General features: G+C 37.4%; 1 protein-coding gene and 1 non-coding gene across 3 annotated transcripts; both read right to left on the bottom strand.

Annotated features, from left to right (window-relative positions):
- Nucleotides 1–3,384: 3,384 nt before the first annotated feature.
- Nucleotides 3,385–93,718, bottom strand: MFSD6 (major facilitator superfamily domain containing 6). 2 transcript variants are annotated; one of them, XM_007494525.3, is made up of 8 exons: nt 92,868–93,718; nt 62,264–63,866; nt 32,439–32,536; nt 13,491–13,652; nt 10,733–10,831; nt 7,939–8,219; nt 5,632–5,650; nt 3,385–5,417 (listed from the first exon to the last, which is right to left on the bottom strand). In XM_007494525.3, exons 2-8 carry the CDS (start codon nt 63,811–63,813, stop codon nt 5,407–5,409), a joined length of 2,220 nt encoding a protein of 739 aa, XP_007494587.2. In that variant the 5' UTR covers nt 63,814–63,866; nt 92,868–93,718; the 3' UTR covers nt 3,385–5,406. The 2 variants fall into 2 exon arrangements, with proteins under 2 accessions (XP_007494587.2, XP_001378751.2); XM_001378714.5 differs by lacking the exon at nt 5,632–5,650 and having other exon boundaries at nt 92,868–93,555.
- On the bottom strand, nt 53,218–53,325 carry LOC130454109 (U6 spliceosomal RNA). Its single transcript, XR_008911793.1, has one exon. It is a non-coding gene; the product is annotated as a U6 spliceosomal RNA (small nuclear RNA).
- Nucleotides 93,719–103,641: the final 9,923 nt, after the last annotated feature.

Here is a 103,641-nt window from a genome sequence, read left to right as displayed (position 1 = left end):
CCAGTAGGTGACACTATTGGGCTTGAATTCATGGAGAGGTGGACACAAATGAGCAACAAAGAGTACCTATTATGTGCCAGCCACTGTGCTAAGCGCTGGGGATATTAAGTCACCAAAAAAATCACTTGTTTATAAGGCTATAGGATTTGGGGTTTGGGCTTGAAAAGATTACTGTATTACAAAAATGAATAATATAGAAATGGATTCACGTGATAATATATTTATGTATAACCCCGTGAAATGGCTTGTCACCTCCAGGAGGGGGAAGAGAAAAAGGGAGGAAGAGAAAGTGAAGCACATAACCTTGGAAAAAAATAAATTAAATTTTAAAAAAAATCTCATTTGATCCCCACAACAACCCTGTGAGGCAGGTGCTGTTTCTGTCTCCATTTTGCAGTTAAGGAAACTGAGGTAGGCAGGGTCACACAGCTTGTGTCTAAAATTGAAGTAGACTTTCTGGCTTTCCCAACTCCAAGTCCAGTACTCTAGTCACTGCACACCACCCAGTTCTCTCTACCAAAATAAAATGCATTTAAAAAAAAAGAAATCAAATGATTGTAAAATTGATTCCAAGTGTTTTAGTAAAACTTGGAGGTAAAAGTCCCTATTGTTTGCCTGATTCATTTCTTTGCTTTCACCATTTAGTGACTATAGAACACTTTGGGCTATAATATTGGAGTTCCTTTTGTTTTCTTTTCTCTTCCTTTCTTCTCCCTTATCTTCTTAGGGTCAGTTCTAAGACAGAAGAGAGTCAAGGGCTTGGGAAATGGGGATTAAGTGACTTTCCCAGGGTCACTCACAGCTAGGAAGTGTCTGAGGCCAGACTTGAACCCAGGCACCCCTGACTGCAGGGTGCTCTACTTCTGGGCTACCTTGCTGCCTCTGGAGTTGCTTGTTTTTAGCATGTCTTGAAGTTTAATCTAGGTGGCATAGTCGGTCAGAGCACTGGACTTGGAGCCAGGAAGACCAGATCTCAGATTCAAATACTACCTTGGATACCCACCCTGAGTAAGTCCCTTCACTTCTCAGTCTCAATTTCTTCATCTGTAAAATGGGAATAATAATTGCACCTACCTCTTAGGGTCGTGAAGATGAAGAATGAAATAACATGTACAGTGATTAGCAGTCCTTAAAGCTCTATATAAATGCTAGTTATTATGATGATTTCCTCTCAGGATAGGAGAAAAATCTAAGAACACATTCATGGATTGATTGCCAGGTCCTGAGATACCAGGGGAAAATGGCACAGTACTATGTGGCATATTATATGCCAATCTGTCACTTGACTCCTGGGTCCCACCTATCAATTGTAAATCCACTGTTGACTTATTCATCTCTTAGTTCCTCCTCAACACATTTATTTATTTAAAACCCTTATTTTCTGTCTTAGTAACAATTTTAATACAGAAGGGCCCTGGGGTAGGCAAATAGGGTTAAGTGACTTGCTCAGGGTCACACAGCTAGAAAGTGTCTGAGGCCAGATTTGAACCCAGGTCTTCCCAACGCCAGGCCTGGCACTCGATCTACTGAGCTACTAGGTACCCCAACATATTTATTTTCATAAAAATGATACCCTGTCTGCTTTAGAATAATTAAGGATTGCAAATAGCAAAGGCTTTGTAAAAATGGAGTACAATTTGTCCTTGCCAAAGCAAACATTTTGATGTTGTTTAATCGTGTCTGACTCTTTGTGTCTCCATTTTGGGGTTTTCTTGGCAGAGATACTGGAGCCATTTTCTTCTTCAGCTCTTTTTACAGGTGAAGAAATGGAGGCAAACAGGATTAAGTGACTATCCCAGGCTCATCCAGTAATAAGTTTCTGAGGCTGGATTTGAACACATGAAACCTTCCTGATTCCATCCACTGTGCCACCTCACTGACGTTGAAAACAAGGAAAAAGAAAAAAAAAGTGAATAGAATTAAATTAAAGAAGCAGATTCCCCTTCCACTCCCAATCAGTCTATCTTCTTTCCTTTCTCTCTGCACCCCCTTCCCCATAACTCTGAGCTGATAGTGGGGGATTTGGCTTTCTTCCAGGGCATCTTCATCTCTGTAGAGATAGACCTGGGGAGCCTAGAACAATGATCCTTGGCAACAGTCATTCCCCCATCCCAAAGGTGATCAAGAAATCCTGAAGACTAATAGCTTTTAGTCACTTGAAAACCATCTCAACTTGCCTCTTAGAGAAGAGCTAAGAGGCACTTTTCACAAATATCAGGGACTCTGAGGAAAAAGTAGAATGTCTAGGACTTACCAGGTTCTCTAGCTTCCCAAAGATGATACAATCCATTGCCGTGCCATTGTAGGTGATTCTGTCGATGTTCCCCTGAAACCTGCGATGGGCATGTCCAGACCAGGGGAGGTCCCCAGAGATGTCAACCAACCCAGAGACAAAAGCATGCCAATGCAATCCATGCTACTCCGTCTGCTTCTGGGGCAAACTGCTTCTCCTGTGAATTCTTCATCATTTATCAGGTTTATTGGTCATCTAGGACTATCCTACTATAGATCGATTCAAGAAGACAGTTGTTGGGGACAGCTAAGTGGCTTGGTGGATTGGGAGCCAGACTTGGAATAAGGAAGACCTTGGTTTAAATCTGGCCTCAAATACTTCCCATGTGACCCTAAATAAGTCACTTAACCTCCCATTACCTAGCCCTAACTGCTCTCCTGTCTTGGAACTAATACATAGTATTGATGCTAAGAAGGAAGGTAAGTTTAAGAAAAAAAATTTTTTTAATGAAGAAATTAACTCTTCTGTTTACTGATCAGCTTTATTTATTATTTATCATTATTTATTGGATCAATCCACACGAGGTCATTAACTTGAAGTAATTCTCCAGTATTATGTGAATTGGTATGAAATAAGTCACTAAGACAGTGATTTTGAAGCCTTGATTTTGTGATTTATTTATGAATGTCCCCAGTGATTTAAAGCACTCAGTCACAAAATTCGTTCGAAATGGGGCACCTAGGTAGCACTGTGGAGAAAGCGCCCAGTCTGAAGTCAAGAGGACCTGGGTTCAAATTTGTCTTCAGACTTCCTAGCTAAGCAACCATGTACAAGTCACTTTACCCCAATTGCTTAGTCCCTATTACTGCGATTCTGACTTGGAATTGAGCAATTCAAAGACAGAAAACAAGAGTTTAAATTTTTTTCATTTGCATTCACTTGAATATAAAAGTATGATGCCAAGGGATGAGGGGAATGGGAGGGAAAACATGGTGTCATAAAATGAAATAAAAAGCTTAGGTATTAACTCAATGCTGAGTAATTACTGGCATCCACAACCTCATTACAAAGTGCATTTGGAGTGAGTCTGTGTGTCTAGTCAATGGAGATCTTTCTGTGTATTTGGCCACATCTTAACCACTTACCAAGTATTTTAAAAATGTGCATTTATTTTTATTTTTCCAACATGTCAATGGTGCATTTCCAAGAACAGCAGGCGTTTCAAAGGAATAAATCAGACGTGTAAACACAGAATACAGTATAAGCTATAGACTTCCTACAGTGTGACAATCCACATACTGTACATTCAGAGGTGAGGTTCAGCCCATCACCTATTTCTTCATTTCCATAATTATATAAACATAATAAATAGATCTGATTTTAAAGGTCACTTAAAATGAGTCATGATCATTTACAGTACAGTACGTTTTTCAAGTGCAAAAATAACTAGTGGCTAGTTCTATTTCTCGCAGTTATTTTACTTTTAATGCTGTGTTTCACTGTGAAGCCAGACATTCAAGGGCAGACTCCCCCTCCTCCCCTGCAGTCCTAGCCAGGAGGTTATGGGGGACCCCAGACTTAACAGTTACACCAGACACCTGGAGGGTGGAATTTTTAAGTCTATTCATCCTCTCTGTCTACACTCCTTTGCTGAACCCAGAGCTGACTTGTCTGTGAGAAAGTCCCAACATAAATGTGGCTGATTTTTAGTTACAGCAGTGTCTTGGTCTTCCACCTCCTCCTCCTCCATGGTATGGGGATTCATGTATTCATCCAGCTAGGGTTCTGGCAGCAGAAGTGGTAATGTCTGAACACACAAATCCCCGTACCTGAACCTTCCAGTGTCTGACTAAGTCTAGGTTGTAAAAATATACTGTGACTTTGTTTCCCTAGTTTGGGGAAAATGTCATTTTCATTTCCTTCCTTTTTGCTCCTTATTCCTTATTTTCTTTCCCCACCAAAAGGAGCAGGGAAGGAATCCATAAGCACCCCCAAAACCATCATATAATAATTTCTTATTAATTCTACCTTATCCCAGGCACTTAATTTTCTACTGTCGTTTATAAATAGCCTCCACAGGTCTGCTTAATTAAAGAAACCCTCAGAAAATTGGATGAATTTTTTGAAATTTCATCAATTAATTAGGGCCTTTGTAAACAGTAAGAAAGGCTAGTTTAAGTTATAAACCTATCTAGTTACTCTTGGCTAATAAGCTACAGCATACTGAATTGGTTTATTTAAAATAATCCCATATTTTTGGTCTTTCTTAAAGCCCATTTCCAAAAAAAAAATGCTTTTTAAAGCTCAATTTAGCTCATAGCAGCCAAAGGCAGCTTTACATCTCAAAAATTCAATCATAACTTTATCCACCATCCACCTAGAAAAATAGATTAGCTTAAGATATTCAGTGTCTGGTGAGATGTTTTTGTTTTCTTTTTTACAAAAGAATATATGTGTTTTTAATTTTTATCTGGTTCCTCTTTTAGTATTTGACATCATTTCCCATCATGATGTTTCTCCTCAAGAGAAAAATAATTGTGTTCTGTCCTATTCCAATTTTTTTTTCAGAAACAATGAAACAAAATTGAAATAATTGATCAAAGAAGTGGGTAAATTATAACAGCAAACAACTTGAAACACTTTCTCTCCTTTTAACATTGCTGCTGGTTTCAACTCTTCTCGACTTGGCCAAGAAATCTTGTGATATAACCATACTTGAGCAAAGGAGCTGAGAGTTCTCTCTGTAATTTGTTTTGTTTTCCACCATAATCTCCCAAAGAGATTAAATTTCCTTGCAAATATGTACTGTAGCTAATATGCATTTTCATGTTAATGATTTTAAACACTTAAAAGCATGTGTTGCATTGTATTATAATCTTTAAGATGAACAGAGTCCTGGGTTCTGGACCCCAGAGTTTCTTCCATGTGATGTGTAAAATGAGTGGGCTTTGTCTCAGTGTGTGCTAGGAGCGGGTTGAGGGTGACTCTCCTGAGGAAGGTGATCTACAACAGAGGGAGCAGCTGGATGAGGAGGACTATCCTTGGGAGAGTGGTCAGGAACAGGGAAAGCAGCGTTGGTCTGGGATTCAGATGTTGGTCCATCTCCTGACAGCTCAGAGTTAGTCACACTTGGGGAATGCCTCGAGGTACGGGGTGGTGAAATTTCCCGATGCTCACTGGTCCCCTGAGAGAAGAGAAAACAGCACATTGGAGAAAAGGAAAATGGCGCACGTAGAGAGGGTGGCTGCCCGACATCTCACGAACTGATGGCAAGTATATTCAGGTGTCCCCGGGAACCATGGTTGTCGGAGGCTTTTTAAGGGGCTATGTGAAATGGGTAGCAGCCCTATGATGGTGGGTGTTTGTAAGTACTGAAGAAATAAGGTAAAATGTCTTACCTTTTAATTCTTTTCCTATCTGCCGAGAAGCCGCATGAAAAACATAAACACTATAAGTAGACTTATTCTTGTATACAGACCAGGCTGTTTGTTATTAATGAAATGCCTGATATATTGGAATATATTATATAAACATGGACTACTGGAGTTGGAGGGAAACTAGGATGTTATCTACTCTACCCACCCCCCAACTGCTACTCCCTTTTTATAGATAAAGAAACGGAGGTCAAAAGAAATGGAAGTGACTTGCCCAAAACCACAGTTAGCTAGTCATTTCTAATCTCTGACATCAGGGACAAAAATATGTTTCTGATATTTCAAATTTGTCCTCTGGATTTCAGAGTACACATTTTATTTTATTTTTTAATTTGATCATATATATGTATATATTTATTTAAAAACCCTTACCTTCAGTCTTAGAATCAATACTGTGCATTGGTTATAAGGCAGAAGAGTGGTAAGGACTAGGCAATGGTGGTTAGGTGCCTTGCCCAGGTCAGACAGCTAGGAAGTGTCTGAGGTCACATTTGAACCCAGGACCTCCCATCTCTAGACCTGGCTCTGATATCTGGGATTCATCCTAGTTTCCCTCCAACTCCAGTAGTCCATGTTTATATAATATATTCCAATATATCAGGACCACTGACCACTGAGCTACCCAGCTGCCCCCTTGATCATATATTTTTTAAAAATCTTTCTTACTTTCTGTCTTAGTAACAGAAGAGCAAGGAAAGGCTTAGCAAACAGGGTTAAGTGCCTTGCCCAGGGTCACTCGCAGGGTAGGAAGTATCTGAGGTCACACTTGAACCCAGGTCCTCCTGACTGCAACCCTGGCACTCCATCCATTTCACTCTTTGCTGCCTGCTAGAGTACATATTTTATAAGAAAAGTTCAAATTGGAAAATGGGCGCACCCATTGGCAGAAATTTCCCACAAAAGGCTAAATTTGTTCTTATGAGCCATGGGACAAACTGCCTTCTGATTCACTGCCTCTAGTTTCCAAAGGGCAGGTTCAGGATCAAGAAAGGAAAATGTTCCAAGGATCATAATTCAATGGGGCTACAATTTTAGGAATATGGTATAATGGTCTATTAAAACGAATTAAGGTTCTGTGGCTGAAAGCCCTGGTTAATCGAAAGAGCTAATAGCTTGAAGCAATGTCAGTTCATTTTCCCAGGCTCATAGAGAGATGAAAACATGATCCCAACTTAATGAAAAGATTGACTTTTTTTTTAAAGGAAAAAATAATATTCTTGTGCTTTACCTTCCTGGTGCATGTGAAGCAGTAAGTATCAAAGTTTGGGGGGAATGAAAAGAATATTATAAAGAAATGGGAAAAGCATAAGTGAAAATTAAAAATCATAACAATGCATTAAGAGGATTTCACAAATCTCCTGCAAGGTGAAATGGCCCCTTTCCCTCTTCATTTCTCTTTCTCTTCCTTCTCCAAAGTCTTTCCCTTTGCCTTCTCCAAATATCCTCCGAAATCACTCTGGAAGTTGGTGGAGGATTAGGGGACTTACAAGGAAGAAAGTTAAAGGGGGAGTTATTGCCATAGAACAGAGAGACTGAGAACTCTTTCAGCAATTGCCGGACTATAAAGTTTTCTTTTCATTTATCTACAAATCAAGATTCAGAGATGGCTATACAATCATCAAAAGTGCTCTGCCAGGATGACTTATCTTCACTTGGGAAGAATCACAGTTCCAGGGTCAAGGAAAACTCATCATCTGGGCTGCTTTGATTCTTTCCTGTCTTTTGTAGTTTCCAGCAAAGCAACACTTACACCAACCAAAACAGATGAGTTACCTTGAGCAAGATCCATACATGGGTTCATTGTATTGTATACTTTGAGGGGGTCCATAAAAATCTATACCATTCTTGCAATGGAAGCATTGGAATAAAACACAGAGCTATTTGATATTTATTCAAGTTATTTTTTTTTAAATGAGAAGACTTAGTCTAGGGGATAAAAGGGCAACCCTAGAATCAGGATGATCAGAGTTTGAGTTTCGCTTTTTTTTTTTTTAACTAGCTGTTTGACCATGGCCAAGTCAAGGAACCTTCTCTGTAGTCTAGGAAACTCTCAAAGACCATAAGTTACAGAGCTGCTAATCTGCATTGGTGGATGGAATTCCCATAACAGGAATTCCCCATAGTGATGAAATTCTAAATCCATGTCACTTCATTCCATGCCATGTCTACCTACCCACTCTTGCCAAAATGAAAGAAGATGGCATAGAACTAAGTATCAAAGTTAATGTTAAAAAGAGAAAGACCACATTTCTAGAATAGGAAATACTTTACCTGTAAGGGCTGAATCTCAGAAGCCCGGCTACTTCTGGTCAGTTGCATCATCTCTTTAATTTGATAAAGCGCATACACAAAAGTAACCCAAGGAGAAGAGCTGACTCCCCATGCAGGCTTGTTCACATCTTCCTGTTCCTCCTGGTGTTTGGTTTTCTTGGGAGGAAGTCTGGGTTCAAGACGAGGCATGATATCTTCTGTCTGCTGCTGAACCAAGTCAATGGTTGCTATGGGGACAGGACTAGAAGGGACAGGAATCCTTTCTGCCAACATTGTCTTATCTGAAATGAAAGTGATATGAAAATAGCTCTGTAGAGTTTTCTTTATAGTACCAGTCAGGCCAACAAGCCTTAAGGAAGCACCTACTATGTGCCAGGCATTGTACTAAACACTGCAGATACAAAGAAAGTGGGGGGAAGTCCCTGTTCTCAAAGGGCTCATAAACTAATGGAGGAGACACAATACCAAAAGTATATATGAACAAGACATGAAAACATGAACTAGAGATAATCAAGAGAGGAAAAGCAACATCCCCTGAATGAGATTGGGAAAGGCTTCTTGTAGAAGGTGAGACTTTCTCTGGGACCTGAAAGAAGGCAGAAGGGGAAGAATGAGGAAGGAAAGAATTAGTGTAATTTATATAAATACATTATCCTCCAACTCCCAGGTTAATGGGACCCATTTATGGAGCATGCATTGTTGAGGTTGCAAATTGGAGCTTTTCTTCTTTTTTTTTTCCTATAGAAACTATGAATATAGAGAAGCCTGATCTCCATTTAACTTAACTTCAAGAAGACATCTGAAAGGCAGTTTCAGGGAAGGCTATTGTGTTCCCAAGTCACTTTTGTGAGACTGATGCTCTGAATTAGTTAACTTGATACATGGGAGGGTAAGGCAAGGAAAAATCTTCATTAACCTGAACCAAGGCTATAAGGGGACCAGGTGATCCAAGTCAGGCCAGTGGGAAAAAAAGGGGGTTTTGTCTCTCTTGCTGAATTAAACTCTGTTAAACTCAGCCCCTAGGGTTTCAGTAACATTTTGGATTCCCTGAACACAAACACTTCAGTACATCTGATAAGGAAGGCTGAGAAAACGTGGCCAAAAAGAAGTGGGCTCAGTCCTAGGACCTAGGAAACAGGCTTCACACCAGGGCCTGGCTCACATTTTATAAGATGGCAATAAAATCAATAAAAAGCATGACACACTTTAACCAGGCCTCAATATTGCTTTATAGCAGCTCCATTTTTTTTTACACTTTTATTGCAAACCAGGTCCCAGGACAGGGTTGTGTCTCAGAACCAAAAGTTCATAACTTTTATTATTTTTAATTAAAAATGTATTTGTTTATATATTTTTAAAGGTTTGTAACTTTTAAAAACAAGGTTGAAAGTCATTATATACTGTAGTAGGAAACGGTCTAGACAGAGGGTCAGCTAGATGGCACAGTAGATAGAATATCTGAGTTTAAATATGATTCAGACACTAGTAGGAAAAGTCTGGGTGGGTCACTTAATCCTGTTTGCCTCAGTTTCCTCTTCTATAAAATGAGCTGGAGAAGGAAATAGTAAACCATGCCACTATCTTTGCCAAGAAAATCCCCAGCAGGGTCACAAAGAGTCAAACATGGTCAAAACAACTGAATAACAACAACTAGAAGTCAGAAGACCTGGTTTTAGAGATCTGGTTCAATCATTTCTTAGCTGTGCAAATCTGGAAAAAATATTTGACCCCATTTGAGCCCTCATTTCATCCCTATCTGTAAAATGAGTATAACAGGAGACCAGAGTTCAAATCTCATTTCTGCGACTAACTCTCAGGATGACCTTGATGAAGTCATTTAACTTCTAGGCCTTGGTTTTCTCAACTGTAAAATGAAATTATGTCTAAGGATCCCCCTACCAGTTCTAACATTCTTTGATTCTGATAAATTCCTTATCAACCTCACAGGATTAAGATGACATCATCATAAAAACACTTTGTAAATTACAAAGTGTCAAATGAATGATGCTTAAAGCTTTATTTTATTTTTTTCAATAAATAAAAATTCATTTTTCTCCCTCCCACCACCTTCATTGGTTAGGAGTGAGGAAACCTCTGATAACAAAATATGCATAGTCAAACTAAACAAATTCCCCAACTGGTCATGCTCAAAAAGTAAATGTCTCATTCTGCACCCTGAGTCCAAAAAGCCCTTTCTGTCAGGAGGTGGGTAGCATTCTTTGTCTTTGTTGTTGTTTAGTCATTTCAGCTGTATATCGTCACACTTTGTTACCCCATTTGGGGTTTTCTTGGCAAAGACACTGCTTGCCATTTCCTTCTCTAGCTTTTTTATAGAAGAGGAAACTGAGGCAAACAGGGTTAAGTGATTTGCCTAGAGTCAAACAGCTAGTAAGTGAGGCCAGATTTGAACCCAGGAAAAATGAGTCTTCCTGACTCCCGACCCCACACTCTCTCTACAGTGCTACCTCATTGCCCAATCCTACCCAAATCCAAAACAAAAATATTCTTTTCAATAGTCACTTCAAATTTAAACAAAACTCTGAGTCTAACATCAGTTGATTAGTTGATCTCCAAAGTCCTTTCTAGCTCCAACATGCTTTGGCTCAAAGAGCATGGTCTAGTGGATCTCTAATAATCTAAGAAAATGTCAACGCATCATTAAAGATGTGTCACTGGATCTGGGAGGAATCAGAGATGTAGATCTAGGTGCTGTATTCGCCTGTCTGGATTTCTAGGAGCTGGTCATTCCCAAGATCCAAGCATTGAGGAGGGACAACAAGGATAGAATACCTACCTTCTTCCTCATCTGGGACTGCAAGCCACTGTATGAGGGCAAAGAGCAAGAGGATCACTAGGCAGGCCATCCCAATCCCTCTGAAAGTTGCAGCAGCACCTGCAAAAATCAGCCAACAAGACTCTTTGAAAGAAGCACCTAGAGCAAGGATGGCTGCATCTTCTAATATCTTGTATCCAGCAATCATACAGAGAACAACAAACTCAAAGAGGAAAATGCTTCAGCATGAGAGTGTGGAAAAAGGATCCAAGGAGTTAGGGTCCTAAATTCTGGGTGTAACATAGCGCTGCGTGATTTGGGGCATGCCACTTCCCCTCTACTGGAATGAGTTTCCTTATTTGTAAAATGAGTCATGTAAGATGATTTCTATGATTCTCTTTATCTATAAAGGGAGCTCCTCTGACAGATCCTCAAGGGGTCCTTCTCTATTATCTAGGTGAGATGACAAGGAATAGGCTCACAGATGATGGTTCTGAGATATTCTCGGTTCCATGAACAGAGGTGAAATGGAAGGTGAATGGAAGGTGAAACTTCCATTAAATAAACTAACAATCAAGATTTTCATTCCACTGCGGCTCATAGGAGAAGTTCACAGTAGTTAGAGACATGATTTTGGAGACAAGAAGACCAAAGTTGAAATCCCACTTCAGACATATACCAGGTGAATGGTCCTGGACTAATTATTTAGCTTCTCTGTGTCCCTAGGCACATGCCATTAATTGCAGGACAGTTGCTAATTTGCATTAATAACAAAGGGAGTTTCTTCAAGTGAAGTTCCTTGTCCTGATATACTCAAGTCTGAACAAAATAATATAGCACTTTAAGGCTTGTAAAATGCTTTAGAAATATTAAATTATTTTATTCTCACAACAACCCAGAGAGTAAGTGCTATTATCCTCATTTTACATATAAAGAAACTGAGGCAGGATTAAGTGACTCATCTAGTGTCTGAGGCTAGATTTGAATTCAGGTCTTATTGACACCAGATCCAGTTCTCTATCTATTTTCCCATCTTGCTGCCCCTCTGAAACTATCTAATAATGTAGATCTAACAGTGCCTGGCCACACAAAGTTCTGCCTGACAGGCTGAACTGTCATGACATAGGACTATAGAACCAGCAAGAATTGGGGTTACCTAGGTCTCTTTGATTTAAACTCTAATTAAACTGTAGTATCTTTTTTTCCCCCCTCATATCCTCTGAGCAGTATGTCAGGCCACCTTAACTTAAACCAAAAAAAAACATATTTCTCTGTTCTCTCATCTGCAGGGATATTCTTCTATCAGGAAGATATACAACTTGGCAAGCAGCTTAATATTACATGACTCATTCTTAACATGGTTAGAGAGTGGGCAGCAACTAGGCTGGAAAATTCATATTGAATTATTTTTTGAGTTTTTTTTTTTTTTAGAAATGATTTTTCACTCAAGAAACTATTTTAAAACTGCAAAACAGATTCTCTCCCCAGGCTATACTGGGTTGGGTCTTCTCTTCAGATGTCTAGATCTTTTGTCTTTGTTAAGGATAACAGGATGAAGGGCATATCACTGGGCTGGCTTTTGTAGAAGGCAGTAGGGATACCAGTTCCTTGTTTAACTGTAAACAAGAACTCTCCTGGGTGATGAAATCAGCTAGCCCAAAGCCGCCATTTTGGACAGCACAGTAGTAGGTCTCTTGGCATCTTTAGGATACTCCCATGAGGGAGTTCGGATTTCTGCTTCCACTTCCAGCATGCCCATTTTCCTATCATAGATGTCCAGCAGAGAGACTGGATGATGATGTCAGAAGGAATATATATTTGTTTGTAAGAAAGGAAGTGGCTCTCTTTTCTCATCCAGACTAGCTGCTTAGTTGCTTGTGCTTATGCCTCTTTCTTGGGCCTTCTACTCCACTTGAATTCTGTGGCATCTGTTCAGACTGTGGAGGAAGTCCACTAGCTAGCTAGAAATCTCAAGTGGCTTTTTAAATAATCTAATTTAAAATGTTAATATATACAGCCTCCAGAGAATTTCATTCATCACACTAGTAAAAGATAAACACTCTCCACATCCACAACATTAGCAAAATTCTTTTAAATTATGCAAGCACATGAACAAGTTGTGATATATGACTGTAATGGAATATAATTGTGCTATAGGAAATGATGACCAAGAGGGTTTCAGAAAAACCTGGAAGGATATACACAAACTCATACAAAGTGAAGTGAACAGAACCAGGAGAACATTGTACATAAAAACAGTAATATTGTGCAATGATCAACTGTGAAGGACTTAGCTATTCTCAGCAATTCAATGATTCAAGAAAATTCCTAAGGACTCATGATGAAAAATGCTATCTACTCCCAGAAAAACAATTGAGTCTGAATGCAGATCAAAGCACTTTTTCATTTTATTTTTTTTTTATATGAATCTTCTTCCACAACATGACAAGTATGGAAATATGTTTAGTACAACAGCTCATGTACAATCTTGATCAAATTACTTAATATCTCAGGGAGGGGAGAGAAGAAAATGGGAGAGAATTTGGAACTCAAAATTTCAGAAAATAAATGTTAAAAATTGTTTTTACATGTAACTAGGGAAAATATAATTTTAAAATCATGCTAGCACAAAATATTTCAAAAGGGTATGAAGGCAAGGTTTGTTGCCTGGAATATAAATGGGACTAAAACTCTCTAATAATTCATGAAGTCCTTTTGGAATGTCTCTAAAAAGTAGTAAGCCAGTGGAAAAAGCCAAGGAGAGAAGGTCACTACTTACCAAAGTAATTGACTAAAACTCCACCAATCATAGCTCCACATCCTCTTCCCAAACCCAGATGAAGTCCCTGGAGGATCCCCTGGGCTGAAGTTCTCAATTCTGGAGGCACAGCTGCACTGAGATAGGAAATGCAAGCAGCCCAAATTGCTGCATGGGTCACACCTAGGGTAAGAAAAGAAAATGAAGTGTTGTCAGATTAGGACTCCTGGTTATCCAATCATTAATAGTATACAATGTGCAAGGCATTGAAGTAGGAACTAGAGATAGCAAAGTAAGAATGAAACCATTCTGACTCTTTAGTGTCTTCATAAATTGAGAGTTTTAAAGTCTTCAATAAACTTCTAGGAAGCTGGCTTGATTACTCCATACAAAGAGATTTTCACTCCTTTTCAAGTCTAACCAGTTACATGTATACCTGAATATGTATCACCAACAACATAAAGCTTGTAGCACTTTCCCAAATATTGATGGCTCTCTGAGAGGAAGAGCCATATATGGGAAATATGTGACTTAAAATAAAAAATATTGATACAATTTTAAGGAAAAATGAGCAGCAGCTTTTGCTATCAACCCTCAAAAATGGATTTACAGTATCAGTGCAAAGTAATTATCCTCTGTTGGTCACACTGTACAAACCTAATATCTCTTGGCTGATATAGGTCTAGTCACAGCTCTAATTTTTTTCTTTTGAACCAAACATATACTAAATATACTTCTGCTTTTATATATGTAACTATACTACTGTCAAAGGTTGAAAGTTAGAAACTTACAATTCATTTTTCAGGAAAGTATCAGCCAAATTAGCCGTATCCTCCTTTTATCCCTTCTATCAAAAGCTGATCAAATACCTTAACATTTTTATTTTGTTTCAGGAGTAAAGTTGACATTCTATATATATGCTCCTGATGCCTATTTTTGTAACTTAGCAAAAGGGAGAATAACTTCATTATTCTGGATAAGTAAATGAAGAATAATCGACAAATAAGTATTTTCAATGGTATTCAAATATTGTTCTAAGGGACCACAAAGCTTTAAAAGACAACATAATTAACTTTCCACATCATCTCTGTAGGGAAGGTGAGGAAGTTTTATTAATACCATTTTGCCAGTCCTAATAGGGCAGCAGTAGTGGATAGTACTGGTTCTGAAGTGAGGAAGACTCATCATCCTAAGTTCAGATCTGACCTCAGGCACTTACTGTGTGACCTTTGCCTCAGTTTCCTCATCTATAAAATGAGCCACAGAAGGAAATGGCAAACTACTCCAGTATCTTTGCCAAGAAAACGCCAAATGAAGTTTCAAAGTTGGATGTGACTGAAACAACTAAAAATCACCACCACCAATCTTAATGCTTTCCTAAATCAAATAACTGATGAAATTTCAAAGTCAATATACTGGAAATCAATTTGCAAAAATTAACGTCTTCAGATTACAGTTCTAGGACTAAAAAACCCTTAGAGGTAATTTAAAAATTCAATGCCCTCATTTTACAGATAAGGAACCTGAGTCAAAGAGACGTTAAATATTTTGCCCAAGGTCACAGAGACCTTAAACATCACAGCCAGGATTCCAATTTAAGTCGTGATTCCCAAGTTCAACTCTCCAAATTCAGTTTTCTTTGTGTTATCCCACATTGACATGAGAGTCACGTGAGGCTAAGAACCAGACCAAATGCTTTTGGTTGACTTTGAAAATGTCTCCAAAGAAATCAATTACTTCTAAACCAAAAATATCTAAGATATCTTTTGGCATATTTCATAAATGGAAATCTGTATAGTTTGTCTATTTGATCAATTGCAGACTAGAGGACTATACACAGCATAAAACTGAAAAAAAAAAGTATGGATCTATATAAAAAATAAATTTGAACTTAACATTTTTACTAATTGTCCATTCTCTGCTATCACTGAGAAGTAAAAGATGGCGTAGTCCTTCATAAAGAGCTTATAATCCATAAGGGGGAATGAAACATTTACACAAACAAATAATACAAATTGAAATATGATTCAGTACCTAAGTGTGGTCAAATATAGAAGCCTAAAAGATTCAAAGAGGGGAGGATCAATGCCAATTGGGTGAAGAAGGTTTCTAGGGACAGATTGTACTGGAGCTGGGCCTTGAAGGATGATAAAAGGGTTCAGTTGGTCATCATAGGGGAGAGAGTATGATGTAGGTCTGCAAAATGAATATACAAAGATGAAGTGGACCAGATGATAATGGAGAAGAGTGAATCATTCACTGTGGAAGATCATGAAATGAGGAGAGGAAGCTAGCATGTGGAGGGCCTTAAATGTCAATGCTAGGGAGTTTGCCTTTTCCTCAGCAGGCAATTTTTGGAATTATTGAAGTTTCTTGAGAGTAATAGATTCATACCTGTGTGCAATGATACAGAAGGAGGTGGTTAAGGTGTATACACTATTGGGATAAACCAGGATAAAATAAGGTTCTTGTCTAAAGGTGGAATGTTGGCTACACACAATTTTTCTCACCAAAGATAATAAAGCAAGCTTAAAATTGGTTTCCTTTTAGAAAAATATTGAAACACCAATGTGCATTTCAAGGTCACAAAATTTATCAGCAACTGGAGTCAGAATTTGCTCTTAATGGATAACTGATATTAAATGGCCATTAGCAAAGATTGTCTGCTATAGATTTCCAGTGCTTAATGATCATATTACAGTCCTGGTTAGGTAAGTGAGAACTCTATCACTTGAAAGGAATTCTGATGTGGTAACCTTGGATGCAGCGGGTGAACTATTTCTCTTCCCAGATTGTGATTTATAAGTATAGATAATACAAAGTGAAAGGAGAAAGACTAAAGCTTTTGAAAAGAAAAATGGCCAATTATGCAGTAAGTTATTTTTCTCCAGTAGTGAGTGGAGCTGGTTGTCTATTTAAAGAGAGATCTTGCACAGCATCTAGAATCCTTTTTATGCTGTAGATATTGAGAAGATACATTGATTTTTCAAAAAGGTGGCTAAGTGGATTGAGAGATAGGCTTACAAATGGAAGGTCCTGGGTTCAAATTTAACCTAAGACACTTCCTAGCTGTTTAGCCAGATACTTAACCCCTATTGCCTAGCCCTTATTGCTCTTTTTCCTTGAAGTTGATAAACAGAAGGTAAGGGTTTGGTTTTTTTTTTTAAGTAATGTCTTATTAAAAAGTTGACATTGAACATATGATCCACTAAATGTGCTTAGAAACTATTTAACAAAGTAACTATTAACAAACTAATATCAAAAGTAGGCAGCAAGAAATAGGTGTGGTTATTTAGAGAGTCTGGTCTTGAGATCAGGAAGAAATAAGTTCAGGTTTCATCTCTAATATATACTAATTGTGTGACCTAAGGCAAATTATAGTCTCAGTGCCCCATGTGCTTCTCTAAGATTATTAGTCTCAGAGCAGTTGTCATTTGCATTGACAGAGGAAATAGCTTTACCCAGAGTTCTCCTATGCCAATTAAATGACAGTTTTGGTCTAAAAAGAATCAACAGAAAGTGTCATAATTTGTAGTCAATCCCTAAATCCTCATTAGGATTCTTTCTTCATACATTTTCATTCACCTTTTTTCTCAAATAGTCATAATTGAGTCATACCTTAACTAATATGGTCTGTCTTTAATCCTATCAATTAACGTCTCCTTCAGTAGTTGGCCCCTACAATCATTTCCCCTCTGTAATCTTCAACCTCTATTTATTACTTCCTTCCCTGCTGCTTACAACCATGCCCAAGTCTCATTCTAAAAAAGCTCTCACGTGAACCTGCCATCCCCTGGTATTCTCCTATAAAACTAAAAAAAAAAAAGTTTCTATTCTTTTTGCCTCCACTTCTCACATTCCTCAATCCTTTGCAATACAGCTTCTAACCTCATCATTCAATTTAAACATTTTCTCTCTCCCTCCTTCTCTCTCTCTCTCTCTCTCTCTCTCTCTCATCACCAATGAATTCTTAATTATCAAATCTGGATGCCTTTTCACAATTCTTATGTTTCTTGACTACTCTGCATCATTTGACACTGATGACCACCCTCTTTTCCTGGACACTCTTGTCCTCTCTGAGTTTTCATGGAACTATTCCCCTAGTATTCCTCCTGCCAGACCGAACACTTCATCTGTTTCCTTTGCTAGGTTGTCATCCATCTCAGGTACTCTGTGGGTATAACCCACAGCTCTTAGTGCCCTTTTTTTTACTCTCAGCATCTCTCTCTGGGTGACCTCATCAGCTTTCACAGGCTTCACTGACATCTTTATGTAAATGACTTGAGATACAACTATACCTCTTCAGCACCAATTCTATATCATCAACTGTTTAATTACAAACTGGATGACCCATAGGCATCTCAACATGCCCATAACAGAACTAATTATTTTCCCCCCAAAGCCCACTCCTCTTCTGAACCTTTCCTCTTTCTGTAGTGAGAATCCACCATCCTTTCACTTGCCCAGGTTTGCAACTTTAGAGCCATTCTCAATTCCCCACTCTTCCTCATCCCCAATAGCCAATCAGGTGCTAACTCTTGTTGATTTTTATCACTACAATTTATATCATATTCATCCCCTTCACAAGGCCACCATCTATTCAGGCCCCCTTCACCTATTGCTATTCTTTGATGCTTTGCATACAGTATGCATTTAGAGAAATGCTTTCTTTTTCATTCATTCAAAACCATAAGGCCAAAATAAATGACTCTGTGAAGGAATAGGAAAGTAGTAAGAGCAATGAACCTACAGATTCTAGTCCTAGTTCAGTTCTCTCACTAACTCAGTGGATTATAGTAGACAAGTAATTTCCTTTCTTTGACTCAGTTTTCTCATTTGTAAAGTAAGAGATATCTAAGGTCTCTTCCAGTAACAAACTCCTTCAATTTTGCTACACATAACTGGGCCCTAATGGGGAAGATATTCCTTCCACTTATCTGGATCATTATAATTCTGTGCCCTAGTAGATTAAGTTCCTCTGGACCACAAAGTTCATCACATGGTACATAGTGTTTTTGTGATGAGTCTTTCTGAACTTGGTTAGTTTGGGTTCTTGGACACAATCCTTTAACTGGAACCACTGAAAAAAAAAAAAGCCTTCTTAAGCTTAGATATATCCTTATCCTTACCCTAACCATCTTCCCTCCTACTAGTACCATATCTGGCACCCTCTGGGCTCTAACAGGTGAGCTGTTTGCCTTGTTTGTAGGGAACAATGATTCCCTTGATGCCATCATTGTCACTTTCTACAGTGTCCGCATTCTTTTCCAACATTTCATTATGCATTATCTTCCCCCATTATAATGTAAGGTCTTGAAGGTAGAGATGGTCTCTTTTGCTTTCATTTGAATGCCCAGCATCTAGCATAATACCTGGCACATAGTAAGTGCTTATTAAATCCTACATTTGATTTTATATCTAAGGAAACTGAAGCTCAAGGTTCTGCAAAAAGTTAGCAGCATAGCCAGGACTCAAATCTAGGTCTTATGAACTCTCCACTACACCAAATGACCATAACTTACATCTCTTCTACGGGCATAATCTTTGAGAACCCAGTTTTGCTTTAATGCCACTATGAGCCAATGAAATGGAATTTTATTGGAAATGAACCTGCATCATGAAAAAAAAATACCTTAATGTTGTTACCTAAAAATAACTTTCATTTAGAATATGAGTGGTAAAAGACACCATATAGTAAGAAGGAAAGTGGAGGGCATTTTCTTCCTCATTATAGTAGTGGGAGGAAGTGGCAGATGATTAAATTGCATATGTTTAAATAAGGATGCTAATTTATTCAGTGACATGAGTAAAATGTGTTTATACAGGAGCTATAAAATTTAAATTTCTCAGATGGACAAATTTGAAGTCTTAAGGGACTAGAGAGGCTGAGACTATTTTAACCCTCAGCTGTCAGTTTTAATATACAACCACCAACTGCCTACCTTTGAGGTAAGGGCTAGGACATCCCATTTCCTTTCATTTGGGTGCGTGGGTCATCAAAAAAAAAAAATCAAAACCAGTCAACTATCTTAGTTGTTTGTTAGTCTTAATGAAAAAATTTCTGTATTTTAGTAACACTTTTATTTGATTTTTTCCTTTTGCATAACAGAAGCCTCTACATATATATGAAAAATAATCTTATTTATAAAAAGCATTATTCTGCCTATGGAATACATACTTGCCTATTTGTTATACTGAGCTACTGCATATTTTGTTACAGCCAAATAAAGTTCAAAATGATTATTCTTGGTGTCCACATGGATTCATAAATTCCTAGAAATAGCCTGGAAGCTTCCAAAAAGTCTGCAGGCCAACAGATTGAGAAGCACTGTTGTAGATTAGGCTAGTCTCCCAAACAAAACATTAGCTGGAGAATTCTATATTAAAAAATACAATATTTTCACCTATTTTAATGTAATTTACTTTTTAAATCCTGAATTTTGCAAATTCTAAACAAGATGAATATTTGCATATTGAGGAAAATTTAAAAAAAGATTGCCTATGCAGCTATAATCTTTCTTCTCAAGCATACAACAAACGTGACAGTTATTTTCAAATTGTTCTACTTGTCTACATTTTTAAAAGTGCTTTAATAATCTCCTTTTCTTAATGTTAAAAATTTTATCAACTCCATTGCAATCTCCTCCTTCCCCAAGCTCCCTCTAAAAATTGAAAGAAAAATAAAATCCTTATATCAAATATTCACAGTCTAGAAAGAAAATTCTAACATTGGCCACTTTTTGAAGAAAAAAAAAGTCAAATTATTTTGCATCTGGAGATCATCACTTCTCTGTCAGGAAGCAAATAACACATTTCATCACTTAAATGAACCAGGGAATCTGAGAACCCAAATTCTGGTCTCTGAAGATTAGCTTGGAGACACAACAGAAAGATAACAGACCCATATGCAGACTACCACTGTCAAGATCCTAACCATTTGATGCGTGAACAACTCTAGTTTCTGATTCAGTCTGAAAAGAATAAAGCATATCATAACCAATTTAAAAAATTCTATATAAAATGCTAAATACTTTTTTTTTGGTTCTACAAAAAAGATGTAGCTTGGACTGATTGCTAATCTTTATAGAACCAACTTCTTGATATCTTAAAAATCATGAGCAAGAATCTGGCCCAACAAGGGCAGAAATAATATTCACGTCACCATCAGTTATCAGTACACATTTCATTCTCCATATGGTTTTCCTTTACTTGCTTAGCTGTTAAAATATCACATGGGACTTATTAAGACTTTTTTATATACTAGGAAAATATTTCCTTTAATTTATATGCCAATATTGGTTCCTGATTTAGCAACACCCATCTCACAACTGTATAATCTGGGCTCATAAAGAATGCATTAAAGTACAATAAAGAAACCTGTACTCCTGAGTCGATTCCATGCTAGGACCATGGCTTTTTTGGTGATTACATCATGATAGGGAAGGTTGTGGCCTGGTGAATTAGGCATTAGGTTTTTTTTTTCTCCTCCCAATTCTACTGCTGACTTAGAGTCACAAAATCCTAAAGCTTGAATAGACCTCAGAATATATCTAACCCTTCATTTTGCACAAAAGGAAACTAAGGCGGAGGACACTCAAGTGACTTACTAAAGATTACACAGAAAATTAGCGGCAAAGCCAAGATTTGAATGAAGAATTCTTGAAAAAGAAATCTGACTTCTGATTTCATCAGAGCTGCTGGTGAGAATTTCCTTTCCTAGTATAGAAGAGTACCTTTTCTGTAATTTATAGTCTTGGGGAATTGTCTCAGTGCCCAGAGATGGGTAGCTCTGTGGCATAGCAAGGGGGCACAATGGATAGAGCACTGGGCTTGGAAATAGGAAGACTCATTTTCCTGAGTTTGAATCTGGTCTTAGACACTTATTGGCAATGCAACCCTGGGTAAGTCACTTAACCCTGTTTGCCTCACTTTCCTCATCTGTTAAATGACCTGAAAGGAAATAGCAAACCACTCCAGAAGCTTTGCCAAGAAAACCCCAAATGGGGTCATGAAAAGTCAGACACGACTGAAAAATGACTGAACTGAACAGAGACATTAACTGGATTCCCCAAAGTCACAGAGCCAGTATAGTGTGCGTCAGAATCAGGTCTGGTGACCTTCTTACCACTGTACCAAGCTGCCTCTTGTGCCCTCTGAACATAAAATATATAATTACTCAGTCCCTCCTACAGTGATCTCAGAATTAATTGCAATGAGTTTTATTCTAAGAGAAACCACTGACCCAATGAACAATCATGTCAAACCATGCAAGGCTTCTACAGAATGCTGGGGAATAAGCAGCCCCTGTCAGACCCACCCAGTGTGCTGCAAGCTGTCAGAGGCTGGTCTTTTACCAAGCTTTTGCTTACAAAGGCAGACCATGAGATAAAGATCAGATTATGAGACAAAATGTTCAAGTCCTCACTATTAGGTTTATTTCTTAAGGTGATTAAGGAAAAAGGAAAGGAACCTATATGTTCAAAAGTATTTACAGCAGCTCTCTTTGTGATGGCAAAGAACTGGAAAATGAGGGGATGCCCATCAGCTGGGGAATGACTAAACAAGCTCTGGCACATGACTGTGATGGAATATTACTATGTGATAAGAAATGATGAATAGGTTAATTTTTGGAAAAACATGGAAAGACTTAAAATTATGAAGAGTGAACCAAGAGAACCTTATATACAGCAACAGAAATGTTGTTTGAAGAATGACTTGTATATTTCTACTTCTGGAGAAAGAAGTGATAAACAGCAACAAGCACAACATAATTTTACATACACACGTATCTTTTTGTTAAATGAGACTTTCTCTAGTGCGGGTAGGCGAGGGAGGGTGGGAGATACCTGGGAATTTTAATGGAACAAACAAATAAACAAGTTAATTTTTTAAAATGTCCAAATCCCAAATGGCCACAATCCCTTCTGATAACAACTACAGAAACAGCGACAGCAGAAATTTTCTTGGTGGATATACCATGTGGAAATGCCTGCTGATTACATGCTTGGTTTTTTACAGACAATAAACCTCTACATACATTATAGGTAGCACTGTCAGTAAGGAGCACCATCTGTACCCTATAGCATAATTAATTCTGGAACATGAAATTCAGAGGACCTCAGAGTTTAAAATCTAATCCTTTAATTAAAAAAGATTAGACTTGCTAACCATCTACTTGGTATGATTTGAAGTTGGAAAGCCTATAGATACTACAACCTAAACAAAAGTAAAAGAAGGGTTATAAAGGGTTGTGGTTGTTTTGTTTTTTCAAAGGATACATTATAGAGGAGAAGAGGATCAAAGATGGTTGAGGATCTGTTACTAGTGTGAATGAGATGATAAAAATGGACAAAGGATAGAAAGGAGAGTTGGTCACTCCTTATTTTACTCATTTCCTTTGCTAAGCCTTTAGACTGGAGACTAGAGAAGAAAAATGGATAGAGGTTTGAAATCTAAGGGGAAAGCAAGAAGGCAGAAAGAGAGTGCTGCAGGATTGGAAAAGGGCAACTGTCTCCCTGACTTAAAAAAAAAAGGAAAAAAGGAAAAAGAAAGGTTAGAAGATGAACTCTGAAAATTAAGCCCCTGAACTTCTTATTGAGGACAATTCTAGAATGAACTGTGAAAGGAATGGCAACTACCTAGAAGAGAAAATAGGGATTACAGAGAACTAGCAGTTTCATTAACAAATCATACTAAATGGGGAATAATAGAAATCTATTTTACTTGGATTTTAGCAAAGCATTTACAAAGTATCATATTATTTTTATAGAGAGGACAAAGACTTCTAGAGACTATACATATATACACATAAAATACATACATGCACACACACATTTATAGAGTTTTAAAACTAGTTCTATTTATACGTGGGTTAATTAAAAAATGGCTGAACAGCTATTCCAAAGAGTGCCATTAATGAATAATTCAATGGTACCTTGGAAAGAGGTTTCTAATGAAATGCCTCAGGAATCCTATAATATTTAACATTTTTATCAGCGTATGCTTATCAAATTTGCAGATGACACAAAGTGGTCTTGACTTAATCTAAAGATCTAGTCAGGTAAAAACATTGGCCAAATCTAGTAAGACAAAATGGAATGAAAATAAATATAAAATCTTGTATTTGAGCTTAAAAAATTCAACTTTGCAAGTACAATATGGGAAAGGTAGGGCTATTCTGCAGTTTGGTCAAGGCCAAAGTGGGGTTCTTAAGGAATATAAGTTCATTAAGAGTTAATTGTGTGGAGTAGCAGCAAGAAAAGCTAACATGATCTTGGGCTGCAGTAAGCCAGGGAGGTGATATCCCTGTCATTCTCTGGGGAAGAAAAGAGAGGGGAAGAGAAGGGAAGGGAGGGGACAGGAGAATCATAATGTAATTATTTTTTCAGAGAGACCATTATGAAAAAAATGTCAGGTATTTCCTCTATAATTTATACTCAGATTTATAATGGAATTGTATTGTAGTATCTATACTACATAATAGGACTTGGGGCAGACAAGGTCAGCAATAGCTTAGGACAGGGGATCTTAACCTTTACTTTGTCACAGACACCTTTACAGCATAATGTTTTTAAATAATTGAAGAAAATACTAAATTCTAGATAGTGAAAATGAGATGTAATTTTATTTTCCCATTCAATTTCACCTACCCCATGAAATTTATCCATGGAAGTCAGTTAATAACTCTTGATCAAGGAGATAGCATGCTGAGTGTTCAGCAAGATACATTAATATTACTTTTAATGTAGTCAGTGATTTTGCAGATGTTAAAACAAGAATTATATTGCCATCACTCATAAGTTCATAACTGTACTTGAAAATAAGCAATTATTTTATTCTATTACTCTATGTCTAAGCTAAAATAAATTGTTCTTTTGATACGTGAGATTGTATTAAAAATTTCATTGTGGAGACAAAGCAATTTAAAAACTTTTCCTAGAGACTGTCCTAGCTCTTAGTTATTAATAAGTGCTGTGACCATCTTAGAGCAGATTCAATTTCCAAATTTATTTTTCAAGTTCATGTCATAGCTTGATGTTTTTAAAGATGCTTTTATTGTTCTTTTTAAAAATTTAGGGGGAAGCTGGGTGGCTCAGTGGATTTTGAGAGCCAGACCTAGAGACAGGAGGTCCTAGGTTAAAATCTGGCCTCAGATACTTCCCAGCTGTGTGTCCCTGGGCAAGTCACTTAACTCCCATTGCCTAGCCTTTACCACTCTTCTGCCTTGGAACCAATACACAGCATTGATTCTAAGATAGATGGTAAGGGTTTTTAGGGGGGAAAAATTTAAACATTAAAAAAACTTTATTCATATCAATATAATAAAAATGTTGATGCTATCTAAGTTATCCTACCTATTTAGTGTCATCTTAAATAACTGAAGGTATTTATTGACTTAAATAAGACAATAAAAATTATTTTTAAGAATAAGAGGTCAAGAAAATCAAGGGATATATTTTTTACTAAAGGAGAAAGGCATGAGGTTTTGTCCACAACCAGATTTTAAGCAGCCAATATTAAAACTAGCTGGCACTAGATAATAAATAGAAATGTATATTACTAAAAGAGCTTAGACAGACAAGATTTAGAAACAAATGGGCAATGTACAGGAGTGAAAGTTCAAAGAATGCAAACACAAAGGTAAGAATTTTTATTCAACAAGAACTTCTGGGAGAACTGGAAAGCAATTTGTCTAAAAATAATTGAGAGTAGTTTTGTGTCAGATATCACAATCAATTTCAAATATACAAATTACCTAAACATAAAAAGTTCTGAGAAAAAAGCTTGGAAAAGTAGATAACTATAGATAGGAGGAAAATTATAATTATAAACAGTAAGATTATATAAAATTTAAAAGCTATTGCACACATAAAATAAAAGATCCAGAAAAAATGGTACAGATTGTGAAATATCTTTACAGTCAACATTTAATAAAAATTTAATATCCAAAATACACAGGGAAGTGACATAAACCTAAAAAATTAAGTCATTCCCCAAACAAGAGAACAAATGATATAAACAAAGTTTTCAAAATATGAAATATAAACTACTAGGAATCCTCTGAAAAAATGTTCAGAATTATTAAGAAACAGATAAATTAAAAGCAACTATGAAATATTACCTCATATCAACCAGGAAGCAAAAAAAAAGGCAAAAAACAGGAAAACTCATTTTTTGAAGGCCTTATAAAATGGAAGGAATGCAAATCCTCTGCTTCAAGAGATGTGAATTGGTTAAGTTAGTCTAATAAAACAATTTTGAATTATGTAAGTTACTAAACTTTTGAAGGAGAAATTCTGTTCCTGGAACTATGACCTAAGAAGGTTTATGGTGGTCAGAAAAGAGTAATGCATGGGTGCAAGAATGTACAAAAAAATCTCAGCATCATTTTGTGTTAGCAAGAAACTGAAAACAGTGTGTGCCTGATAATTGAGGAATGATTGATCAAACTGTAGTATATGAATATAGTAGAAAACTACCTCCATATTAGGAATTACAAATATGAAAAACTCACTGATCCCTGGGAATACTTGTTTAAAGTAATTCAGAATGAAGAAAATAAAGCCCAAAGAACAGTATACACACTTACTACAACAATATTAATAAAGTGAACAGCAAGAGACAAAAACTCTAAAGAAATATTATAGCCAATGGTGCAGCATGTCATAAGAGAGAACCATCTACTCACAGTCAGTAAAGATCTGGGTTCAATTGTAACCTTAAACACTTTTGAAGTGGATGTTCTGGACAAATAGCTCAATCTCTCAGAGTCTCAGTTACCCCAGCTGTGAAATGGGAATAATAATGGCTCCTACCTCATAGGGTTACTATGAAAATTCAGTGAGAAATCTGTCAAGCACTTCCAAATCTCAATGTTCTATAAGTGTGAATGTCATTAGTTTGTGGTCCTTGCCCTAACGTTAGTAACAGTGCCATGCAATTGACGTCAAATGTTATTCTTTTTGTTGCAGTTAAAAGGAGTGGATGACTTAAATTGGTTGAGGGTCATAAAGTGTAGTGATTAAAATAGTGGAAGACTTAAATTGTGATAGATATAAGAGTGGGTGAGTAAATTTGTGACCGCAGAGAATATGTTTCACTACAGTGTCTTGGTTTTAAATCAAATATAAGGTGGTCACCAGGGAAATATTCCCAATTATGAATATACCCAAGTCAATTGGGTTTAATAGAGATTTAATTAATTACAATAAAATGAGGAATTAAAGAAAGAGAGAAAGAGTAAGAAGGAATAAGTATGAAGGGCCTTAAGCCAACATGGCCTAGACCTGAGTCTTAAGAGAGAGAGATCAGTCAGTCAGTCTTTTATCACTCACCACAAGGTCTGTCTAAGCAAGGATTCTAGTGACAGAGTCTCCTCAGAGAGAGTTCCAGCCAGAGACTGTTTCAAAGGGCCTCTCTCAAGAGCTCCAGAGGGACAGAGTCCCCTCAGAGGAGCTCCAGCGAGACCTCCTTAGAGATTGTCCTCCAAGAGCTTCCCTTCTCCAGAGCCTCTCTCAAGAGATCTTCCAAAAGGATTGATTTTCAAGAGATTCTGCTTTTTCTTATATAGGGGGTTTTCTCTCATGTCACTTCCCCTAAGTCCTTACATCTACCAATCACAGTAGACGTTTTCCAAAGGACTGCCCATTCTAAAAACACTGCTGGGTCGACTAATCCCTTTAGTAAGTTTGTACCAGAAAAAACTTCTGAATAAGTTTTCACCTCTTTGCTCCTGGCAAGTTTACAAGTTGCCTGACCTTTAATAGGTACTTAGCACCCCTTTGTATTACTTGTAAAAATAGGCATGGCTTAAAGAACTTTTTGCCTCACTATAAGTATGGGCCCAAGTACCCTCATTGTTTAGCAAGGAGTTTTTTCCCCTAAAGCAGTCTTAAGTACGGTGGAGTAGAGGTCCTCCCATTTCTGATCCAAGTAGAGTTCTCACATCCAAAAGTGGAATGTTCCCAGTAGGGAATTGTTCCAATGGAGAATTCCCCATGGGGAAATTTTTAACATTCACAAGTCTGAGAAATTTCAAGATTTACATCTTTCTTTCTTTTTTAACAATTAATAAATTGATTTCAGAGAATGAATTTGTGTATATTTGGGTGTCTATAAAGGAATTTTGTGATATTTTTTAAAAAATCAATTGTATTGACATGTTTAAACAGCTATTAAGACAATCAACAGATGCTTAAAGAATAGCTACTTAAGCTTAGCACTCTGGGGGACACATAAGTAGAGACAGGAATCACTGCTCTCAAGAAGTTTCAAATGGGGAAACAAAATTACCATCCACAGAACAATGAAAGAATAAGTAAGTCTGAAACTATGTGGTCCTGCTTGTAAATGTAAGAGGAATATAGAGAAGGGAGAGATTAGCATTGGATAGAATAACCTGGAAGGGGCCTCATTGGGGAAGTGAGGTTTAAAATGGGTCCTAAAGAATAATAATTTGTTTTTAAATTAAAAACTGCATCATGGCTTTCATTAGCTACAATAAAATATCCCCTGATTAGGGCTGGCCTGCTTTTTTCTGTCATACATATTGGTATCACATTACAGTGATAACTGAGAAAAAAATTACTCTTTTAGGGAAAAAAAAGACCCTTATTAAGTATTGGTTCCAAGGCAGATGAGTGGTAAGGGCTAGGCAATTGGGGTTTAGTGATTTGTCCTGGCTCACACATTTAATAAGGGTCTGACGTCATATTTGAACCCAGAACCTCCCATGAGGGAAAAAAAAAACTTAAAAATTGATTGTAAGAGCAAGTTTCCTTTCTTTCTGTTATTAATTGGAGAGTTCCATTTAGAGCATATACCCATTTATATATTAAAATGCAGGCTGCCTGCCAACAAAGCATTGAGAGAGACCTTTAGCAGCAACAGCAGCATTAAGGCACTTTGAAATATGGATGGTAGCAGACATTGAGCATGGCTAGAATTTCAATTGTCAGGGATGGTGAGTTGAACAGAAATCCTCCTAAGAGCTCTCTACAAACTCCAGGATGGCATAGGATGGAAAACATGATTCTTCTTGGCCTGACTAAGCATGCTAAATATGATGGATAATGCTTTAGAAATGTCAGTTGGAGCCCTCCTACTGCTAACATTAAAAAACCGTATTTCATCAAAATCTTAACCCTGCTCCCACTGTTACGGGAACCTGTATCAGTAATGACATCAGTGTCTTGCAGAGAAACTGTCCTTAGTGGATGATAATAAGAACTGGGGGACTGAGCTGGTTTTCACTCATCGCTGCTCAAAGCACTAATTTAAATAGCATGCAAGTATTCCCTTAGTTGCAGCAACTTCCTTACTGGAAGGGGGTCTCTCTGACTCAAGCCTCCCCCATCACAAATCCATTTTAAGTAGCAAAAATCATTTTCCTTCAATGTTATTTTGATTGGGTCATCCCTGCTCGCAGGATCCTGTAGTGAATCATCACGACTTTGAAGGTAGGAGGCCAATAGAGACTTGTTGAGTGATCAGAGCAAATGAAATTTCAAATTCTTGACTTCAGTTACAGATATTTCAGTTTTTCCTTTCTCTAGTGTCCTCCTCTCCTCCATTAGCTCACTCCTTATAGGTGAGAATTGTACTTCCTTTAATAGTGTTTGCTGAATGCTTCCAGTACATAGTTGAGTATACCCTAGGTATTTAAATGTTAACTGTCTTCTAGAATATATGAGAATGAGTCACTGGATGTGGGAAGGCAATGAGAGCAGCCTAGGTTTCCCACAAGCAATATTATTATGTAATATTTATTATTCAACAATAAATGTATACTATAAGAATAATGAGAAATTTCATTTGAAAAACAAGAGCAGGAACTATGAAAGTCTATTTTCAGAGTCTCTATAGATCCCTTTAATTTATCACCTGTGTAGGTGCCTATTGGAAACAGAGGCTAAGAGAGCAGGAAAATCGATTTTTCCTACATCCTCACCTACCAATTATAAGAGAAACCAACTGAAAAGAATTACTGTCTTGAAACAGTGGGACAGTAAAACAAGTGTTGGATTTAGAGACAATGGGTGGGTTTAGATAGTAGGTCTGCTACTGACATCATCTCATGGTAAATAAATAACTTTAAAATTTTGAGCCTCAGTTTCTTCATCTGTAAAATAAGAAGATTAAACTGCATGCTCTCAAAAGTTATATCCTTGCTCTAAATATATAATCTTATGAAGAAATAACAAGAGGTATCAGAAATAGAAGGTAATTAGAAACACAACCAATAATGTCATTCTGAAACACAAAAAGGAAGCAAGTAGCAATTGGGGACAAAGGGCAGCTAGAATCATATCCAAAGTCCCTCATAATCCAGCCCTTTCCTACTTTTCCAGTCTTCTTGCACCTTATTTCCCATCCCATATCCTTCAGCCCATTGGCAATGGTCTCCTTGCAATTGTACAAATGAGACACTCCAATGTCTTAACTGGACGTTTTCTCTAGCTCATTTATTCTAGGTTAACAATAACAAAAAACCTCCACAATAATAGGTCTGGAAGAACTTTGAAAGATTTATGTTTTGGTTGTCATGGAGGGACAATTCAGATCAATTTAGTTGAGCTCTTTATAAAAGGTTAACTGTGGTCCTACTACTCATGCTGTGGAGAGATGATCTACTACTTTCCATGGTGTCATCAGCAGATTAAAGGAAGTTTGAGGGTTTGGATTTGGTCTAGCCAAGCTGTTCCACCCTCAGTCCTTCAGGGAATGGAATCATCTTGTCTAGTTTGAACTGCAAGTGGCTTGGTTGAAAGTTGTCACAGGGAGGTCTCTCTCTGAATCAGCAGGTACTAGGGTTAACTCTACATACTCAGGGAACCTCCTTTAAACTGCAGTGAGTCATTAAGTGGCAGCAGATGAAAGGAGCAGGGACCCCCCCCCCCAAATGGTTATGAACTAAAATCTAGAAATCGTAGGAAAAAATATTTCTGTAGGAAACAGAATTCTGAATTCCTTTTTAAAGGTTTTTTTTTTTCTGTTAAGTCACTGAATAAAGACTTTTCTTTTGAGGCTGGGTATCCTATTGGGAATACTGTGATTATAAAATGTTATCTGGGAGCAGTCTGAGATCCCCAGTAAAAATCCAAATGATAAATTAACCAAGAAATTATAACATATTTCTTTTCCCTTCCTTATTCCCTTCTTAAATCAGCTAGGTGACTCTGGGAGAGGACATTCACATTTCACAAGTAATGTAATCAAGTTACCCTTTTTTGCTTGATTCGTTAAATTTTTTTTTTAGGGTGGAAAGTAAATCCTGAAGAGAAAAAAGTATGGTCTTTGCCCTCTGGGAGTTCTTCTTCAGACTCTGTATAGGTTCTGACACTCTATGGCAAACCAATGAATAAATATATAAATGACAAGGCAACCAACAGTATTGAGCCTGGCTTCCCAGCAGTACAGTGAAAAGGGTACTGGCATTAGAATCAGAAGTCTGAAGGATAAATCAATAAATCAGTAGTGAGCAGGGTAGGTAGGTAGCTCAGTGAATTGAGAGCCAGGATGTCTTGGGTTCAAATCTAACCTCAGACACTTCCTAGCTATGTGACCCCAGGCAAGTCACTTAATCCCCGTTGTCCAGCCCTTACTGCTCTTTTGCCTTGGAACCCATACACAATATTGATCTAAGACAGAAGGTAAGGGTTTAAAAAAATTGTCAATACTAAGTTGATAAACATTATTATTTATTATTATTAAATAATATTATTATTATTATTCTAGCACTGTATTAAGTGCTAGAAATACAAAGAAAGGCAAAAGGAAATCTCCACTCTCCAATACTTCCCAATCGAATGAAGAAGACAACATGCAAGTGACTTTGTGATAAAGAGTTGCATACCAGATAAACTGGAGATAGTCAATACAGGAAAGGCACTAGAATTCAGGGAGAATGGAGGAAAGTCTCTTGCAGAAGGTGGGATCTTATATGGAATCTGTAGGAAGCTGGAGAAGCTAAGAGGCAGAGGGAGAGGATTGCTAACAGCAACCAGTGAAAATTAGTGACACCTACCTGCTCTGAAAATGTATTCTTTAAATGACAATAGGGTTGTACCTGAATATCCTTAACTTCTGTTTACCTCAGTTTCCTCAACCATAAATTGGGGATAATACATAATAGGCCCATAAGAAGTCCTTTCTTCTTCCTTCCTTCCTTCCTTCCTTCCTTCCTTCCTTCCTTCCTTCCTTCCTTCCTTCCTTCCTTCCTTCCTTCCTTCCTTCCTTCCTTCCTTCCTCTCCTTCCTTCCTCTCCTTCCTTCCTTCCTTCCTCTTCTTCCTTTTTTCAGGAGTGATAAGCCAGTTTCTCCTAGATACCAGTTGGAAGTGAATCATGTCAAACCTCTTGAGTGAAAACAGTGTACTGAAGCTGAGAAGATAATTTAGGCTAGAATTTCTTTTAAAGGAAGGGAAATAAAACATTTAAATGGAACATGATTCGTTTTCTGTTTAAAACTTTAGTTATAAATCACCAGATGGGACTGAATAATACTTGAGTCCAAGGTGGAGAATTATGAAGGGAGAAGAAATGAGAAAAACTCTTCCAGGCAAATGTATTTAACCGTTTAAAATAATGCAAAAGTAATCCACTCTATTTGAACAGAATTCTGGTCAGCTGCTTCAGATGAGCACATACACAGCAATCTACACCTATAGACTGGTTCATTGTCTGAGCTCCCCAGTCTTTGTTTAATCACTAGGGTGTGGATCACATTTAGCTTTGTTTAGATCAACAAACCGAACAGTATTCAGGGCAACTGCTGAACCAGCCCCCTGACGTCAACCTTTTCCATGGCAACCACTGTAAAATCATATAAAACAGTGGGTTCTTCCTGTCTTTGTCTAGTCTGATACACAGAGCTCCTGAACTTTTTCTCCTATCTAAGGCTCAGGGAAGCAGATGAATAATTTAAGGGCTTGGCTTTTTGAATAAGACTCTTAATTTCAAATGTCTCTTACCTTGAAGGACTTCCATTGGGAGAACAGTCCAGGCATTTTCCAAATAGGAGATGTAAATATAACGAGCTGTATTGCAGGCCAGACCAATATACAGAACCCTAAAAAAAAAAAAGAATAAGAAGAGGCAATTTAAACTAAGATCAGGATATGAGGCACAACACATGCAAGCATTAACCATTTTCTTTACTTCAAAAACTCACCACTGACAAATTTATACCCATTCTAAATTTAGGAGCTAGAAACTCCTGGATTTAATCATGAAATCCCAAGAGGAAGAATACTGCCTCTAATATATCTGCCCTCAACCTTTTCAACATGCTTGTTATTATAAAGGAGAACATCTTCTTTCCTAAAATTTAATTAGCAGCTAAGATGATGCTTTTTTAAGGTAGCCTGGGCATTCTGCCATCATTAATGACATTATTGGCTTTCAGCCAGTTGGTTGTGGGGTAAATATGCACAGAAGCATAGCCAATTCACTAGACAGTAGGAAGGGCATTATTAAAACAAGTACATATATTATTCACTTATATACAATCCCTAAAACAGTCATGCCTTGGTACAGTGGAAAGATTGCTTGACTTGGATCCAAAGAAGCTGAGTTCAAATCCTATCTCTGACATTGTGAGCAGTCAGTCACTTAGCTCATCTAGACCTCAGTTTCCTTACTAGTAATATCAGGAGTTAAAGCAGATGATCTCTAAAGTCTCTCATCCAACCCTAAACCTAAATTTAATAAAACCACTCACCAAAAAATTCAGTAAAAAAAAAAAAAAACCTTTTTACAAACAGTGAGTTTTTATTTTCCTGTGAAGAAAAATTATATTTGGAAATAACAAATTTTTTCTCTTTTCTATGATCAATAAATGTCCAGAAGAATTAATCTATTCCATTCTATTAAGGAAGTCTTGTGTTAATTGCCATTGGCTTATATAATTAGTTAAGAAAGCAAACTTTCCTCCAACACTTTTCTCCCCCTTAAGTGTTATCGACAAGCATAGAGTTACCACCTATCCAGTTTTCAACTAGACTAGCTGGTTTGGGAACAGGTAATAGCTGGAAGGTGAGATTTAATTTCAGGAGAAAAACCCAAGTGGTTAAAACTCAATCTTGGTAAGCAAGTCTCTCTACTTAGCTCGTCTCTAATTTCTGCTGATTTTCCTAACTCGTATTATTTTCCTGTTTCTGAGCCTAGAGAAAGAGAAGCTGGTAGGCCTAAAGGGAAAGTGGTGGCTTATATAAAAAATATCTGTGATTATCATTTCAGGTTCAACTGGGAATCATATGGTAAAATCATACCTCTAAATATAATCTTCACTTCTTAGCACAAAGCCAAGGCAAGGTATGAAACAAGGCTCTTGAATGGCAAATGTTTAAATAAATGCAAGAAAAAGAAGGAGCACGGGACAGAATATAGCTGTGTCAGAAGATATAAGCTTCTCTTGTGAGGGGCTACAAGCCCTATACAATGTCGGTTGTAGTTTGGGCAGAAGATACTTCAGCCCTGCTTAACAATATGTTCAAAGAACCAACGTGTGCCAGCACACCAGAATACCTCATGACAGGAGAACAAAAACTAAAAGATAATAAAACACTCAGTACACACATATTTCATTGTCTCCTCTTCATCTTCAGGTCAACTCTCTGGCTGGCCCTTAATTAGTCTAGTTCAATCCTAGCTGCACTGGCAATAGAATTTTCTCTTAGGCCATTAGCAAAACTGGTTTTTCAACCTATTCCTCTCCCTTTTTCTCAGAGCTTTTTTATGAGCCCACCTCAGGTTCATGGTTGCCATGACTATACAATCTGAGTTACAGTCCAAAGCTCCTGACCTAAGGTAACCTGCTTTCGTTTATGAAAGTCCACAACTTATAGGTTGTAATATCTTGGACTATCTTATCTTTGAGTGTTTATGACCAACACACCAGGTGGCTTGGGGCCCAGCATAGCCTTCATTTCTTTGTTCTCTTTCCCCTCTTTCTTCTTGTCTGATTGACAGTATTGTAGAGCTGACCTTCAAACACAGACCTATTGTCCCAGAGGAAGGAGAAATAGCCAGGAACTCTTTATTTTTTGATCAGGGCTATAGTGGAATCCTGAGGGGAAAAATGAATTCTATAATTGATTTGGGGGGGAGGGTAATGGCCACTGATCTATGCCAAGAATTTTGCCTCTGGGGCAGTTCAGGTCATTAGAGAGGAAGAAATGCATATATGCATGACAAGGCATAAAGATTATTGAGCAATCACTGAAAAATGCTTCAGCAACCATGGGGCCATCTTTAAAAAAAAATTGGTTTTATACATTATGGCCAAAAAAAACATACCTATCATTTAGCTGCCAACTTTTTGCCAACTTCTTTGCCCTAAATTAAGCTGGTATTTAAAAAATGGAGTGTCACAGTCAAACCATTCCAGTTTGGGACGCATTTGAGAGTTTATACTCCATTGGCAAGACCTTTGAAGTATCAGGTCACTTCCATACCATAAGACATTATAATAGGGTCTTTGTGAGTAATTATTGCTATTAATAGCTCATGTTTGCAAATCACTATTCACATTTTATTAGGCACCTTCTCCACAACAGTCAGTGGAATAGGTAATATTAGCAACATTACTTCATTTGATAGATGAAAAAACTAAAACTCACATTGATTAATTGATTGGCCCATGACCATATGGCTAGTAAGCAGGAGACTTCCAACCTCTAAAGCAAATTCTCATTCCATTATACCATAATTACTGCCTTTTTTGTTACTATTTTTTTTAAAGAGAAAAAACTTTCTCTGTGTTGTTTGGTATTATCCACATTTTGGGAACTAACAAGTAATGTTAGCTATATATCAGAAGACGATGCTTTAAGCCATTTAAAGGCAACAAACCATTTAAAAGTTCAAGTTGTTAAGAGAGTTACATGAAAGAATGGTTTTTTGGCATAACACCAAAGGGACCATCACATATTCTCACTAAAGAGAATGAAATTCTCTTAAGAAGCATTAAGAAATATGCCACGGTGCAGGCCCTGACATCTACCTAGCCACAATCCACACTCTATCATGTGGTCATTTGTGGAATATTAATATATGTTATCTGACTGTCAAACAAGAGCTATTTGTGAAGCATACAAACTAGATAACACTAGTCCTGCAGATGCAATTATTATTAAACATTTTTATGCATTTAAAAAAATATGCGAATAGTCTTTAAAGAGTGATGGGAGTGGAATGGGGCAGCAAGGTGGCTCAGTGGATTGAGAGAGAGGCAAGGTCGTGGGTTCAATTCTGATCTCAGACACATCCTGGCTGTCAGGCAAGTCACTAAATTCCCATTGCTGGGCCCTTACCACTCTGTTGTCTTGGAACCAATACAAAATATGGATTCTAAGATGGAAGATAAGGATTTTAGTTTATTTTTTTGAGAAAAAAAATTTTTGGTTAATCAGTGTTTTTCATATTATAAGGGGACATTTAGATTTTTACTTACAGAAAACTTGTTTGGAAAACAAGTAGTTTGAATAGATGGAGAACACTGCTATTACAGAAAAAAGAAATTATTAAATTGTGAACTTTATGTATTGACAAACAGAAAGAGACCCAGAGACATCACAAAATGACAAAAAAGAATGAATGTATGTCTTTGGCAACTAATGACTGATGTTATCACTGTGAGGTTAAAAATGGGGTAATTGTGGTATGGAGATAACAAAGAAAATGTAAGTGCATTTTTGCTTAACTGGGAGTATGGTCATCAATAGGAAACAGCATCAACAATTGTGAGACAATATCTTAATACAATATGTGCAATCAATGTTCTTTGGAGAAGGTGTGAACTTAATATAAATTTGTATCCCTCTTTCCTTTATTTTTTAATTTTTTTAAATCCTTACCTTCAGACTTGGAGTCAATACTGTGTATTGGCTCCAAAGCAGAAGAGTGGTAAGGGCTAGGCAATGGGGGTCAAGTGACTTGCCCAGGGTCACACAGCTGGGAAGTGTCTGAGGCCAGATTTGAAACTAGGACCTCCCGTCTCTAGGCCTGGCTCTCAATCCACTGAGCTACCCAGCTGCCCTTCCTCTTTCCTTTTAGAAAGGAAAGTTTTGAAAATTTATTTTGGACTCAGCTCCACCCTTTTTTGGGGAACATGTGTACTATGGGAGGATGCTAGAGGCATCATGGCTCCCTGGTGTCTTGGAAGATGCTTGCTCCTGGCTGTGACTCCTGGCTTCTGGAAGACTGGCTACTGACCTAGACTGAGGTAAAGTCTGTCCAACCAGGGAGACTCAGAAAGAGTGATACCACTGGATTTATAAGTTAAGGATGAAGGAAGCAGTAAGACTTGGTCTGAGGAGTTGGCTGGTGGGGCAGGGTTTCTTGACTAGGAAGGAGTGGGAGTGAACAGAGATTAGAGGTGATCAGTGAACTACGATTAACTAGGCTATATGATTATGTTACTTTACTCTCTTCAACTCATTTTTACTAACTAATAAATAATTATAAATTTATATATAATCTCTAGAGAATTTTATCCTAAAAAGGAGTAGGAAAAGGAAACAATTTAATTTAACTAGATGTATTCTTTGGTACCACTACCCTCCCTCACCAAATACATGAAAAACCATATAAAAGCTAGAATCCTAATTGAAGTTGGAATTCCCATTTTCCTTACCCCACCATAACTGGAGAAACCAATAACAGAGAAAACTCCTGTTAAGGACTCCATAACAATATCCAACTAGCCACTGGTACACATTTGTGCAATATATTACAAGAACTCTATTATACTACACATCATTTCTGTGGGTATATTATTATATGGGTCTGTGAGTGAATATTTATTTTTTATGTTTTAATTTATGTTTTAATAATAACTATTTAATAAACCATTTTTATTTTAATGGCTTATTCTGTAAAAAGGATTAAAGGGAAATCTAAACCATTAATGCTGATCTTAATAATTTTCTCTTTTTTACTCTCCTAAGAGGTTTTCCTCTAAGCCTTTACAAATTAAAAAGCCATTGACAATCTTATAATCAATAAGAATAATAAAAAGAGAGTCACAACTAGCCTTCTATCACCACAACTCACATTTTAACCACTTTTCTAACAACAATTCTGTTAAGTTAGGTTCATTATCCCTATTTTTCTGTCCAAATCCCCATCTTTTTATTGAGTTTCCCCACTGAGGTAAACAAAACAAGAATTATCCATCAATTTCAAGTCTTAGGAAGTTGCTTAGAGGATAGGTCACACAATTAGTAGTGGCAAAGATTTAAAACAGAGTCTTCCCAACTGAAGTCAGTTCTCTGTCCTCCAGGTATGCTGCCTCTTCTTTTTTACTTTATAGATAAGGAACTTGAGACCAGGGAGGTTAAATTACTTGCTCATTTATGGTAACACTGCTAATAAGTATTATAGTCAAGATAGAGCTCTTTCTACTATCCCACACTGCCATACCTATTGCCTGACTGATATCAGAAATTTTAAAATCAGGGAAATAAAGTTATTATACTACATCTTGATCACAACTCATTTTGTCATTTGTAAAAGTCTTTTTGTGTCCATCATTATTGGACATCCACAATTTTTTTTCTTTAGAAATAGTAGTTATGATTCATTAGCATGTAGAATCATCAAATGAACATATGTTTTAAAAAGATGGGTCTTTGGTTTGAGGGGCAGTTTGGGATTATAGAAATACCATAAGATTTATCAAAGGTAATCCAATATGCCCTCTTCTAATTTGATTCTGGGACCAGTTGATTGTCTAAGACACATGGCTAAAATTTAAATTTTCAACACATTGTGCTAGGAAGTTATCATGGGTGCTATTACTTCCCAGAATGATACAAATATGGAAATAGAAGCTATATATGTACAATGTACATGTTTACACTTCCATTGGATTGATGAGGTTATTATCAAAAATATCTTCTTTGATAAATATTTCTATATGACTTTTACTCATCCCTTATGATTGTTTCTCTGATTTAGGGTGAACTGGTCATTTGACTTTGGGGAATAAAGGTGGAAATGAAGATGGAAGGAAATGGCAGTAGTTATCTGGACTAGAGAAAGGTATGATGTAGAAGATTGTGAAATCCAATATAATCAAAGGTATGATTTTTGTGCACAAGCCACTTACATGCTATGTAACTATTCAAGAAAATCAACAAACTAGGACAAAATGGAAAACAGATGTCACTTTTCACAAACAAATGAATGATCAGTGTATTGCCCGTTTTCAAAAAATTGCTTCAGAACACCAAGAAGTACTTTATTCAGCCAAAGAAACACTTTTTAGGGAAAAAGTTTTTGCAGGTGATTTGCAAAATTAAATTAAACTCTACCTGAAAGAAATTTTAATATTCAGTTCCCTATTTTGTCAACCTAGTAAGTGTAGTGTTGGATCAACATGGTGGGATGGAAGGCACTTTATTTGAAGACAGAGGCCCTGGCTTTATAATCCATCTCTGTCATTTATTATCTGTTTCTTCTTAGGCAAGTTACTTTAAATTGCTGAGCCCTCAGTTCCCTGAGCTGTAAAAATAAAGGAGATAAACCAAAAACCCAAGGTCCCTTCCAGCTCTAGACCAGAGAAACTTTTCTTAGAAGAGCAGTAAGGGCTAGACAATTGGGATTAAGTGACTTGCCCAGGGTCAAACAGCCAGGCAGGAACTGAGACCAGTTTTGAACCCAGGTCCTCCCACCTCCTGGCCTGGCACTCTATCCACTGTGATTCTGAACTTTCCCTAAGATCCTTTTCTTAAGAGAGGTCTCAAACCCTGTAAGGCTTAGTAAACTTTCTTGGATGAATTGCTGTGGCTAAAAACTTCAGCAAATTGTGACTAATCTGTTCATGATAATAAGCCTGTCTGAATTTAAGTTGGGCTGCTCCTCAGACACAGACATACAGTCCATGCTGGGCCCATGCTAAACCCTGAAAAGTATGAACAAAAATCACATCACAGCAAATTGCATTATAACCAAAAGCCCAAGACATGACTTCCAAGCTCTCCGAGGGCAACATTTATTTCATGCCAGATGTTCTTACCTTTTTAAAGAGAAGGAGCTACCACTACCAACAAAAATCCCCTTTCAAAAAGTGGGGGTAGAGTGGGAGAAAGGATGTTGACACTAAAAATAGTATGATAAAGTGAAAAGCGCACTAGATTAGAGACACTGTGAGTCTGAAAGATTTAAGTTCAACTTTGACCTCAGAAACTTACTAGGTGTATGACCCTGGGCAAGTCATTTAATATGTGCCTGTCTCAGTTTCCTCATCTGTAAGGCACCTGCCTTCCAGGGTTCTTATGAGGATCAAATCAGATAATGTTTATAAAAAGTGTTTAGCATAGTGTCCGGCACATAGAAGGAGCCATATAAATGCTTACTCCCTTCTCTCTCTTCCCCTTAGATTAGCAATGAGAAGTTCTAGAGTTTGAATCTCAGATCTGCAACTTGGTATTATAACCTCCAAAAGAGTTGGGGAAGGAGTCACCTGAACATTTTTTTTTTTGGTTTAATAAATGCTTTCCTAGGTTAGTTTGTTTTACTTTTTAAATGCACCTAATCTTTGAGAGAAAAGTCAAAATTGATATTAAGCCTGTGAAATGAGACCATGTAAAGCCTCCTGTTCCATAGGCAATGATTCTTTGCCCAATTTGAAGCCATCTTTGATACTGTAGTCCAGGACAAATAGCCCTGCCCTCTCCATTACTGGGCTTGCTTCTCTTCCTATATGCAATCCAAAACACTGAACATCCAACAAAAAAAATAATTGACACTTCCTTTTTTATCTCCCTCTTCTGCTCCTATTATAGATACAATGGAATTAATTTCCATTAATGATTCATTAAAAGTGCAAATATTGGCACTCAAACACACACACACACACACACACACACACACACACACACACACACATACACCCTCCTTAGGTTGCTAGCCAACTGTTATTTAGTTGAATTACCTAGTTAGGTAATATACTATATTCTACTTTAGAAAAATGTGTCTTCCATGGGAAAATTATGCTATGGACCATAGAATCTATTTTTTAAATTGCTTTACCAATAGTGTTTATGAGTGGCACAGGATTGTCCATGTCTTCCTCCAATTCACTCCTAAACCTGTAGCATGTATTTGCAAAGCCACATTATCTCTGTGCTATAATCAGCTTGGGCCAGCTGGCCCAGACTCCATTTTTAAATGGCCAAACCACTCTGTTGGAAGTATTTGTATTTTCTATGATAAAAGAAAAGACATTGCATTTGCATAACACTTATTGTTGCTCAGTCTTTTCAGTTGTGTCTTATTCTTGAGTAAGACCCCATTGAGGTTTTCTTTGCAAAGATACTGCAGTGGTTTGCCATTTCTCCAGCTCATTTTACAGAAGAGGAAACTGAGGCAAACAGGGTTAAGTGACTTGCCCTGGGTCACACAGCTAAGTGTCTGGGGACAGATTTGAACTCAGTAAGATGAATCTTCCTGACTCTAGGTGTGATACTTTATCCATTTTGTCCTGGAATAGCACTCTACAGTTTTTACTGCCCTTTCATAGCATAGAATTCCACAGTTTTACAAAGGGCTTTTGGGCTTTCACACACATTTATTTAGTTCTCTCAAACAATAACAACATCAACTTCTTTGTAAACTGAACTCAGGAAAGGCAATGTGTCACTTCTTTTTTACAGAGGATGCACATGTTGAAAGAAGTTAGTGCACAGGCTCCAAATAACCAATCTGGTGGAAGGGGGGAGTGAAACCAGGTGAAACTAAAATTCATGTTTTCTGATTCTCATGAAATAGGATGGTGCTTTTTACACTATAATAAATGTTATAAATTTGATATTTCTAGAGCTGAAAATCTTTTAATGAACATAATTTTCATAGTTTGGCAGATGAGCTCTTTCTATATATAAAAAAGGTTTTTTGTTGGGATGGCAATTTCCTCTTCCTATATATCACAACCTCTCTATAACATGGTAATTAAACCAAATACAGTGAGTCTTTGAGAAGGTAAATGATTTGCCCTGGTTTAACAGACAGTATTCATCAGGCTAATACTCAGTTCTCCCTGAACCCACATTTTTTTTTCATTCCTTCCTTCCTTCTGCCACTTCTTGGTCATAATTCTTTGTTCAAAATTTGCCCCACACTATTTCAGTCCATCATTGTTGCTTCACCAATTGTTGTTGTTTTTTTCTTTAGCAAGTGTAGTTTTCTATGATTCACACATACAGACACACAAAGCTCTAGGGCAGTATCCACTTAACTACTCAGCCTTTCATGCAATTGATCCTCTTCAGTGTTTCTGCCTGATGACTCTGTATTGAGTATCAGTGTCTCCTCTCCTCTAGCTTCTGGAATCTAAAGGCTTTGAAGTATTTTTTTAATAGTAGCTCCTTAGTTAAAAAAAAAAAGTCAGGGGCCCAAAGACATGAAATAAGTGGGCTCTTAGCAGTCTAGCTTAAGTTCAGAGGGGCTCACGATATTGCTAGGTTGGTCACAGATTAGTGAAATTTCAACCAAAGGAACATAATAGCTGAGGCCTATGCCATGAAAAGGAACAAGAATTCAGAACTGACAGGCAGCTTGGAGGTCATCTGGTCCAACTCCCTCATTTTACTCATTAGGAAACTGAGGCACTAGGAGGAGAAATGGCTTGCCCAAGATTCCAGAGATTACAAGGAGAGGCAGGATTTAAAGGCAGAGTCTCTGATTCCAAGTTCAAGGATGCTCTTTCCACTGAGATATCCTGCTTTGGTAGGACCCATACAAATCAAATCATATGCCTCTGAAATAAAATAAGCATCACAGCAACCTCCCTTTGATGATGAAAATAATAACGTTATTATTTTCTCATTTATTAAAAAGATACAGCCAGCTCATTTGCTTTCTGACTCTACAGCAATAGGGAAACTAGAAATGAAAAGAATGAATTTTCTGGGAGGGCCATTTTCACAGAATCACAAATTTATACCTGGAAGGAATCTAAGATATTATCAGACTAAGGCAATAATATTGATGAGGAAACCCGGGATTCTAGCACTTAAGTGACTTGGTCTGAGTCACATAAGCAGTAAATAATTTGGTCAGGATTTGAAAAAGGACTTCTGATTCCAAATTCAGTGTTTTCTATGATTATTATGAGGTATGATAACATATCTCAAAGATTCGTTTTATGTAGCAGTCAAATTTTGGGAACTAAACACTAAATTTCCCTTTAGTTAGAGTTTAATTTAACTTTGGCAAGTCACCAGAAAGAATTTTTCTAAAGAGTTCCCCTGGCAGGATAACATACATTTGGATGTTAATGAGGCAATTCTTTTAAAAAAGAATTGTAGCCCAAGCATTTGGAAAAAATAACATCTGGTTTCAACTGTTATCAACGGTCTATTTGTCCCCTTTCTTGGTCGATACACAATAGCTCTTATTAGATGTCTTTAGCCATACAAAATAACTATTTCATTTCATTGACTCTGACATCACTTTCTTCGTAACAAATCTTACTCCAGATCCACACAGATACCTTTGACAACTACCTTCTATCCACACCCTCTCCTCCATCCCCCTAAGGTAAAAGGCTATTCAGTACAGGTTAGAGATGAGTAAAAAATCAAGAATGAATATTTATCAAAGATGTCATTTTTACTGTATATTGGTACCAAGACAGAAGAGGGGTAAGAGCTAGACAATAGGGGTTAAGTGACTTGCCCAGGGTCACACAGCTACTTCCCAGCTCTAGGCTTGGCTATCAATCAACTGAACCACCTAGCTGCTCCCCATGCCTGCTTTCTGAGATTAGGTTTCCCCTTCTTATCCAGGCTAGAAGCGTAGCAGCCACTCATGGGCCCAATCTCACTTCTGACTGTCATGGTAGCTTTTTTCTGTTTCATTTCCAAACTGGACTCGTTGATCCTTTTTTAAACATCCCGGTAGTACTTCTTGTTCCCAGGGGGCTTACCATATTGGTTCCAGAGTTAGTATTAAACCTACAATAGTTTTAATGCAGTTCAGAACTGCTGAATTAGAGCAATTTACCAACATCAGCCTCTTCAAAAGAGAGACATGTATACATCACCATATTCTGTATCCTAATCCTATGGAATGAATCCTTCATTAATAGTTCAGGTTGTGCATTATAAATACTCTTTACTGTTCATCCTCGGTATAAGTTAGTATAATCAGCTTGCTTTCTTTCTAACAGATTACTGAGATGAGAGCCCTAAAGGAATCTGATTTTTGATGGAGACAGAAAGGGACAGAAAGGTAATCTGGGGGTATTGGATTGTGGGGACTTCAGTATAGGGTGAAATAGACAAGGCTTTGGTTACCAGATAAAATAGGGCACTGAATTCCTAGAAAGCCAAGAAGATAAATCAGGGTAGAGGACGTGAGAATGCAAAAGAAGTAGGAACTGAGTCACTTCATCATTCCTCCTAAATTCTGTGCCTATGGAGCATAACACAATGGCTTTTTGATACCTACCATGAATTGCACTTACGTTTTTAACCTATTTCCAAGTTCTGAGACTAGTTTGGAAAAGGCTGAATTTGCTGAGAAGTCTGATAGGTAGGTAAGGCATTTTTGTACTGAATCAACCCTATCTGAATCAGAGAAAAAAGGAAAACTCATGACATTGGGCTTGAGCTCAAAGAAACAAAGCTCAAGGATGAAGTGAATTGCTATTTCTCAAGAAGGTCTAAAGCTTATCCCACTAGTTACATTTTTAAATGTGAAGTTAAGGAGGAAAAAGGAATATGCCAAGAAAATGTCTAGTTGCCCAACACTCTTATTGAGGACAGATGAGTGGGATCAATGCCAAGGAAATAAGGAAGAAATCTTCTTGCTTACTTCACTCTCTCAAATCAAGCAAAACAAATTATCAGAAATAACTGACAGTCAATCAATAAATATTTATTAGGGCCAACGATATGCCAGGCATTGTACTAAGCTATAGGGATAAAAAAAGAGACAAAAGACAGACCCTTCCCTCAAGGAACTTATACTCTAATAGGGGAGACAACATGCAATCCAATATATACAAACATTATATATGGGATGAAAAGGAAACAACTGACAAGAGGAAAGGTCCTAGAATTTAAAGGGGTTGAGAAATGCTTCCTATAGAAGATAGGATTTTAGTTGAGACACAGAAAGTAAGGGAAGTGAATAGGTAGAATTAAGCAAGACATGAGTTCTATGGGTCTTAGTTTCTGTGTCTGAAAAACAGGAATAATTGTAATTTGGACTCTCACATGGTTACTGTTACTGAAGAAGGATTTTGTAAGGTCCCTTCTCTTTTTTGTGTGTATCTCAGATATACTCTCTTTACAAAGGCAAGCTAAAATGGCTATCCTTAATTAAACTGTTATGGGGCAATGAAGTGGTGCAGCAGACAGTGTTGGAGTTAATGGCAGGAAAACCTGAGTTCAATTCCTGCTATCCTTGGACAATTCCTTCTATCATTGGACAAGTCCTACAGGCCTCTATTTCCTTATCCAATAACATTTACCCCACAAGGTAGTTGGGAGGAAAGCATGAGACGACATATGTATAGTTCTGCAAACTTTAAGTCAATCAACTACATACTTTACCGTAAGTACTAGCTAGAGAGTATTTCTTAACTATGATTTTGAACCTCAGCTTGTCTTCATAGGCAGTAGAGGAGAACCTGGGACTAGAGTCTAATTATAGAAAATCACATTATTTGATACACCAGATGTGTTATCAAATCTCCAAGTGTTTCTAAACTACTTAGTATCAGACAATCTATATAGTCTCACAATTGGCCAAAGAAGCAGATAGCACAGCCAAAGGAGTTCTGAGATTTAATTTTAGAGACCTGAGTTTGAATCCTGGTTTCCATTCATGCACCCTATGTGATTATGGGGCTTATGCTTTATGAGTCTCAGTTTCTTTATCTGTAATAAGAGTAATATACAATATAACTACATTGTGGTTGGTTTTAAGTGATTTTTTAATATGAAAAAATGGTTCTATGGATACTCCAGTAAAGCATTGGCATATATATTTCTTTTTCCCTAGCAATGGGGATAAATACACATTATGCTATTGGCTAGTCTTCCTTTTAGCCAATAGTTTTCATTTGTGAAACAAGAGTGAACAGCATTAAGGAAAATTAAGCTAACTGGATCAAAACATGGAGCAGAGTTTTCTTTAACCAGGATGCATTTTAAAAAACAAACCTACATTAATAACTAAACTTAATTTTCATCTTCTAGACAGCTACCAAATCAAGATTCCTAAAGCACAGGTTTGCCCATGTCACTCTCCTTAAGACAGTTCAATGATTAGCTCTTGCCCTGAATTAAAATACAAATTCCTCTCTCTTTTAAAGACCTTCATGATATGGCTTCACATTAGTTTCCCTGATTGATTATATATTACTCCCCCTTACAAATACTACATTCCAACTATTCCAGCCAATTTTCTGTTCTCTATACACAATATATCATCTCCCATGTGAGAATTTATTTTTCATATATTGCATTAAATATTATATTAGAGCCCTGGAGTAGGAAAGACCCACTTCCTGTAAATCAGGGAGAATTATGACGTATTCCTGTGTCTGGGATCTGGGACAGAGATTCCATCTAGTCTACTGCTTTTTGCATTTTTTTGTCCTTTGTAATCCCAAAGTATGCCTTTCCTTTTAACAGAATTTGGTTAATAAATGAAGGGGGAAAAGGTTCTTTTCCTGTGGGCATGTTCCCCAAGATATCAGGATGGGGAAGGGTGGATAGTATGATGAATCACCTTTAATTAGGTATTCATTAATAAGAGATGTCTTGGGATATTCAAGGGAAGGACTGAATAATGAGCTCCTAAAAGTTTATTTATTTGAACTCTCTTAGGTTTTTTGAACTGACTTAGGTTCAAGGTCTTTGGTCATTTGTGAGGGTCACCTGATGGTCTTACCCCCAAATCACTCTCAAGATAATTTTAATCTTTAACACACACCTCTTAGTAAAGGCCCTTCCCTCTCCCTGGGATGCCCTCCCTTCTCATCTCTACTACTCTGAAATCTATAATTCCTGCCAGAGCTCAACTCAAGGACCATTTCCTAGTAGACCTTCCTGATTCCCTCAGTTGTTAATGCCCCTCACCTGAAATTACTTTGTATTTATTTTATACAATTTGAAATCTGGCCTCAGATACTAGCTATATGATTCTAGGCAAGTCACCTATCTCTGTATGCCTCAGTTTCCTCAACTGTAAAATGAGTTAGGCAAGGAAATGGCAAGCCACTCTAGTGTCTTTGCCAAGAAAATCCAAAGGGGTCCCAAAGAGTCAGACACAACTGAAATAACTGAACAACAACCACAAATAGTTTAGAGTATCAGATTTTCTTTGGTAGCTTTTCCCTCATTTTTGTTCTTTTATTTAATTGTCCTTATTTATAACATAAGAAACCTGGTGGAGGAGGAGGAGTGATGGAGCCAGAGTCAGGAAAGAGTTAATTTCAAATCATTTCTTCATCTGAAAAAAAAATGAAACTCATATTTCTTGCATTTCTATCTGACAGGGTTGCTTATGAGTCTTCCCAGTACTTTCCCTTCCTATTATGAGACTATTCATTTGAGTTAATTTATAGAGTATAGAAATTCCCTATACCACTGAACAACAATAAAACCTTATATGCATATAGAGAGACATATATACATCCAATGTTCCCAAAGTCCAAGCACACTTAGACTACTACAGTTTGAAAGCTATTAAATCTTAAAATTGTTCTACAACACCCAGTATATATTGTATTGACTTGTCTATGTACAACTCCTCAGAGGCAGCAGCTGTATGCTTCTGGATTTATTTATCCCCAGCACCTAGCACAGTGCCTGGTGAGTAATAGTCAATTAACGTTGGCTGGGGGATTGATTTGCTGATTACTTTCTCTTCATAATGGCCTTTTATTATGACAGCTCAACTGTTAATCATTAACACTAAAAATACTACATGGGAGATAATGACTTCTCATCCCGTGGACTGCATGTTTTTTCCCCCATTTAAGGTCTTTTATAAGGGAATAAAAGTCAATTGTCCTTTGTACCTCCTTTGATGATAAATGTGCTACAGTACACGTTGAGTACTTTGAAGAACTAGGAGAGATTTTTCCTATCAAAAGGGATCTCAATGTCTTAAAAAAATCAACTTTATTATTTATTTTTAGTTATTTATCTATTTATTTATTTTTCACTCTATTATTTTCTTTTCTAATTTCGAGTTCCAAATTTTTTCTCTCTCTCCCAACCCTCCCCTAGGATGATTTCTTAGATGTAAATCTTACACAAAAAATTTAACAATTGTCTCAAATCCAACTCTGCACCTTCTACCCTTCCTATCCAGACCTTTTGGAGCCAAGTAGAAATATGTCTAATTAATGTCTAATAAAATATGTCTAAAATGCCCTTCATGTTAAATCCTGCCCCAAACTATTATAGCTCCCTTTCTCCTGAACCTTGTTCCTCCTTCCCTTTCCCTTTCCCAAGACTTTTCTTGTTCAAGTAAAATGCCTTAATTCCTTCAAAAAACCATTGCATGTCAGTCATCTATGGACCATTGCCATCCTGATCACCCTCCTTTGCACACTCTCAAACTTCTCATTGTCCTTAAAATGTGGTCTCCAGAATTGAACACAATTTTTCAAGTGTAGCCTGATGAGGGCAGAGTACAGTTGGCCCATCCTGTTCCTCCTTTTAGTTACTCTGCCTCTTGGAGCACTCTTAAGATCACATGTCGTGTCCTACTGTTGATTCATATAAGCTTTAAGCCCACAAAAAAGCCCAGATCTTCTTCACATGCACTATTTCCTATCTGTGATGACATCTTATATTTCTAAAGTTGATTTTGGGGTGGGAATTTTATTTAATGAATTGATTTGGAATATTTTTCCATGGGTAAAGTTGATTTTTCAGACCCATATGAAGGGATTTTTAAATGTATTCCTGTTTAAATTTCACCATGAAAATTCTAGCCTGTCAGGACCTTTTTGGATCCTAACTTTGTCACCCAGCATGCTCTTTGTACCACCTTTGTATCATCTGTGAATTTGACAAACATCTTCTAAATTCAGCCAAGTCACTAATAAAAATGTTAGAATGCATAAGGTCAAGGACAGATGCTTAGGGCAATGAGTTAAATATCTTACTTCCAAAATGACATCAACTTATTAATGACTTTAAATTCTGTCATTCAACCAGCTCTAAGTATACCCACCCAAACAATCTGCTAACCCGGATCTCTCTCTCTTACCCACAAGGGTAACAAGAGAGAATTTTTTTAATGTTCTGTTGTAAATGATCTATAGCACTCCCTCTGATTTACCAGTCTAGTGGCCCTGTCAATGAAGGAAATGAGATTAATGTGGCATGCATGACTTCCTCTAACACTGTTGTTCTAAAGCAGTCACACACTCCTCTGGTACTTGTGAACAAAAGAACAAATATGTTGGTCCAGATTAAGGTTCGTCTGTGGTCATTTCCTCTTCGGGCAATTTGAGAGAACTGGACTAAAGGATTTCAGACATCTCTTCTAGCTCAGATACACAATGATTCTATAACATCAAAAGCAGATAATTTACAAAATGTATCCTAAAGGGGTAGCGAGGTGGTCCAGTGGATAGAAAGCCAGACCTTAAGCCAGGAAATATTATCTTTCTAAGTTCAAGTCTGGCTTCAAATATCCCCTACCTGTGAGGTTCATGGCAAGTCATTTGACCCTGTCTGCCTCAGTTTCTTTACCTGTAAAAATGAGCTGGAGAAGGACATGGTAAACCAGACTAGTCTCTCTGCTAAAACAACCCCAAATGTGGTCATGAAGAAATGAACACAACTGAAAAATGACTGACCAGTATCCTCAAGGAAAAAGACATATCAATAACATTTATTTTTCCTCTATATGTTCATTATAAACTTTTGTACAAATCCTGGTCAACATAAAATATGGGAGAAAGCTCCTATGAGACAGTAGTTGGTTTTTGTTTTGTTTGTTTTAAAGTAACTGGCTTTGATAAAAATGAAGCCTGATTAACTCTAAGCATTGCTTGCATCTTAGTATTAATCTAGGTATGCATTTTCCTGATTGTGACAACAAAGACACTATTGGTGGTAAAGTACTAGTTACAGTTTGCTTTTGAGCAACTTAGCTTCTGATAATCAGCAGTGCAGAAACTGCTAAGTAATTAAATTTATTAAAGCAGAAAAGTGGCACAATGCAGCTTTTAAAAAGGACTTTCTTACCCTCTTGTATAGGAAATTATAAGATTTGCTGGTTTGTTGTTTTTAAAACAAAAGTTGTAATAGCTAGGTTAAGAGACTGAGTTACAGATGATAGCGATGTTAACAGCTGCTTACATTGTACAGAAAAAAAATATTATTTCACTGGATCTTTGCATTAGAAGAGAAGACATCTCTGTGTCTGTTTGAATTAGTGTGAGGTTAAAAGTGAGCCCACAGCAAGTTCTAAACTGGTGGTATCCACACTAATATTAAAAAACAAGGGTCCCAGATTTCTAGGACTATTTTGGGGAAGAAACATTTTCCTCCATAGGCTATATTCATTACATTGCTTAGGGTAGTGTTTAACTCCTTTTATATCTATCAAGTTTTTTGTTCTGAAAAAAAAAATATGGATCATACCCTATCTCCCTCAAATAAGAAACCCTAGGTTAGAGATAGGGAAGGGATCTGTGATTTCAATGATGTTGGGAACTTTCCGATGAGGAAACTCCTACCAATATAGCTTTGTATCTTCTCTACAACTCAAAGCCTTAAAATGGGGATCCACATAGTCCATGGGCAGATTTCAGTGGGACCATAAACTTGGATGGGAAAAAAATGACATCTTTATTTTTGCTGATTTTTCACTAAAGTGATCATACCCCCTTCAATAACGATTTTTAAAAACTCAATTCAATAAACATTTAATTAAATACCTGCTATATGTCAGGCACTGTGCTAACATCCAGGGATATAATAAGAAAAAGAAAGACATTCTCTTCCCTCTATAATCTAATGGGGGATGACAACCTACAAAATGAAGTTGAACAGGAGAGAGCTGGGGGGGGGCCATCGGGGTGTACCTGAATCAGGGTTATGATGTTCTGTGAAGTCAAAACCAAGAAGTGCTAACAGAAAGTGGAAAATTAATAGGAAAGTTCTAGAATTTCAGAGTCCTCAACAAAGGAAGGTTTGGAGAAGAGTTTATTTCATTGCCCTCCAGCACTCCAATCAGAGGAGGAAGGAAATGGAGGGAGTTAAAAAGGTGTTGAAAAGTATCTCAACTAAAAATATTATTCTGAGAACAGATCTATAATTTTCACCAGGCTGCAGAAAAGGATTCATAACACAAAATAGTTGAAGAACCCCTGTCTTTGGCAATAGCCTAAGACACTGAGAGGTCAAGCAACTTTCCTAGTGTCACACAGTCAGTATAGGTCTGAGGCAAAATTATTCAAAGCACTGATATTTTAAGACAGCATTTGTACTTTCCTGGACCTATAAGTTTCTTGAGAGCAGAGATTGTATTTCCAGGTTTTTTGTATCCACAGGGTTCCTGGTATATTATAGTTAGAGGCTTAATAAAAGTTCATTGGCTGATCATGGCAATAGATGGTTAATAGAAGGATTTAAATGGTCTTCTCCCCCTCTCCACCCAAAACTCTTACCTTCCATCTTGGAATCAATATTCATTCCAAGGCAGAAGATCAGTAAGGATTAAGTTAAGAAAACCAAAGACCTCCCATCTTTACTCCTGGCTTTCAAACCACTGAGCCACCTGGCTGCCCCCTCAATGGTCTTTCTGATAGCTACTGACTATTGCAGCTGAACAGATGCTGTGGCTAAACCAAATACACAAGGGATATTAATACAGGAGATAGTGGTATGCCAGTGATGTTTCCTAAATGCTAATTCTTGGGTCACCAAGTAGACAACCACTCTGGCCATAACAAATTTGGTGCCATAACATGATGATCCTGTTTTGGGTTTGAAACAACCGGCAATAGGATTTACTTCACTGATGCTGAATGAAAACATTAACTACATTTTATATAATTGACTATTGAGAAGTAAGTCATGGAAAAAATTCTCTTAAGAATTTTTGAAGCCTAAAAGGGTTAGAATATTTAATTCTTCTCTTCGCTGAAGCTACTGCATAAGACTACTGTTGTTCCTAGGAGGAAGACCATGTTATTTGCAAAAATAAGACCTACTATAGAAACATGAAGGTTGTGGATTGGATGATCAGTTCTTTAATCCAATTCTAATTTCTTCTGATACACTATGAATAGTTAAAAGACCCTGAAAGAAGGGGATCATTTAAACTATGCATAGGGGAGAATTATTTTTTTTTTAAATTTTGAAGCAGCTACTTAGCACAATGAATGGCAATGTTGGACTTGTAGGAAGGAAGACATGAGTTTAAATTAAATCTTAGACATTTAGTAGCTCTCCATAGTTTTCTCCCTTAGGAAATAACTTAATCTCTGTCTTCCTCAATTTCTTCATCTATAAAATGAGAAGAGGTGGCACAAGTGGGTTGAGTGTTGGGTCTAGAATTAGGAAGAACTCATACGAGTTCAAATCTGGCCTCAGATACTTACTAGCTGTGTGACCCTGGTTGAGTCACTTAACCTAGTTTGCCTCAGTTTCCTAATCTATAAAATGAGTTGGACAAGGAAATGGCAAACCATTGCAGTATCTTTGCCAAGAAAACCCCAAAAGTAGGAACATGAATGAAAACGACTAAACAAGAATACTTTACAAAGTTGTTCTGAGAATAAAATTAGATAATATTTGTAAAAGTGCTTGAAAACTTTAAAGGTCTATGTTATTATGTTGTTGTTGTGGAAAATGCAATCAATTTGACATAATCTAAACCTTTAACTATTCTGTGCTTGCTTCTTTGAGTCTATAATCAAATCTTTTGCCCATAAAATACCAGCAACATTTTTTTTGCATTTATAACAGACTATAATGATGCTGAACATTTGAAAAATGATTTAAAGAAAAACAGAGAAAGAAGGAAAAAAGCAAGAAGGAAAAAGTGCTATTATTATTTTTTTAATTTTAGTCAAGGAATCGTGAATCCAGGCAGTCAAACCTAACTTCAAACTTTGTCACCAGATTAAGGAAAAATTTTACCAGAACTTAGTCAAAGAACTACAACCAGAAGTGACCTTAATGATTATTTTACCTAACCTGATCATTTTATAGATTACAAAATTGGAGTTCCTAACAATGAAATAACTTGCCCAAAGTCATACAGCAAGTTAATGGCAGAATGGGAAAAGAGACAGCTAAATGATTCAGAGGATAGAGTCCTGGGCTTGGAGTTAGAAAGACCTAAGTTCAAATCCAGTCTTACATACTTCCTAGCTGTGTAAACCTTGGGCAAACCACTTATCTTGAATGCCTCTATTTTCTCAACTGTAAAATGGGGATCATAAAGTACCTACTTCAGTGGGTTTTTTTAAGTTATATTTTTATTTTATTTCTTTACCAATTACAAGTAATAACAAATTTCCACACAAGTTTTCCTAAGTTATTTGATCAAACCTATCTCCCTCTCTCCCTTCCTGGTGCTTGCAGGTGACTTGATATGGGTTATACATGTGAGTAATCTTATAAAACAAAAACCCAATTGAACAAGTGAAAAATCATATGCTTTCATCTGCATTCTGACTCTAAGAGTTCTTTCTCTGGAGGTGGTCACCACCTCTTTGTCATAAGTCCCTTACAATTATGCTGGGTCATTGTCAAGAATATGGAATGCATAATGAATTTTATGTTGCATCCTTGTGAAGGGACCATGCTGATCTTCTCTGTACTGTTCCAATTTTACTAGATATGCTGCTGAAGCAAGCACTCAGTGGATTGTTGTGAGCATCAAATGAGATAATATTTGCAAAGGACACTTAGCACAGTGCCGGGCACATAGTATTATTATTATTGGAACTCAAGACTCTGACCTCCTTGCACCAGCTCTCTCCACTTATCTATGTGGCCTCTCTCCTTCTACTGTCTTTGCGTAAAAGAGTTAAGTTTCCAGTCTAGAATTCCAGATACTGGTACAGGGTAGGGATGAAGATACTAAGGAAAGGGAAGAGTTAAGCATTTATATAACACCTATGATGTGCCAAGCACTCTGCTAAGTGCTTAACAAATATCAGCTCATTTAAACCTCACAACAATCCTGGGGGAGAGGTGCTGTTATTTTCCAATTATCAATTTGACATATGAGGAAACCGAGGCAGATAAAAGTTAAATGACTTACTTAGGGTCACACAACTAGTGTCTGAGGCTGCATTTGAACTCAGTTCTTCATGACCAGACACAGTGCTCTCTTCATTATACCACCTAGCTAGCTACTTGAAGGGTAAAGGAATCTTTACCTGTCTCTTTCCTGCTAAATAAGTAGCTCCCTACCATATAAGAGGCTGTTTCCACAAGAGTCAAACTTGAACCATATAGACCTGATTTCTTACGCTTTATTGCAATCCCAACCCTACACTTGGGCACTGAAATATTGAGCAGGTCAGTTAAATACTTTGGATATCTTTGCAAACTTAATTCATAAGCTCTAATCCTCTTAGTTACACAAAATATCAGCCTGAGAATGCAATTCCTGTAAATTGCTAACCTATTCAGAAATTTGGGTGAAGTGTGGGCACTCTCTTATTTACTACACAAAATTCCTCCCAGTTGATGGAAGATAAGAACCATGGGCAGAATTAAAAACCATTTACTCCAGAAGCCTTGGCAATTGTTGTTGTTGGGCTTTTTGTTGCTGCTTTTTGAACTGGGGCGTTGTTCTGCTGTCTCATTTTCCCTCCCCACATTGCCAAATAGAGCCCAGAACTGCCAAGAGATTTAGAAGTGAAATGACTTCAAAATTTTGTAAGGAAGTAGAAACTGTCCATCACTACTACATTTGCTAATCTACGATTACTTTCTGAATATCCACTTATGGTTGTGTTTTCCCTCTGCTAATCACAGTAGTCTTCAGAGCAGAACTAATATGCAAAGGAAAGGAAGATCTTTTAGGGGGCGTGTACAAAATTCTTATGAATTGTCCTTATATACACAGGTCATATATTTCCCCCTCTTTATTGGTTTGAAAAAGATACAAAAACACAAATGTATGGGGAAATGAATTACAGATGGTTGAATAAATGTATGACAGTCTTCTAATAACTTTAAATCATGCAAATATTACTACCTATTTACTTTGAAAATCAATCTCGCCATTGATGCCTGGAAATCTCTTCTAACACTACATGACTCACGAAATACTCTCCATTAAGATGGTAGAGATTAATTTCACTATACACTAAGATATCAGTCACAAAAAGCAATTAACCACTTACTAACAATATCCTATCCATACCAAGATGCTGCAATGGTAAAAAACAACAACCCTTCCTTTATGTACCAAGCTACTTATCTGCGAAATATAAGTATTCCACTTGTTGAATTCTTTTCTGATCCAATTCCAACAAAATCTCTTTCTCCATGAACCCTACGCTGATTCCCTGAACCAGGAATGATTTTTTTCCCCTCAGACCTCCCTCAGCCTTTTATTTGTATGTATTAAAGTTTTCACATTATATCTGGGCATGTGGCTTATCATGTTTGTATTATAGATTCACTAAGAACAAGGAATTGACAGTACAACCATAAAACCATATTTCATGCAAACTGTGCGTTTTTCTTGGTACCTAATAGAATGTTCTATACATATAAGTGTTTTTAACAAATTCTTTATTGAATTAAATCTTAGAAAATTAAGTTCTAAAATTATATTAGCAGGGTTTAAGATAAACCTCAAAAAATAATTTGTATTTTTATAAAAACCACTAAAAAGAGAAATTCCATTTACAAGAAATATAGAATGCATTATAGAAGCTAAGAGGTAAAATTAAAGAACTAGGGTAAGAGAGATAAGTCTAGGGTAAGCACTACATTAGGTCCCAGGATGGATTAGGTTTGATCATGCCCCTGGTGACAGTTTAAGGGAAGCTGTGGAAACTGTTCTTCCATTCTCCTCCAAACTTTGCTTGTAGGGACTGTAGCAACATCCTAAGGATTGATTTAATCAATAACTGTTTCAGAACAGTTGTGGACTGGACAAGAAGAGCAAAAGGAAAAGATGACAAGAATTTTAGCTACCATGAAGAAAGAGAAGCTAGAAGTAAAATGACAGGAATGTGACAGCCCAAACACAAAATTTGCTAAAAAAAATAATGATAATAACTATTATTCTTATAGCACTTTAAGGTTAGCAAAGTGCTTCATATATATTATTTCATTTGATCCCTGCAACTCTATGAGGTAAGTGCTATCATGATCCCTCATTTTACAGATGAGGAAACTGAGGCACAGAGATTAAATTACTTGACATAGTTTCAAAATTCTAGTCTTGAGGAAGCTAATTATCACAGTGGATAGAATGCCAGAAGTGGAGTAGGGAAGACCTGGGTTCAAATCTAACCTTAGACACTTCTTAGCTGTGTGATCCTGGTCAAGTCATTTAATCCCAATTGCCTAGCCCTTACCACAGTTCTGCATTAGAACTGCTCTAAGACAGAAGGTAAAGGTTTAAAAAAAAAAAACAGGTCTTCTGAACTCAAAGTCTAGGGCTCTCTCTACATCACCTGTCTCCCACATATGTATAATAAATAGGGCTATTCCTTTGTTAGAGTAGTCAAATTATAGACAGTAGGCTTTGGAAAATAGAATAGGAGAATGTAGACAAGGGGTGAACAGGTTGATTCTTACCTACATCACGGGAAGCGAATGTACAAAAGGTTCTGTATGATCTTTGAGAAGTTAGGTTATATGTAGATGACACTCCTGGATCCTATGACAAAAATGAGGCATGCCAAGTAAAATGGTTTTTTGATCTATTTTTGAGAGTCTCACTCTCTCCATCCTTGTTGCTTATGGGACTTCCAGGAAGAGTTCATGACTGATTCTAGACAAGAGTATTTTAAAGTACCCTCACTTGGATCAATTGTTCTCAGTGTGGGTATTTCCACATCAGAAATCAGGAAATGTTACAAATCAAGGCTTGACTTAATCCCTTGTTAATTATCTAGAGTTGTGGGGTCAGATTCAAATAGATCTCTGTAGTTTTATACTAATTTAGAAAACCACAAATTAACATTGTCTATGTCCTTTTTAAATTTTTATTAATTTTGTTCAACATTTCCCAGTTAATTTCTTAAAAAACCTTCTGTCTTAGTATCAATCCTAAAATAGAAGTGTGTTAAGCAAGGCAATTGGGGTCAGTGGCTTGGCCAGGTTACTACTAGGAAGTGTCAGGTGCCAGATTTGAACCAAGGTCTTCCAGACTCCATGCCTGGTGCTCTATCCACTCTGCTACCTAGCTACCCCTCAAGTCAAGTTTTAATCTGATTCCCTGCTGATAGGAGTTTGATTCCTCTAGTATAGACTTAAGAAAATGACTTAAGAAAGAGAAATTATTCACATTAAACATAAAAATGTGTCTTGTAAAATTTTTTTGAAGTGCTCACTGCCACAGAATAACAAAAAGTACCATATATTTCTGCATTAGTTTCTCAAATGTACACATTAGAGCTCTACCAAAAATATAAACTTTGCCTACTTCATCAATGTTTATATATATCCGTGTATACACACAGCCTTGGAATACTGGGAAATGTTTTTGAGAGGGCCTAGAATTGAGTCTTTTTATTTGGAACTTTGAATTTATGTATATATGGTATATTAAAAACTTTCTTTTGTAAAGCCCTTTTAAAATTTCACTGTGGATAACTGGTTATAATTATTTTTGTATACTCAAGTTAAAAAAAGAATTCTAAATTATTATAACAATAAAGGAAGAAATGAACAATTGGAGGGATATCCCCAGTCCAGGTTTAGGTCAAACTAATATCTAGATAGCTAAAATGCTAATACTTCCAAGGTTAATACAATAAAAACAAATCTAATGGGCTAATTTTTTAAATTGCTAATGGGCAATTTTAGAAAATTAAGAAATGACAAAGTTGATATAAAAAAGAAAGGATAATTAGACAAAAGGTAATTAGTTAGAAAAAAACTTGATGAAGGGCTTGCCTTACCAAATTTCAAAATAAAGCAGTAAATATGAAAACTGACTTCCTTCTTTCTTTAAACTGAACAGTGCCTTCATCAATGTTAGGATCTCAAACTCAGGAACTTCCTCTACCAGTAAAGATCAGCACTTACTCTGAAACTTACTTTCTTAGAGAATTGCCTGGAACTCTGAGAAGTCAATTCAAGGAACAGTTATTAAGTATTTACTCTGCATATGCACTGGCACTAACACAGAAAGGCAAAAACAGGCTCTGCTTTTAAGGAGTTCACAATCTAATGGGACAGACAACATGCAAGCAACTGTGTATCAACAAGATTTGTAGAGGATAAACAAGATAATTAACAGAGGGAAGGAGTTCACATTAAGTGGGATTAGGAGAGGCTTCTTGTGAAAGGGAGGATTTTGCCTGGGACCTGAAGTAAACCAGGGAAACTAAGAAGCAGGGATGAGGAGGGAAGATTATGCCAATTTAAATCATTAGCTCAGGGTCCTAGTCAGTTTGTGTCTGAGAGAGAATTAGAACAATGCTATTTTTATTGAGACAAGTTCCCTATCCAAATTAGGAAAAATAAATCATGGGAACAGGAAAGAGAATTCAGAAATAAAACCCAAAATATACAAGACATTGTCTGATAAACCAAAAATTATAAAATAACGCATAAATGATCAATAAAAATGGAGAAAATGTACCAGTAATATGCTAAAAATGAATTTACATGCATACTGTATGCCATATCCTGGGGGGATTCCACTTAGATCAATTATATAAACCTAATATCATTTTTAAAATTTGAATAATCAATTTCAATTGTTCATTAGACTTAATGTTCTCTTGCCCTCCAACAAGAGATTATTAAAGAAAATATTATAGATTTGGTTTTATAACAATAAAAGGATTTTATTCAACAAAAATTAAGGTATCCCAAATAAAAAGGAGAAAAAAGCTTAGTGGAAGGTACAGGTGATAAAAATCCAACAAAACACTTAAAGAGCTGATGTAAAATAACTAGAATAATGCCCATTCCCCTCATAAATTATCTTAGGATATTAAGCAGACACTTAGTAATCACCTTAACATTATTCAAACTCTCTAAATAATCAAAGAATTGCTCTTTAAATCATCTCAAAAATATAACCTTACATGTACCAAGTAGGAAAGCCACAAAATTTGCTGTTGATAGGGCTGTGAGGGAAAAGGCAATGTATTTCATTGTTGGTAGAGGTCAAATCTACCAACAAGAGAAAAATCTATCAAGATACAAAATTATAACTTCTAAGCAGAAATCCATAGTTGGGGCTATATACAAAGGATGTTATTAAAAGAAAAAGTCTTAATTTATAATATAGTATAGTATGCTTAATTTATAGTAAAAAACTGGAAACAACCAGTTAACCCAATAATTGGAGAATGACAAATTATAGTATTAAAAATAATGGAATATTATATTCCATAAATAATACAAACTGAACACACACAAAAATGGAAAGACTTTTACAATATGGACCAAAGCAAAAGAAGTTGAATTTTTAAAATCAGATATACATTGAGGACACTATATACCAAAACTACAGACTGCTAAAACCTTCTATGTATACATTCAAGGAAAAGGTAGGAAAAGGACACAAAACAAATTAATTATTACTATTATGACTTTTAAAAAAGATTATCTTTCCTTTTACCAAAATTTCAATAGCTTGAATTTTAAAGTTATTGTTGGGAATTAATTCTCTTCTGTGTTGTTTTTCTTGTTTTTTTTTTTGAGAAGCACATTACTTAAATTTTTTTTCACTGACCTTCTTATTCCTCACACAAGATACTCTATCCCTCAGTATATCCATTTTCACTGGCTGCTTGTCCCCCACACCTCTAAGTCTCTCCTTCTTCTCTATCTTCTGACTTCCTTCAAGTCTCAGCTAAAAATCTCAACCTGCAAGAAGCTTTTCTGATCTCCTTTAAAGGTAATACTTTCAGGGAGCAGCAAGGTGGCTCAGTGGAGAGAAAGCCAGGCTTGGAGACTGGAGATTCTGGGTTCAAATCTGGCCTTAGACACTTCCCAGCTGTGTGACCCTGGGCAAGTCACTTAACCTCCATTGCCTAGCCCTTACCACTCTTTTATTTTGGAACCAAAAATGCTATTGATTCTAAGACAGAAAGTGAGGGTTATAGAAAAAATGAGATCTTCATCTGAGATCACCTCCACTTTATCCTGTATATATCTTTTTTTCACACAGTTGTTTGAATGTTGTATCCTGAGTTAGACTGTATCCTCCTGGAGATCAGAGACTGTTTTGTTTTTTATCTCCAGTGCATGGTACATAATAATCATTAGACAAATGTTTGGTAATGTGATTTTCAAGGTACACAGAGTGCTCTCTCCATAAATGTGCATCCCATAAATGATGTTGTTGGACTAATAATGAGGCATTCCACTTCATCTACCCAGGAGCACCTACTGAAAGCAGTAATATCTGGTCCTTCCCATATCACATCAGAACAAAAGGGCCCATTTTTCTGTCTTATATACAGATCTGAATAGGTAAATATAACTTGAGGAAGGGAAGCAGGAAGTACCAGTAGGCATCATAAGTCACAGAAAGGATTCTTTTGCTAAGGAGTCTTAGAGGCTTTCAAGTACAATCCCCTTATTGTACAATTGAAGAAATCAAGGTCCAGATAAGTTAAGTGACTTGTCCAGGACTACTTAGCTAATAAGTATCAGAGGCAGGATTTAAACCCATATCTCTCTAATTCTTACTCTGGTCCTCTTGTATCAGTGGTGTCCAATAGAAATGGATGGCTAATGATTCATATATATATATATATATATATATATATATATATATATATATATATATATACACACACACACACATATATATATATATACATATAAGTATCACTGTGGGGGCAAAATGTAATCTATGTTTTATTGTACTTTCATTTATTTTATTAAACATTTCCCAATTCTTGCTTAATCTAGTTCAGACAGCACTTATATTTGATATCTCTTCTCTATATGACTTTATGTCTCAGTGAATCAGTCAGCCTAATTCTACCTCAATCAAAGAGCTCAAAGGAATGAAAAAGAGAAGTAAGTTGGTTCTGGCCTATTTTTAGTAAAAATGAAGGAACTAAGGACAACTAGGTGGTTCAATGACTAGACAGTCAAACCTAAAGAGGAAATGCCCTACATTCAAATCTGGCCTCAGATATTTCCTAGCTATGACCTTGGACAAGTCATTTAACCCCAATTGGCTAGACCTAACCACTCTTTTGCCTTGAAACTAAACTTAGTATTGATTCTAAGACAAAAAGTAAGGGGTTTTGTTGGAATTTTTTTTAAGTGATCAAAGGGCAGGTGAGTGTGAGTCCCATGGGAAGGGCTAAAAGGGTGAACAGATCCCCAAAAAGCAAAAAGAAGAATTCATTAGTAGTTTCTCCCTAAAATCAATGGGCTGAAATTCTAAAAGTGATAATATTTGCCTGTTGAGAGAAGAGAAAAGGAAAATAAAATTATCTAATTTTTATTTTCTTTCAACAAGCATTTATTAAATGCCTGCTATGTGCCAGGCACTGTGCTAAGTGCTGAGATATAAAAAAAAAAAATAAAGACAGTCCCTGCCCTAAAGAAAGCTACACACATCTGTTAAATTGACTTCCTTTGGACTATTCTATTTCCTGATTACTGATACCAATACTAGACTTCTCCCTACAGTACAGAATCTTAAAAATATATAAGCTCCATGTTTCAGGGAACACAAGAAGGCAAAGGGATTTTTAAAGAGTGGTAAACTTGACTCAGCTTCATGCAAACATCAGAGGCTCAAGAAGACAAGGCACATTGGGATCCTAGCAAATACTGCATGCATCATTCAAGGATCTTGAAAGAGATAGTGAGTGGGCAGGAGTTAATGGTGAAAAGGGAATACAATTTTCTCTATCTTCCTGTCAGCTAAAAGATACATTTCACAGTTCCCAATTCACAGACTCATTTTAAAAAAAAAAGAAAAAGAAAAGTATTCTGCAAGATTTCTCTTAATGTAAGCTCTGTGAAAGAAGATTGTAATAATACAAAATCCTTGTTGAATGTAACTGCCATTAATACAGACTACTTCTAAGTTTTACAGTAGGCATAAGTAAAAGATGAGAAACGTGACTCATTGTGACCTGACTCATAAAATCCCAAGTCAGGAGGTAACTGCCATGTCTGCATTATAATATACTGGGCATATTAACCAAAGCATTTCCCATAAAGTCAATCCTTGCAGACAAGTGGCAAAAAATTTGCAGGTATTTTAGGGGAACATTTTCTCTAGTCCTGATAAGAGGTTCTTAACTTTTCTTTGTATCATAGACCCCTTTATCAGTCTGGTGAAGTCTATGGAGCCCTTCTCAGAATAATGTTCTTAAAAGCATAAAATAAAATACATAGGATTTCCAAAGAAACCGAAGGTTAGTGCTTCTTTTTCCTCCTCTAAGTTCATGGACTCCCCTTAAATACAACCGGGGTACTTGGGAAATGTCCATGAACTTCTGGTAAAGTCTGTTTCTTTAAATAAAACAATAATAATGGAACTGAGTAAAAGATACTCTAATTTTTCCCCATTGCACAAGTAATATGATCAGAAATGTATACCCAATATAATACAAACTAGGAATTTAATTCAACCAGATGACAACAATGAAAAATATTTTTCTTACCTGATGTGGCCAATCAGTTCAATAAGCTTGTGACTAAAGAAATAAGCAGTCAGTTCAGAAATGTGACTCAGGACGGAACAGACACCAAACAGGGTTGTTGTGCCATTGAGGTCTTCCAAATGCCAGTAGAGGAAGGTGAATACAAAGCCATAGCCAAAACCCATAAACCAAGCTACAAATAATACTGAGCCATATTGTACACTGCAAAGCAGCTTAATCAGGTCCCAAAAATTGAATGCTTGTGACTGACTAGAGCTAGTTGGCGTGTCTTCAGAGGACTCAGTGGAATTGTTTCTCTCCACTTGAGGGATTTCCACCTCTTTTGCTTTGTTGTTATTGCTTTTGAAATGGCTGTAGCGGAAGCGAAATTGAGTTGCCACTATCAAAGCCATGGTCATGAGGACCCCAAAAACTATGAAGACTATCTGGTAGTTCCTATATTCAGGGGGCTTACACCCTTGACCATCAATGAGAACATCTATGTGAGTATAATCAATACCTATTCCGACTGAGAGCATGGCCAGTCCCCAGCCCAGAGAGCCCCACATGCGTTGTAATCCATATCGATCCCTGTGTTTTCCCAGATACTGTAGTGTCACGGTGTCCACAATGGTGACAGAAGATGCACTGAAAAACTCTCCTATGATGACAACCAACAGAATCACCAGAAATATCGCTTCAACTTCTTGCTGGTCATAAACAAGAGTACGTTGGTCAGATGGGAATGCTTTGGTGGTGAGAGTAGGGATAGTTGTCACTTTGGTTAAATTTCCAATGACGACTGGAGTTGTCGTGCTTATGAGCACAGAACTGTTAGTACTTGGAGCTATTGAAGGCTGAACAGTAGACATGATTGCTGTGTCATCATCTAGGGAAGAAGAGACAAGTCCAGGGCGGGTTAACTCCTTTTCTAACATCAAAGATGCACGTGTACTCCTTTTCTCCAGAGCTTTTGGTGGTGTGGCATGGATAATGGTAAGGGGAGGGATGACTGAAGAATTTGGTGGAACAGTAGTTAAAAGATGGCTCCCATTGGTGGGATGTACTGTAGGAGGAATCTTTGGTACACATCTCAAGGTAGCTGGTTTGACAAATCCTATGCCAAGATTGAATAAAACCCAACATAAGAGTGAAAAAAGGAGGACAATTTTCCCCTTCCTAAAGCGATCAGCAACTACACCCCAAAAGGGAGCACTGCAGAATTCGATGAAATATCTAATGCCCACTAATAGTCCACTCTGACTGGGTGACATGCCCAGCTGTTTATAGTATACTGGTAAAAGTGGATAAAGAGAGCCATATGCAGAGTAAAAGAAAAAATAAAAGACTTTTGAAATAAGAAGATCATTGTTTATTTTAACACAATGTTTTTCAATCCAATCTATTTCTTCTTCTGGGGTAGTGGAAGTCTCTGTTGAGGAGGGTGTTTCATTTGTAGGTTGCTGGTCTGGTTCCCTGGAAATACCATTAAAAGGATCTGCAAGCACATACTTTCTCTTCTGCTCTTCTTCATCATCAGTCAAAATGGCGACTTTATCATCAGCCGCCATGGTTCACTATGAACATCAGAAAGTTGATAATTTTCAAAATTATTCTAGTTGATCTGAAAAGGAAAAAAAATACAAATATATTTTTAGAAATGCCAATTCAACCTCCAGGAAGTGATGCAGAGCGAGAGGAGCAGAACCAGGAGAACATTGTACACAGAGACTAATACACTGTGGTATAATCGAACGTAATGGACTTCTCCATTAGTGGCGGTGTAATGTCCCTGAACAACTTGCAGGGATCCAGGAGAAAAAAACACCATTCATAAGCAAAGGATAAACTATGGGAGTGGAAACACCGAGGAAAAGCAACTGCCTGAATACAGCGGTTGAGGGGACATGACAGAGGAGAGACTCTAAATGAACACTCTAATGCAAATACTATCAACAAAGCAATGGGTTCAAATCAAGAAAACATCTAATGCCCAGTGGATTTACGTGTCGGCTATGGGGGGTGGGGGGGGAGGAAAAGAAAATGATCTATGTCTTTAATGAATAATGCTTGGAAATGATCAAATAAAATATATTAAAAAAAAAGAAATGCCAATTTGATACTAACATTGATTATGCTTTATTAGGCTTACAGTCAACTGAGGAGTTTATATGTTACAGACAATAAAGAGTATCTATAGGGGAAGAGATGTTTTATTAACCAGTTGAATCATGTGCCTATGGTACAAGAAAATACTGATGAAATTAAAGTTTCAAAAAAGAAAATGTTCTAACTATAACCTAAAGTACTATTTTACCATTTTGACAAATGATATTTCTCAGTGTAAAGTTTACAACTGACTTATTTCCAATCTTTTCACTAATTCCTAGGGAAAATACAGAATTGCTAGGGATTCATCTATAATAAAACATACTAGAGAGAATGTAACTTTAAAAAATGAGATTTCTGGTTGCTTTTCATTTATGAAGATTGGAATTATAAAGGATAAGGCGAGATATCCATTCACTTCCTAGTAAAGAATATTTTAAAATGAAATTTAATTTATTGCTTTATATCAGTTATTATAAACTAACTGACCTCATATAATCCTTTAGGGAGTATCTGTAACTGATATTAGAAATGTTACTCCCAATTTTTAATGAACTGTGATACATAAGGAAAGAGTTAATTTAAGAGCTCCTGTTCTCAATCTTGGAATGGTAAGTACCCAGCTTGACTAAATCCTGATTCTGAATAAATATAACAAAAGCAGTCATTGAATTGTTTGTAGAAGATGGAATTTATTACTAGTATTTGCTTTTATAATAATTTATGTCAATAACAGGATTCTCAGATGCTATGACCAAGAGACATAACTAGTTTATCTTTAATAAGTCTCTTCCTAAAGTCACTGTGTAAGGATATTAGTTGTAGGATAAATAAAATGCTTGGACTTTTGTACTAGAATTTATTAACTATTAGTTAACATATTCTGAACATTTGGGTTTTGTTAATCACCAATATGAATTCATTGTCAAAAACCTATAAAAACAAATTGTAAATATCCAAAAGATGTCTTCATCTCAGACTAAGTATGATGATCACTGCAACTATTTCACCCACAAATAAAAGCTGAATAATTTCAGCTCAGCATTATGGCCCAGAGATATATTTTATGCCATCACATAGTCTTCCAATGAATAAACCAAGCAAAAATACAAGTTGATTGGCAAGAGAAAGCTACCTAAGCCAGTCACTGTATTCAGTCACAGTATTCATAAATGCTCTATCCATAGTCGAGGATTATTTTGGTACGTGATACTTCCCAGTTTAAAGGTAATAACTAAGTAATCTCTAATATTTTCATTAACTCCTAAGGAAAATACAGATTTTCTAGGAATTCACATATAATTAAACTTATTAGAAACAGTCACTATATGCATAACAAGGAACATGTAGGGAAATGTTGTATTTGTGCATTATATAATGACAACAACTAGCATTTATATAGTACTCTAAAGACTGCAGAATATTTTATATATTATCTCATTTTATCTTCATATCAACCCAATGAAGTAAATACTATTATTATTCCCATTTCACAGATTAGGTAGTTAAAGCTGAGAGGTAGGAGACTGGTCTAGTCAAAGAGCTAGTAAGTATATGAAGCAGGATTCCAGCTGAGGTTTTCCTGATGGTGACCAGCACTCTATCTATGACACAGCCCCTTTCTGGAGACAAAACATGGTATAGTGCTTGCTTCTAGGGACATCAAGTTAATATATCTCACATATAAAATGATTTAAAAGACTTTATGTTCTAGATTACATTTGCATTGGGAATCATCTTTTTGAGTCAAGATATTTCATTTTGTTACTAGATCAGAAATATTAAAAAAGAGTCTTGTGAGAGAGGAGCAGGAACAATGGTGCCAGTTGTCCCCAGTGCTACCAGGCATCTTCTCTCTTCTTACATGCATGACTGAATGCTCTAGACTGTTTGCTATGTTCATGGACCGATTTACAACACAGAGAGGCTATTGGATGGTACAGTGTATAGAATGCTGGACTTGGAGTCAAAAAGATCTGACTTCAGACACATACCAGCTCCAGCACCCTAGGTAAATCCCTTAACCTCCTTCACGCTCAGTTTCCTCATTTATAAAATAGTAATAAAAACAGCACCCATCTCGAAGGTTGTTGAGAGAATCAAATTAGAAAACAAGTGCTTTTCAAACCTTAAAACACAATATAAGTGTTTGCAATTATTATCAAGTTTAAGAAAAAACCATTAGGAGAAAGGTGGGAAGCATAGAAAGCTAGTAATTATTAATACTTTCCACTCCAGGACAAGAAAATTATCACAACTGCCAGAAACAACTATCAGTATTTGTCAGAGACATAAGATTGAGTCTAAGCTATCATATATGCTACTTCCATCCCAAATTTAGGCAACAGCCCATCAATTGCTTCAAATCAGTTTAAAAGATTTTTTTTCCTTAAAATCTTTTGGAACCTTTCTCATTGCTCTTTTTAAACCTAAAAATCTTTCCAAGTAGAAGAGAAAGATAGATAATTTTGTGAACTCTTGTTGGCAGATCTATTTTTAATTTTTAGTATACTAGTATGGAAGAATAAACTTCCTACATATTCATACCTACTAGTGAGAGTACTATATATTTCTATCAGTTTTCTATTCATTGTGAACTATTATTACAAAAAAGTTAAGCTAAAATCCTTCATTTAAAAAGGAAAAAAAAATACTATGCATACATTATTCAGTAGATGTTAAAAACTCTATGTGACATTTAATTTTTACCTGAGAGCAGGCATGAGGTAACCTAGAAATACCAGAATTTTACTGTTGAGCAGATCTTCTGTTGTGAAAACCAATCCAACAGGATTTACCTGACTTTCCCTTCTTAACAATTATCTTCACCTGTCTCAGTGAGGATTGTGCAAAAACCCTCCAATTTCATTCTCACCTCATAAAAGATCTCTCTTTTACTTTAAGGATTATCCTCCCTACTGAATTGATTTCTGAGCCTCAGCTTCTTTGTCCTTGTCTTTTTTTAAACCACATTCACATGAAAGAATATTAAAAATAAATTAAAGTCTTGTTGTTTAGTCATTTTCTTTCTTGTTGTTTAGTCATTTTCTTGTTATGTCTGACTCTTCTTTCTTATTGTTCTGTAGTCATTTTCAGTTATGTTCTGAATGTTCATGACCCCAGTTGAGATTTTCTTGGCAAAGACACTAGAGTGATTTGCCATCGCTTTTTACAGATGAGGAAATTGAGGCAAGTAGTTAAGAGACTTGTCTAGAGTCAAACTAACTAGCAAATGTCTAATGGATTTGAATCCAGGTCATACTGACTCCAGGCCCGATACTTTATTTGTAATATTTTTCTACCTTCATTCATTTAAAACTTTTAAAATAAATGTTCATATTTATGCTTTTTAAAAACAGCTGTCTCTTTTCAATGATCCTCTGTTCTACCTCTTGTGACAAAAAAGTATAATTAGCAAAAATAAACCAACAACAAACTGATCATCACTGATACCATATGTACCACTTTGCACCTATAGTCAGATTCCTCTGCTGAGAGAAGGAATTCTGTTTCAGTGTCTGCAGTTAAGATGGGTCATTGCAATGATTAGACAATGCTGTCTTGAAATATTGCTCATTGCCATGATGGAACGTTGCTACTTGGTTACCATTTAGACATTTTTATCCCTTTTTGACTTACCTTGCTCAGCTTCTACAGACCCATCCCTATCAGTTGAGTCCTAAGCAGAGGGCTGAGGAAGAGACACTATCTGGCTCATAAGGACCCAAGCCAATGAGCAATATAAGTTCAAAATCTAAAAGAAAGGCATGCTGTGCCTCCCATCACCAAATGGAGAATGTCTTTCAACGGGATGTTCACTCAATCTTTGATAAAAATCATTTTTCCTGGCCAACTGCCTTTTTATCATATTAATTCATGTGATTCATCACAAGGTTTCTTCTCTCTTAGCAAAAAACGGAAGTATGACATAATCTCAAATGTTTAGAAGAAATGAACAAAATCCCATCGAAATTCTTTTCTCAAACATTCAAGAATTGCTCCTATCAGCTAAGATAGTCATTCTCACTACTATTAATGGGATGGATAGTGACTTGTCTGGCTACAAGGAAGGGGCCTTTGGTGAAATACTTTCAAGTCATGTTTAGGTCTACTGTGACGAGGTCCCAAAACACTTGGGGAAATTAACAAAATTAATCAAAATTACTGACTCAGGCTCAAGAACTGAAGTAAATTAACTAAAAATCCTACTGAACACAAGACTAATAGAGAAGGAAAATTTCATGAGTGAAGAAAATAATCAAGTAAAATGAAAAAATTTTTTCATGTATAATTTTTTTTAAAAAAGCAAACCATCTGATTATTGGTATGAGTCTGACTTTTACAATTTATACTTTGACCGGTTTGTAAATAAAACTTTCAAAGCAAATGTCATGGTTTGGAGTCATGGACAAAATGGGAATTTTAATGAACTGAAGTATTCTGCTTTTTTTTTTGAGCAATTAGACTTATTTCATTATGTCATCACTACTATTTCACTAGTGCAAGTTGAAAATTTGGTTTATAATATCTTTGTAGGGTAATAGATGTGTTTAATTTGTTTTTGCAAGGCTAGAAGAAATATACATTTTAGCACCCATCAATCAACATCTGATGCTAATTGCTCAGAATAATGATGTCAAATTCATATAGAAAGGGATCCTGGAGGTAGTCAGTAGTTAAAAGTCAGTAGTTAAAAACCACAAATGAACATTATTTGTGCTGTATTCTTCTTTATTTTGTTAAATATTTCCCAGGTTAGTTTTAATTTGGTTCAGTCTCCACTCAGGAGTTTTGTTACTTGCTGAGGAACACACAGCTAGGAAGTATCTAAGGCCAGATTTGAACTCAGGAAGGTAAGTCTTCCTGACTCCAGGTCTGGCACTCAATCTACTATGCCACCTAGGTACCCTCAAAACCAGATCTGAATCCAGGTCCTCCTAACTCCAACTCTGATATTCTGTCCACTGTGCTACCTAGCTGTCCTAGATGTTAATCAACACCTTTCCACTTAGATTCTCCTCCAATTGCTTCATTATGGCACGGAGATGACCCTCAGTCTTCAAAGGCTTTACCAGTGAAGCCCAAGCTTGGCAAGCCAGGCAAGTGAGGGTACAACTCCACAACAAATTGTATGTCTGTTATCTGAGGACCAGCCTAGCTAAATCCAGATACGTTCTTTTCCCAGAATGTTCTGGGCGGCTGCAGCTAAAGTAGAAAAAATACAAGATTTGGAATCAGGAGATAGCTGGGTTCAAATTCTACCTTTTACACTTACACAGGTGTGACCATGGGCAGGTGACTTCACTTCTGAGTCTTAGTTTCTTATCTAAAAGATGAAGTTTAAGAAACTTGCAGTACTTAATTCTCAGAGTTGTGACAGTGAAGATCTAATGATCGAATATATGTAAAGCACATTGTAAATCATAACAAACTATGTAAACATCATTTATTATTATTCTTACCAGCTATTGGATGATATGTTGCTTTGACTTCCAGCTACAGGATAAATAACTTATTGTTTAGTCCCCAGAAACAACTCATAGAGACCATCTATTGAGGCATGTAAGAAATGCAATCTCTTTCAACAGAGGTAGTTTTCATTCTGCCAAAATTCAGCTCAATGTAATCATGGACATTATCATAGGAAAAACACAGCCTCTTTTAGAACCTGTTTATATATTCTACTAATCCCCACAATGGGTTGCATAAACAGCAGGCATGTTCTGAATTATTAATGAGAGGCAATGAAGTGATTTCTGTAAAGATTGCTAGCTTTCTTCATTATGTATATAAATCAAAGTTGCCCCTAACATTTCTTGTTTTTTTTTTCTCACCAGAAGCATGTAATGAAAAGCATTTAAAAATAGTTTTAAAAGAAAATTTTTAGGATGATTGTTTAGTAATATTTTCCTCAATATCTTGTATAAGCATAATGGCAGCATATTTTTAAAACTATTTTTGACAAATAGGGCTGAGAAACAACCATCTGGAAAAGAGAACTTATCACCACCTCCCTACTAACCAATGTTACCATGCTAATGCCCTTGGAGAAAAAAATTAGGAAAACCATTTCCTGAACTCCTTGAAGTGGTTTAAAACAGCTGTTCTCAAAGTGAGGTCTATGGACCCCTAGAGATCCCTGAGATCCTTTCAGGAATTCATGAGGTCAAAACTATTTTCATAATGATACTAAGGCGATATTTGTCTAATAAAATCCTCTTTTCCCTCCCCAAATACCTAAAGGCAGATTTTCTGCACACACTGCAACCAAAAAAAAAAAAAATATAACAATAGACAATGCAGAAAGAGATAGGAGAATCCCACTGCCTTCTATTAAACCTGACACTAAAGAGATTTGCAAAACACATCAAACAATGTCAGTATTCTCACTATTGGGGGGATAGTTATTTTTCATAAAAATAAAATGTTAAAAATATGTTATTTGCATATATATTTGATTTATTATTTTAAATTAAATATTTAAAATGTACCCATTTTAAATTTTAATATGATAAATGTCAATAGATAGAACTTTGATAAACACAAATTCCTTAGGGTCCACAATAATTTTTAAAAGTGTAAAGGGTTCCTGACATAGAAAAGTTTGAGTTTTTCTGGTCTAGAAGACCTTCTTGGGTCAAAAGGTCTGACTGTCATTCCCCAGCTCAAGTAATTCCATTGACTCCCTATTTCTCTTGGGTAAATGCAAGTCTGGCTCTGAAAAGTATTTAAAGCTTTTCACCAAGAGGCTCCAGTCTCTTGCAGGTAGACCACACATCACTGCTTTATGTGGCCCACCTGCTGTTTCTACTGCACACCACTTCTCTCCTATCTGTGATTTTATATCTAGGCTGCACTCATATAGACCTAAAATGGCCTCTTTCCTCATTTTTGCCTCAGAGAATCCCCAGGTTTTTTCATTTCAATTTAGATTTTTTTGTTTGTTACATTCGAGTTCCCCACATAAATCATCAGCATTTCTATGCATCACTAACAAAGTTCTACAAGAAGGGATAGTAAGAGATACCTCATTTAAAATAACCACAAATAGTATAAAATACCTGAGAGCCTATCTACCAAAACAAACCCAGGAACTACATAAACACAATTATAAAACACTTTTTACATAGTTGGATTTAAAGAACTGGAGAAATATTAATTGATCATGAGTGGGCAGAGCCAATTTGATATAAACAAGAATCCTACCAAAACTAATCTTATTCAATGCCATCCCAATTAAATAACCAAAAAGTTATTTTATTGAGTTAGAAAAAATGATTTGGAAGAACAAGAGGTCAGAAACATAAAGAGAATCTCTAGTTTCATTTAAGACTCTTACAAAGTTCACCTTCTACAGGATGCCTACATAATTCCTCTGTTAGTTCCTTTCCTCCCACTGTAATCAACTTATATTTATTTGGTACATAATCTGTGTATCTGCTTTTCCAGTGTGTACATGTTCCCATCCAATAGAATGTAAGCTTCTCAATCTTCATAAAAACCTCTGACAAAGGTTTAATTACTCAAATTTACAAAGAGCTAAATCAATTGTACAAAAAATCAAGCCATTCTCCAATTGATAAATGGGCAAGGGACATGAACAAGCAGTTCTCAGCCAAAGAAATCAAAACTATTAATAAGCACATGAAAAAGTGCTCTAAATCTCTTATAATCAGAGAGATGCAAATCAAAACAACTCTGAGGTATCACCTCACACCTAGCAGATTGGCTAACATGACAGCTATGGAAAGTAATGAATGCTGGAGGGGATGTGGCAAAGTTGGGACATTAATTCATTGCTGGTGGAGTTGTGAATTGATCCAGCCATTCTGGAGGGCAATTTGGAACTATGCCCAAAGGGCGATAAAAGACTGTCTGCCCTTTGATCCAGCCATAGCACTGCTGGGTTTATACCCAAAAGAGATAATAAGGAAAAAGCCTTGTACAAGAATATTCATAGCTGCGCTCTTTGTGGTGGCCAAAAATTGGAAAACGAGGGGATGCCCTTCAATTGGGGAATGGCTGAGCAAATTGTGTTATATGTTGGTGATGGAATACTATTGTGCTAAAAGGAATAATAAAGTGGAGGAATTCCACGGAGACTGGAAAGACCTCCAGGAAGTGATGAGTGAGAGGAGCAGAACCAGGAAATCATTATACACAGAGACTGATACACTGTGGTACAATCGAAGATAGTGGACTTCTCCATTGGTGGCAATGCAATGTCCCTGAACAATCTGCAGGGATCTAAAAAACACTATCCACAAGCAGAGGATAAACAGAGTAAAAACACAGAAGAAAAGCAACTGCTTGACTACAGGGGTGGAGGGGTTATGACTGAGGAGAGACTCTAAATGAACACTCTAGAGCAAATACCAACCACACGGAAATGGGTTGAGTCAAGAATACATGTGATACCCAGTAGAATCATGCGCCGGCTATGGGAGAGGTGGGGGGGAGGGGAGGAAAAGAAAATTATTTTTGTTTCCAATGAATAATGTTTGGAAATGACCAAATAAAACAATGTTTAAAAAAAAAAGAAAAAAATGTAAGCTTCTTGAAGGCAGGGACTAGATGATGATACATAGTACAGTGCCTGACACACACTAGATACTTAATAAATGCTTGAATTGTGAATGAATAAAACCTGTAGTTATTCCTGACTATTCTTTTAGTTTATGGGATCAACACATAATTGTCACTAATGCTACCCTTTCTTATAAAACGCAGACATAAATTAGAACTCCACCACAACAAGTCTTTGTAAATGTCACCTTGAGTGAATTCCCTAGTGCCTCCTCAGAAATTCAGGCAAGTCCCAGTAACAACCAGGTCAGCTGACATTTAGAGAGTGCTTGAAAGTTTACAAAGTGTTTTACACACATTTTCCCACTGGACCCTCTCAACAACTCTGAGGTAGACACTGCAATTATTTATTCCCATTTTATGTATGCAGAAACCAAGGCTTGGAGAGAAAAAAAACTGACTTGTCCCAGGTCACACAACTACTTAAATGAAGAGATGGTTTTGAATCTGGGCTCTCCTAATTCTTAAGACCAGCATCCTTTCCATTAACACCACACTACTTCTCAGAAAGCAATAAGACTTTCCAAAATAAATCATTCTTCAAGGACACAGATCTTAATGCTATTGGTTCTAATAGATCTCCTGGCAGTAATGACAGCCTTAGTGGCTGTCAGGTTTGGAGCCAATGTAACAAAAAAAGGGATGAGGCTGGAATTATACCAGACATATTGCAAGAGGGATAAAGCACACCCGGAGCAGGGTACAAATTGTCTCCCACTAGAAAGGCAGGTAGAATACATAACAGAATCTTCAGTCTCCTTCTAGGTCATCTTGACACGGCTCCTTCGGGGCTGGTGCTAAGCCAAATTTTCAAGTTTCCCCTGGACGAGGATATACCACCCCAGGTGCTCTCAGGGTACTTATACATAATGATTCTCACTGCTGCACTGAAAGTCCAAATTCCCTCCACCTCTCACTATCCAGGCAGAGGGTTTAGAGGTTTCTGAGGCTCTCACCAAAACTCTGCTGCTAGGTGGCAACTAGTTAATCCAGCAGACAAATCCTGTTAGATTAATGTTTCAAATAACATTCTCATTACAACTTGAGTATTCTTCTAGATCCTGCCTTAACCTAAGAGCAGGACTTTCTGTTTCTGTGATAGACCACAGAAAGACTTAGAGACAGATAGACCTTTAGGCACTCATCACATCACTCTGGTAGGAACTCTGACTAACAGGACTAAGACTTTTTAAAAATCAAACCAAGAATTCCTTCAGTGCCCATAATGAACAAAGCATGGTACAAAATAGAAAGATATACATTACAAAAAAAGAGATGAGAAGGGAGTTTCATAATAGTTGACCTTTATAATCTGCAAGGTATTTTATAAAAATTATCTCATTGATAATCACAACAACCCAGAGAGCACTAAAATATTTCCCTCATTTTATAAATTATGTCCATTATTTATAGATGAAAAACTGAAGTTTCAAGGATTAAGTGATTATGTTCTGTTTGTATATCTGTCAATAGCAGGATTTAAACCTAAGTCCATGGTTTCCAGGAAACCATGCTACTACTGTAAAAGGACCTATCTGAATTCATAATATTCTCTTCTCTGGGGTTCCATTGAGTCTTCTGAATTCTCAAACAAGTGTTAAATTTCCTGTTACTCTGTCATTAGACTCCTTCCATATTTTTCATATACTGAAAATTACATCCCTAACAACTCATTCCCAAACCAGGTGCTCCTTTTTTCATGCCCCATGGAACTCTATGATGGGGGCGGGAGGGGGGGGTTGGGGGGTTTAGGGGGAGTATAATTACTAAGTATAATTACTGCTCCTAACTCCCACTTATAGGCAGGCTGTTTCTTTGTCACTTTCACTCGGCAGTCTCTGGTCCATAGAGGTTTACTCCATCCATCTTTATCAGCCAGCTCTCAGTCAATTAAGTTCCTAGTCAATTGGCATCCATCAGCCTTGAAGATATTCTCCTTCCTTTCTCAGTAGAGTTTGGATTTATTCTCTATCTCAAGTCAAGTCAGACCAATAAACATTTATAAAGTGCCTGTTATGCGGCAGACATCGTACTATGTATTAGGTACTCAGAAAAAGGGCAAATCTGCTTCTATCTTCAATGAGTTCCTAATCTAATAGGGGAGATAACATGCAAATAACTATGTATGAATGAGATATATACAAGATAAGATGTTTCTGCCTTCATAGGTAGGGAATTCAACTTACATGTCCATGTCTCCTCCTACACCCTAGTTTTCCAGTTTATTGCCCTCCAATTTTATTTTGAAAACTTCTGTTGTTTGCTGAGAGATAGTGTGGTGTAGTGGAAACTCCCATAACTTCCATCTTTACTCCATCTCAGGATCATGCAGGGATGGTCATATCCTTGTTCTAATCATTGCTCCAAATTTTTCTAGAGCCATTGGACCGTGATATTCTATTTTTCCTTCTTCTATGTCTTACACCTCCGAAACCTATTCATTGTCCTCATAGGACCTGTACCCTGTCCTGTTTTCTCAATCTCTTTCCTACCTTCACAGCCTTGGCTCCATGGTTAAAGAGTTCAACCATATACAATTAAGTAATACTGAAACCTTTGACTTTTCCAATCTCTAGTTTCACTTCCACCAAACCCAAACTTGGGTTACCTTGATTATCTTCCATCTCTAGTCCTAATCATGTGCTACTAAATACCACTAAAGAAAAGTTATATAACCTTGTTAAATGGGTTCATTACAAATTTCTAAAATCCTAATCCCAATCCATCCTTCCCTGTTGCATATTCTTCCCTGATTGACTTCTCATTACTCTTCACAGAAGCTTAATCTAAACCTTCTCAGCTACCCTCAGGTCTCTTTTCTTGTCCTTTCTCAGAAGAAGACCTTATCTCTTATTTTGCTGAGAAAATAGAAGCTATGGTCATGTACCAGAAGCTCCTTCAGATTGGCATAATAGATTGGACTTGAAGTTGGAAACATACAAGTTTGTATTCTGTCTTAGATACTAGCTGAAATTGCTGGGGTAAATTATTTAATCTCTCTGGCCTTCAGTTTCTTCATCTACTTTCAAATGAGGTTTTTTCCTTCAATAAAATGAGGAAGTTGGATTTGATGATGTCAAAGGTGCCTTCTACTTCTTAATATATGATTCTATGATTCTACACCTCAAAATCCCTCTTCATCATGTCCCTCTTCTATGACAGAGGAGTGGCCCTTCTTAATCAATGTAACCCTTCTATATGTGTTCTTAATTTTATTTCCTTCTGTGTCTTCTAGGAGCTGGTCCTCTCAATCTTTACCACTCTTTGATCTTCAATCTCTCCTTATCCACTGATTCTTTCCATACTATCTACAATGTTCAGGCCTCTCTCATATTATTCCTATCTTTAAAAGACCATTTTTAAGCCTGCCATTCCCTCAAGCTATAATTCTGTGTCTCTTCTTCCTTTCATGGATAAAGTCCCAGGAAGGGAAGTCTGTAATCCTTGCCAATATTTCTTCATTCCTAATCACTTTTTAATCTCTTGCAGTCTAACTTCTGATTCCACTATTGGATTGAAATATCTCTATCCAAAGTTATCAATGGCCATTTAACTGTTAAATCCAATGGTCTTTTCTGAGGCTTATCCTCTTTCTTCCTCTGTAACTGCTGCCACTGTCAACCACTCCTCCTTCCTGAATGATTCTCTCTTCCCTTGACTTTTGTGACACTAAGACAATAAGTATTACATAAATGTGCCACTACCTACTTACTGGGAAACAAATACAAGCAAAAAGAGATTGTTTCTGTCCTTATAGAGCTTTCATTCTATTGAGGGATGACAACACCCAAAAAGGAGCTGAAAGGTAGAGGATAATTAAAGGATGGCTGTGATGCGCACTTCCTCAAATGACTGGCATGTCTGCTCCCTGCTCCCGGACATGTCATTCCTGAGTAATGGATTAGGGCTCAAAGTCTCAAATACCTGCATATACACAAACACTGCATGCCTCCTGCCACAGGAGTAAAGTTATCAAAAGGAATTGGGCTGCATTTCTAAGAATCCTGTCTTAGGACCCATTTCCTAACATTCTTCCTTGTTTGCCTGGCCAGAGATCCAGCCTTACTGCACCAACTGATCTGAGAGATTGACAGCGAAAAAGGTAGCTGCCCCTATCTTGAGATCTCAAAGCCAGAAGGACCAGACTGTGATTGGAGTCCTTTACTCTCTAGTACCAACAATTTTGGTCTCTTTTTTTGTACTTGCCTGGAGAGGATCAGGCTCAAAATATTTCACATGTTGAAACCACTTGCTTTGAGTTCACGAAAGATGAATATTTTATTGAGTGGTTGTACAATCTGAACAGGAAGCTCTATGACCATGTCAGTGAAGAAGGTCAAATCGCCTTCCACCTGACACAAAACATGACCTTTTCTTATGTCTGGGCTATAGGCAGTATTGGGTAGGGAGTGTGGCCCCTTGTTTTCTAGCACCAACATCTCCCTTTCCTTCACTGCTAATTCATTCTTGTACCAACAATTCCATAAGGAGGATGAAGACAGCTTTGACCACTGCTTCTCCATTTCCTTTGATGGGTGACCATATTCCTATTACCCACTGTGTGAGAAAATCCCACGAAGCTCTTTCCTGGATTCTCTTTTACACTCTAACCCTTACTTACATCTTCTCATTATCATCTACTATCATGCCAGCCCTCATCACCTCATGCTTTAATTACTGCAATAGCTTGCTTGGTGGGGCTGCCTGCCCCAAGTCTCTCACCACTTCAATCTATCCTTCATTCAGTCACTAAACTATTTTCCTAAAATAAAGGTCCAATAATATCACTCACCTACTCAATAAACTGTAGTGGCTTCCTATTGCCTCTAGGAACAAATACAAAATCCTCTGGCATTAAAAATCCAGCATAAGCTAACTTTCTACTATCTTTCCATTCTTCTTATACCTTACTTCCTGAGATATACACTTTGATCCAGTGACAGTGGCCTCAGGGCTGTTCCACAAATAAGATATTCCATCTCTTGTTTCCAGGCATTCTCTCTGGTTTTCTCTCAGGTCCAAATATTGACCTCTGTGGCTTCATTTCAGAACCAACCAAAATCTCACTTTTGCAGGAAGCCTTCCCCAACCATTCTTGATTCCAATGCCTTCCCTCAGTTATTTCTTATTCTGAGGTTAGTTTGCTTTGTATAGATTTATTTGATGTCTCCATCATTGGATTGTAAGCTCCTTGCACTTAGTACACAGTGCTTGGCACATAGTAGGTGCTTTACAAATGTTTATCAATTGATTGATGTTCATTTATCATCTCTATGTCAATGTACATGAATATAACCTTAATGACTCTCCTAACTTCATCCCATGTTATCCACCATCAACTAGATACTTCCACTAAGACATCCCAAACTCAAACTCATCATGTCCACAATGAAACTCATCATATGAAAAAATAATTCCTCCTCCAAACTTTCCCTTTTCTGTTAACAGCACCAGCATTCTTCTAGGCTCCAGGTTCAACACTTTGGAGTCTTCTTCAACTCTTTCTCCTTTTTAAATTGCCATCTTCAATCAGTTGCCAAGTTTTATTGACTCTATTGATTGTACTTCCATAGTATCTCTTTCATCCATTCCCTATCTTCACTGTAGAGCCTCTATCCTATGCTTCAGACTTTCAACACCTCTTGCCTGGACCAATGCTTTAGCTTCTAATTGGTCCCCAGTCTTTCCCTATTTCAGTCTATTCTCCTTACAGATGCCAAGTTAATAACTGTAAAATACAGATCTCACCAGGCCACTACTTCTCCATATACATGCATTCAAAATTCTTTAACGTACATCTAATTCCTCTCAAGGAAAATACAAAATCCTTAATCTAGCATTTAAAGGATGCTACAATTTGGCTCCTACGCACCTTTCCAGGCTTATTTCACATTGCTCCCATGTGCATATTTTAAATTCCAAACTGGCCAATGAGCTGTGATATGTACATAACATTCTAACAGCTGCTTCCATGCCTTTGCACAAATGGTCCCTTATCTGGTATGAATGTGACTGTAGGCCAGATCAGTTATGATGAACAAGCCAAGAAGCTATGAGAAATAATGGAAAATTCCTTCTCCCTAATGCCTAGAATGTACTCCCTCTTCAACTTTATTTCATAGAATTTCTAGTCTCTTTCAAAGTTACAGCTTGAGTTCCAACTTCAACATTTATTTTTACTTTATTCCACAAATTATTAGCATTCTCCCTCTCTCAAAATTACTTTGTATTATTTTGTATATAAGTTGTATTTATTTATTGCATAAATTTATATCCCCTCCTCTATTAAGCTTACTGAAGACAAGGACTATTTAATTTTTTAGCTCTGCATCATCAGTGCTGTGTCCTGTGTATTGCCCACAGGCAATATTTAGATGTTTGTTCAACTGAAGAGAACATGTTGTTAAATGTTAATTAAATATATTTTATTTTAAGTATATTGAATTACAAATCTTTCTGGTTATACAGTTACAGAGCTTAAAATTTTGGCTAATTTTGAGATTGTAGCTTTTAAAATAATTATCAACTTAGCAAGACCGAGTACCTGCCCTTTAGGAATTTGCAGTTTATTAGGAATATGAAGCATAACCAAAGTTCAAGTAATAGTAACAGATTTAAATAATAACTTAAGACAACAGGGACAGTCTCAAAAGTATGAGAGACATGATAACCAAATGAGTGCTCCAGTAGTTCAAAGGAGAGAAAGATATGGTTACTTATCTCTCTTATCCTCAAGACCTATATATGTTGCCTCCTCCCATTAGAATATGTGCTCCTTGAGAACTGGATTGTCTTACTTTTTTATTTGCTATTTCTATTTACTATTCTCTTCCTGTTTTTTATTTGTATCCATTTGTATAAAGCTTAGCACATAAATGCTTCATGAGTGCTTTTTCAATCATTCTTTAAGCATTTTGACATTTACAGCAAAGAACATATGCCTTTATCAGGGTACAGTCTCTATGTCTTTAATTCACTTCAAGGACTTAGTAAGACAGACGTCTCATACAAAGGCATCTATTAAAATATCCCGCCTAATTAATGCCCATTTAAATGAGTGTACTCAATGGAATTCTGAGTGCTTAAGCTAAGTGATTGTTTCAGGTATTAGGCAAAGCTCACAAACTGAAAGAACCCTATGAAGCTGAAGGAACAAGCACCAATTCTACCAATTTCCTTAATTAGATGTACCTTAAATATAACATGATACATATGTACTGATGCCTAATTAGAAAAATGTGACTGGTTCACCCATATAAGCATTCTGATTATTTTCCCTCATACCTGTGGTTTTCAAAAGGGGTAGGAGAAATTATGAGCATGACAAGAGAAAGGATCTGAAAGGGGACATTTATGGCATATCTAGGTATAAAATGTAAATCACTGCTATAACTGATCAGTTAATCCAAAACTGCATTAAATGAAGACAGTAGTTAGGTTACCCACATCCATGCTGTCTCGCCTTCTTTAGCATGAAAAAGTGAAATAGTTACTCCATGGTTCTTTACTGTAAATAAATGGGCTATAATATAGAAGTATAAATTCAGAGTGCCCAATGCCAAATATTTGTTAAAGTGACTACTATGTGTCTCATACTTAGCTAAGCACTGGTGGAGCTACAATGATAAATGTTACAATTCCCCTTCTTGTAGAATTTATAATCTAGTAGGGATTATGAAACATGTATATAAAAATAAAAAAGGTATGATTGGAGTATAAAGTGCCAGGAAATCAGATTGTAGAGAGATCATTTTTAACCTATCTTATAAAGAAAGACTTCATGGAAGAGATGGAATTGGAGTTGTGCCTGAGCAGCTAGAGAACGTTGGGATGGAAAAAGGGCAAGGGAGAAGAGAGAAAGCATATTCTGCTCATAAAGAACAATTTTGGGGGGGCAAAGACAGAGATCCATAAGATATGTCCAGGGGGTGACTGGCTGAAATATGAAGTATATATCCAGAGAAAAAAATTGGAGGAAAAGCTAGAAAAGAAGACTGGAGGCAGATTATGGAGAAATCTTGAAGAACTGGTAAGAAATGTGGTCTTTATTCAACAGATATTGGTTACAGATTGAAGGATTTTGAATAGAGGATGCTGTGTTGAAACCTATCTGTACATTAGGAAGAACTATAGCGAATGAAAACGACCAAAAAGAAGTGAAGAACATATCAGAGACTATAGCACTAAATACAGACCAGGTAAAAAGGGTCTGAATTAGCAAGAGAGTAATGGAAATAGTAGAAGAGGGATGGATTCAAAAGATATTGTAGAGATAGAATTTGATAGGGTATATAATTGGACATTTGGAATGGAGAAGAAGCAGATACCAATGCATACTTCAAGCACAGTTAACTAAGTCAATGGTTTTGCCACTGACAAAGAGAGTGAAGTAGGGGAGCAGATTTAAAGAGAAAAGATGAGTCTGGTTTTAAACATTTTGAGATTGAAGTGTCAATTGTACATACAGCTAGAAGATGTCCATTAGGCTGTTGGAAATGAGAGTATGGTGGAAGACTCTGGAATGGAAGAGCAGTCAGGGATGGCAAAATAGCCTTCAGATTCATTCATAAAGCAGTGATCATTGAAGCCATGTCAATGAATAAGATAGGGTATATAGAAAAAGAAAACAGCTAGGAACAAAGCTTTAGAAAATTACTATATTAAGAAAGATCAGAGGGCAACTGGGTGGCTCAGTGGATTGAAAGCCAGGCCCAGAGTCGGGAAGTCCTGGGTTCAAATCTGACCTTAGATACTTCCCAGCTGTGTGACCCTGGGCAAGTCACTTGACTCCCATTGCCTAGCCCTTAGCACTCTTCTGCCTTGGTTCTAAGATAGAAGGTAAGGGTTTAAAAAAGAAAGAAAGAAATCACAGTAAGAAGGAGAGGGAAAGTCAGCAAAAGGGACAGAGAGGAAGTCAGAGGTAAGAGAACCACAAGAATATAGCCTGGAAACCAATAGAGTAACATGCATCAAGGAGAAGGGATAGTCAATAGAGTCATATTGAATGATATGGACTGGCAACATAACACTGGATTGGGTAATTAGACATTCATGGGTGACTGAGTACAATTTTGGTTAAGTCGCAGAGCCAGAAATTAGATTTCTAAAGATAAAGAAGGCAAAGTAATGTATTTTCTTAGGAACATATTAATTCACCAACTATTAAGTTCCTAACAAGTACACAGTACTTAACTAGGTAGCACCAAAGAGTATGTAAAAGAAAAATTAGATGACAAGATTATATACATGTGCATATTTTTCTGAAAAAGATAATAATTCAAAGCAATGTGTCAATAGGAACATGAAGTACATGAGAAGGGTTATAGGAATTCAGTGAATGAAGTGATGATTATGAGGAGGCTTAGGGTTCTAAAAGAAGGGGAGGATCTGAGTACCTGGAGAGGAAGACCAAGTTTCTGGAAGAGGCAGAGAGTATAAAGAGTCAGTGAACATTAACAGTTCAAAATAATATGATAGGTTCAAGGGACAGAAAGGAAGACAGTTTAGTTGAAATGAAGGTTTAATATTGGGGAGTTAAAGGTAAAACTTTGTTTGGGGGTATGGATTGAAAAATCAATAAAGCAAAATGGTTAATAGTGTCACTAAAAATTTTTAACTTTTGATATTTGGGGGTTTCCTACAAGGCTAGAAAACAATTATATTAATATTTATGAAAAGGCATCATTTTAGAACAAATTATACCCAGAGTGACCTTGTATACTGACTCAGAAATAATCAGCATTCCAAAATATGGTTTTAATGTGCCCTTCTGATACCTGGTAAGGTCATTTTCTCCTCTGAATCCCTTGGCATGTGCTTCTTTCTTTAAACTTTTATCTGTCTTTTTTCACATATGTATCCTTGCCTCTCAAACTAGATTTTAAGCCCTTTGAAGTCAGAAACGATATCTGATCTCAAAATCCTAACATAGTGACTCCCTCCACACAGTAGCCAAGTGTTCCTCAAACTTCTTTTTGCTAATGGCATACTTTATTCTTTGTTATGAACTATATGGGCAAACCATAGATCAGGAGAAGCAAACATACCCATGTGATTGCAAGTCTAAATCTCACAGAAGCCCTGGAACATCTTTCAGGTGCATTCAGTAGATAAACTCTCAATAAATGTTTGTTAAAAACTTTTAACAATTTATTTAAAAAAATTTTTTTAAACCCTTACCTTCTGTCTTGGAGTCAATACTGTGTATTGGTTCCAAGGCAGAAGAGTGGTAAGGACTAGGCAATGGGGGTCAAGTGACTTGTCCAGGGTCACACAGCTGAGAAGTGTCTGAGGCCAGATTTGAACCTAGGACCTCCTGTCTCTAGGGGCCAGGCTCTCAATCCATTTAGCCACCCAGCTGCCCCCACTTTGAACAATTTAAGAACTCTAATCAATGCAATGACCAATTATGATTCTGGAGGACCAATGGTGAAATATGGACATTAACTGAGAGGGAATGGCCTATGACGCAAAATAGATATACATTTTGGAAATTGTTAACATGGGGATTTATTTTGCTTGACTGTGCATATTTGTTTAAAAGGTTTTCTTTTTCTTTTTTAATTAAAGGGGAATATGAGGGAGAGAAAATGAATCTTTCCTAATTAAAAAGTGTTTGTTAGTGGTGATGATGAGATTATATTCCTATGCCAATGAGTATGAGTAGTTTTTTTAAATGGATAGTAGTATGATACTTGTGGTGTTTTCTTAAATATGTTATTTCAAAGATGATTTTCCCCTAAGTTAAAATGTCCTAGTAAATACTCTAAGACAGAGGGGCAAAGATAGGCTATTAGGGTTAAGTGACTTACCCATGGTCACACAGCTAAGAAGTGTCTGAGGCTTCATTTAAATCCAGGTCCTCCTGACTCTAGGCCTAGCACTCTATTCACTGTCCCACCTCTCTGCCCTTCTGATATACTTTTAAAATCAAACAGGACCTCCTATTATCTTTGATGATAGTGTATCAAAGCTTTTCATCAAATTTTTCTTTCAGATATTCATCTTCTTGATGGATGTTTGTGAACTTATGAGCCTGATAAAACCTACTTGTTGTTAAGTAGATCTAAGGCTAATATATAATAATAATAATGGCTAATAATATAGCTAATTATTTAAAATACAAAAGTATTGTGAGACATCCAGATCCTACAGTGAAAAAATAATATTGGTAAAACAATAAGTCTAAAATGCTAAGAACCCAAGTCCTATATTACATACTTTCTACTTCAAAGTATTAAAGGGACAGGAATTTTAGGAGAAGAAATTATTTTCTTCCTACTAGGAGTTGGGATTGGAAGGGAGCTGAAGAAGAAAGAGAAGCCTTCAAACTTATGATGGCTCCAGAAACAAAAAAGGAGCCTGATTTCAACATATCCTGTGTTATAACAACACAGTATAAATAGCAAAGATGATTTTATAACCTGAATCTTTTATCCCTACTGTAGAGCTAAATTCTTATTTGTCAATGTCAGGCTTGTGATTAAGCTTGTGCCAGAAAAGTATAGTCTGTGAAAAATCAAAGAACACATTTTCCTCCTGCCTCTTACATAAGCCAGGTGGCTAGGGAACAGCAAATAATCAAATTTTTATTATCATAGCCTGGAATATGAAGCTTTGGTTCCTATCTTCTGAATCCTACCCTCTCCAACAAGGGGAATAGATTTTTTAGGATAGAACAGTGAAAATGTTTTAAATGAATTAATAAGAATACAATGCATGGTATATTTTAAAGTGAAATTGCATATGCTTTATTAAAACAGAACCAAAATTGATTTATTTAATATCACACAACTAACTGGAGCAGAGAATGAAATTCAAATAAATGCTTGTATTTATAGGGAATCTTCTCTCTTAAAATGGCTTAAAATGGGAAATTGGTTGGTGGAATTCATGTAACCTAGCTTGCCACTATTTATAACATTATATATGGAGGAAAATACATTTCAAGTTTCAACACAGTTTGAGTTGAAAGTGGAAACAAGGCTTTGTTCCTATTTCAGTACTGCATTAGACCACAGTCATCTGAAGAAGAGGGTCTGGAACCAGCAGTAGAATATGGCACTGAACTTCTGGTTCTCAAAAATGTCTTGTTGACTGAGTCAGTTGGTGAAAATTTCAGAGACTATCAACAGATGGGGAGAAAGTAAAATATAAGGAAAATGATCAAAATGTCTAGGCTTTGGATTCTCAAATCTAATTATTTTTAATGCTACTAAATTTTATTTTTTCTGTATACATATCTGACTACCTTCAATGTTTTTCTCTTAATTTGTCAACTTCAAATTATTCCCTTGAAAGCATTATATTCTCAAATAGTGATGTATATGTTTATTATATGTATACTTACTTTATATTCAGTTAGAGTAGTCATAATAATCTTACTAAAGCAATACCACATGATGTCAACCTTGTTGACAGAACTTTTCCTCCAGGTTTATGAAAAACATAAAGGTATAATCTATATCCTATTAATGAAAAAAACATTATCATGGAAGGGTCATTTTAAAATATATGCTATGAAAATAATTCTCTCACCTCTTTAAAGGATAATCACATAAGCTTTAATGAGATTTGAGAGTGGTAATGAAAAAAAGGGGAAGAGGAACTTCATGCTGGCATATGTTTATTATGCAAATATAATTTTACAAAAAAAAAACACCAACACCTTGTAATTAAGACAGTCAACAACAATGTACAAGACATCTTCCACCTTCTGAACTCACACTATTAAGTTTCTGAATGCCAAAAAAAGAAGCTACACAATCAAGACAAATGGGCCCTCTACAAATTCATGTTTTCCAGACTCAAATTAGCATTCACAGCTAGCCACAATACAGAAATGTTTTCCTTTCTCAATTCTTTCTTGACTCTACCCCATTGCCCTCAACTGCTGATGCAAACATTCTAGGATCTTCTAGTTTCTATACTTCCCCACTCCCCAATTGACCTGCAACAGATGCTTACTCTCCTACTTTAATGAGAAAATAGAAGTCATCCAGCTTGAGTTTTCCTTTTTCCCCCCGTCTACATTAAAACTTCCTTTCATGATATGTACCCTCTTCCCCATCATTAACTCCATTCTCTGAAGAGGAGTGATTCCTTCTACTTCTTGACTCTATCTCTGCCATGTTCTTTTTAAAATCTCTGATTTTTTTCTCTCTTCCTCCATCTCAACTTGCCTACTTTCTACAAAAGTGTTCAGATCTAACCTATCCTTAGTTTTTATTTTATTTGATCCTGGCATTCCTCAAAGGTCTTCTACATCTCTTCTCACTTTAAGTGCCAAAATCCTAAAAATAGCATCTATTCACCACTCAATTCCTTGCAACCTGGCTTCTGAATGATAAACTCAACTGAGACTTCTTTGTCCAAAGTTACTCTGAACCTTGATGATTAGCAAATCCATAGAATATTCCATATTTTTTTCTTCTTCTCCTCCTAGTTTATTTCTTTTCAGCTCCATCTCTATGGGAATGATTTTCATATTTACATAACATGACCCAACCTCTCTGCTGACCTTCAATCTCACATCTCTCTGACTGCCTTTCAGACATCTTGAATTGGATATTCAGTAGTCATATTAAACTCAGTATGTCAAAAATGGTACTCATTATTTGCCCCACTAAACACTACCTACCCTATTATAACAGTAGGCATCACCATCATCCCAGTGCATCAGATTCACAACCTAGGAATCATCTTAGACTCCTGACTACCTCTCAACCCCCATATACTTTGCCAAGGCCTTTCAATTTAATTTCTGGGACATCTCTTGTGTATCTTCTCTCTTCTGACCCTGCTACCACTCTAGTGCAAGTCCTCATCATACCTCATGCTTGGCTTATTGCAATAGCCTGCTGGTGGGGCTGCCTGTTTCGAGTCTCTTCTCACTCGAATTCATTCCCTGTTCAAGAATCAAAGTGATTTCCCCTAATGGTCACACATCCAATCATTTCACCCTTCTGCTCAATAAACTCCAGTTGTTCCCTATCAAGTACAAAATCATCTGTTTGGCATTCAAAGCCCTTCATAGACTTGCTTCTTCCCACCTTTCCAATCTTCTCACATCTTACTCCTCAGGAGTACTCTTTGATTCATAAAACTGGACTGCTGACTGTTTCTCAAAAAAGATAATCCATCTCTCAGCTCTGGGCCTTCTTTCTAGTTATTCCCTGAAGCCTGGAATGCTCTCCCTCCTCCTCTCTGACTACTGACCTTCCTGGCTTCCTTTAAGTCCCAACTAAAATCTCACCTTCTAAAAGAACCCTTTTCTAACCCTTCTTAATTTCTAGTGCCTTCTCTATGTTAATGATTTCCTATTTATTCTGTATATAGCTTGATTTCTATGTGTTTGCTTTTATTTTTTCTTCTCTACTAGATTATGAGCCCCTGGAGGGCAGGGAATTATTTTGCCTCTTTTTGCATCCTTAGTGCTTACTGTAATGCCTAGCACAGACTTCATAAATGTTTACCGATTTAGTGACATCTTAACTGTAAAATTCAATGGCATTTTCCCATTCCCAATTCTAAGTTTCAGCTTTTGATAGCAATGATCATCTCCTCTTTTAGAATATTTCCTCTTCTCTTGACCTCAGGCAATCCTTTTCTAATTCTACTAAGATCTGCTGACAGTTCTTTCTCAGTCTCTTTTAAAAAGAATCACCATTTACTTCCTGTATTTTTGCACAAGTGTTCTCTCTCCAGGACCCCCTTACCTTTTCTTTCTACACTAGCTCTCTTGGAGTCAGGTAGATCTCATTGTTGGACACTTAACAGCTTGCCAGTGGACCTGGGTAAGTCACTTAGATTCTGTCTAAATTTCTTTAATAATAAAAATGGGAATAATAACAGCACCAATGTTTCAGAGTTATCATGAGGCTCAAATAAGATATTTCTAAAAAGGCATTTGGCATAGCACCTGGCATATAGAAGGTTCTCCATAAATGGTTATTCCCTTTCCTCCCTTCCCTACATTCAGATCATGGAATTTTCTTAATCTAGTTCTCTTCTTCCTGGCCCCCAGCCTATGAAAAATATCTTTTCTTTAGTCTTCTGGATTGAAAATACTTTAACTCATAATCCAAATGCCATGTATGCTATGGGTAATGGCAAATTAATTTTTCCAGGAGAATCTTAGGTTTTCTATGACTCAATTGGCCAAAAATAGAACTCTGTGTTGATTTCTCTGAGCTTATTGGGTAGTTACCTAGCAACAGAGCTTCCTGGATCCCACTTTCATAACCTGAAATACAATTAGAACTTTTAAATGAATGATATGCTGGATGGAAGATTAAAGTTTTCTGAATATCTCATCCTTAAACTGATGTGAAAATAATATCTTCCAAAATATTCTTCTACAGCTATATGTTTGTAATTTTTAAAAGAACCCAATGTATATCAACACACACACTCACAAAGGTTTACCCTCCTCTAAATTCTGCAAGTTAGGTGGATTTAACTTGAGCTAAGGCTTAAGGGAAATACTTTTCATCTGTCTTTTAAAATGACTTGTCTTAATATATTTTACATAATAATATGCATAACTGTGGCTTGTAGATAACATGGACCACATAAACAGCAGAGCTTATTATTTTTCTGTTATATCACTAACAAATTAGCAACTGTAGTTAAAAAAAAAAAGGTTGCTCCAATTTTTTAATTGACAGAGCATCTTTCCTCCCCTAACTGGAAGTGGTCTCACCTTCTGGATAACTACAGAGGGCACCAACACTAAGTGACATCTCTCTCTACCCAATGGAATTTTTTCTGTACTAATATAAACTGTACTTAAATCTATGTATCTATCAAACACCACAAAAGTATCCTGGGTAAAAACAGGGGCATCAGAGCTGAAATGTAAGCTACAAGTAACCATCAGAAATGATAAAAACCAGGTGTCTAAGAACAGGAGCTGACATTTATAGAGTGTTTTTAAAATCTGCAAAAGAGCTTTACATAAAGTATCTCATTTGATTCTCCCCCAAATCCAGTTGGGTAAGAATTGTAACTATTATTATCTTCCTTTAAAAAAAAAACCTTCTTACCTTCTTACCTTCTGTCTTGGAGCCAATATTGGCTCCAAGGCAGAAGAGTGGTAAGGGCTAGGCAATGGGGGTTAAGTGACTTGCCCAGGGTCACATAGCTGGGAAGTGTCTGAGGTCAGATTTGAATCTAGGACCTCCTGTCTCTAGGCCTGATTCTCAATCCACTGAGCCACCCAGCTGCCCCCTTATTATCTTCCTTTTACTGATGAGGAAACTAAGACTCATAGAGACTTACTTGCCCAGGACCACACAATGTGTGAGAAAGATTCAGATTCAAGTTTTATTAATTCCAACAGTGTACCCATTATGTCACACTGCTTCCTAAAAAGGTCAGTTTTCCCTTCTCCCCCCATGCCTGAAATACCTAGAACCTATTCTAATCTCCTTAGTTTCTACCATCTAGATTTTCTGTCTTCTATCCTAATAATATTCTTGATCACTTAAATATATAGTAAATCTTTGAATACTCATGATCATCATGGACAGAGATAAATGAAAAACACTGAGTTTGGCATAAATTGAATTCACTGAAATAGATCAAATTACCTATTTATTCATACATATAGATACAAGTTAAACTGATTATTAAGGTTACATATTTTTATACTTTTTAGATTTTTAAAAATGCTGATAGTAACTTCATTGTACCTTGGCACTTCCATCAGAGAAAGGGGAAAAAAGTAAAATTTGAATCAAACCCACTACAAGTTTCAGTATACCATTTAATGGGGAATTTCACTGTATATAAATGCATATATGTTACATAGAGTATACATTTAGTAACAAGGGCTGTAATCTGTCTTAATATATATCATTTCATCTGTTCAGGGAATTACCATTAAATGATATATATATATATATATATATATATATATATATCAATCAATATCTCCTCATTAATTTAGAGTCTCAGAGTTACCTGAAGGGCAATAAGAGTTAAGTGATTTGTCCCTCGAAGAGGAAAAATTGAAAACAAGGTTTCCTGACTCCATAGTGAGCCCTCTAGTCACATATCATACTGCCTCTGATGTAATGTATAAACATATATAAAAGTTATGTAAAAACAAAACTATGCATGCCCAATAATAGGCTTTCTTTGAGCTGTATTGTACTTTAACAGGCAGTGGAACCAAATGGACCAACACAAAGGAGGTATAAATATACTCAGGAGACCACATAGATAACATTAACACATGCACACTCAAGTTAAGTTCTATTAGTGGGAAGAGACAGGAAGCAGAAGGAGGCTTTAAAGTAGGGGGAGGGGGAATGGAAGATCTTGAACAATAAAAAAACTGGATGATCAACTTCTTAATAAACCAGCCCATGTCCTGTTGGTGTTTGTCTTTGAAATTATCTTATTTTTGTGTGTATTTGTGTAGTAAAGGCCTCAGCTTACACACAGGAACTGTTTGAAAAGAAATAATTGTTGAAAATATGTTCAGTGATCTAACTACATCATAGAAATACTAGCTTTTCCCCTCTCCTATCTTCCCAAAACCTCCTACATCTAATTTAACAGCAATGTACAAACTTCTTCCTAACTATCCTTATGTTCTTTTAATAACTTCTGATAAATACAAATTATTCAGCTCCCACTTTCTGACTTAAAATGCCCTTGATCTCAACTAGTGAGCAGCATCCTAAGTACATAAATATCAAGCATTCCCTACTGTGCTCAATGATGTGTGGTCATATTTGGCTATCCAGACATCCTCCTCCTTAGGCATATAAATGTGCTAAAAAGAGTATCATACCAAAACAATAGATAACACTGTGCTATAAATATTTATCAGGTATCTTTGGTCAGTGTTTAATAGGCAACTGAATGCATATGCTCTTTATATTCATTTGTATCTCGCTGTCAGATTTTCACAGAAGAATCCTACAAAGTTGGAGTTTAAAGGGTTCTTAGAGGTCATCTTGTCAGAAGCCTCATAAAAACCCTAGGTCTGTAAACAGAAGACCTTGATTCTAATGTCCAACCTACCACTTATTACCTGTGCCACCAAGGGTGAGTCACTGGCCCCAAATTCTTTATCCTTAAATTTAGCAAACTGGATTATATATCCTCTTGATAGTCCATTCTAACTCTTCAAAAGGCTCTGATCCAGTGAATTTCCCTGAATTTACAGATGAAATTGAGGTCCAAGGTAACTAAGTGACTTGCTTAAGACCATAGGTAATTAACATCAGAAATATAAGGTGAGAACCCAGGTCCAATATTCATTTCTACTGCAATAGACTAGAAAGACCATGTTTACCCTGTTCCACTTGTCATCTGTCATAAATGATATCTATGTGAAAAAAGGTGCCTGATAATTTTTATAACTAAAAAATAAAGTAGAATATCTAGCAGGTAGTGAAAGCAAATAAAGAATTTTTCAGTGTTCTGAATTTAAGAGTAAATTATTTACCTATATTCCAGAGAGTAGATCTGGTGAGAGAAGGTAGCTAAACTAATCTGTTTAGCTTTTGTCGCCCTTCAGAACTTGCTCCCCACCCTCTACCATACATCATTCTCTTTCCATTACTCTATGGTCCAGCTAAACTCGACCTTGTTCCTGATCTTCACAAAGTATACCCCATCTCAGTGCCTTTGTATTTGGCTGATCCCAGTGTCTGAAATACACTCCCTTCCAACTTGTAGAATCCCTTCCTTCCTTCAAGGTTCAGATCAAATTCTACATCCTCTACGAAAATGCAGCTCTCTCCAAAACTGGTTGTAATTAATTTTGCATTTGATTTGGGACTGTTTGTACTATATATTTGTGTATATGTTCTCTCTCCTGTCCTCCCCACCACCACCTTTAGAAAGTTAAGCCCCTTGAAGGCTGTTCCATTCCTCCACAGAGCAAGTACTTAATATATGTTTATTGATTAATTTTGTCTGCTTCTCACTGCTCAGATCCTACAGGGGATTTTCATTCACCTCTGAGGACACAGTACTCCTCAGTGTTTTGTATATTCAGTCTGGCCCTGGTTTTCGAGTCTGTTGCCTGCACTGAATGTGGAAAGTTCCTCTTGGAGAATGTCGGGAAAAATTCTTCCAGTTCGTGAGTAGCTGGTGAAAAATGAGATGTCAATTTCTTCCTCCTACAGTGGAAGTGGGCATATCTTAGTCACTGTGCCTCTTGGGTGGAAAGATGGAAAGAGGCTTCTGTGTGTCTCCTACGGAGAACGTCTGTACCTAAGTCTCCTGACGGATATTTATTATCAGGAGTGAGGGTGGAACCTTCAGAAAGGAGGAGGCTGAGGACATTTGTCTCTCTCCTCCCTACAAACAACAGCCGCCTAAGCAGCAGCAGAAACAACAGTAGACTGACTCCGCAGCCCCTTTGTTTTCTCAAAGCTCAGGTTACGTTTGCGGAAGTCCTGCCCTGTGCCTTTCTGGGTAGGGTTGGCAGCCTTGCCCAGGCACACAAAAACAAACAACAAAACCCACCTCCAAACAACCACAGAATGAAAGGAAGGGGGGAAGCCAGCAAACAAGCGAGATAGCGGAGGGCAAGAGTGACTGAGACATGAGACAAGCACACGAGATGCATGTGAATTACCAGCCTCCCTACAGGGCCCCCAACAGACCATCTCTCCTCCCCCTGGGACACTGGCACAGTCGCCCCCCTCCCCTTCTCATAACCCCACCCCCACTCCTCCCGGAACTGCTCGGGGCCGGCCAATTCGCCTCGGGGAAGGAGGTGGCGAGGGATAGCGCTGGGCATCCCAGACCCCCAGACTCCTAAAGCCGGGCTAGCGGGCGGAGTTGGGTGCTGGAGGACTGGCTGGGATTGACAATCGACGGCACCGACGGGCAGTGCCAGGGAGCTCTCCCATCCCTAACCGTGAACTGTCGGGCCAGAGACCCGGAGCCTGGGCTGACTCACCTGGCTAGAGGCGGCAGCTCTTAGCTCCGGGAGGCGCTCGGAGTCTTTTCCCCCGGGCGGCGGCCGCTGGCAGCAGGTGCGGAGCCGCTGCAGGAAACCGGGAGGGGCGGAGGAGCGGCGGGGACCGTCGGGGCGACTAGCACCATTTCTGGGTCCCGGCCCCTCTGCTGTCTCTTCCTGGGGGGTGGCGACACGGGGAGGCAGAGATGCTGGCAGGCGGGGGTGGGAACTCCGAGGGGCGGTGTAGGCAGCGAGCGAGCGAGGGAGCTCACCCAGTCCCGGCCGCGACCTCCCCCTCTTCCTTCTCCTTGTCCTCCTCCCTAAGCAGGCGGGCGGGCGGGCAGGCAACTGCACGCTACCGGCTGGACCCGTTTCAGGGCTCAGCGAGGAGGACCCGGCGCCAGGTGCAACGCTCCGCCTCCCGTGGCTGCTGCTGCGCGGCTGGGGCGGATGCTGCCGCCCGCCCTCCTTCCTCGCTCATGCCCCTCGGGAACCCCTGCGCTCTGTCAAGCTCCCGGGGAGGCAGCCAGGGTTCAGGCGGGGTGATTTTCCATCTTCCGTGCCTGGCTCGGCTCTGAGGGACCTTAATGAAGGAGCTACCCCTGCCTTCCCTCTGGGAGGACTTAGCCGGCCAGAGTGGCGGTGGGTGGATGGAAATGGTATTGACTGCATTTGCAGAAAGAAAAAAGGGGTAGGGTGGGGCGAGAAGGAAGGTGTCTTATACTTCACTGAATCCCACAGCTTTAGCCCTAAAGGGGACCTTAGCCATCGTTTCTTCCAATCCCCTTGTTTTACAGATGAAGAGACTGAGGTTCACAAGTGAATACTGCCTTACCTAAGGTACACAGAGTTCTGTAAGTAACAGGTCTTCTGACTCCAAGACAATCAACCAATCAATCAATAAGCATTTATTAAGCATCCACTATGTGGCCAGAACTGTGCTAAGAGCTGGGAATACAACAAGAGACAAAAGAGATCTTTGCTGACTCCAATCTGGGGTCTCCCACTGCTTTCCACAAGTCTCCAACTGATGTCCAGTAGATGTTTAAAACCCATTGTGAACTGCCCCATTAGACTGTAAGCTCCTTTCCAAAACTGGGCATTATCTTTATCCCAGATCCTGCCCTCAAGGAATTTACAGTCTAATGTGGGAGACAACAAACAAACAGATATACCCAAAGTTATATAAAGGATACATAGGAAATAACAGGGAGAAGGCATTGGAATTAAAAGAGGTTGGAAAAGGCTTCCTGTAAAAGATGGGATTTTAATTGGGATCTTTAGAGAAACCAGGGAACTCAGTAGGCAAAGCTGAGGAGAGAATATTCCCTGTATGAGGGGAAGGTCTGAAAGAATGTCTAGAGACAAGAAATACTGCCTCCAGAGATAGAATCTTGTTCCTGGAACAGCCAGGATGCCATTATTACTGCACTGAAGAGTAAGTGTTGCAGAGTAAGGTAAAAGAAGATTGGAAAAGGGTGCTAGGTTATGAAAGGCTTTGAATGCCAAAGAGAGTATTTTGTATATGATCCTAGGAGTAAGAGGGAGCCCCTAGAATTTATTGAGAAGAGGATGACATAGCCAGACCTTCCATTTAGAAAAGTCACTTTGGTGGGTTCATGTGGAAAGAACGTTGAGGCGGAGGGATTCTATCAATCGCCTATTGCAATAGTCCATTAGTGAGGTGTTGAGGACCTTTACCAGAATGGTGTCAATGGCAGAAGAGAAAAAGAGACTTATTGGAGAGAGGGTTTAAAGATGAAATTGACAGGACATGGCAACAGATTAAATAGAAGGGGTGAGTGATAATGAGGAGTCAAGGATAACACCTAGTTTTTTCATCTAAGAGACTGGGGAAAATGGTATTGCCTGTTCAGTAATAGGGAAGGGGTAAGGAGGATTTAGGAGAAAAGATCATGAGTTCCATTTTGGACTTGTTTAGTTTAAGATATCTGATGAACATTATAGAGACCCACCACAGAGTCCTATATTATTTATCTGTGGGTGGGTGTCCTGAGAAGGAGAATGGAGGCTAGAGGAATATGGATGTGAGAAAGAGAAGGCAGTCAGGGCAAGAGACACAGGAATAAAGACTCAGAGACCTCAAGTTAAAACACCTGGGGAGATGCAAGCTCTGTCATTACCTCTCTAGAAAGAGAAAGCAAGTGGAGAAATTATAAGGACCAAGAGAACCTGCATGGAGCTGAGAGCTCTGGGACATCCCCCGTGGACCACAGGGCCAAGAGATTAATGGGAGATGTGCAGGGCAGCTGCATCAGTCAGACACAAGGAACGTAATAGGCCACAGCAAGATTAAGATTGTAAGAGGCAAGAGGGAGAGTAACCACTGTGAGAGCAAGAGATGGAAGAGAAGAGAAGGGAAGAGGAGGCTTGCACATATTCCCCAGCCTTGATTGGGGACCTTAGGAATGTCAAATGGGAGGTGATTAATGAATACATGACATGATATAGGTTTTTACATTGGTAGCATTGACAATGACGGAATCAAAGAGGAGGAGATTAAACCAACCTGCGATTTGTAAATGAATGTAGTCCAAGCCAGGACACTGGCTGTCAACCCCCAGCCCAGGAATTTGCAGGAATTTGCTTGTCCTTTGTGCTAGTCCTTTGGACTGTCCCTTTCCATACAATGAACATCAAGTGATCTGACCATGTGTCTGGTAAATGAACATATAGGATACAATATCAATACATCAATCATACTTCCAAGATGTTAACATGCCTGGTATGCTACAAACATCTAAATGGAGGTATTTGAAAGGCAGCTGGAGATAAAAGGCTGTAGCAAAAGAGAGATTTGAGTCATCAGAACAGATGATAATTATATCCATAAAGCTGATGAAATCACCAAGTGAAGTAATATTAAGTGGGAAGAAGAGAAGAAGACATAGGACAGAACCCTGAGGGATACCTACAGTTATCAGGAGTGATCTAGAGGAGGATCCAGCAGAGGAGACAGAAAGAGAACAGTCTTATAGGTAGGATGAGAATCTGGAGAGAGTAGTGATCTGAAAACCAAAAGAGAGGATTAGAAAGTATTAAGAAAGAGAGGATGATCTACAGAATTAAAAAGGTTCCAGTGAAGTCAAGGAGACTGAAGATTTAGAAAAAGCCACTGGATTTGGTAATTAAGAGATCATCCTTAACTTTGGAGGGAGCAGTTTCAAGAGGAATAAGAAGGTAGAAAGATGGATTGTAAAAGATGAAGAAGAAAATGAGAAACAGCCTTTTTGTGGAGTTAAACTACAAAAGGCAGAAGTACGGAGGATGTAGGATAAGGGGAAGGGGGAGTACAATCAAGTGAAGGGTCTGTTTGTTTTTTTCAGGATGGAAGAAACGTGGACATGTTTGCAGGCAGCAGTAGACAGAGAAAGACTGAAATAACTCATATTAGGGTGATAGAGTGGGCAGTCTTTTGGAAGAGATGAGATAGAATGGAATCATTTGAATAGGTAGAAGAATTAGCCATAATAAGGAGTAAGACTTTATGAGATAGAGGTAAAATAAAAATCTCAGATTTGTGAAAATCCTTAGAGGTCCAACTCATTGGTAAACTAATGATGTCCTTTACAATAAACTAAACAAGATCTTCATTGAGGGGGTACCCATTACCTCTCTAGGAAAAAGAACAGAACCCCAAACATCTACCCTCCAGGTCCAGAATTCTGTCCACTACTGTTACCTCTCTAGGGAGCCATTCTATTTTTGATTGTGCCTATTTTTCAGAGTGTTTTTTTCTTATAATTTAATTTATGTGGTTAGCTTCCCCCCTCCCCCATATATAAGATCACCAATTCATGCTTTCTTATCCATCTTCCATATAGATGCTTAATGTAATTTAAATTTTTTTTTATTTTAAACCCTTTCCTTCTGTCTTGGAACCAATACTTGAACCCAGGACCTCCCATAGGCCTGGCTCTCAATTTACTGAGCTACCCAGCTGCCCCTTAATATAAATCTAAAACACCTGTCTGCCCAAGTTCAAATGCCTCAAACACATTCCTTCTTAACGATGTGACCCTTCCCCTACTCGCTTAACCTATTGGCTTCCTCATCTGTAAAATAAAGATAATAATGGCACCTGTTCCTCAGGTATTTTGTGAGTATCAAATGAGATATTTGTAAACTACTTCATAAATCTGAAAGTCCTAAGTATTAGTTATTATTATTATTGCCATTATTTCTCTTCACAGTCTAGCACCAATCACACAACACTCTGTCTTCAGACTCTCCTGCCTTTCTACAGACTGTTTCTTGTACCTGAAATACACCACATCCTCACTTCTACCCCTGGGAAGTCCTACCCCCTTCTAAACACCACATGCTGGTGGGTTCTCCATGCCCAATTCACTTTATACTTACTTTGTATAGGTTTTGGACTTGTATGTATATATGTTGTTTTTCTTCCCAAGAGAATGTAAGCTCTTTTAGACTAGGGACTATCTGGTTTTATTTTTAATCTCCTATATTTACATATGGTAGATGGTTAATAATTATGATTTATTAATTGTTATTACTTAATAATATATAATAATTAATGAATCCTTATCAATTGAGTGATTATCCTATGTAATTTTGGTCCACATCCTTCCATAAATCCTGCAGAGAGGGGGGTCCACCCAACATATTGGGCGCCTCTATCTCTATATTTTGACATTTAATAATTTACCTTTGGACCAGTCTGGCTGTTTTACTATAAGAAAGCTAACCTTCACCCTCAGCATATTTTACCTCATTGATGGTCTTCCCAGGCCAATGTCTTTTTTACTACACTTGTTTCTTTTTCTTGAAAACTTACTCTTGATTAACTCCTGGAAGAGAGATTATATGGAATTTTGTGTAGTTCAAAGAGGGTAACTCTAGTTACACGATGTAAGAGAGGAAACTTAGATTTAATCTGCCAGAGGAAAAAGACAAGCCAACTCATCATGGTGGAAGACCATCTTGAGCAAGGGAAGGGCAGGAAGGAGAGAGAATTCCCGAGAAGGAGCAGAGAAACTGAGAAGAGCCAAACAGTTGAACTCACTTCTCTTTGGGAAGCCCACCAGAGAGGTTGATCTGAGCAAACAAACCTCTGAGCCTGGAACATCTTCCTGTGAAGCTGGACCCCAGTATACAGTGAAAACAACTCAGAGTGAATAGGACTTTCCCAGAAAGCTTTTCACCACAAGAAGAATTCCTCTAAATCCCCCTAAACAGTCCTTGAATTTGATAATAGCTAGGACAACTAGGAGTCAGGACAACTCTCACAACTGACCCAGGGGATCAAGCAGGCAAAGCCTGACCCTGCAAAATTTTGGGGGAGAAGGGGTTCAATTGTTATTATTAGGGACTTCCCATTTTCCACCATCCCAATTATCTTATCCCACAATTCATTTGCCCTACCTTTCTCATATATTCCTTTAGAATAAGTAGCCATTTACTAAATGCAGTGCCTGCTTCTTAGTATCCAAATAGGGAGACTTGAAGTTTGGAGTGGCTAAGTTACATTCTTTCCTTAGAGAGAGAAAAGATGTCTGTCTTATATTTCATTTCAAACAAGTCTCTGAGGGAACAGTAACTGTGAATCTGAAGGCAACCAGAGTGGGGTTTACCAGAGAAGAGAGGGAAACCAATTTATCCCCTCTCTTCATCCCTTGGCTACAGTCCATCTCTACCACACTCTGGTCTTGAAATTAGTGTTGGGAGACCCCATTTCTCTCCCTCCATTACAACTAGTTTATGCTTAGTTATGCATTGAGGTATCATTTCTGGGCAGAAAGAAGCCAAGGCACTCACCCCTTCCCATCTTGCACCCAGCAACGTGGCTTTGACAAAGCTCGGTCATCAAGAGTCTGCCTACAAAGAGAGAGAATTTTCTTCTCAAATACTCACTTGCTAATTAAGTTTCCAACCCCAGAATAATTTTAATTACAGTAAACTAGATTATGACTCCAGAGTCTAGGGTGTTTTGTAAAGTGGGTTTGGGAGGAGAGTAAAGGATGTAACCAATAGATACTATGAAGCAGGGTATGGAACAGGGAATTTATTTCTAAGCATATAAGAAAGGCTAAACATTTTTTTTGAAATTCCAAAGAGCATATTAACAACAGGTCTCTAATTTATAACTACTGGTCTAATCCTGGAGGAAGCTAATATTTAAACTTCATCAGAACATAGAACTATTTGCAGGACTACTAATTATACATTTTACATTTTGTTCTGGCTTGGGGCTTTCCTTACAACTCTGTTGGGAAGTAGATTTAGAACAGTAAGTAGCCAGCCTCTCTGATATAGAAGCTTCCACTATTGCCAGCCAGCTCTAATCCTATGGCACCCAAAGCTTCTGGATCTCTTGAACTCCTGAGGTCACTTCTAATTATGATACTCATTCACCTAATGTCAGGAGAGAAGGAACACAAAAGGAAAAGACATCCAAGAACTGTAGTTAGGACATATGTTGCATGGAGGCCTTATAGTACCTAAGGGCAATTCTTCTTCTCTCCCTAGATTCTCAGGATACAGCTTAAAACAGTCCACACATGCTAGAGATGGAAAGGATAAAAAGGGGAGAATAGGTCCCTCCCTTTTTTACACACACTGAGTCATCAACAGCCAATTAGTAACTTTTGGTCCCATATGGAAAGCTCCTCAGCACTGAGTCATACATGGCTAGAAGTCAACCTCATAATAAGAAGGTTAACTTTGATTGTGCTCTATGTAGACCAGGGATGGTAGATGTCAAATGAATCCTATTACATTTAGAATTTAGAATTTTAGAGTTAGGAGGGATTTCAATAGCTAGGTAGCAACTACTTATAGACTTCCAATAAAGGGCAATCTACTGTCTTTGGGGAAAGACAATTCTTTTAAAGATAGCTTTCATTTTTAGGAAAGTTTTTTCCCCTCTTCTGATAACAAGTCTTAGTTTGCCTCTTTACAACTCCCATGAATTACTCCTGGTTTTGTTTTTTAGGTCCAAACAAAATAAATCAAAACATTCTTCCATAAAACAGCTTTTCAAATCTCAGAAGCTAGGGATCATATTTCCCTAGGGCCATGTTGACAAAATCTATGGCATGCATGCTGTAGGGGCTGCTCCCTTCCCCCTCTCCACTGCATCTGAGGACATTTCTCACATCACCCACCCCTCTGCCCAGCAGCTCAATGAGATTGCTTCCTCCCTACCCTGTCTGGGGATCAGGCAGGGGGTTCACATGGGGTATGAGGCTTGCAGTTTGAGCACTTAGTCTCTAAAAGGTTCACCATCACTGTCCTAGGGACTTCTCTTTGGCAAGCTAAACATCCCCATATTATTCAGCTGATTCACATACAAAATGGACTCAATGCCCTTCAGCATCCTCAGTACCATCCTCCAGATACTCTCCAACTTTTCAACACTTTTTTCTACAGATCTGAATTTAACAGGGCAAACGTCACTAAAAGAATCATCCTCTTAATGCCATGGCTCTCTTAACATAGTTCAATATTGCATTAGAATTTGGGGTTTCCATAAAACTATAGAATTACCATTCAGTTACAAAGCATTGTAAGAGCATTATCTCATTTGATCCACACAACAATCCTGTGAGGTAGGTAAAGTAAATATTATTTCCACTTTAAATGTACTAGGTCTGTGTTTGTCCAACTTCATTACTCAATAATGCCTGAGCCTAGGGAGCAAACATTCACTGGGAGAAAGTCCTAGGGCTTCATTTTTCATAGAGCTCTTTGTACCTGAATGCAAGGGAATTGTGTCATGCTTGTACTCTTACTGAAGGAGAGCTGTGTCTATGGCAGTACCCAGTAGAAAATGAGGGAAAGCCTACTTTATGGCAACTAATAATAAACTACAGAAACTGAGGAACAGAGCTTGCCTCTCAGGCTACTAAGATGTCATTGCCTCTGAACAGAGAAAGAGATGAGCTATATAGTGTGGCTTATTTTTCTCCACCCTGCCTATCCTATAAGACATAGCTTCTTTACCCAGATCATGAGTCTTCCTGGGGTTTGTGATCTCAGATTCTGATCTTCCCCTCATCCCCCATTTTTTCTAGGAAAGGAAGCTTGAATTCCCATGAGTATATGTTTTTAGAGTATTTATTCTATTCCTTTGCTAATTATTTTAATTCTGATTTAATGCTTTGCTTTTTGAGAGTATATACTCTTAAAAAAACAAACCAAAAAACTCTTTCTGTCTTAGAACCAATACTTCTAAAGCAAAGGAGTGATAAGGAATAGGCAATGGCAGTTAAGTGTCTTGTCCAGGGTCACACACCTAGGAAACATCTGAGGCCAAATTTGAACCCAGGTTCTCCTGTTTCTGGGCCTGGGTCTAATCCACTGAACCACCTAGCTGTGCCTGAGAATATATACTCTTGAATCACAAAATTTCACAATTTTTATAGTTAAAAAGGGCATTTAGTGACCATCTAGTCTGGACTCAAACACACCAAAGGATATTCCAATAATATAGTATAGTAGTAGTCTCTCGGTCGGTAACCAAGGATGACAATTGTCTTTGTGTGTTTTCATCTATGGTGTATAGAGGAGTGTGCACAAAGACACTTGTGCATGGAGATTTAAGTGGAAAAGTCGTTGCACAGAGACAGTCCCACTCTCTCGGCGTTGGAAGCCTGGGTCCAGTGGCATGAAAAGTCATTACACCATGAGACTTCCTCAGCTGCATTGGATGGCCATGTTGTCCTTTGTGCTCCAACACGCCCTAAGCACTCCACAGTGCTTTGCTGAGTCGCCATCTCAGCCGTTGAACCTTCTTATTGGTTTCTTCCATCTGTTCAGCTGAAGCAGTCTTCACATGCTGGGTGAGCAAAGCCCTGGTTCACCAGGGGTCTATGACCTGATGGCTACCCTCACAAGGTTTAGCTGGCCTGTCAAAGCCATTGCCTGGGGTGTGGCCGCTGCCACATGCTAGCAGCTACTAGGAGCCACAAGTGAGAGCTGGGTGTCAGGTGGGGGTTAGAGGCTGGAGAGCTGCCCTAAGAGGGCACGACAAGCCCTCCATACCAGAGATATTACCCCTCCCTGATCACCCCATACACCCCTGATATTCCAATACAATATTCATAAGTGACTATTCGGATTGTTTGAAGACCAGCATCCTTTGAGGCAGCCCATTATGTTTTGGAATACTCTATAATTATTAAGGAGTTTTTCCCAATAGCAAGCCTAAAATTGCCTCTCCAAGACAAAACAGAATGAATCTAAACCCTCATCTACATGGTCCTCTTTGAATATTATGGGGCAAACTTGCTCTGGTCCCATTTTCTAGGCTGCCAAATCTGTCTCTCTGGGTTTTAGGAAGAATGACATCAATTTTAAATTCCAGCAATTATGTTCTCCCATTGTTGGAGGGCCAATAACTAACACTCCAGTTCCATTTAACCACTTGATATCAATTAGCTTTTACAAACTGATATTTACTTTTAAAATATAGCAAGAATACAAACATGAGCCATTCTCCAATTGAGAAATGGTCAAAAGATAAGAACAGGCAGTTTTTTTTCATTAAAAATAGAAGCCATATGTAGTCATATGAAAAAATATTCTTAATCATTATTGATTAGAGAAATGTAAATCAAAATAATTCTGAGATATTATCTCATACCTATCAGATTGGCTAAAATGATAAAAGGGCAAAATGAAATGCTGGAGGGATGTGGAAAAATGGGAACTATAATGCACTGTTGGAGGAACTATGAACTGATCTAGACATTTGGAGAGTAATCTAGAATTATTCCCAATGAGTTATAAAACTGCACACATCCAGCAATACCACTATTGGGTCTGTTTCCCAAAACAATTAGAAAAAAAAAGGAAAAGAACCTTTATGTTTTAAAATACTTATAGAAACTCTCTGTGGTGATAAAGAACTGAGAATTAAGGGGTTACCAATGGTTGCTTTTTTTTGGCTGACACGTCACACTGTTAACTCATGCTGAACCTTCAGGCCATTAAAACCCCAAATCTTTTTCAAACTAATGTTTAACCACAACTTCCCCATCATGTACAGATGAAATTGACTTTGTACTCAAGACTTTACATTTATGTACATTGAGTTTCATTCCTTTAGGCTCAGCCCTGTGCTTCAGCCTATCAAATTTTTTTGGATCTTCGTCCTATAATCCATGTGTTAGCCATCCCTCCCATCTTAGTGTCACATGCAAATTTGATAAGTAGGCCATTCACATCTTTATCAAAGTCATTGATTAAAATGTCAAACAACAGTCAGGCAAGCTCAGATTCTTAGGTTGCTCCCCTAGAAGACCTCCTACTGCAATGACATTGAACCATCAATGACATGTCTTGGAGTTTGGTCATTTACTTACATCTGAATCCATCTAATTGTACTATCATCTTGTCCATATCTTTCTTTCCCAGAGATACTTAATCAAAAGTCTTACCATAGATATAGTACCATACCATTGCTCTCAGGTACTCATTTTCCTTGGAAAAAGAAAAGGTTATTCTGGCATGACATTTTTATAAAGATATTTTATTTTCCCAATTATATGTAATAACAATTTTCCACACACATTTTCTGAAGTTATAAGATCCAAATTGTCTTCCTCCCTCCTCTCCCCTCTTCTGAAGATGGTAATGTGTAATTGTAGCAGTCCACTCCTAACTAGGGGCAAGGGGAAAACAGTATGTGCAGATTGCTCAGTCTTGGGCATGCTCAGTAGTGCTCATGGCTAGGAAGGCCTCTGACCCTTGACCCCAGCTTCTCCCAGGTTAGGCGGGAAAACAGGTT

Source organism: Monodelphis domestica, chromosome 4 (genome assembly GCF_027887165.1).
Source record: "Monodelphis domestica isolate mMonDom1 chromosome 4, mMonDom1.pri, whole genome shotgun sequence".
Lineage (NCBI taxonomy): Eukaryota > Metazoa > Chordata > Mammalia > Didelphimorphia > Didelphidae > Monodelphis > Monodelphis domestica.
Note: the sequence above shows the minus strand (reverse complement) of the source record. Positions and strands in the feature narration are given on the sequence as shown.

What these genes read in the sequence shown, in the direction of transcription:
- MFSD6 (XM_001378714.5), bottom strand. Translation starts at nt 63,813, where the DNA reads ATGGCGGCTGATGATAAAGTCGCCATTTTGACTGATGATGAAGAAGAG. An exon ending in GAACTGATTGGCCACATCAG is followed by an intron (nt 32,537 to 62,263) that starts GTAAGAAAAATA and finishes TTTTTTTTTTAG; the next exon opens with GGTTCTGTATATTGGTCTGG. An exon ending in CCCAATGGAAGTCCTTCAAG is followed by an intron (nt 13,653 to 32,438) that starts GTAAGAGACATT and finishes TTCTTACCCTAG; the next exon opens with GTGTGACCCATGCAGCAATT.